At 37.6% G+C, this 138741-nt stretch overlaps 20 protein-coding genes, 1 long non-coding RNA gene and 1 other non-coding gene across 32 annotated transcripts; 13 read left to right on the top strand and 9 right to left on the bottom strand.

Annotated features, from left to right (window-relative positions):
* Positions 1-1558: 1558 nt before the first annotated feature.
* LOC110842405 lies at positions 1559-5063 on the bottom strand. The gene is made up of 4 exons (XR_002547347.2): positions 4940-5063; positions 4120-4263; positions 3957-4030; positions 1559-2328 (listed from the first exon to the last, which is right to left on the bottom strand). It is a non-coding gene; the product is annotated as an uncharacterized LOC110842405 (long non-coding RNA).
* Positions 5064-6480: 1417 nt separating this feature from the next.
* LOC110850325 (exoskeleton protein RP43) lies at positions 6481-7817 on the bottom strand. 2 transcript variants are annotated; one of them, XM_022097762.2, is made up of 5 exons: positions 7708-7817; positions 7526-7579; positions 7234-7443; positions 6760-7113; positions 6481-6695 (listed from the first exon to the last, which is right to left on the bottom strand). In XM_022097762.2, the coding sequence occupies exons 1-4, from the start codon at positions 7760-7762 to the stop codon at positions 7091-7093; spliced, it is 342 nt and encodes a 113-aa protein (XP_021953454.1). In that variant the 5' UTR covers positions 7763-7817; the 3' UTR covers positions 6481-6695; positions 6760-7090. The 2 variants fall into 2 exon arrangements, with proteins under 2 accessions (XP_021953454.1, XP_035708008.1); XM_035852115.1 differs by lacking the exons at positions 7234-7443; positions 7526-7579; positions 7708-7817 and having other exon boundaries at positions 6760-7227.
* An 11487-nt stretch (positions 7818-19304) lies between these two features.
* Positions 19305-21459, top strand: LOC110842048. The gene is made up of 3 exons (XM_022087754.1): positions 19305-20195; positions 20268-21380; positions 21427-21459. Exons 1-3 carry the CDS (start codon positions 19305-19307, stop codon positions 21457-21459), a joined length of 2037 nt encoding a protein of 678 aa, XP_021943446.1.
* Positions 21460-22508: 1049 nt separating this feature from the next.
* LOC110850305 (ubiquitin carboxyl-terminal hydrolase 4) lies at positions 22509-28631 on the top strand. The gene is made up of 7 exons (XM_022097743.2): positions 22509-22669; positions 22771-22949; positions 23745-23978; positions 24412-24658; positions 24746-24870; positions 27454-27613; positions 27989-28631. The coding sequence occupies exons 1-7, from the start codon at positions 22633-22635 to the stop codon at positions 28135-28137; spliced, it is 1131 nt and encodes a 376-aa protein (XP_021953435.1). The 5' UTR covers positions 22509-22632; the 3' UTR covers positions 28138-28631.
* A 615-nt stretch (positions 28632-29246) lies between these two features.
* LOC110850315 (embryonic protein UVS.2) lies at positions 29247-30551 on the bottom strand. Its single transcript, XM_022097752.2, has 5 exons — positions 30471-30551; positions 30342-30395; positions 30063-30273; positions 29525-29878; positions 29247-29462 (listed from the first exon to the last, which is right to left on the bottom strand). Exons 1-5 carry the CDS (start codon positions 30523-30525, stop codon positions 29348-29350), a joined length of 789 nt encoding a protein of 262 aa, XP_021953444.1. The 5' UTR covers positions 30526-30551; the 3' UTR covers positions 29247-29347.
* A 2688-nt stretch (positions 30552-33239) lies between these two features.
* Positions 33240-34659, bottom strand: LOC110842045. 2 transcript variants are annotated; one of them, XR_004834969.1, is made up of 5 exons: positions 34571-34659; positions 34389-34470; positions 34260-34314; positions 33744-34097; positions 33240-33679 (listed from the first exon to the last, which is right to left on the bottom strand). It is a non-coding gene; the product is annotated as an uncharacterized LOC110842045 (transcript). The 2 variants fall into 2 exon arrangements; XR_004834968.1 differs by having other exon boundaries at positions 34260-34470.
* A 2864-nt stretch (positions 34660-37523) lies between these two features.
* LOC118435703 (bone morphogenetic protein 1-like) lies at positions 37524-38994 on the bottom strand. Its single transcript, XM_035852090.1, has 3 exons — positions 38462-38994; positions 37858-38214; positions 37524-37746 (listed from the first exon to the last, which is right to left on the bottom strand). Exons 1-3 carry the CDS (start codon positions 38593-38595, stop codon positions 37632-37634), a joined length of 606 nt encoding a protein of 201 aa, XP_035707983.1. The 5' UTR covers positions 38596-38994; the 3' UTR covers positions 37524-37631.
* Positions 38995-42159: 3165 nt separating this feature from the next.
* Positions 42160-43818, bottom strand: LOC110850294 (cubilin). Its single transcript, XM_022097733.2, has 5 exons — positions 43755-43818; positions 43617-43670; positions 43350-43560; positions 42468-42821; positions 42160-42398 (listed from the first exon to the last, which is right to left on the bottom strand). The coding sequence occupies exons 1-5, from the start codon at positions 43807-43809 to the stop codon at positions 42284-42286; spliced, it is 789 nt and encodes a 262-aa protein (XP_021953425.1). The 5' UTR covers positions 43810-43818; the 3' UTR covers positions 42160-42283.
* A 2043-nt stretch (positions 43819-45861) lies between these two features.
* On the top strand, positions 45862-47228 carry LOC110850280 (cubilin). The gene is made up of 5 exons (XM_022097727.2): positions 45862-45991; positions 46074-46127; positions 46186-46396; positions 46581-46937; positions 47001-47228. The coding sequence occupies exons 1-5, from the start codon at positions 45937-45939 to the stop codon at positions 47113-47115; spliced, it is 792 nt and encodes a 263-aa protein (XP_021953419.1). The 5' UTR covers positions 45862-45936; the 3' UTR covers positions 47116-47228.
* A 1774-nt stretch (positions 47229-49002) lies between these two features.
* Positions 49003-51848, top strand: LOC118435685. The gene is made up of 5 exons (XM_035852074.1): positions 49003-49160; positions 49253-49306; positions 50547-50757; positions 50963-51316; positions 51378-51848. The coding sequence occupies exons 1-5, from the start codon at positions 49106-49108 to the stop codon at positions 51490-51492; spliced, it is 789 nt and encodes a 262-aa protein (XP_035707967.1). The 5' UTR covers positions 49003-49105; the 3' UTR covers positions 51493-51848.
* Positions 51849-60316: 8468 nt separating this feature from the next.
* LOC110850267 (ubiquitin carboxyl-terminal hydrolase 15) lies at positions 60317-65384 on the top strand. Of its 2 annotated transcripts, XM_035852066.1 has the most exons (8): positions 60318-60959; positions 61215-61378; positions 62012-62017; positions 62120-62242; positions 62426-62669; positions 64043-64176; positions 64272-64434; positions 65129-65384. In XM_035852066.1, exons 1-8 carry the CDS (start codon positions 60932-60934, stop codon positions 65275-65277), a joined length of 1011 nt encoding a protein of 336 aa, XP_035707959.1. In that variant the 5' UTR covers positions 60318-60931; the 3' UTR covers positions 65278-65384. The 2 variants fall into 2 exon arrangements, with proteins under 2 accessions (XP_021953416.1, XP_035707959.1); XM_022097724.2 differs by having other exon boundaries at positions 60317-60959; positions 62012-62242.
* A 1258-nt stretch (positions 65385-66642) lies between these two features.
* LOC110841728 lies at positions 66643-70921 on the top strand. 2 transcript variants are annotated; one of them, XM_022087423.2, is made up of 12 exons: positions 66643-67183; positions 67262-67390; positions 67477-67762; positions 67839-68519; positions 68626-68874; positions 68957-69118; positions 69214-69375; positions 69436-69639; positions 69708-69812; positions 69907-70110; positions 70183-70425; positions 70780-70921. In XM_022087423.2, the coding sequence occupies exons 3-11, from the start codon at positions 67605-67607 to the stop codon at positions 70361-70363; spliced, it is 2106 nt and encodes a 701-aa protein (XP_021943115.2). In that variant the 5' UTR covers positions 66643-67183; positions 67262-67390; positions 67477-67604; the 3' UTR covers positions 70364-70425; positions 70780-70921. The 2 variants fall into 2 exon arrangements, with proteins under 2 accessions (XP_021943115.2, XP_021943114.2); XM_022087422.2 differs by having other exon boundaries at positions 67259-67390.
* On the top strand, positions 70880-71973 carry LOC110850375 (zinc finger protein 90). The gene is made up of 4 exons (XM_035845805.1): positions 70880-70962; positions 71039-71237; positions 71340-71438; positions 71509-71973. The coding sequence occupies exons 1-4, from the start codon at positions 70880-70882 to the stop codon at positions 71971-71973; spliced, it is 846 nt and encodes a 281-aa protein (XP_035701698.1).
* A 73-nt stretch (positions 71974-72046) lies between these two features.
* On the bottom strand, positions 72047-74295 carry LOC110850358. 4 transcript variants are annotated; one of them, XM_035850081.1, is made up of 3 exons: positions 74183-74295; positions 73998-74091; positions 72047-73840 (listed from the first exon to the last, which is right to left on the bottom strand). In XM_035850081.1, the coding sequence occupies exons 2-3, from the start codon at positions 74055-74057 to the stop codon at positions 72437-72439; spliced, it is 1464 nt and encodes a 487-aa protein (XP_035705974.1). In that variant the 5' UTR covers positions 74058-74091; positions 74183-74295; the 3' UTR covers positions 72047-72436. The 4 variants fall into 4 exon arrangements, with proteins under 4 accessions (XP_035705974.1, XP_021953487.1, XP_021953495.1 ...); XM_022097795.2 differs by having other exon boundaries at positions 74179-74291; XM_022097803.2 differs by having other exon boundaries at positions 73998-74088; positions 74179-74291.
* A 1762-nt stretch (positions 74296-76057) lies between these two features.
* Positions 76058-78068, top strand: LOC110850347 (zinc finger protein 652). The gene is made up of 5 exons (XM_022097784.2): positions 76058-76240; positions 76377-76454; positions 76531-76658; positions 76737-76959; positions 77064-78068. Exons 2-5 carry the CDS (start codon positions 76378-76380, stop codon positions 77884-77886), a joined length of 1251 nt encoding a protein of 416 aa, XP_021953476.1. The 5' UTR covers positions 76058-76240; position 76377; the 3' UTR covers positions 77887-78068.
* Positions 78069-84057: 5989 nt separating this feature from the next.
* Positions 84058-86227, top strand: LOC110842035 (gastrula zinc finger protein XlCGF64.1-like). The gene is made up of 3 exons (XM_022087738.2): positions 84058-84231; positions 84616-85012; positions 85718-86227. Exons 2-3 carry the CDS (start codon positions 84692-84694, stop codon positions 86174-86176), a joined length of 780 nt encoding a protein of 259 aa, XP_021943430.1. The 5' UTR covers positions 84058-84231; positions 84616-84691; the 3' UTR covers positions 86177-86227.
* Positions 86228-86455: 228 nt separating this feature from the next.
* Positions 86456-93502, top strand: LOC110850336 (zinc finger protein 184-like). 2 transcript variants are annotated; one of them, XM_035850053.1, is made up of 10 exons: positions 86456-86967; positions 87060-87366; positions 87468-87851; positions 88913-89116; positions 89847-89957; positions 90023-90223; positions 90294-90536; positions 90758-90940; positions 91302-91698; positions 92435-93502. In XM_035850053.1, the coding sequence occupies exons 1-10, from the start codon at positions 86589-86591 to the stop codon at positions 92897-92899; spliced, it is 2874 nt and encodes a 957-aa protein (XP_035705946.1). In that variant the 5' UTR covers positions 86456-86588; the 3' UTR covers positions 92900-93502. The 2 variants fall into 2 exon arrangements, with proteins under 2 accessions (XP_035705946.1, XP_021953465.2); XM_022097773.2 differs by lacking the exon at positions 88913-89116.
* Positions 93503-94597: 1095 nt separating this feature from the next.
* On the top strand, positions 94598-101748 carry LOC110841607 (alpha-mannosidase 2C1). 2 transcript variants are annotated; one of them, XM_022087291.2, is made up of 26 exons: positions 94598-94855; positions 94938-95045; positions 95423-95451; positions 95536-95643; positions 95748-95874; positions 95958-96097; positions 96179-96246; positions 96319-96407; positions 96471-96583; positions 96915-97025; positions 97097-97113; positions 97203-97338; positions 97408-97455; positions 97516-97616; positions 97739-97821; positions 97886-97958; positions 98027-98144; positions 98214-98323; positions 98709-99139; positions 99660-99844; positions 99918-100132; positions 100597-100764; positions 100831-101009; positions 101081-101180; positions 101243-101380; positions 101454-101748. In XM_022087291.2, the coding sequence occupies exons 1-26, from the start codon at positions 94711-94713 to the stop codon at positions 101602-101604; spliced, it is 3291 nt and encodes a 1096-aa protein (XP_021942983.1). In that variant the 5' UTR covers positions 94598-94710; the 3' UTR covers positions 101605-101748. The 2 variants fall into 2 exon arrangements, with proteins under 2 accessions (XP_021942983.1, XP_021942984.1); XM_022087292.2 differs by having other exon boundaries at positions 94599-94855; positions 100831-101006.
* A 387-nt stretch (positions 101749-102135) lies between these two features.
* On the bottom strand, positions 102136-106716 carry LOC110858871. 2 transcript variants are annotated; one of them, XM_022107759.2, is made up of 5 exons: positions 106475-106716; positions 105222-105282; positions 103531-104827; positions 103172-103347; positions 102136-102664 (listed from the first exon to the last, which is right to left on the bottom strand). In XM_022107759.2, exons 2-5 carry the CDS (start codon positions 105264-105266, stop codon positions 102593-102595), a joined length of 1590 nt encoding a protein of 529 aa, XP_021963451.1. In that variant the 5' UTR covers positions 105267-105282; positions 106475-106716; the 3' UTR covers positions 102136-102592. The 2 variants fall into 2 exon arrangements, with proteins under 2 accessions (XP_021963451.1, XP_021963455.1); XM_022107763.2 differs by lacking the exon at positions 106475-106716 and adding an exon at positions 105911-106045.
* Positions 106717-114234: 7518 nt separating this feature from the next.
* LOC110841589 lies at positions 114235-115480 on the top strand. The gene is made up of 4 exons (XM_022087276.2): positions 114235-114480; positions 114909-115019; positions 115167-115235; positions 115324-115480. Exons 1-4 carry the CDS (start codon positions 114304-114306, stop codon positions 115354-115356), a joined length of 390 nt encoding a protein of 129 aa, XP_021942968.1. The 5' UTR covers positions 114235-114303; the 3' UTR covers positions 115357-115480.
* A 4506-nt stretch (positions 115481-119986) lies between these two features.
* LOC110841669 lies at positions 119987-120791 on the top strand. Its single transcript, XM_022087358.2, has 4 exons — positions 119987-120243; positions 120316-120426; positions 120517-120585; positions 120658-120791. Exons 1-4 carry the CDS (start codon positions 120070-120072, stop codon positions 120688-120690), a joined length of 387 nt encoding a protein of 128 aa, XP_021943050.1. The 5' UTR covers positions 119987-120069; the 3' UTR covers positions 120691-120791.
* Positions 120792-125321: 4530 nt separating this feature from the next.
* LOC110842024 lies at positions 125322-128937 on the bottom strand. Its single transcript, XM_022087726.2, has 6 exons — positions 128744-128937; positions 128336-128621; positions 126663-127015; positions 126324-126580; positions 125953-126251; positions 125322-125893 (listed from the first exon to the last, which is right to left on the bottom strand). The coding sequence occupies exons 1-6, from the start codon at positions 128867-128869 to the stop codon at positions 125748-125750; spliced, it is 1467 nt and encodes a 488-aa protein (XP_021943418.1). The 5' UTR covers positions 128870-128937; the 3' UTR covers positions 125322-125747.
* Between the last annotated feature and the right edge of the window lie 9804 nt (positions 128938-138741).

The raw sequence follows: 138741 nt of genomic DNA, 5'->3' as shown, positions 1-138741 counted from the left end.
ACCACAGCCCCTCGAAATTAAGGTCACAATTTAAAAAAATGTAAATTACAATTAATACCTGCAGCGGAATTCCAAAGCAAAAAAAATTGAATTCCATCTCGGAAATATTCCTCCACCCCCTGCGCACCACACAAGTGCTCCACCTCTAGTGGGTGTGGCCCTCGGCGTCTTTTCGATTTTAACGAAAACATAGGTTGTGGTATATCATTTTTCTCAGCTCGATGAGGACATTACCACTGAATACTTAAAATTTACGAACCACGCCCCCAGTCCGTGCGGTTCTCAGTCTCTTTAAAATTCAATCGAACCATGTAATATTTCATTCTTTGCAGCTTGAGGAAGAGGTCTCGACAGAATACCTCAAATTTAGAAACCACATCCGCAGTGGGTGTGGTTCCAAAATTTGTATCCAACATTTGCACTCGAAATATTACATTTAATCTGGTAAGAAATTTATCCAATCTCAAGTTGAGCATGTACATACATACATACGTATTTTGTATTTGTAATGGAATTTATTGTATTGTGAAAATGGTTTAATACAACTACCTTTTGTGTGTTACTCTAATTTTCCCTGGCTGCCAGCCTACAAAACTGCGGAGGATTTTTTGGGTGTGGTGGGGATAGGGACGTCTTGCCTACCACATCTCTTTAACCTTTGACCTTGAGAGGACGCTCAAAGGGTCACCCGCTGAGAACTATTGGGTCTCTGGGGACGCCCGGTTGCACCCATGGAACCTGGCATTCATAATTGCGGTAGGATGCTGGCGGGCCAAGATCTTGCCAAAAATTTTACCTGAGCAAAAAAAGAAGGCGCCCCAAGCCGCTTGCGCCTTCTGCGCTCGCTAGCTAATTTGTTGCTCAACCTAATAATTGAGTAAAATATTATTCCCAGGCCCAATTTTTGGCCCAAATCAAAAAACAATTTCACGCAAAATATGAGTGGGGGCAAGAAATTATTGTGATTTTAATGACACACGTTAGCTTATGTGTGGGAATATTCCCAAAATGATCGAAAAACTAGAGGCGTTAGCAAAACTTTTAGTGACGAAATTCAAGTGTCATTTCCCAGGATGGCGCGGGTGTTGTGTTCTTTTCATAAGATTCTTTCGTCTCCAAGACCGGATTCGACTTCCAATATGAGTAACGCATTTAGAAAAAAAGGTGAAAACATTATTCCCTAAATTCTTCGTAAGTATTCGAGGGACTATATTTATTTTTGGTAAATAATTGGAGATTTTATACATCATTCCGTCAATTATCTACATATGTATGCCAATGTCATTTCCCGTTCATTGTTCCGTCCGTTTTATGCAATTTATGCATCTTGCCAAATTCGCAATTATCTAACCATAACCCGTTTTACATGGACGTGAGAGTTTGTTTAATACATGAATGATTATTGCACATGTATAAATGTTGAACTAAAGGCCAAATAACTGGGATTGCATAGATGTACATAAATATGTATGCCCCATATTGAGGTCAAACTTAAGGTTATCCGATTAAAGTTGACGCTTCATAAGATGACGGATTTCTGTATTTCTGATGCAATTTTATTAATTTTCGTACCGTTACTTTCTCATGTTCACAATAATAAATATTAAGCATAACATCATAGTTATCATACCAATATGTTTAATTAGTTTCAATGAAACTGAGTAAATTACATATATATGTATCCAGATAATTTGTATTATTTTTATTCTTTACTAACCAGTGGTCCTTTTTCTTCGGGATCAAAACGGTATATTCGTATCCCAATTTCCACCACGGTTCAAGTTACTGCAGAACTCGGGCCTTCTACCTTGTTGTAAGCACTACAAAAAATATTGGTTTCATTATCCAATTTATACGCAACTTTCTTACATATTTATATGCATGTAAGTACAATGCAACAAAATTCTACCAAGTCTCGCAGTTTGTATTCTTTTGTTGAACGTAATACAGGTAGTTAATTTAGTGGTATTAAGTTTGAGTTAGATTTCGGCCTGCTTGAGTGCTTTTTAGTAATTAAATAATTATTAAAATAGTAATCAAATGGGTTCGTGATTTTGAGTTGTATAAATCTAGCTATATGTAGAATACATACATACATGAGAATAATGTCCATAAATCCAAAAATATGGGTTATTTGTTACCTGCTTGTGCAAATTAAAACTAAACCGGTCAAAATCGGAGAAAACTAGATTACACGTGCCCATTGTATGTAAGTAAGTCACAATTATTGATGCCCTTGCCTGTTCATAGGATGTCAGTCGCTGCGTTTTGCGGTAGTTCCAGCCGCCAAACGTTTGCCAACCTGGCGTACCTTGGTATGGTGGTGAGCTGTAGAGATGTTTGTAAAAGTTATGTGCATATGTATGTATGTAACCATATTCGATGGTAAATATAGAAAATTTATTGTAAATATTCGAATAAATAAGTAAGTCGCTTGTACCATCCCCCATAAGTTATGAATGGCATCGCTTGACGGGATTTCCTTCCCCTGGTTTTTACAGACTTACTAGGGATACCTTTTCTATGATAGTTGAAAAATGAGTTCTAATTTAACTTTTTGCATGCACCATCCTATGTTTTGATTGCAAAGTGCAAACATTTTTCTGCAAAACCAATTTGCCAATTTTTTAATAGCCTTCAAAGTTGGCGAAAGTGAGGGTGGACTAGACGGAGTGGGAGCGTGTGGAGCTGGGGGCGTACGTGCCCCCATCTTTATCATTTCCTCGAGATTATAATTATTGCGTTCGATACTTTCAATCTCCCATTCCTGCGATGACGATTCTTCGGAAGTTGTGTCGGTTTGAGCAGCACTGTCACCGTAAATGTCAATTTCATCGTCACTGGTAATTTCTAATGCATCGAGCGTTTCAAATGTACTGGTTGAAAAATTTAATTTAAAAAGTAAATTTTCGATTAAAATCAGTCCTTCACTTGCTAAGTCGTTTAGATTTAAACCACTGTCAATTATAGGTACTCCAGCCGTGTCATATTTTAGTTTTACTAATTCTAGTAATAATTCGCACACTTTAATGATTTTCGCCATATTTAGAGTGGTAATTGCTAATATGATTACTTAATTGAACAATTTTCAGAGAAGTTTTAACAAAAGAGAAAGAGCTGATGACTAAAATAACAACAGGATTTAAGTATTTACTTGGTGCGTAAACTGGGCAAACTGATCTTACCACTTCGCACAATGCCATCAACATGCATCATTTTTTTTCATTCACTTAACTAAGTTTTCTTACAATTAATTAAATTTCAAGTAAACATAAGTTACTAAATTTATCAAACATAAGTTACTGATGGATTTCCTTGCGTCATACAGATGATAGTGACCGTCACAGGTGGTTAGTGTATAGTGGGGGGCACGACCGCCCCCATCTCCACACGCTCCCACTCCGCCTAGTCCACCCCCACTTTCGCCAACTTTGAAGGCTATTAAAAAATTGGCAAATTGGTTTTGCAGAAAAATATTTGCACTTTGCAATCAAAACATATCATGGTGCATGCAAAAAGTTAAATTAGAACTCATTTTTCAACTATCATAGAAAGGGTATCCCTAGTTAGACCTGAAATCCTTGCCCTTAAAATCAAATATTTATTTTTATTCACACTCTAAATAGCTTGGAGACAAATCACGACGGCGGAGGTATTTAATTATTATTTTGCCATATTTTTGGGTAATGGTTTTGTCACCAACGGAAAACAAGTCGAAACTTTTGTACCAAACGGGAAACAAGCATCATGTGTAAGGTACAAGAGTTTTTGTTAACTTATTTTCCGTTCGTGACAAAATGTCTCTGCATTCATTACCCAAAAAAGAGCAGTATTTGGAGTATACTACCGCTCCGGATGATGGTTTGTCCCCAAATAATTTAGAGTGCACGGTAACGCAAGTCAAGGATATGCTGAAATTATTATGAAAAAATATATAACATTTTTTAAATACTTACCACGCGGTCTGATTGTGCCATAAGATTTGCAACTTTCTCGGGGACAAAGGTGATACTCGGTTTGTCATTTTTGTCTAAAAATAAAAATGTGTTCGCTTAGAACTTTGGTTTCACCAAATTGTCCGGGTGCCGGACATTAAAATAACTTGAATTGTTAATTTACCATTTTCTGGAACCAATAAATGAGCAGGATTGTGGTTTATGAGTGCATGACTGAAGATAAGCATTCCAGTTTTATCGACTTTCTGTCCTTTGTCAATAGGAGAGCCAAACGCCCCAGACAAAATAATGCGATGAAACACGAAACCTGTAAACATTAAGAAATATAACCGTCAAATATACACGAATGATTTATGTATGACCCAGTTCAGGTTCCCCTAATTCATACATGATTTATAACTATTGTTGATAAATGTTGACACATTATTTCCACCTCGCTTTAATTGAAAGCTTAATCTAAGCTGATATAAATACAGCTCAAGGGGTATGTACAGGTTAACAAAACATTTCAAACAAATCAAATGTTCCTAAGTCTCACCTTCTGGTGGAGAGTGGTTTGATTCGACCTTCAATTAGAAAGTTTTAATCGAGAAGCTTAAAAAATCTATTTTGCGTGAAGTATTCAGGTTTACTTAAGTTTGCATGTTTTCGCTTACAAAACAAAAATTTCGCATGGGTTTTTCAAAATAAAAAACGAAAATAAATCCGGCTGTTTAAGGAATGAGATTTTCCTCTAAATCAGAACTTTAAAGCGGGTGTTATGTAAATACATGAATTGGTGTAACAATAAGTGAACTGTGTTTTTTGTGCTAAATTTTACCCTCTACACTCAAAACCGTTCCTTAGCTTTGCTATTTTTCATATTACAGATATTCACGTGGCTAAGGATAGCCTTAATACGTATGATTATTCTTCACCTGCATATTTTAAGCAGTATAAAGCAGAAAACAGAATTATTAATCCAAAAATTCATAAAATTGTACCTTATGTAAATTTCGCATTTTCGCTGTGCTTAAATTACTCAAAACTTCACGAGTTTATGCACAAATGGTTTGAACTTTGCGAGAGATGATGTCAACTTCGTAGTCGGATGACAACTGACCTTCGCCAGGGTTACAAGTGATATATATCATTGAGTGAGATTTAGTGAGATTTAATGATTTATATCATTTATCTCAGTTGGGGCTGAGTGAGAAATATGAGAAATAATGAGATAAACTTGTAGTTCATAACCCCGTCCGCTAGGTGGCGCTAGTGCATGGCTCATAAATCTCACTATTTCTCATATTTCTCATGTCTCACTATTTCTCACTATATCTCAGTGAGATGAGATTTATGAAGGTGAGATGAGATTTCTGCAACCCTGACCCTCGCCTTACAGTTAAGTTTGCATCCATCACGACGCGATATTTTCATATGCGGCCGAAATTACCCAACCGTACGGCCAAGATTTAAAGGAAAACCCCGGAATGACCTCAAAATCTTTTTCAGGGGTACATATCAAGTAACCTGACACCAGTCCGATGGAATTTTTTGGGTTTGGATGCTTGGAACAAAGCTTTTTCAATGGAAGAGATAAAAAATGTCTGTTGTTTGGAAACCCCTTTCACCGATTCCTCCACTTTGAGGTCACTTTTTGCGCTCGTTTTTGAAGATAGAAATTTGAAACTTGGTACATGTGTGACCGTGATCTTGGGGATTGCGTGTTCGAAATTTGGCGCCAAAACGGATAAAGGGTTCGCCGTTTACCCATAAATTTGTCTTTCCACAAAATCTGTAAACACCCTCTGTATATTATTAACTCCTTAAGATTCGTTACTAAGGTACTCAAAAATTTTAAATTTGACCTCTCTGATTTAAATACTAGACTGGAATCTGTAGTTGGATCAAAGTCGCATGGTTGGGTACTCATTCAGTAGTTATGTGTATTAATGGACCATGCATAAAGAATGTAGTCGGTGTATCTATACGGTCCGTTTATATGCGACTCATGCCGTAATTTGAATATGCAAAAGATAAGTTGAACTTACCCGTCGTAAAGTCATTTGCACCGATCGCGTCCTCTCTGCACTGCCCACATCGACCTTTATGGTTTTGTTTATAAAACTTGTTGCATCCTACCTCGAATTTTATGACAATATGATGTCCGAATGAACCCGCTTGTGTCACGTAATCATCACCTTTACTCTGCAAAAAGTACCCGAATTGGACTATTTATGTGAACTATATAAATGTTTATTGCTTGCAGGTAAAGAAGTACCTGAACACTTTGTTACTTCCATTTCTTAAATTTATTGGACTGGGTACCTCAACAGTCTATTAGTTACCGTAGTAATGCCATCACTACGATACCACTTTACTAATCAAAGAACCAATATGACAAAAAAACATTAAAGTAAACACAAAGGAGCTCATCATGTGTATATATTTAATACAATATTTGTACGGTGCTCAAATGCATGTAAGTAAACGTATGTAGGACCTACTATGTACGTAGGTACTGAAATACAAGTTTGATACTGAATAATTAATACAAATCTACAATTTATTAACCGGCACTAAATATAATTCTTATATGCAAATCTGTTCAATCAACAATATGTTCATCATTTTTATTTAATACGTTATTCATACTCAAAGTCGAACCCAGTTCTGGTGACGCTAAAATCTGATGAAAAGAAGACGACGCCCGCGCCATCCTGGAGTGTTACACTTGTTGGAATTGTATACGCACAAAATCTGCAAATTAAAAAAAAACAATAAATTTCCATACGCAGCGCAGCTAAAAAATTGATTCACTCACATCGCTACTTGGAGATAATCGTCCTCAAACCAATTGTAAATCCTAACGGAGTCAAATTGGCAACTTGAACCAGATTCAACATCCACCCTCGTGATGCGCACGGTCGGTTGCCCCGGGACACTTGGGGCAATGGGAAACAAGGCGATCTCATCATTCCTGTAATTTCCACCGTTGCTGGGATAGGTCAAGTTTCCCTTCGCCGTAGAAAAGATCGCGTGACTGGTAATATCTGGGCTCACAGGAGAACCGCTCGCATAATATTCCATTTTAAATCCAAGCGAGGGCTCGTGTCCAACGATCAAGGTGATCATCACGCTTCTTGTGTTTAGTGTCACGTTTTGACCAGGTGTAGATCTAAAAATTATAATTCAATCCTCTAATGAAACATAGGATGGTCCTGTCATGGATTCCTTCTAATCTGTGCTAGCTAAGATCCATGACATGCACACATACATGTACATACTCAAATCTTACAATTTTCTTGAGTTACTAAGGCCAGTCCATAATACTGGGTGATGTAAAGACCGTCGGTTTCTTTAAGACCGGAAGAAACCAGGGTGAACCTCTGCACGTTGTAAGGCGCCTGCACAATCCAAACGCACCTCATATCGGCACGGATGGACCCGCCAAGTTGAAACTCAATCGAGGCAGATGATACGTCCATATTTCCGCCACATGTCGTCACTAAAAATAAGTTAAAATATAAAATAAACTCTTAGATAATACCTTACTGACGAATGACCAATGACGAATTTTATAGCCTTACCACTAAGTCCGGGTTCAGGATCCTCTGGTCTTTCCTGGTTGGGCTGTGGAGCGGCTATTTAGAAATACGGGCATACAAAACTAAATGTCTGGGGTAAGGTGAGAAGTATAATTTTATGGGATATTTATTTGTATAAATACAAATAAATACCCTACAGACTACAAGTATGGAAATTTACATACCTGTGACCACAGCGAAGAGGCAGGTGACGAGAATAATTCGTGAAGTTGGATTCATGTTGAAGGCAAATTTGAGTGTGATTGAAGAGGATAGAATAGATCTCAAATTTATACTTTGCATGACAATCGATTCAATAATTGGTTTTGCTTGTATTTAGGGATCACACTTGTCCAGACCAGTGTTCATTGTGTCATCATTAACTTTTATCGATGTTAGGGTATATGTATTACTCTGCTGGGATACATTATCGCTGTGGAATTGACACGTTAGCTACATTCAGCTTGATGTGAAGCACGACCTTGCAAGTGATTAGTTATACATCTGTACCATTCCAATCCTGAGCATGATGACGTAAAGGTTAGAGTGCATGTGATGTACCTTTTTCAGATCAATAACTCTCAAGATTTCCAAATGAATGGGAGGGGACACATACGTAAAATATGAATAGAGGGTCACCATATTTACATAGTTTGGCGCACGTATTAGCGAGGGACATATCCCAAGTAGAAGAATCAAATTGTGACAATGTGAAATATCACATGCTGGATCACAGTGAATGACGGCCGCTTTTTGCAAGTTGATACAATGTTAAAAACATGACGTTGCTCAAATGTGATTTTGTCGTGCATATCACGTTTATTTCACGCTTATATTGCCAAATATAACACGCCTTGCACATGTCAATAATGTGAAATACATGGTGCTGGTTTTCATTTAATTAATTTAATTTTTCATTTAATTTATACACACATTTATTAATTTGATCAGTTAAATGTGAAACAAATTAATAGCATATACATACACTAATTGTCCATTACTACACATACATAATTATAATAGGAGAATCAAATTATAAAAAATTATGGTACTGATTTTTCTGTCTAAATGGTCAATTCGTTCAAATAACAATAGATTTAAATACTTTTAAGACAACTAAATGGTAAACATAAGTACTCGTTGGAATAAAATATTGGTTTAAATCTTAACCTCATTGCTATATTTTAAATCTGCATAGATTTGGAAATGGGTATTTATCATGCCTACGTACATATGTATACTACGCTGATAATAATCTGGTAGAGTCACATATACATTTTCTGCAGTGGTATACATAGATTTGGTAACAATATTTCAGTACTACATTTTGATTTGATTTGATTTATTTCAATGAGGCACCCCACTGCATGGGACTTTACACCTCAAGGATAAAAAAGAAAGTCATACATTACACAATTTTCATTTTGCTTGTACATACGTATATCAACTGATGATTACGTCATAGAAAAACAATCTTGATACTCAAATGAATCGTATTTGTATAGTTTGTATTTGTATAGTATAGTTTGGTCAGAAACAGTGCGGAACATACCTTTTGAAAATTAATAATAAAACACCCACGTACATATACCAAATGATGATTACGTCATAGAAAATCTTGATACTCATCCGAATCGAATAACTCGAATAATTCTATAACTCTTTTTGTATTCTGGACATTTAAAAAGTACTTCTTCACCTCTTTTTTAAACATAATTAGACTCATCTTTCCATGCTCATTTTTTAAATTTAATGGTAGATTAGACCATGACATTGGTACATAGAAGTTTGGGCACTATCGAAACATTTCTAAACTGTAATGCCCGATATTACATGAGTATGTACATACATGTGTACAAGCGGTCACATATGACCATACTTTGCTTAGTAAAGATTTGATAGTAATACCAGTTTTCTAATAATGTACCAAGCTTCAAGTGTATTCACCCGAAACTAAGAATGTTTGATTTTTATAAAGTTTTATAAAGTTTGGCTTATCCACCTAAAAACTAATCTGCTGACAACTTACTCATTTGGCAAATGTTCATGCACTGCATCCTTTGCCCCATCATCACCCTGATTGGAGTGGTATAAATAATTAAGCGAAATAAATCTGTGAGCGTCTATTAAATGTGCCAATCCAACCTAGATAAGTTATTCCATCAAAACAATAAACCTGTAACTCGTGACAATAAATGACAAGCTCATGACAATAAATACGTGATGATGACATAGTGCATGAACCTTGGTAAGCAAATCCAATTACATTATCGAATGTCATCCTCACTATAAATTTGAGAACAATTCTTTTCTCTCCAATCACATGATATCTCCAGCATGAATCCAACTGCCAACCTCGTTCTGGTTGCCTTCCTTTTCGCTATGGGCACATGAAAATACCCGTATTAATTAATAAAAACAAATTATATTTTGCATTCTCATCTTACGCTACCTATTTATTTTTGAATTTACATATTTCTAGCCGGTCTACAGCCTAAATGAAAAACACAGATGAAAAATGGACCAAATATAATTAATTTGAAGTATCAAGTTGAGTTACATAGATGAGCACCAGAAAATGGAGTCAATTCAAAACTTTTCTGATATATTTCACTCCTTTTGAATCACAATGTTTCGCTTGATATTAATTCTACTCTCCAGGCAGCTGATACATCATTAAGTTACTACCATGCAGCGTGCTTATTGGTTCCAAACTGATCCCTTTTTCATGAACTCTCTTGACCTTTTGTAGCGATCTTGACCTCCACACCATATCACATGACCATGCCAAAAACAAAAGCTCCGTCAAATTGCTTGCCCGAAGAGGATACGTGCATGGCTACCGTAATTGATTGATTGATTTATTTATTTAATCCACCACTCTCTTAGGCCTCCGGCCCATAGAGCACAACAAGAGAAATTTACATCAATTAATGTGACGGGTTACATATCAAAACTTCAATTTCCAAACAACAAATATTACGGCTACCGTAATTATGCATCAATTTTATTAAATTTGTATTCCTTGTAGTCTTCAAAAATATTCTGCGAATATAAATTAATAAATTTGCGCCGCGCCGCCGAAAAATCTTCCAAAATTGGCGCCACCGCCGCCAACAAATTCGTCGGCGTTGACCTCTGCGTTGGTGCGTAAAATTTTGCGTAATAGCGACATTTCCAATAATATATGGGTTGAACTTTTGTAATAAAGTCGAGATTTTTATATGTCATTTTATGTATCTGATTTATCTGAGACATTTTAATCCGGTTTGTTGAACTGTGTTTGATGTTTTGTAAATGGAATCTTTGGGTAAATTTGGTCGGGTCAAATTGATATTGGGAAATTTGTTGCGGGTTGATTTACTTTGGAACAAATCTGATCTAGGCAATTTGGTCTCGTTAGTTTGAAATAACTAGGAACATTTTTCATTCACAAAACGCTCGGTGACAGCGCAGTTGACAAAATTGGTACTATCACCACATGCAAACAGCCCACCAGAAGTGCATATGTATGTAGGTGGCACCAAGTAGAAGCATGCATACTAGCAACTCCGATCATCAGAGAGCGCTAAGTCACATTTCAAAGATTGTTGGTTATATGTAGGAACGGGTACTTCCAGCTTTGCAAAACAGTCAATACTTTAAGAAAATTTCGGTTCCGATGGACCAAAACTGGTAATGAAGTTGCGTAGTCCTCAACAAAAGTATGAATGTCGGAGTTGAAGAAAAAAGTTAAATATGAAATGATACGGGGTTAAGGTCTACTTTGTCTAAAGTTAGTAATTTAGAATACCGTAAAAACTCAAATAGTAGCCCTGCTCAAATAGTAGCCCTGCCCAAATAGTAGCCTTATTCGAATTATAGACGTTCGTCAATTTCCAATGTACATACATACAAGCAGACATCTCCTAGCCAGCTCATTTACGTACTTAAATCACTATTCAATTTAATCTCCGTTATACAAAATCGAATTGAACACGAAATTCGGCTTATCGGAGAAATTATTAAAATTAAGAGCAGGCATAACCTATAGAATTGTCATCTAGTACGAACCTAAGGGAGAATTTGGTGCTGTTATTAAAATTTAATTTGAGTTTGATTCAGGAAACAAAATTACAATAGTTGTTTGCTAATAATAGTCGTGCATCTTTTCATAACTTTATAAATAGTGACCGTACCCAAATAGTAGCCTTGCTCAAATAGTAGCCGGGTCCCAGCCACCGATTTTTTAAATAGTAGCCCCCGGCTACTATTTTAGTTTTTACGGTATCTTACACAAGTTCGAAATTTTAAAAATCATTTTTTGACCATTTACACGCTAAAATTCCAAGTGATCCAATTGCTATAAGATTTGCGCTAACCTGGGAATGATAAATGCATCAAATTCATGCCGCATGAAATTTACTTCATCAAATCAGATTGACCAAATTAGCCTGATGCCCCTAACATAAATAAAATTATTTTTGCCTTTAAGATGTCTTTTGCAGCCACTCAAATAAATGAATGAAATGCACACTCTACCCAACAAACCGTAAGGTTAAGAATTTGACACAGGGTGATGCATAAGAATCTTGATTTTATTAAACACAAAAAAGTAATTATTGCTATGCCACTCCCAAACAAACAAGGCTTACAACAATGTGTTCATCATTTTAATATCTACTCATATTGGAAATCAAACCCAGTCTTGGCGACGCTATAATCTGATTTGAACAAGACCAAACCCACGCCATCCTGGAACGTTACACTGGTTGGAATTGTGCTCCCACAAAATCTGAAAATGAGAAACTACGTACAAATTTCTACCCTTACACTACAGCAGATAAAACCATGACCCGCCCACCTTGAAACTTGACGATAATTGCCATCAAACCAATTGTAAATCCGAATGGAGTCGTACCAGCAGGTAGAATCATCAGAACCAAGAATTGTGCAGTGGTGTGTGTTACCAGTTGAACTTGGCGCTTGATTACACACGTGTCTCACATTGTCCAAGCTAATGTCACCTAGCGGCAGGTGGGGCACTATGTTACATTTTTCGTTTCTAGAGGGCGTTTTTCGCTAAAGTGTCAAAACGTGTCCAAAACGTTGACGAACACGATAACAACGAAACACACCCTTTAGATCTGCCGAGACTTGATCAAATGAACGGGCACACCCCCTAAACTTGACATTTGACCTGTGACCTGGGCACACCCACCAGACTTCACATTTGACCTGTGACCTTGGCACACCCACTAGATTTGACATTTGACCTGTGACCTTGGCACACCCACTAGATTTGACATTTGACCTGTGACCTTGGCACACACCCCTGGACTTGACATTTGACCTGCGACCTGCGTACAACCCATAAAGTTGACACTTTACAGAGTTGACACTTGACCTGTGACCTGGGCACACCCGCTACACTTGACCTGTGACCTCGGCACACCCGCTACACTTGACCTGTGACCTGGGCACACCCACTAGATTTGACATTTCACCTGTGACCTGGGCACACCCACTAGATTTGACATTTCACCTGTGACCTGGGCACATCCACTATACTTGACCTGTGACCTCTGTGCCCCACGGTAAAGTTGACACTTGACCTGTGCCTTACTAATTTTAATTACCTACCAGTGCCACCTATCGGATGATGGCTGTTTTTCAGGGCTAGAGGGCGGGATTTTGGTTTAAGTGCCTAAACGTACTTAAAACGTTAGAACAATGCCATACTTCAGAGTTGTGACCTAACGTTTTTCGTGGTAACCCCCTTTAGAGTCGTGACCTAACGTTTTTCGAGGTCATCCCCTTTAGAGTCGTGACCTAACATTTTTCGTGGACACCCCCTTTAGAATCGTAACTGAACGTTTTTCGTGGTCACCCCCTTTAGAGTCGTGACCTAACGTTTTTCGTGGTCACCCCTTTTAGAGTCGTGACCTAACGTTTTTCGTGGTCACCCCCTTTAGAGTCGTGACCTAACGTTTTTCGAGGTCATCCCACTTTAGAGTCGAGACTGAACGTTTTTCGTGGCCACCCCCTTTAGAGTCGTGACCTAATGTTTTTCGTGGTCAACCCATAGAGTCGTGACCGGACGTTTTTCGTGGTTACCCCGTTTAGAGTCGTAACTAAACGAATTTCGTGGTCACACCCATAGAGTCGTCACTGAACGTTTTTCGTGGCCACCCCCTTTAGAGTCGTGACTGAACGTTTTTCGTGGCCACCCCCTTTAGAGTCGTGACTGAACGTTTTTCGTGGCTACCCCCTTTAGAGTCGTGACTGAACGTTTTTCGTGGCCACCCCCTTTAGAGTCGTGACTGAACGTTTTTCGTGGCCACCCCCTTTAGAGTCGTGACTGAACGTTTTTCGTGGTCACATTCAATTACAGTCGTGACAACGTTTTTCGTGGACACACCCAATTAGAGTCGTGACGGCACGTTTTTCCGTGGTCACACCCTTTAGAGTCGTGACAACGTTTTTCGTGGTCACGCCCATGGGGTCGTGAGTGAACGTTTTTCGTAATAAAATAATAAAATCGTTTTGCTTAGAGCCCGCACTGCGGGCTTAAGAGACTAGTATTCAAGATCTACCCTCGTAAACCGGAGGGTCGGTTGTCCCGGGACACTTGGGGCGATGAGAAACAAAGCAGTCTCATTATGCCCATAATTTCCGCCGGTGCTGGGATACGTTAAATTTCCCTTCGCCGATGTCAAGAATGTGACATTGGTAAGATCTGGACTCACCGAGGAACCGCTCGCATAATATTCCATCTTGAATCCAAGTGTTGGTGAGTGTCCAGCGATCAACGTGATCATCGAACTTTTTGACTGCAGAGTTATATTTTGACCAAGTGAAGATCTATAAATAATTCATTTGTCTAACGTAAATTGGTTTTTTGTTTTGATCCTACTGGATCTGGGTTACTTTTAATCTAAAAAATCCTTAGGTGACTGAGGTATACATATAGTGAGACCGGACGGCAAAAATTTAAATATCGTTGTGACCAGTCATGGAGACAGAAAAAATATCAAAATCTTACAATTTTTGGGTCGGTTCAGTCCCAGTCAGCGCGATAACGTAAAGACCATCGCTTTCTTTCAGATCGGAAGCAACAAGGTTGAACCTCTGGTTGGAGTAAGGCGCCTGCACAATCCAGACGCACCTCATATCGGCACGGATTGACCCGCCAAGTTGAAACTCGATCGAGGCCGAAGATGCGTCCACATTCCCACCACATGTCGTCACTACGAATAAGTGCATAAAGATAAAAGACATAAATATGTAAGCTTATATAAAATGCATATATTAATTACTGTGCGGTATTAAATTTAAGTCTTACCGGTAAGGACGGGTTCAGGGTCCTCGGCTCCTCCCTGGTTAGGCTGTGGAGCAGCTAGAAATTCGTCCATATAAAATTAAATATCTGGGGTAAGGTGAGAAGTATAATTTTGTAGGGTATGTATTTACCTGTAACCACAGCGAAGAAGAAGGCGACCAAAAAAATTGGGGCAGTTGGATTCATGTTGAACGCAAATTATGATTTGATTGGAAAGTAGAGAATTTGTCTCAAATTTATACTTTGCATGACAATGCAAAGTATATTATGGAAAATGGATCAGCATAATTTTGTAAAACAAAAAATCAAACGTCCTAAGGTTCGGTTGAAGAGAATAAACCGTAGTAACGTTAGAAGTAGCTCACCTTGTACTAATGGTTTGCTACTAACTGGCCCCAAAAGTGCAGAATAATCCGACAAAATAAATCCATACTTTTTATACAGATATGCACCAATGGTGCAGAATAAACGAGGAAAATATGGACTGGTCATTGATTGAAAGTGTCAAGTTATTTTGACCTGCCAAAAATGAATGCATGAATCAAATGTAATGAAACTTTTGTGCAATACTAACGATGACCAGACGAAGGTTTTTCAATCCGTGTTTGGTCCAAATACACCTTCACTACCGGTAAAGAGAAGGCTTTGTCGAGCACCTCTCATGAGCGCTTTGCCACTCGTTTCGTCAATTTCTATGATGGTTTTCTCCATAACCCGCCGAAATGTTTCAAAATTGTTAGTTCTCCTTTCTTTCGGAGTATATTGTTTCTAAATTAATGCTCAAAATCTGTCAATGGATCGACATTGAGGTACGTTTGGTGTGATGTCTTTTTTCGTGACGAAATCAGTTTTTTCCCCTCGATGGTACCCTGTCACTGTTTTGGCATTCTAGCACGTACCCATGTTAGACCAAAATAAAACGCGTTTGTATCTGATAGAGGGAGTCAATATTTTGATGATACATTCTTTCAAATAAAGTCCAAAGTTCAGATTCTTCGTGGAAACGAATGGATTTGAGACACTCCCATTTTTGTCGTTCATCAGCCATTTTATGTATTTCATTAGAAATTTTCATTGGTTTTGAATTTATACTTCGAACGAACGTCATTTTTACTTCTACATGAGTAGAACTTTACATGATTGACGCTTCGAGGTCAACGGGGGCAGTAGTTTTCATGATCCACGACGAGAAACTTCTCGAAGTCGATTTTAACATTTTCTCAGCAAGTTCTCCACAAATTGTTTTAGCCCCAGATTTTTTATCTTCATTGTATTTTAGCGCGGTTATAATGTTGCAAGTTTTGAAGCCCAACTTGTTGGCTATGATCTTGCGAAGATAGGTTTCTGAAATGTTTAGTTGTCTGGGTGCAACCCTCACGGATCTGTTGGGGTTTTCTGTATAAGTTTTTTCAAGTTTCTCGTTAGTGTTTTGGTCTGCTGGCGGACAGGTCGGCAAGGCCAAATTTAATATTTTGCATTTTCACGATCCTTAGATACGTATAGTGTATGATTAGTTTTGTCCGGTGCATCCCTTGAAAAATGGGGTGGTCACGAGCCTTTTTCCAATCCAAGAAAATCAGATTTTCGCAAGAGTGGCAAACTCATTTTTGCACTTTCCCTAAAGTTTGTGCTGTCATTTTTTAACGAAAATGGATAACCAAATTCTGTTTTCGGTTTTCAAAAGCTTATCAAATTTCCAAATTTTGATGTTTTTTACATATCCAAAAGTAGTTTTTAAGTGCTTGAAAAAGTAGGAGGAACCTTGACACTTTCAATCAGTGACCAGTCCTTACAAAATGCAAGATAATGTTGCACACCTGATGTAGATTAAGCGGCAATGGTCGCTTAATGCGGACCAGTAATTTTTTGAAAATGTATGTCAAAATTGTATGATCATTTCTCCCGGATATTCTGAACTACTGGTGCGTTTTGCATCCCTTCCCCCAATTATTTCGCATCATTTTGGGTTACCGATTGTTAGATATCAACGGTGCTATTAATTCATTAAAAAATCGATTCGGTTTGTGCAATACCATAAACTGGTCAAGGGGATGTTTAATTAGCATCAATTGATGCAAAAAACTCGTTAACAGACGGACGGACAAGAGGAATTCAATAGCTCTCATGCTACGCAGGGTGAGCTAATAATACAAGTATTTTCCATGCTACAGCATATAATCAGGGATGGATATACCATCTCAGAAAGTTTGACAAAAGCACCTAGTTTCAATATTAAAATAAATCTAAGCTTAAAATTTCAAGCAATACTTGTTACATATATTGATATGAAAATATGTGGTATAAAAGCAGGTATGTAATTATGTAACTTTCATGTTGCAAACGATAATGATAAAACGTGTATTTAGGAACGTAAAACTTTCCCCTCACTAACAACTAAGCAATTTTGTGGACGTTCTGATGTTGGTCTCTCGTATGAAATTCAAGACGGGAAAATTTTTCATCTTTTTACTATCTTACCTTATAAAAAACTGATTCATCCAAACCGGGGCTGGTCGAGTACTTTGTATACAATAAAGTGTAAATGTGCAAATATACATATACATTATTGAATCATGCATACATGCGCACGTGTAACAAAATTAAATGATGCAAATGGTACAACAAATTTCAGGAGGGACTTTTTATTATTCTTCACATCTTTTAAAGGCACAGGTTTTACACGTGTGCATAGGTTTGCATGTACATGCGTTAGCTTAGTTAATAATTCAGTGCGTTTTTGCATGCAAATCTCACACGGTCAACAATGTGGCAAGACGCCAGCTTGTCAGCTATCTTTCTTCACTCTAATCAGACGTTTTTCAAGTACTTAAATATGTTGAAAAAGGAATTGGATGAACTGAAGTTCGGAAATTTTAATTTGATACAAAATGAGTTATTATTTACATATTAGTAAAACCAACAGTGAGTCGGGTGTATTGCTTAGAGTTGGATTAATCCAGACCAAATCCGATTCTAGTAGGTTTACCCATTCGGTCATTCAAAATCGGAAGAGTATGAAAAATCGGTTTTCCACTTTTTCGATTTCGCCATACTTTCATAAAACCGGTTTTCGATTTTCCCGTATTTGACTAAAATTTAAAACAGGTTTTTATCTTATACACATATGTATGTATGGAAAAGTTGTGATCAAAAAAAAAGAGAGTAGAACAAACTTCCTATTGAAATTACTCGTACCAATTGCATTATTTAATTCTTCTGCACATGCATATTTATAACTGAATAAATTTGTATAAGGATACGCCATTACTTTTCCAGCGATCTCGTGGACATAAACGTTAAGCGAAGACAAGTTTTATCGTCTGGAATTTCATGCGACCAGCAATTATCTCGGGTGACGATTTGTCTCCAAGTTATTTAGAGTGTAGCATAGAACGCGGAGAGCTTAGATCACGCAGATCAGCTAAATTAAAGTTTAATTTGCCTTTCAAATCCCCCCTTTACATAAATCGGGGATTACAGAAAAAAATAAACCAAGTTGTCCAAACTACGTTAAAGACCAAAAAGCACCGTCCAAAAACAACGGAGCACTTATACATACATACACAAGTAAACTGTTAAAAATGTGGTGAAGTCACATATACTTATGTACACTCCGTGATGGTATTGATTTGGTGATAACTTCTCTCCGGGTTAGTAATAGTTTGATTCTGAGTGGTGAGTTTTCATCACCAAGACGGTGAATATTTTTCAAAGACGGTGAATATTTTTCACCATAAGGTAATCTCCGTTATCACTTCGTAGGTTATGTCATATATGCACTCCGATTGGTGATGATTAAATACCATTTTGCTAAGAGTGTATGTTTGTATGTATGTACATGCAATATATATAGTGCAATTATGTACGTATGTACGTATTTTTGTACATATCTACGCACAGTAAAATAAAATGATGAAATTGGTACGATAAATATCTACAACTGCTATTATTAAGTGTAAGTTCGGTTACATATGTATGCAAATTGAAAAAAATTGCACAACTAACAATGGGGGCGCAAACCATGTTCAGCCCAGATTATTTTTTGACCATGTTAGTTTGGAAGAGCAAGTCTCTAGAAACAACATTTGGTTCACCACTTGCGCAGATGCGCAAAATTCAGCACGTTATGGGCGCCACAAGTTCGCAAAAACGCATGATTTTTGATCCAAGGTCCAGCGCGAGCTCACTCTCGACCACTTTTTGCGAACTTGAGGCGCCCATAACTTTCTGAATTTTGCGCATCTGCGCAAGTGGTGAACCAAATGTTGTGAGTGAAATCAATCTTGTTTTCTTGATTTCAAATATTGTCCCTGAAGATGATACTAGTGAGTATCGAAAGCTAGGAATAAATATATCTGAATTAAAACAACCATGTCGTCCGATAACTCTAATTCTAATTTTGAATATCATGGTTGGAAGGATCTCAAAATCTTTATAACCAGACGGTTCGGCACGTCTATAATGAACTGCATAAAACTTTTGGAGAAAGAAGAACAACGAACGGTTAAACTCAACAATGATATTGTATTCCTTAAACGATGCCGGACACACAATCTGACCCCAAAAGGAATGAAGATCAAAAACCATTGGTGCCATATTCCTGGATCCAACGATTTACTCAAAAAAGCAGAACAAACTTTGGTTAAACTGCAAATCCATTTCAAATTTGCTGAATTGGAGAAATTGAAGAAATCGATCTCAATTAAACAACAACAACTCATAACTCTTCCTCCAACTGTCAACGAGAAAGTGTCAAAATACATGCGTGATGATAAAATGGCTTTCAATCTACAGACCAAAACCCTACAAGCAAAGAAATTTGACCATCTCCTGAGAGGAACTATCACAACAAAAGCCACCAGACATCAACCCTTTCCCAGCAAAATAGCTACACACCACGACATAGAGAAAAGTATAGTAAATCTATCCCATCGCGAACTAACAGAGGACGAAACGAAAGCACTTCAACTAGGTCTAAATTACGCCCTCCCATATTTCAAACACAAGGACCTTATTATAGAAGCAGGCATAAATATAGAACTATGTTTGAATGACTTCGAAATAACGGAAGTACACAAGAATAAAATTCGATCAGGAATTTCCAGAATATTACACTCAGAGATCAACAAGCCAGACGAAGTGTCCAGAAACTACGAGTGGCTGAAACCAATTTGTAAAAATCTCAAACAAGATAAATCTATTACAATCGTCCCTGCAGACAAAGGAAATATGACAGTGATCATGTCCACAACCAAATACGACGAGAAAGTTCAAGAGCTACTTAATGATCCGAATTACACCATCATCCCCACCGACCCTACGAAATTAGTGGAACAAGAAATTCACACCTTGGCGAATAATTTATTCAAACTAAAAAGAATTGACAAAAATCAATACCAACACATTTCTCCTTCAAACTCAAAGATCCCAAAATTCTATGGACTCCCCAAAATCCATAAAGACGGTGTACCTTTTCGTCCGATTGTGGATTTCCGAAATTCACCTTCTTATAATCTAGCTCATTTCCTCAACAAGATTCTAAAATGTGTCACGTCCAAATTCCCCACTTCTCTGAAAAATTCATATGAATTTGCAGACAAAATCAAGAATTTCATTGTCCCCCCCAACAATGAATTGATCTCATTTGATGTCACTTCACTATTCACACGCGTCCCAATACAACAAACCCTGAATTATATTAAGAAACGACTGGACTCCTGTAACGATTGGAAAGCTGTCACAAAACTGACCTCGGAAGAAGTGATGAAACTAATCAGAATCACAGTCAACTCCAACTATTTTACCCGAAAAGGAAAGATTTACAGACAAAAAGATGGAACACCAATGGGAAGCCTAATTTCACCGGTCTTTGCAGAATTTTGTCTACAAGAATTACAAGAACAATTAATATTGAACAATCCAGACATTCCTTTTTACCAAAGGTTTGTGGATGACTCCAACGGCTGTATCAAGGCAGGCAAGAAGGATAGTATCCTCCAATCTCTTAACAGTTTTCACCCCAGTATCCAATTTACATGTGAAACAGAAGAAAGTCGCAAGCTGCCATTTTTGGATGTCTTAATATCCCGAGATGAAGATGGAACCATTCACAGACAAGTTTATCGCAAACCGACGCACACTGGGAGATACCTCAACTATAACTCATACCACCATCCATCCCAAAAGTTGGCTGTAATAGATGCCCTCAGTTATAGAGCTTTCAAAATATGCGATGACGAATATCTAGAAAATGAACTCAATTTAATAACAAGCTCTTTGATGACAAACGGATATCCGAAAAACTTAATCAAATTAAGGATAGAAAAAATGAGGACAAAATTTTCAACCCAACCTACTAACCATGAAAATCAAGACGAGGCAAAATCACCAAGAATAATCTTACCGTATATGGGACCACTCACCCACCGATTAACGAATTACTTACGCAATAACCTAAATTGCGAGTTCGGATATTTGACTGGGAAGAAGATGAAACAAATAATCTGTTCCTACAAGGAGAATCCACCATCCGATAAAGTAGGAATTTATAAAATTAAATGCTCTTGTCCCTCCATTTATATAGGTGAGACAAGCCGCCCGCTTAATCAACGAGTAAAAGAACATCTAAATGACATCAAAAAGAAAAACGTAAAATCAGCGGTGGCACTGCACATCATGGAGAATCCCAACCACAATATAAACCAAGACTCAGCAAGTCTAATTCTACCCGAGCGGCGAAATTTTCACAGAAAATTTCTTGAAAGTCTGTACATCCGTAAAACCTCCGACGCCATGAATCAAGACCACGGCATGAACCTGAATCCTATCTGGTCTTCACTAATGTTACCACTGATCAAGCGCCCCTGACAACGATACCGTTTTTGAATAACAACAATAATTTATGATTAGCATTGTGAGTGAAATCAATCTTGTTTTCTTGATTTCAAATATTGTCCCTGAAGATGATACTAGTGAGTATCGAAAGCTAGGAATAAATATATCTGAATTAAAACAACCATGTCGTCCGATAACTCTAATTCTAACCAAATGTTGTTTCTAGAGACTTGCTCTTCCAAACTAACATAGTCAAAAAATAATCTGGGCTGAACATGGTTTGCGCCTCCATTGTAAGTAAAGAAATGCATCATAAACAATGCAAGACCTTTGCCAAATGTAGGTCCACTCAATAATTTTGCGAACTGTACCATTTATGTACATACATAGGAATGCACATATGTAGATTGCAGATATATGTAAACGTAGATCACCGAACTAATTTAAATGTCCAAACTGTCGTTTTATAACCTGGAGTATAAATTTAATTCGCAGAGAATACATTATTTCATTTTACTTTATTTTGTTGCCTTTTTGCACGTATTTACATATATTCTTATCTACATATCCATGGATATGTGTATGTATCTGTGCACAGATACATATACACATATACATAAATTATAGTGACCTCATCTAAAAATTTTACGTTCGCGAATATATGTACGAACAACAGGTTTGCGCATTGCTACAGTCACATAATATGTAACTACGGATTTCTGGAGTCACCGGCTTACTCAGAGTTATTTTCGTATGATATGCATAAAGCCATACAGATCCTTTTTACATAAACTAGCGCTGATTATTCTTTATTGCATGGACAAGGCATGGACATTAATCAACACACAAATTACGCAGTACATACTTTGGTCCGTATCCTTTCCACATTATACGTAGTAAACCAACAGGTGCGTGTAAGAAAATATTAATTTTAAACAACATAAAGCTAAAGAATATGGACAGAAGAACCAAATTTCCAATACCAAAGCCACGTAAGTATTTAAGCAGTAATTAAATAGGTCATCCATTTAGCATTATTAGATACACAAAACTAAACTGTAAATTTGTAAACTTTGCTTGAAATATTTCCCAGCTGAGCTCCAGTGTAAGTTCGTCCCTGCCACTGTTGGACTGCCCAACGAGGAAAATACGGGTTGGTTGAATATCATTGTGCAATGTTTATGCAACGCTGAACCATTCGTTAAATACTTTTTGGCAAATGGACATCAAACTGATTTGAGGAAGAAGTATGGAATTAATATGGAAAAGGAGGTACATTTTACTTATTTATTATTCAGCTCTGTATAGTTACATACATACATACATGCACATTGTCATGTCGTTTCAGAGTAATTTTTTGCACATGTATGTACATTGTTAATTTGCTTAAAATTACTTATGGTTTGTTACATTGACCGGATCTAAGCTTTGTTGCGAAAAAAACTCGTACATACATTAATACATTAATTTTATACAATCTGTAATTTGTAATTAGTTCGTCGGGTAAGCCATTTGATAGAGGTTTAAGGAGTCGGCTCCGCGTGGGTATATATTTTGGTCTCGTCCCGTATGAGTTCAATGATGGCGTTCAAATGTATTTCCAGGGACAACAAATTTTGTACCAAAATATCGTCATTTGTCACAAAATGACAATTTTTTATAGATTAATTATATTTTGTATTTCAAAAAGTTTCAAAAACACAAAATATGCAATTCGGCCGCTTTGGTAATAATTCATCATTGAAGGGAAACCTATATACAGGGCTTGAATTCTGCTCAGCCCCCAATGCCAACGCTATGGTCTGGTAATAAAAATATTACCGACACTGGAGCCAATAATTTCTTCTCTAGGAAACCAACTTGTTACCATGGTGTTATCACTGCGTAGTAGAATTTCATAGTACTTTCCTTCGCCAGTAACAATCATACAAAAAAATCATTGAGAGTATACGGTGTCATACATAGGTTATACATAAGTACTACAAATACATATGTCTGTCATCTGTGTATTTTAATTAAAAGTATTTAAGCAAAGTACGCAAATTTACGAGTCTTTGGCAATTACAGGGGAGGGTAGTTAACGGATTGGCCCAACTTTTTCAAAATATGTGGAATCCATCTACACCCGGAACTCTCCGTGATATGAAAAACAAATTTAAGAAAATAATAGGTCAGGTTTACCCACAATGGAAGGGTGATGATCTGCAAGATGCTTTCGAATTTCTTGTCATCCTGCTGGACACACTCAGCGAGGAGTTGGATCTTCGCGCGACCAAGCCGACGCAGTATCGACATGCTCTGGTGTGGAAAGCAGTCTGGTTACATTACAAAATATTCATTCCCCTAGTTCATATGACTTTGGTGAAAAAGTTTGGAATTTCCTAAAACAGTCAATATTGGCGTGTATTGATTTATGCAAATTGCAAATAGCGAGATTCTACTTATATGTGGTCATACCTGTAACCTGTTCAATTTTTTTTCCTTCATTCAAAATTCCTTCACATCAAAATTCAATTTTCAATTATTCATTCATTCTTTATTCATTCAATGAATAATTCATTCATTCGCCCTATGTATTTACATATGTAACATATGTAGGTCAAAAAATTAATGGGGTATGTAGATATGTGGTGCTGTATCGTTCTTATGTTTGTCAGTATATGAATTTCTAAAAATCTCCCTCAAAATCCCTCTAAAAGCTTAATCCGAACTATTTGATTTTTACTTTACATAGTTTTCTAAGGATAAAAGTGAGCAACAACTCGAAGCGGAAATGATTGCGGGTTACTTGAACAGATTTAAAACCATTGTTCAAGATAATTTTATTGGATTTATTCGGACAAGTGTGACCTGTTCGAGATGCAACAAAGATACCTTGACCTTTGACCCCTCTATGACCCTTTGGTTACCCTTCCCAATGCCGAATGAAAATTCTGGTGACGCAGTTACTCTAGCAGATTGTTTCGACTGCTACACAGCTCGTAGGTCAATTAGTTTGTGAAAAGCTTACAATTTTAATTAATATATACATGTCTAAGTCCATGATTCTTTGTCAATTATAATTTCAGCGGAAAAAATAAGCGGTTCATACTTCTGTGTCCATTGTCAGAAGGAATTTGGTGTAGTTAAGCAGACTAAACTATGGTTAACTCCACAAATTTGGGTCATTTGTTTGAACCGGTTTGGGACTAGGGTTAGTTAACTCGCAATTACGCCTGCCCCCATTAAAGTATAAACCTTATACCAAAGGGCGCTTTCGCTGGTGGTGACGAATTTGTCGTTGGGGGCCGTCCATAAATTACGTAACGCAAAAATCGTCATTTTTTAGACCCCCCTCCCCCCTCGTAACGGCATCGTAACGCTTCTCGACTACCCCCCTCCCCCTTCGTAAAGTAACATAAATTTGATTTCACCGCAGGTGATTTACTTAGCACTCGCAATGCATTGTGCGGAATTTTGGGGCGGCACCGATGAAAGGAAAGGGGGTATCGCTCATTCTGTTACCACAAAATAGAGCCAAAAATCCAGTTTATTTTTACTAATACAATCAGATCATTTCGGTTACTCCATTTTGAGATATTTAAGGTCAAAGTTTGACCGCAAACTTTTGCAAATGAATTGATCTGGTTGTACATATCTATGTAAAAATAAACTAGATTTTTTCGTATATTTCTTGGTAACAGAGCGAACGATGGACTCGTTACCCCCCCCCCCCTTTCCTTGACCGGTTCCGCCCTAAAATTCCCCACTGTAATGCAACCTTTTCTCAATTTACACCTGGAAAACTAATGAAAAATGTATATTTACATGCGTACACTGAAATCTTTTGGATGACATGAATTCAATATGCTCGGCGTATCATATTTGGCGAATTTTAGTCCAGTTTATAAAATGTGTTACGTAACAAATTTTTTATACCCCCCACCCCCTTCATAACAATTCGTAACGCACTTCCCATGACCCCCCCCCCTCCCCCCTCTTGCGTTACGTAATTTATGGACGGCCCCTTGAATAACCCCGGAACGGTTTGTCGTAGCGGGTCAACATTTTGAACCGACGAGCATGTTATTCTCAGACAGAGGTGTGCAAAAATTCAACTCCCTACTTACAAAAATGCCTCCCCCACAGCCCCCAGAAGTTGAGACACTCATTCCAACTCTTTCCAAACTCCGTCTAAAAAATTCGGTCTCCCCAGAAAAGAGTTTCTTTTCCAGTATCCGAACCCAAACAAGTCCATTTGACTTATATCAGGGGATTATACAGGTATTTCACTATTCGAAATGATTTTTATCCCCAATCTAGCTTCAAGGTCCTTTGCATAATCTTGGGTCAACTTTTCCGCCTGGGAAAACGCTGAGTCATTACGAAAAATCACCTTATTTATTTTTTTACCGTACAATTTAGGAAAGTGTTATTCTAAAAGTGGTTTCAATACACGGTCCACATCATACTTTGCAGATATCTTCACTTTTTGAGGCACTTTGATAAGTGGCAGGATACCAGGACCCGACATTGCACCCACCAGCATAAGCTGTTATAAAAAGTTCTCCTTACGCGGAAGCACCAACTTGCGTGAATTTTTTTCGGCATTTGTCGTGTAGTAAGCTCTTGGAACCCAATTAGTAACTTGTAGAGAAATTAGTGTTTCGTCAAATGTCACCAATAACTCACTCTGATTCCTTGACCGAAAATTCAAATAATTTTATTTGTAAACACAGGCGCGATTTTTTTCCTGTTTTTTGGCCAGCTGATGCACACGAGTTTTCCGACCAAGTCGTTTTTTTCAAAATCGTAATTTCTCGTTCCACTGAACGCTTAGAGACCCCAACCTTACGGGAAATTTCCTTTTGGGTCGGTGGATTATCTTTTGAGGTCAATAGGTCAATTTTCCTCAACACGGTCGGAATTGACACTTTTTTTGCATTCTTCTAGGGGGTGGTGGTTGCCCTCTACTCAGAATTTCTCGCTTTTCCCCTATATTTTTCAATACCTTATTGATTCCAGATTTCGAAACCGTTTTCTCTTCAATTTTAAGATGTTTTGTTATTCGGCTGTACGAGTATTTAAGTTTGGAAACAGTTTTTATGCGTGTCTCAACTTCTGGAGGCTGTCACAGAATATAGATTCTACCAGAAGAATCGATCTTATGTATTCGAGTGAGGCTTATGGAAGAACGGGGAGAGCCAACCAAATAACTCGGTGTACATTTGGCCCACCTGGGGGATGGCACCTCCGCATCATCATCATCACCACACCTCCTGGCATCAAAAAATGATGATGAAAGCACATAGGTGGCGGTGGCACCCCGATTTCTGCACCAGAACACACCCTCGTAGAGCATCAAATTTGTGGAGACGCAGCTCAGAATGGTGTGTTCTGGTGCAGAAATGGGGGTGCCACCACCACCTATGTGCTTTCATCATCATTTTTTGATGCCAGGAGATGTGGTGATGATGATGATGCGGAGGTGCCATCCCCCAGGTGGGCCAAATGTACACCGAGTTATTTGGTTGGCTCTCCCCGTTCTTCCATAAGCCTCACTCGAATACATAAGATCGATTCTTCTGGTAGAATCTATATTCTGTGGGAGGCTGTGGGGGAGGCATTTTTGTAAGTAGGGAGTTGAATTTTTGCACACCTCTATCTGAGAATAACATGCTCGTCGGTTCAAAATTTGACCCGCTACGACAAACCGTTCCGGGGTTATTCAACGACAAATTCGTCACCACCAGCGAAAGCGCCCTTTGGTAGGTATATGTGCACATTTACGTTTTAGGGGGTTCCAACGCTAGGAAAAAGAGTCGACTATCCCATCGAGGGGTTAGATCTTTCGCCATGGGTAAAATCGCCACGCAACGAGGGCAATATTTACGACTTGTTTGGCGTTGTCACTTATTCTTCGTTTGACGGCTCTTTAAACCGTGGCTATTACGCAGGTCTGAAATTTTGTACATAATGAGTTAGAGACAAGTGGTCACCCGCAGAGTGACTAAAGGGCTTCTACATATTTTTGGTAATTATTAAGGAGACGTATTGTCACCAACGAAAAATAAGTCAGAAACTCATGTATTCATACATCACGTGGTTATTAAAAAATTCAATACTGTCGTATAATCAAATCTTATATTGAGATAATGAAAATGTCGAATTTTTAATCTGGTCACGTCCTTTTGGTTCAATAAATTTTGACTTATTTTCCTTTGGTAACGTAACGCCTCCTTAATCGTTAATCACAAGTAGAGCACGACGGTCCATCCGTGGGTGACGCTTGTTATTTTGAGTGCATATAAATATGTATGTACATTTTTCAGCGTACTGTAAAAATCCCGTGGATCATGCTTGGCGGAAGTTTAGCGACGAAAGGGTTGAGATAGTGAATTTGGATGTAGCCTATTCAAAGGAGAAGATTCAGGAGGAGGCGTACGTTTTATTCTACACCAGACGCGGACATGCTAATTGAACATGGTGGCTAATTTGTTGATAGGGGTAGCATTTGAAAAACAATTCTGTCTGTACCAGACAAATACGTAAATAAATAAAATTGTATTTAAAAATCACCGGTAGCTTAGGAGGACATATCCGTTATAAAAACATTGTGGGATTTCCTATTTGCTGAACCACCCTCTGTACAGAAGTTTAGCAATTCATATTCCATGTCATAAAAATGATGGAGGAATAGTAACGAGGTGAATTTACGTAATTATTGATCTATAATTATAGACCTAGTTGTTTAACCTAGTTGTTTAACCTCTTTGTATACAAAAATTATTTTTATCTGTGGTTAATGAATTCAAGATTTTTCTATATTCAATGACATAATCGTGTTTATCTATCTATCTGAGTCGTTTGAAGCCCGATGTAATGATTTTCTGAATATAAAATGTGACTCATTTATATATTTATGCAAATGCTATCTGTAATAAAACCGACAACCCTGAGGGCATTCATACATATGTACAGCGTGCTGTATATTCCGCACCCTCGTGGAAACTCGTGTTGAATTATTACAGACAGGAATGCATATGCACATACTCTCCACTCGCATGCAGTTAAACTTTTACAGAAATTGAGAATTCTGAGAAACTACGCCACTGCCAGTCTCAAAGTCCGCCGTGGATACAAGTTGGGAGAATTTGAGACCATGCCTGTTCACTTTCATTCATATGAGTGATCATGTGAATGTGATAGTCAATGACTATTTGAATTCCCTTTCATATGAATCTAAATGAATGAAAGATTCCCTCATTTCAGACGAGTGAACGTGAATTTGTCACTCATTTCATTTTTCACCTTATGCTTAATACATGGGGCGCATTAACAAAGGAGGTGAAGAGTTGAAGTGAAACAATTTTGAAAGATAATGACCGAATGGGAGTGAAAATTTTAATGCAGAAATCGGGATGAGTGACTTTTGAGTGAAAATAATTGTTTTAACAGGTATGTTTCAGATTGGCAACCTTGCAGTTCGACTGTACAGGCACTCGTATTAATGCGCATTAGTAATGTCTTGATACTCAAAAATTTAAAACAACATCGCATCAAAAAATTCTAAATTCAGATGGAATGATTTATAAAAATCTTTATTAATCCCATATAAATATAATTTTTAATTTGTTCCTCTTATACAAAAAGTTAAATCAACAATATTTTCATGATTTTTATTGAATACGTTACTCATATTGGAAGTCGAATCCAGCCCTGGTAAAGCTAGAATCTGATGAAAAGAAGACTACGCCCGCGCCATCTTGGAACGTTACACTGACTGGAATTGTAGTCCCACAAAATCTGAAAATTACAAAAATAATAAATTTCCATACTCATAGCAGGTAAAACATTGATCAACTCACATCGCGACTTGGAGATAATTGCCATCAAACCAATTATAAATCTTTACGTAGTCAAATTGGCAGGAAGAACCAGTCTCAATATCCACCCTAGTAAAGCGAAGGGTCGGCTGTCCCGGGACACTTGGGGCGATAGGAAACAGGACGTTTTCCAAATTCCCATAATCTCCGCCGTTACTGGGATAGGTCACATTTCCCTTCGCCGTAGTCAAGATTGCGTGGCTAGTAATATCTGGACTCACTGAGGTACCGCTCGAATAATATTCCATCTTGAACCCAAACGTTGGCGCGTGTCCAACGATCAAGGTGATCATCACGCTTCTTGAGTGTAGAGTTACGTTCTGACCAAGCGTAGATCTAAATTAAATAATTCGATTTCTTTAATACAATATAATGCTTCGTTACTCAATACATGGATCTGTCAAGGACACCGGTTGCACTAATTGTAAGACTGCTGGGGTAAGGTGACACCAGGCGGAAAGAATTTAAATAGTCTTATTGCCTCAGATCCATGATATGTATGTACATATTAAAACCTTACAATTTTTCGGAGTTTCCAAGCCCACGAAAGGAGACTGGGGTAATGTAAATGCCGTCCGTTTGTTTAAGACCGGAAGAAATCAGGTTGAATCTTTGCTCGGCGTAAGGCGCCCGCACAATCCAGACGCATCTCATATCGGCACGGATTGATCCGCCAAGTTGAAACTCGATCGAGGCAGATGAGGCGTTTACATGACCGCCACATGTCGTCACTAAATTTAAAATGCAAGATGTGTAATGCCAGAATGTGATGCATAACTATGACGAGTTTTTTTATTACCACTAACGACAGGCTCAGGGTCCTCGGATCTTCCCTGGTTAGGCTGTGGAGCGGCTAGAATTAAGTACACAGAAAACTAATTAACTGGGGCAATGTGAGAATGGACGATATGATTTGTAGGGTATTTACCAGTAACCACAGCGAAGAGGAAGGCGAGGAGAACAATTGTGCCAGTTGAATTCATATTGAAGAATAATTATCGTGTGGTTGGAAAGGAGAGAATTTGTCTCAAATTTATACTCTGCACGACAATTGATTTTCGTGCTTAATTGATTTAGCTTGTCGTCCTGTCCAGCCCAGGGTTCATTGCGTCATTACTAATTTTTATCAATGTCACGAGGTACGAGAGTACATATGTATGCTGTGATGCAATATGTTATCGAAGTTGGGTTGATACACTGGCTAAAAGATTTAATTAACTTACAATTGTTAGTTTAGCATGAATCACGAGTTTTGGCAGATTAGTTAGTTATCCAGTTTATTCAAGTGGCAAAAACCCAGAGTACAATTAAGAGTTCACGAGTTTTGACAGATTACCAGTTATGCAATGCGAATACTGATGATGGTTACGTAATGGTTGGAGTGGAGCTTGCTCAAATTAATTAATAAATTGTCAACATCTTGGGGAATGGATAAGCACAATTTTATTAAATGAAAAATCAAAGAATCCAATGTTCTACGAACCTATGTAGGGACCCATGGCAGGATGTTTGGTATGCAGACATGTAACTAACCAATTTTCAAGTTTTAAACCACAAGGGACACCTCTGGTTAAATTTCGGCCAATATTTTAGTATTTTGGTCCAAATACATAACTATATTTATTTGAAAAACAGACATCATATAACTTTCATATTGCAAATTTCGGGATGTATGGAACAATAATTAAATGTTTTCCAGACACTTCACCCTCACCAAAAATTTTACTGCATAGTCAGATATTTGTGCGCGGAATGAAATTCTAATTTAGACGAGCAAACTTTCCGCCTTTTTGCTAAATACATTACCATGAACAAAGTATAGGGTAGTTTAACTGTAACGCTATAAGGGAAAATATTTCAATTGGAAAAGTGTTTATATCTCTATTAATTACAAGATTTGGGATCAGAGCTCGGCGGATATCGGCTGAAAACCTACAAATATCTGAATACATCTCGATATCCGGTCCAAAATCTCGCCCTCCAACCTCCAATATACCAAATACATTTGCTACATGCCTAAACACCGCCCATCGCCCTTCAATATCCAAGTATCCATATCCATGCCAAAATCTCGCCCTCCTATATCCAACCTCCAATATCCATGAAAAATTCTCTCCCTCCAAACCTCTAATATCCATGATATCCGTCGAGCTCTGGGATTGAGAGTTTTATTAAAGGGTGAAGCGAAGCGAAATCCCTTTATGGAAATGTCTGGTCTGTCTGTCCGTATCAGAGATAACTTTAGAACGGATTCTAATTTCGATATACGGTTTCCGCTAACATGCTTCAAATTTTTTAAGTGTAGATGATTTCCAAGATGGGCGTCGTAGGTCATTAGGTCCCGGCGCCAGGGGATGAAGTCAACGGTGGACGGAGTCGAATTTTTTGTCTTGTTCGTTTTAGACCTGGTTTGGGGCGGGAATTTCAAATGTAGACATAGTTTTGACGCGCCATAACCGCGTGACCGTGTCGCTTCACCCCTTCTGCAACATTTCGTTTGCAACGGCTTATTCAGTTTAATTAAAGCAAGAGGATCGTTACCCATTAAAAAAAAATCTCAAAGTTATGCTTGGTATGGTTGGACACCAATCGCTTTGGAGAGGAACTAACAAGAACTCATTTGAGGCATGTAGATGGCAGCACTAGTTGTGAGATGAAATTGTTGGTCACCAAAAGTTTGATTTCAACTAACGATTTCTCTCGTTCCTTCATAACCAAAAAACTCTCAGCGCAACACTCTCCGCCATCTACATGTCTCAAATGCGTTATTTTTAGTTCCTCTCCGTGGTGATTACCAGAATGAATGAAATGTTGGTAACTATTGTAAAAACGCGTCAAGTTTGCAGCTCTGACGTCACTGTGCTCCTATCCTACGGTGTTGGCTCACATGGTAAGGATACGAGCACAGTGACGTCAGAGCTGCAAACTTGACGCGTTTTTACAATAGATTCCATATTCTAGATATACTAGTATACTCTAATTCTGTGAATTAAAGTCAGCCTATTCACCAGCGTTCCGATGGAAAAGAGCGAAATTGGCTAGGAAAAAAACGTCACAGAATATAGATTCTACCAGAAGAATCGATCTTATGTATTCGAGTGAGGCTTATGGAAGAACGGGGAGAGCCAACCAAATAACTCGGTGTACATTTGGCCCACCTGGGGGATGGCACCTCCGCATCATCATCATCGCCACATCTCCTGGCATCAAAAAATGATGATGAAAGCACATAGGTGGCGGTGGCACCCCCATTTGTGCACCAGAACACACCATTCTGAGCTGCGTCTCCACAAATTTGATGCTCTACGAGGGTGTGTTCTGGTGCAGAAATGGGGGTGCCACCGCCACCTATGTGCTTTCATCATCATTTTTTGATGCCAGGAGGTGTGGTGATGATGATGATGCGGAGGTGCCATCCCCCAGGTGGGCCAAATGTACACCGAGTTATTTGGTTGGCTCTCCCCGTTCTTCCATAAGCCTCACTCGAATACATAAGATCGATTCTTCTGGTAGAATCTATATTCTGTGAAAAAACGTGAGACAAATGGTCTTTTAACCACCCACTCCAAATGCATAGGTGGGACATGGGGAAAATGAGAACTAATGGGAAAAACTCAGTTTTAGGGCCCAGTTTTACAGATCCGAAACAACTTCTTCAAGACTTTTTCAGAATTTAACTTGGTTTTTTATTCTCCACATATTCTCCACTGCACTCTGCGATAACACGTTTATAATATGGTTTAGTTTGAATACAGGTTTTGTAATTATAATACGTAATCAAACTAGACAATATCTAGGAAAACGATTAAAACTGTAAATACAAACGTGCTCGTATATATTACACATTAAAATGCTTGTAAAAATTATGTCCAATTCCGAGAATATTTACTATTATTTAAAGTTATTAAGGTAATACATATTAGTCTATTACGAATCCTGACTTAATGTATTAATCGCAAGTTAATAATTTTTTATTATGTCGTTCTTAAACAAATAGTTTATGCAACAATGTATTTATCATTTTACTCATATTGGAAGTCGAACCCAGTCTTTAAGATGCTACCATCTGATGTAAACAAGACGAAAAGCACGCCATCCTGGAACGTTACACTGGTTGGAATTGTATTCCCACAAAATCTGAAAATTAATAAAAATACATAAATTTCTATTCTCAAAGCAGTAAAAACCTTGACCCGCCAACCCTGAAGCTTGTCGATAATCGCCGTCAAACCATGTGTAAATCCGAATGGAGTCGTACGAACAGGTAGAATCAGATTCAAGATCCACCCTCGTAAATCGGAGGGTCGGCTGTCCGGGGACACTTGGGGCGATGGGAAACAAAGCAGTCTCATAGAAATCATAATTTCCGCCGTTTCTTGGGTAAGTCAAATTTCCCTTTGCCGTAGTCAAGATTTCGGCACCGGTAATATCTGGACTAACGGAGGCACCGCTCGCATAATATTCCATCTTGAATCCAAGCGTCGGTGCGTGTCCAACGATCAAGGTGATCATGGCACTTTTTGACTGTAGAGTTATATTCTGCCCAAGCGAATCTCTAAAACAATAATTTTATTCTCCAATGAAGAGCAATATGTATTACTCGATACTCATGGATCCGGGTTACTTTTAATCCGAAAAATCTTTAGATACTGCAGTAAAGTGATACCGGGCGGCAAAAATTTAAATGTTGTTGTAAACCCGTATATTGAAATCTTACAATTTTTCAGTGTAGTCAAGCCAAGCCTTTGATACCGCAGTAATGTAAAGACCATCTGTTTCTTTAAGACCGGATGCTATCAGGTTGAACCTTTGCGTAAAATAAGGTGTCTGCACAATCTAGACGCACCTCATATCCGCACGGATTGAACCGCCAAGTTGAAACTCGATCGAGGCCGAGGATGCGTTCACAAAGCCGCCACATGTCGTCACTAACAATAAGTGTGTACCAAATTAAAGTTATATATTTATAAGTTGATGTAAAATATGTAATACCGCACAGTGTTAAATAAGACGAATTTTTAGCCTTACCGCTAAGGACGGGTTCAGGGTCCTCGGCTCTTCCCTGGTTAGCACGCTGCGGCGACCTTATGGGCCAGATTTTAGAAATTCCCCGAATCTTTTTCTGCAAATATTTTTACATATTCCCTCATCTTGAGGGTTGGAACGGCCGTCACTGAAATTTTGCTAAGCCACACCCCCTGGGGGGCGAAGTGGCCCCCCGGTTGACCTTCGACATTAAAATGGGGCTGAGATTGTAGGTCAATGTATGTGTAGTTTACATTCCAAATTTGGAAGCATTTGGTCTACCACAACGCCGGGCGCAGTATGGCGACACTTGCAAAACCCCCCATTTCAGCCCTTTTCAACCGTTTATAACTTTGCTTGGGGGATCGATGGAGCTTAGCTGTTTGCCGGATCACATGACACACATTCTCGAGAATCATCTCCCTACTAAAACCGTAGACCCGCTTTCGCCCATTTCGAAATTATAAGCTTTTACATTTCGACATAATTCAACAATTTCGACATTACGACATTGTCGCATAAGTATGTCGACAAGACTAACACTATGCAAGATCATAATCTTATGCATATGGAGACGGTCGCAGATAGTTTTGCTCTTGTCGACATACTTATGCGACAATGTCGTAATGTCGAAATTGTTGAATTATGTCGAAATGTAAAAGCTTATAATTTCGAAATGGGCGAAAGCGGGTCTACGGTTTTAGTAGGGAGATGATTCTCGAGAATGTGTGTCATGTGATCCGGCAAACAGCTAAGCTCCATCGATCCCCCAAGCAAAGTTATAAACGGTTGAAAAGGGCTGAAATGGGGGGTTTTGCAAGTGTCGCCATACTGCGCCCGGCGTTGTGGTAGACCAAATGCTTCCAAATTTGGAATGTAAACTACACATACATTGACCTACAATCTCAGCCCCATTTTAATGTCGAAGGTCAACCGGGGGGCCACTTCGCCCCCCAGGGGGTGTGGCTTAGCAAAATTTCAGTGACGGCCGTTCCAACCCTCAAGATGAGGGAATATGTAAAAATATTTGCAGAAAAAGATTCGGGGAATTTCTAAAATCTGGCCCATAAGGTCGCCGCAGCGTGGTTAGGCTGCGGGGCAGCTAGAAATTAGTTCATGCAAAAGTAAACAACTGGGGTAACGTGAGAAGTATAGCTTTGTTAGTTCCCTACACTAAGGTACTTATTTGTACTTACCTGTGACCACAGCGAATAGAAAAGCGACGAGAATAATGGGGGCAGTTGGATTCATGTTGAAGGCAAATTATGGTTTGATTGGGAATACGACAATTGGTCTTAAATATATATTCTGCATGACGCTCGATTCAATAATTGATTTTTCTTGTAATGTCGGACAAGTTTTGTCCAAATCAGTGTTCATTCTGTCATCGTTAATTTTGATCGATGTCATGCTGTATTTCTTTGATGGGCTACCTTATCGCGGTGGAATTGGCACGTTGAGTCAGATAGCTTGATGTGAAGCACAATTTTGCAAGTGACTAATTTACATATTTATTACCACTCCAGTCCTGATCATGATAACGTAAAGGTTAGTGTGCATGTACCTTTCTCAAGTTAATTGATTGTCAGCAATTTGTTATGGAAAATGGATAAGCATATTTTTATTAAACGAAAAATCAAACGTTCTAAGGTCTGGGTGGATAGAGCAAGATATGTGATTTTTATGCTACATATATGTTGCATGGAAATCTGGGATGGTACAGATATGTATCTCAGAAAGTTGGACATGAAAACATGGCAATCACCCAGTTTCAATTTTTAATCTGCAAAAGAAGTCTGAGCTCAAAATTTCAAGCAATACTTTAGTTTCTGGTGCATAGATAGATAAGAAAATCTGTGGTATAAAAGTAGGGACGATACATAATTAAATAAGTCCTACATACGTAAAAACTTTCCCCGCACTAAATAAATTCTTTGGATGTTCTGATGTTTATGTCTTACATGAAATTGTAAATGGGCAAACCTTCCATCTTTTTAGTACCTTACCTTACAAAAAACTCTGATTCATCCAAGCCTGTGCTGGTCAAGTGGCATACAATGGAGTGTAATTATGCACGTGTACTTATTAGTATGTACATACATTCATACGTATGTACGCAGACCAAAATTAACTGATGCAATTGGTACGACTAATTTCAGGAGGAACTTTTTAATATTGTGCTCATTATCAAGACTGGAATTTCCAATTCTGATAATGATGACGTATGCAAAGGTTATAATGAATTTATCACGCTCAAGTAAATTAATTGCTGGCAGATTATTTTGGAGAGTGGATAAACATAATTTTATACAACGAATAATTTTTACTTTTCCAGCCCAGGGAATATGTATATAAATAGGCGTGAAGATAAACATTCATCTTCTTCTTGTCATATAAAAACATATGCGTTTCATGGTGAAAGTGTGTCTGCGGTCACAGGTTTTCCGTGTACGTTTGTGCATATCTAGGTATGCTTTAACCCAAATAATATCTCACATATATTTGGTAACTTGGTACATATTTACATGTACCAAATCTCACACGGTCAACAACGTGGCAATATGCCAGGTAATTTTCCTCCTTCACAAAACACTCCAATTGTGAGATGTGAACAAATATTGGCTAACTAAAACCTTTGCAAATTAGAATGTGATAAAAAATAAGTAATTATTTATTAGGAAAATCATAAGTGAGTCGGATGTTGCTTGGAGTTCGGTTAGTCCGGACCACACCAGATCCGACTTGGATTAGGTATGAATCAGGGTATCCAAAACCGGAAGAGCTTGACAAAGCGGTTTCCGATTTGTCCGACTTGGATCGAGGAGACAATGTGAAAAAATAGAGTCAACACACAATTTAAATACGGAACAAAATAAACATATCAAATTGAACAAGTGTACAATGCTGGTGAATACGTATGTCCGTACTCAAATAAATACGACCTTGATATGGAATGATGCATAAACATCTTGAATTTATTAACCACAAAGAAATATAATTTTGATATCTTCCTCTAACTAAAAAAGTTCAGCAAACAACGTGGTCATAATTTTTATTAAATGCGTTACTCATACTGGAAGTCGAATCCAGTCCTGGTCCAGCTAAGGTCTGATTTGAACAAGACGACGCCCACGCCATCCTGGAGCGTTACACTGGTTGGAATTGTATTCCCACAAAATCTGCAAATTAAAAGAATAATACAGTTCCATATGCAAACAGTCAAACCATCCGAAAATTACAAAAATAATAATTTTCCATACTCAAAGCAGGTAAAAAAATGATCCACTCACATCGCGACTTGGAGATAATTGCCATCAAACCAATTGTAAATCTTGATCGAGTCGTAAGCGCAGGTAGGCTCAGATTCAAGATCCACCCTCGTGAAGCGGAGGGTAGGTTGTCCGGGGACACTTGCGGCGATGGGAAACAAGGCAATCTCGTAATTCCCATAGTTTCCACCGTTACTGGGATAGGTCACATTTCCCTTCGCCGTAGTCAAGATTGTGTAACTGGTGACATATGGAGCCACGGATGAACCTCCGCTCGAGTAAAATTCCATTTTGAATCCAAGCGTTGGCGCGTGTCCAACGATCAAGGTGATCATAGCGCTTCTTGAGGTTACAGTTACGTTTTGACCAATTGTAGATCTAAAATAAGTAAACGATGAAAAATATTTAGTTACTCAATAGTAATATTATGGCACTGTCAAGGACTCCTTTTCGTCTAAGGTCACTATAGGGTAAGGTGGCAGGAATTTAAATATCTTAGGTAACCCAGAAATCCTCTTGGTCTAACCATAAGGTAACTAGGATAAGGTGTCGCCGGGTGTCAAGAATTTAAATATTTTTGGTAACCGAGATCCATGACACGTGCACATGCGTATTAAAACCTTACAATTTTTCGGAGCTACTCAGCCCAACAATCGATACCGCAGTAATGTAAAGACCATCCGTTTCCTTCAGACCGGAAGCAATCAGGTTGAACCTCTTCGTAAAATAAGGTGTCTGCACAATCCAAACGCACCTCATATCGGCACGGATTGACCCGCCAAGTTGAAACTCGATCGAGGCCGAGTATGCGTTCACAATCCCGCCACATGTCGTCACAAAAATATATGAGTACAAAATGAAAGTTATAAATATAAGTTCCTATAAAATATGTAATTCCGGAAAGGTACATATACTCTCCATCCAGGTAGGTTGGACCTTTTACAGATATTGAGAATTCGGTGATACTACACCACTGTCAGTTCCTGAAGAATCTTACTTATGCTGAATGTAATGTGAGATTGACTGACAGTGGCGTAGTTTCTCAGAATTTTCAATTTTTGTAAAATTTCAAGCCTGCGTCTAAAGAATATTTATATATATTTTATAGTCTTACCGCTAATCACGGGTTCAGGGTCATCTGGTCTTCCCTGGTTAGGCTGTGGAGCGGCTAAAAATATGAAAATATAAAATTAAATATCTTGGGTAAGATGAGACGTATAATTCTGTAGGATATTTATTTGTATACATTAGTATTTACCTGTTACCGCAGCGAAGAAGAAGGCGACGAGAATAATTAGGCTAGTTGGATTCATGTTGAGGAATAATGATCGTGTGATTGGAAAGACGAGAATTGGTCTCAATTTTATACTGTGCATGACATTTGATATTGCAATTGATTTATTTACCTAGCTTGTCGTCCTGTTGCAGACCAAGGTTCATTCCGTCATAATTAATTTCCATCGGTATCACGAGTTATGGGGTTTACTAATTTGATGGAACATCTAATTGGTGGGATTACCCCAAATTTGTGCACATTCATAATGTGTGCCATCCGGATCCTGATAATAATTAGGGAAAGGTTGGAGTGTGTGGACCTTGCTCAAATTAATTAGCGTCAACAGATTAGTTTGGGAAGTGGGTAAATACACACATCTGTATACAACGAAAAACAAGGGTCAAAGGTTCCGTGTTTTTAATACCATACTGTAGAAAAAACTGTATACATGTGTATGTTTGTTAAAAAAGGATAAAACCTTTATGCGCAGTCTATCATCAAACCGCTCACGCCATCGCTGGTTAAGTCACACGCCATGGAGTACACAATATGTACGCATATGCACGAGAATTTATTTATTAGTCCGTACATAAATATGTGCCTACATTCGTTCAGCAAAATTAATAATGCCATTGGTACGGGTAATTTGACCAGAAAATTGAATTATTTTCGTTCTTCATCCTGTTTTTTTAGGTAAAAACTGCATTCTTAAAATACATACACTCTAAATTAAAATAGAAAAAATTGCCCAAAATGTGTCCGACATTAGGTAAATTTTACAAAACGGTTGAATAAACTTTCCCTAATTGTGTCATCCCATTTTTTAACAAACCTTGAGTAAATTTTAACTATTTTTGCATAGAAAGTATAAATTATTTATAGCGTCAGATCATTAGTGTTTATGTAATTTAATAATTTTGATGACAAATTACGGACCAAAAATAAACACCTGCCTGATCTTACCAGATTTCGGTCTACAATTACATATGTATATATACACTCTTAGAAACCTGGTATTAAATCATTACTTATTAATAAACTACAGTTGACAGTATAGGCTATGCATGGTGGAATTATCTGTGTACTTCACTTCATTTGCATAAATCTTATTATGCCATTTTAGGCAATACGGGCTTTCCGTGTAGAATAAACGCTCTAAGGAATGTCTCTAGCGAATGCGTCAAAAGATGCAAATAAGGTGACTTGCACAAATAATTGACTATATATTTAGGTATGTATTAGTATGAATGTTGCTACAATTTAGTTAAGTAAATTGATTTAATCCCAAAATCATTTAAACGAATTACTTAGTTGTATCAAAATTATATAAAAAAATATGTATTTATTAAATTCACAAATTCTGTACCATTGGGGCAAAATTATATCGACATTATTATTATGGGACAAGGTCCTTGTAACTTGCAACGGTTTTCCTAACCTTATTCATATCCCATCTGTTTTACATAAGTAATCTTAAGTGGAAAATCGGAGTCTTCACTAAGCGAGAAAGTAGTGGATCAGAATGAAATAACCGTTACCTTGCCAGTTTCAGAATCACATATATATACACTCTTAGAAATCCAGTATTAAATTAATACCAAGCCGTATTCATGTATAACCCCACCAAAATGGAATTGATAAATAATGCGTTGTTGTAATACCTTGGTATTAAAGTTTTTCCATACATGTGCAGCAAATTTTCACGGATCCTTTTAATTGTAATAACAGGCAGTAGTAACTATCTAGCTTTAATACCTAAAAACTAATACCGGCTCGACTATACCATATTTTCAACAGTGTATCTAAAACCTCTGAAAGGATTAACTGTCTACACTCTTAAAAATAATATTACCCTATTGAAAAGTAAATGAAATCTGTCCGTGTAAAGTTACCGTTACTCTGCATTTACAGAGTCTGTAGTATAATTTACTTAATATAGAGTTCAGAGTGCGTTTACATTTATGACAATTTGAATTTGTGAGATTGATATACATATATTTGCCATATTTGTCAGCACGTCAGGAATTTATGGCCTTCAAAATGCTAATATTCCATTTCATTGCGGGTTTACATAAAGGACGATACATATGGGACAAGAATTGACTTATTGTACCAAAAATAACTCGATGGGGAACAGCGAGACGAAATGATTAAACCATCATTAAATTAGCTCATCATTAAACCTACGTACAGAAAATCTTTAACTTGATTTGCTCTGGTCTACTAGAAAGCGTTTACAAACACCTACATACGTGCATACATGCATAAATGTTAGATATATTCAGTCCCACAAATTGTCACGTCGGGGTACAACGACTCAAATAAATACAAATCTGAAAGTTGAATGAAACATTGTATCAAACAATTGAGCGCACGTTGACGTATTTTTAATTACGATATGATGCCGTGTACCTAGAGCTTCTATACTCCGCACGAATTTGCATAAACGCATAGCCGATTAAATCCGCCTTGGCGATTTTTAAGATCACCGACAGGTCAAAGGTCAGAATTTTGTTTAGCACTTCAAAATGAGACCCCGCAAAAAAAGTCCATGGTTAATTTTTTTGACTTTTTAGTATTTTTTTATTGGAAACTGCAAGGTCTTACGAAGAAAATGATATATCGTACGACGGTGTACAATTTTCTTGACGCCCAGAGGAATTTTTCGCCAAAAAACTTTTCGAGGCCTAAAATCGCGACCACATTTAATTTCGCCGCGGTCGTGATTTCAGGCCTCAAAAACTTTTTTGGCGAAAAATTCCTGTGGGCCTGAGAAAAATCGTACACCGTATCGTCGTACGATAGCTCATTTTCTTCGTAAGACATTGCAGTTTCCAATAAAAAATACTAAAAAGTCCAAAAAACATTAACCATGGATTTTTTGTTTTTGGGGTCTCATTTTGAAGTGCTAAAAAAATTCTGACCTTTGACCTGTCGGTGACCTTAAAATTCGACGAAGCGGAATTAATCGGCTATGACTTTATACAAATTCTTGCAGAGTATTGAAGCTCTAAGTACACGGCATCATATCGTAATTAAAAAAAATGTAAATAGAAATCTTGAATTTATTAACCACATCGAAATATAATTTTTGATACATACATACATACGTATGTCGCTCGGACTAAAAAAGTCCAGCCAACAATGAGTTTATCAATTTTATTCAATGCATTACTCATATTGAAAGTCGAATCCAGTCCCGGTGACGCTAGAATCTGACGAAAACAAAACGAGACCTACGCCATCCTGGAATGTTACACTGGTTGGAATTGTAGTCCCACAAAATCTGCAAATTAAACAAAACAAAAACAATAAATTTATATACTCAAACCTGGTAAAATATTGCTCCACCCACATCGCCACTTGGAGATAATCGCCATCAAACCAATTGTAAATCCTAACGGAGTCAAATAAGCAGGCGCCACTAGATTCGACATCTACCCTTGTAAAGCTCAGGGTGGGCTGTCCTGGGACACTTGGGGCGATGGCAAACAAGGCGTTCTCGTAATTTCCATAATTTCCACCGTTACTGGGATGGGTCAAATTTCCCTTCGTTGTGGTTAAGATTGCGTGACTGGTAACATCTGGACTGATGGAGGAACCGCTAGAATAAAATTCCATCTTGAATCCAAGCGTTGGCGCGTGTCCAGCGATCAAGGTGATAATCGCGCTTCTTGAGGTTAGGGTCACGTTTTGACCAATTGAAGATCTAAATGTAATTAACTATCTGATGAAAAAATACTACTTACAATGCGATGACCTCAGCGGTCTCGTTACTATTTGACGAAACCAAGATAATTAATTATGTAACCTTAGATAAATAGATAATTAAACACGTGTTTCAAGATTTTTCATAATGCTCAGTTTGAACGAAATCATGATGGAATCCGTACGCGAGAATTTGTATTTTTCTCCCTCGTGAGAAAACTGTCACGGTAAAAATGGAAACTCTCACTTACATATATGTTCCACTATCCACTATACATAACTTTGTTTAAACTGACCATTATGAAAAATCCTGAAACACGTGTTTAATTATTTATCTAAGGTTACATAATTATCGTGGTTTGGTCAAAATCGGGCCGAGACTGCTGACGTAATCGCAAGGTTAGTTAAACAGTGTCATGGATCTATCGTGGCTTTCTATTTGCACCCATGGGTTAAGTGACATTCGGCAGCAAATTCAACATCCCCAACCCCCTAGATCCATCACACTTGGGCGCATATAAAATCTTACAATTTGTCAGTGTATCCAAGCCAAGCCTTTGATACCGCAGTAATGTAAAGACCGTCTGTTTCCTTCAGACCGGAAGCAATCAGGTTGAACCTCTGCGTAAAATAAGGTGTCTGCACAATCCAAACACACCTCATGTCGGCACGGATTGACCCGCCAAGTTGAAACTGGATCGTGGCAGATGATGCGTCCACATGGCCACCACATGTCGTCACTAACAATAAGTTAAAATATAAAATATATCGTAAAAAAGAGTAATTCATGTCTTACAAGTAACGACGGGTTCAGTGTCCTCTGCCGTTCCCTGGTTGGGCTGTGGGGCGGCTAGAAATAAATGCATACAAAATTAAATAATTAGGGTAACGTGAGAATCGAGAATATAATTTAGTAGGGTATTCATTTATATACCTGTGGCCACAGCGAAAAGCAAAGCGATGACAAAAACTGTAGCAGTTGGATTCATTTTGGGGACAAATTATGGTCTGATTAGAAAGAACAGAAGTGGTCTCAAATTTATACGGGAATGACAATCGATGTCGTAATTGATGTTCCTTGTTCATTGCGTCATCATTAAATTGTCAAATGTCACGGGAGTGTTGATTAAAATTTGATGGGACACCTTATCGTAGTGAGATTGCAAAGTTGGATAAGCATAATTTGATAAAACGAAAAACCAAAAGATCTAAGGTTCGGTTATACATAATGTTTTAGTTATCATGGCAGAATGTCTGGTATCTGGACATGACAGCAAGCATCCATTTTCAAGTTTTAGTCAACTAGAGAAATCTCAGGTAAAAATTTCAACCAATATTTGGTCTTAGCTAGATAAATAGATAAGTAGTACTTATTAAGTACATACATAGATTTGTTTTAAGAACAAGCATATCTTTAATATCCGAGGCACAGTAAATAGTAAAAAAAACATTTTTATTGATCATGGTGTAAGGTTTATTCGCAGAGTATATGTGAGTTGTTCAGAAACAAATGAAAATTATACAGGAAAATGTATCACAACAAGTATCGCAAAGACTGACTACCCAGGAGTCGTATGTACAAAATGGTCCCTAAAGTTAAGAAATCACATAAAATTCGCAGAAAAAGTCCGTATAGGAATGGGTGAACAACGAACGCACGACAGTAAATAATTAAGTATTTTGTAGAAACTTTCTCCTTATCAAATACAATTTGTTATTGGATCGGAATCTTGTGTCGTAGAAAATTCTGGATGAGCAAACGTTCCCTCTTTTCACCACCCCACCTTAGAAAAAAGCTGTATCAAGTAGGTGCAATACATAACATTGGATTTATGCAAGTACTTATAGAGAGGTGATTCTGTTAAAAAATAATAACCCTCTCATGCCGAGCTTATCCACGTCACCGATGGTCAAGCAGCAGACAACAGAGTATGTATGTACATTCCCATGTATTTTAAAATATCTATTTGCAGCGAAATAAAATGATGCAATTGGTACGAGTAATTTCACCACGAACTTTAATTATTTTAATTCCTATTTTTTTGTCAAACTACACTCTTAAAAATAATGTTACCGTTTGGAAACCAATGCACTCTCAATTCTAAATTACTTATAGGTACTCAACCTCGACTAAACTTTACTCTTATCAAGTTCGCTCGCTCAAGATTTGTAATAGTTCACTTAATGTAGAATTACTGCATTTACTTTTCAAAAGTGTAACATAATTTTTAAGAGTGTAAATCTGCGTTTGCGTTTACTTACTTTTGCACTGTATCTACCAAATCTAGTACATTCAACAATATGCCAAGGCGCTATCAATTTTTCTTTGAAATCCTACAATCGGGTGACGTGAAAAAAGATGGTGGATCAATTACGTAAAGGCATCGAACATTTGAATTTCATAAAAACTAAGTAATTATTATGCAGCAAAAACCAAAAGTAAGTCGGGTCTTGCTTAGACTATGTATTTATAAATCGGACCACGCCCGACCCGGCTGGCTTTGGGTGGCTTTGGAATGCACATATGAAAAACTAATCAGAATGATAAAAATAGGAAAAGCTGTATCGAGATTTGTCGCACCAATTGCATCATTTAATTATGCAGGACATTTACATGGTGTGCTACTTGACTAGCCGTGACCTGGGCTGAGTATAAACTCTGAAGGAAAAGTGCATCATTTTTAACAGGGCCATTGCATTACCAATATATCCAACCTTATGTATTGCACCCACTTGATATTGTTTTTCTAAAGTTTGTATGTAACAAGCAGCGATTAATTAACTTGAGCAAGGACCACTTGAACCTTTACGTCATCATTGTCTTGTCAGGGTTGGAATGGTATAATTACGCACATCCAAAAGTTGTGCACCGTATCAACCTCGAATTTACTACATAACGCTGTTACCTAACATATCAATCCCACGCCGATAAGACATTGCATCAAAGCTTAACACACCCATAAGTCGTGACATCGATAACTATTAATGATGATGCAATGAACCATGTTTGGACACGACCCGACAAGCGAGATCAATTACGACATCGATTGTCCGGACACAGTATAAATTTGAGACCAATTCTCTTCTTTTCAAGCACACCCTAATTCGTCTTCAACATGAATACAACTGCCATCATTGCTCTAGTCGCCTTCCTCTTCGCTGTGGCTACAGGTATGCACAAAATACCCTAAAAATTATATTTCCGAATCTCACTTTACCCCGGTTATTTAATTCTATATAAACGTATTTATAGCCGCCCCACAGCCTTACCAGGGAAGACCAGAGGACCCTGAACCCGTCGTCAGTGGTAAGGCTACACAATTTGTCATAATATGTGTCACCTTATGGTACTCGAATTTATTTAGTGACGACATGTGGCGGCCATGTGGACGCGTCATCCGCCTCGATCCAGTTTCAACTTGGCGGGTCAATCCGTGCCGATATGAGGTGCGTCTGGATTGTGCGGGCACCTTACACCGTCCAAAGATTCAGTCTGATTTCTTCCGGTCTTAAGGAGACAGACGGTCTTTACATTACCGCAATATCGAGTTCTGGGCTGCGAAACTCAGAAAAATTGTAAGATTTTAATATGGATGGGTACATGTCCCGAATTATTAAAGATATTTAATTCTTTGACCCCCAATGTTAGTTTACCCCAGTTACCTAGACAGTTTTTGTAGTAACATAAACCCAAATACATGACACTACAATCAAGCTACCAAATATTATTCTTCATTAAAAAGTTCTACTATATTTTTAGGTCTACGCTTGGTCAGAACGTAACCGTACCGTCAAAAAGCGTGATGATCACCTTGATCGTTGGACACGCGCCAACGGTTGGATTCAAAATGGAATTTTACTCGAGCGGTGGCTCCTCCGTGGCTCCAGACGTTACCAGCTACACAATTTTGACTACGGCGAAAGGAAATATGACCTATCCCAGGAACGGTGGTAATTATGGAAGTAACGAGATTGCCCTGTTTCCCATTGCCCCAAGTGTCCCCGGACAGCCGACCCTACGCTTCACGAGGGTAGATCTTGAAACTGGTACTTCCTGCCAATTTGACTCCATTAGGATTTATAATTGGTTTGATGGCGATTATCGTCAAGTAGCAATGTGAGTGGATCAATGTTTGACCTGTTCGGAGTACCAAAATTTATTTATTGTTTCAATTTGCAGATTTTGTGCGTATACAATTCCAGTCAGTGTTACGTTCCAGGATGGCGCGGGCGTTGTCTTGTTTTCGTCAGACTCTAGCGTGACCAGGACTGGATTCGACTTTCAATATGAGTAACCAGCTAACTAAATGTGGTTAACGTATTATTGTCTAAACTATGTATGTATTTGTATGCATGTCAAAAATTATGTTTATCTGTAGTTAATAAATTAAAGATTTTTCTATGTATATCCAATGGCAAAATCATATTTATTTATATAACAATGGAGTACAGTCCCATGTCGATCCCCTTCCAAATAATCTCTCAATACATTATCCATTGATAGATATTTTTATTTTACCACAAATTGAAGTTTTCCATGCACTCTTAGAGGACTGGTATTAAATCATTACCGACCGGAGTACATACATATGCATATGACTCTACTGGCACTGGTATTAAGTGGAATTATCATTCAGTAATGTTGTGGTAATGAAAAATTTACCACTCAGGAAAAATTTACTACCAATCCAGTTGGAAATTATTACCAAATCAATACCATTACGGAGTATCTATGTATGTGACTCACAGATTTTTAACAGTATAGAACATGTAATGCAAGATCAGTTTTTGCGAAATATTTGGCGAGAATTGCACCAAAGCGTGTCATTTTGCAATGATTTTAACACACATACTTGACCAGCAGTGACGTGCATATATAGATTAAGAGTTGACAATATTTTATGTTATTCTAATCCTCATAAATCACATAGTGGCGAAACTGACGAACTCGGTGGGGTATAAAGTTCACAAGTTTCGGTGGGAATTTTGAATTTTTTGCAAAAAACTGCAAATATCATCTGGCATTGTTTATGTTTTTAGTGGTTTCCAGTGGGACGAGTATGTGTGGTGGTGGCTTCCCACCACGCATACTCAAATTACGCATATGACAAATTGAGACGAATCAGGAAAAAATGCAATTTTTTGGGCTTCTCAATCTTATACCAAGATTAAATGTGCACTCAAAAATGTGAAATTTGTTGAATTATAACTATTGATAGTTGGGCAACAAGGGAGCAGGCCCTTTAAGGAATTGATATGCTACTTTTATTTATATTAAATGACGAACTCGAGAGGAAACAAAATTTTGATGGAAATTGATATTCGGCATTTAATATAAATAAAAGTAGCATATCAATTCCTTAAAGGGCCTGCTCCCTTGTTGCCCAACTATCAATAGTTATAATTCAACAAATTTCACATTTTTGAGTGCACATTTAATCTCGGTATAAGATTGAGAAGCTCAAAAATCTGTGCAAAAAATTATGCATGTTGTAAACATACGGATAAATATTGAGCGAGAGACTGTATTGGCTGATAGAGCGGCCAGAGCAAACTATCACGCCTCGTTAACTATGCATCCATAGAACCCGCTATGAACGTTACAAAATTCTTTAACAGAAGGACTCCATGATAAACACAACGTTGGGTATGTAAATATGTCTGTACTACATCGACTTGACAAAATTTTTTCTAAGGTAAGGTATGAAGTAAAAAAAATACCAAACGTTTCCCATCTAAAATTTCGTGCACGCAAATTACCAGACAATGCAATAAATTTTTTTAGCGAAAGAAAACTTTCCATGAAACTCTTAATTATTGTGCGTCAAACATTTGTAAAATGCCTTCTCTCTTTAAAACTTTAAAATAGCCGTTTATTGTCATTCCGACCTACATACCAAACTTGCTGGCAAAGTTCACATAAAAATAACCTGCATTATTCATCGCACTTTAGATTGTATGATTTTTCGTTTTACAAAATCTACCGATCCACCTTCCAAACCCGTCTGATGACAATGAATTTATTTGTCCAATCCAACGTCATCCTTATCACGATTGGAGTTGCCTAATTACTCACATGCAACAAAAGGTAAGCTTACAACCATACTAAATTAATTAAATTTGTTACACTCGTACCTTGTGCTATCGATAACACTTCATGCTGACGCAATGAAGACTGTCTGGACAGGAGGATAAGCAAAATCACATTTGATATCGTTTGTCACGCAGAGTATAAATTTGACACCAAGTATCTTCTTTCCAAGCATACCATAATTCGGCTTCAACATGAATTCAACGCTCGCCATTGTTCTGGTCACCTTCCTCTTTGCTGCGGTCACAGGTACGGAAATAAATTTCATGAAAGATTGTATTTCCGATTCTAACTTTACCCAAGTTATTTAGTTTTATATGTGTGTATGTACATATGTCCAGCCGCCCCGCAGCCTTACCAGGGAAGACCAGAGGACCCTGAACCATCCATTACTGGTAAGATAAAAAAATCCGCACATGTATCACATCATCTTGTGGTACGTAATATTTAAAATAGGGCTCTCGCCATGGGAAGCTGATCACTTGGTAGTTTCGAACAAGAGCGGTCGAAAAATAGGTTTTAAAATCTGAAATTGTTGTGGATACGCCAAATATATCTAGCCACATGCCACAAAAGTTTCATAAGTTTTCATTGGAAAACAAATTTCGTACACCACTTCAAAGCGAAGAACTCGCGAAATGAGTTTTTCGTAAGTGCCAAAATTTGAGATACAGAGACTCGAAGAAGACTTGGCTACATTTCATCAGAGAAGGGTGTGGCCGTACAAAAATTAACACATACATACAAAAGTATGGAGAATCCGAAAATGTCAACTTCAAATAACCACCATTTGAAAAAACCGTCATATTGACCCCTCAAAAGTTAAAAACGATTCAATCATTTTTTGAAAATTATCCATCCACGTCGGTGCCTGATGCGGCCATGAAGTCAAAGATTAATACAAACAACTTGTATAATATTAATGCCTATAAAATGGGGGTCAAGGCGTATGCAACGAAATCTCCAGGAAAACATACGGGAGCTGAAGAAAAAATCGTAATCGCACGATCTCCGAAGCTTTACAACAAAATCTCACCAAAAAAGTTAGTCACCGACGACGAGTCCTACGTCCTTAAAAATGTGACAGAAACTCCGGGAATGGAATTTTTTCATGGCAAATATATGTCTCAAATGAAAACCAAAGACAAATTAAAATTTTGTTAAAAATTTCTCACGAATTTTCCGATCTGGCTGGCATCAAAATGCATGGTGATGAAATGGGAGTTTGATTTTGAAAAATGAAAACCCTCCAAGTTTCCGTTATCTTCGCCCTATCGAAACATTTTGGACTCTACGCACGAAGTAATACTCCCAGCTTTGGGAAACAGTCCTTGATTCAAGAACATTTTGGTTCTGGTAGCAGAAAATTAACAATGAAGTTGCGAAGTCTTCCGAAAAATCAGTAATGACGGACATTATGAAAAATGTTAAATATGAGATGGATAATATACTTAAGTCTTATTTGTTCGCGGATCTGGGTAGTCAGATGTATTTATAATATTCTACACAAATTTGAGATTTCTGGAATCGTTTTTTGACTATTTGTGTCCCAAAGTGCTAGTGATCAACTTCCCATGGCGAGATCCCTACGTAGTTATAAAATATATTTTATACATATTTTAAACTTATTGTTAGTGACGACATGCGGTGGTTATTTGGACGCATCATCTGCCTCGATCGAGTTTCAACTTGGCGGGTCAATCCGTGCCGATATGAGATGCGTCTGGATTGTGCAGGCACCTTACTCCATGCAAAGGTTCAACCTGGTGTCGTCCGGTTTGAAGGAAACGGATGAACTTTACATTACCACGGTATCCGCTGCTGGGCTTGGAAACTCAGAAAAATTGTAAGACGCTAATTTATGTGCAAATATATCATGGATCTGGGTTACTAAGGATGTTCAAACTCTTGCCATCTTACTTTAAGTGTTACGACACAGTAATTTCTACACCTCGTTGATTTGTAGGGTAAATGGAATCCAAATCCATGATAAAAACCATCGTCGAATAACTAAATACTGTTTTTCATCAAGAAATGTTGTTACTATTTAGAGATACGCTTGGTCAGAACATAACTTTACAGGGAAGAACCGCTATGATCACTTTGGTCGTTGGACACTCCCCAACGCTAGGATTTAGGATGGAATATTATGCGAGCGGTTCCACCGAAGTTCAGATTATAAAAAGTCACACAATCTTGACTACAGCGAAAGGAAATTTGAGCTATCCCTTTGACGGCGGAAATTATTTGAATAACGAGAGGGCCTTGTTTCCTATTGCCCCAAGTGTCCCGGGACACCCGACCCTCCGTTTCACGAGGGTAGATCTTGAACTTGGTTCTTCCTGCCAATTTGACTCGATAAGGATTTACAATTGGTTTGATTGGCGTTATCTCCAAGTGGCGATGTATGGGAATTAATATTTTATCTGCTTGGGATATGGATATTTATTTTTCGTACATTTGCAGATTTTGTGAGAATACAATTCCAACCAGTGTAACGTTCCAAGATGGCGCGGGTGTCGTCTTCTTTTCATCAGATTCTAGCGTCGCTAAAACTGGGTTCGACTTTCAGTATGAGTAACGTACCAAATACAAATTATAAGCACGTTGTACACGAGGGACAGATACAAAATAGTATATCTTCTTAGTTCATAAATTAAAAATAAGGAGTAAGGATGGGGATGAGACTCACTGTAAACTGTAGAATCCGGATTTAAGGGACAATGGTCAATGTTTCGAACCTTCGTTCTTCTTCAGGACCGGGGGAGAATTTGTGGTGACTGCTCACGGGAAGAACTAATGTGAGTGTGAAGGAATGGGAATAGGAAGGATGGAAAGGAAGACTGCCAGACCACGTGGGCGTTGCAGTCTTCCTTTCCATCAGTGTAGAAAACCAAGCTGGCTCAAACTTTTCCTTGCTAAATACCTTCAATGTATTAGACTTTCGCGCCGATTAAAATTCTAGATTCCCATAGGGACTTAATTTATTTTTTACGGTATTGGGCTAGAATTCAAAATTTAAGCATTTTTGACCTTCCTGTGCATGACAAAACAAGTTTTTTCGACATCTGACCTGTTTTTCGCCATTCTAAGGCCAAAAATGCTTATATGATGAATTTCAACCCAATGGCCCAACTCCAAGTGGGGCGGCCTTAGCATGGCGAAAAACAGGTCAGATGTCGAAAAAACTTGTTTTGTCATGCATAGGAAGGTCAAAAATGCTTAAATTTTGAATTCTAACCGTAAAAAATACCGTAAAAAATAAATTAAGTCCCTATGGGTATCTAGAATTTTAACCGGCGCGAAAGTCTAATACATTGAAGGTATTTAGCAAGGAAAAGTTTGAGCCAGCTTGGTTTTCTACACTGCTTTTCATCCTTCCTATTCCCATTTGGGTGTGGTCCTTGGAGGTTTTCAAAAAATTCTTCTTCGACTGTTCTTTGTCGATTCGGTCCCCATGAACCTTTTTATAGTCCGTTAGGCTAAATTAAAGTACACCTTTGACTTTTTCAACACATGTCAAACTCACTATTTTTGTTGGATTTTTTTTTGTGAAAAACTATCGCCGCCCACTTCTCTTCAATCTCCTATATATTTATTCAGATGTTCAAAAATTACAAAATCCCTAGTGAATCATAATGTAAATCGCATGGCAAATCTAATGCACTTATCAGATTTAAATTCTGCGGCGTAGTTTTTTAGCAATCAGCTGTTGACACTTGAGTGTTCCCGACTATGTATACTACTGTTGGCTGTTATTACGTAATTGATCTGGAAATTTTGAACGTTTTGTTGGTCGAAAAAAAATAGTGTTTCATAGTATATCGACTGTATCACCGTGCAACCGCAAATTAATTTAGTTCATTGCAGAGGCGTTCCTGGGATTGGGACGGCCTGGAACACATATTGAGTCCGGCCTTTTCAAAAATGGTGTAAAATATCTGGTCATTACGACATTGAATGTATCTTGCTTCAAAGTGTGTCGCAAAATTAAGTGTCATCTAGCCCTCTATATCCACCTTTCAAACCACGGAGTAAATTTTAAATGAAAAAAATGTTCGGCTCATTTTAATTTCATTAGGTTAGAATTTTTTGTGATAATTCCACTTTCTGGGTCCTTTAGGATCAGTACTGGAACCTTAAAAAACGGTACCGAGGGAGATCCATAGTTTAACGTTTACAAGAGTACGCATGACTGACTACAATAAGATGAATTAATTCTGGGACCATAGCATATAAGTAAGAAGATGTTATTTTCGTAGTGCGGGAGGAAGAAATTGATTCAAATATGTAAATGTCGAAACAAGATGCAGAGTCTGACATTGCATTAGATTTAGATTAGTATGCCCAAATTTTCAGAAAGAAAGTGTTCAAATCTAACACTCAGTTGCATAACAGAATCCTTCAAAATCACAAAAGGTTTTACACACGTCGAGGAGAGAGAATGGCGAAAACCGGTGTCCTTCGAGAAACGACAATTATCTTCGTCTTGCACAATGACCACAAGCTTTCAGGGCGACTAGTACTCCTCCAGAAAAAATTAAAATGTTTTCCATAATACGACAATTGTTTTCGCTCGAATCAAAGAATTAAAGATTAGTACTTAGGATCGAATTTTCTTTCATTTCTATTAAATTACTCCTTCACATGACTTCTGAATTCCACCATGTACAATGTGAACCAAACAGGAGTATTTCTTCAAAGCAATTGTAAAGCGTTGCCCCTTCCCAGTTTTAGCTAGTTTTTCATATCAATAATTCGTCCTGGGCACTCAATAGGTTTAAGCTCTAAGTAAATTCCGTCTAATTAACCAGAAATCATGTGCTAAATAGGGCGTCCAAAATCGGAAGTTTTTAAAACACCGTCGGATTTTTCAAATTGTGGTAAAACCGGTTTTCTATTAATCGAAGTTTGAAAAATCGTAGGAAACCGGTGTTCGATTCTTTGCGCAAACCGGTTTAAAACCGATTTTAAAAATCGGTTTTATTGCAAATTCTAAAAAGTTGGCAAATATAATAATCAAAGAATGCAAAATTAAAATTAAATGTAAACTGAATAAGGGATTTTACAGCACAACTAATTCCTATCTCAACAATTCGAAGCAGAAAACATTGCCTCTTAAAAAAGTATATTTTATTAAACTCCAAAAACCGGGGTTGGGGTTTTGGTGTTGGAGTTTTTAAAAACCGGGGTTTCGGAAAATTGTGAAACCGGTTTTTCGAAAATTGTAAAACCAGTTTTCCGTTAAACTAAAAGCCGATTTTTAATATCTTCTATGAAATTCTATAACCCAATTCTGGATGCCCTTCTTACAAGCCCCTCGAGACTTATTTGTTAATCCTCTATCTCATTTCTTGAAATCAAATGTTACATGAAGTTATTTATTTACCCGTGTAAGTCGAATGAAATAATAAACCCACTGGGGTATTCCACAGTTTTTTAACCAAAAATCTCAAAAGTAAATTAATTAATTAATTAATTAATCACACAAATTTGGCCTATATTTAAATATTTTGCTTCCCCTATGGGATGATGGATTAGGAATGGATATTTTGTTGACCTTATGTTAGTAGCTTCATTTCCCTAATTGGTTGTATTCAGCGATTTGCAACCGTTTTGAAAATATTACCCCATATCGCTTAAAAAATCGGGGTGTCGAGATCTTCTGTTTTCTGGCCCCAAAAGTGGTTGAAGGTCATTTTTTTCAACTCTACGTTATTGATTTATTATTACGCTATAATAATCTTCAAAATTAAAAAATAAAAGCCCGTGGCCATCCAGCTCCCCAAATCACGCGTAGTCCTTCGTGGAGGTACGTCTGAAATTGTACTATACTATATTTTGTATGATACATCTCAAAGTTCTCATTAGCTAAAGGTCCATCCCTGTAAGAGGAGATTCGGGTTTAAAATTGTTAAATTGTTGACTAGGAACTACAAAAGGCGTTAGGACATGGTTTTGACGAATTCGCGGTTGAATATCTCTGGTGGGGAGTTGAATTTTGAACTGATTTTTGGTCAGTTGCAAGATAATACTCTCAAAAAGATATATTTAAAATTTTGGGCCGATAGCTTTATAAATGCCCCCTCCAGTGCCCCCAGAGTTTGAAGGAGCCAAAAAAACACTTTCCAAACTGAATTACTCATATAGCATGATAACCTAAGAGGTCAGAGGTGAATGATTGTTAATATTACAACCCTAGATAATCATTGCATGTAATAATAAAAGAATCCACAATGAATTACATAACGTTGGGCCTCCATCGTCGCTGATACGTTTTCATGAAAAGTGATCAATCGGACCGTGCACAGGAAAATTGACCTGCTGACCTTTAAAGCGGACCCACTAGGTCAAATGAAGATTGAGGGCAAAGCTCTAAGTGTCTCAAGTAATATTAAATTAAACAGTGAAGATTTTGTGTAAACAGTTTTGGAGAAGGACCCTAGCTAATCAGCTGACGGGGAATAGTAAAAAACTCGTGAACTAATTTAGGAAAATAATGGTCAAATTTTGTTGAAAACAAATTTTAATAACTTTTTTGTGTTCCCTGATGCAGAACTATTTTACCTACAAGGTACAAGTGACAAAATAATAAAATTACTGCGTTTTGATTAGTTAAAAAAATTTAAAGTTCCGCTTCAATTTCGAGGAGAACTTTTGTAAAAATTTTATAGGGTTTGATGGAAACTCATTTCCTGGGGTGTAACCACTTATCAAAATTTTATCAAAAGTACTTACAATGCAACATACAATTTCTACCTTGGATAAAAACCACGTTAGGGATTTTTAGCATCAAAGTCCTAAAATGTGGGGGCCTTTAAAGTCGAGGAGTTGCGTTCAAGAGAGCATTCCATTAAGACAAGTATGAAGCTAGACTACAAAAGGGACTTAAAAGATAAGCATGATACAAAAGTGGTTTTATATAGTGAAAAGCATGCTAAGTCCCTTGATAATAGTCGCAAAGACGATTTTTGCACCAGGACCTCAGAAAAAAATATTTTGTTCAACGCCATTTTATAAGAACACTGGTTTGGAAAACTAAAAAAGGACACCTCTCCAAATTTGACCTTTCCTCATTTCGCAGAGTACATAAAATCGGAAGCCAGATATGCTTACCTATAGTTTGAGACATGGGCTTTCACATAAAAAATGTTAGAAATCTCTACAACTAAAAACCATCCCGCAATTAAGGTATGAATTCGTCAAAACCATGTCCTAACGCCTTTTGTAGTAGGAACATCCGGCCTCGCAAATAAACCACGTCTGACATACACTTTTCCACACTTAATATGCAATTATCTTTCTGTGTGTGATAGGCAATTATATCTAGTGTATAGGGCGCGCCGGTACGGCCGTTCGGGCCGTACGGCCTGGAGCCAGCGCTCCACCTAGAAGCATCGTCGGTACGGGTCTGGTTCATTGGTTGAGTAAACTTAATTAAATTATTATTTTGAAAAATAGAAGCACATAACGGGACAAGTTTAAACATCTGCTACGAGCAGAAAATTTTTCGTAAAATCTTGAATCTGGTATCAAATACCTTTATGAATTCCTTCGTCTATTCAATAAGTTTTCGAAAAATTTAAATTCTAGTTAAGTCTGATGATATTCGTAGTGTCTGTAAATTCTAGTGTAAATTTCATTAATGAAAACTCAGTTCTTATTATCTGTATTCACTATTGAAGATCACTAACTCCAACTGAAGGATTATGTTTACATAGGTAAAACAATTTCCCCCAATGTCTGTTATTTTCCCTGAATAGCTAGTATATACATATGTATGTAATACGTATTTGGATTACCAGTAAACGGTTGTTGAAATACACTTGATATAAATCTGTTCATATAAATTCCTTTGGAAAAAAGATATACTTATATAATTCAACAATAAAATCACCAGTTTTTCGTTGTTACTTTTGATTCATGTATTTGCCCGAGGGAAATGTAAAATATAAACTTTCTTCAACTTCCTAGATCCTTTGATCCAGGCGATCCAACATCTTAGTACTAGTTGTAGATTGTGCAGAGTTATACAGTGTTTCTGTAAAGTCGTACAGAATTCCTGTAGAGTCAATCAATTAATTGCATGCATTCTTACTGTTGCCTCTTCCTAATCTAACCTTTAATTTCTTACTCAGTTGAACTTTTGGCTTCATATGATGGCGGTTACATGTGATTTGTAGCTTTGATTTCAATCTTTACTTTTGATTCTGGAAGCCCAAATTATTTCAAATGCACGAAATTTTTTCAACAATATATACCCGATTCCCTTTGTTAAAAGACGCTCCTCAACTACTGGAATTAATTCAAGTTGATAAACTGCACCTATTACTTTCTCTCCTGTATTTTCTTCAGTAGGGTAGTATGTTGGTGGTTGACTTTTTATCACTTTTGTAATTCTTAATGAACCAGCTAGCACCATATTAAAGTAATGCGTGTCCCTTCTTGGTTCTATTGCTAAATTTTGCCAAATGTTCATTTATCTTTGACACCCTTTCCACTGGGCAAATCAAGTTGTTCTTCACCCGTTCCAAATAATTATTACTTATACCATGCAGCGGAAAGCATTTTTGCTTGAATCTAAATCTATCAGAAACATCCTTCCTTAATTTGTTTTCAATAACTTGCCTTTAAAAATCAATGTCGCCCGATGGAAGTTCTGTATGCTTTCACATGGTTATGCTACATCGCAAATCTCGAGGGGACTGAGAGGTTCGTGTGCCTGAGGATCGACAAGGGGTATGGCGGATCGTTGGGTGCTCCCACTTGTCAAAATCCCACCAAACATAAATCAAAATATCTGTATGTGAGGGATGTGCCCAAGCCACCTTCAGAAATTCAAGAATGTCGAGAAATGATTTATAATTAATGTATATATGTTGGAAATTGATTAATGAAATTGTATGTATGTATGAATTGATAATTGTATGAAAATGTAAAATATGTATCACTTTTCCCCGTAACTTTAAGTGATCCGCTTCGGGAAATTGCATCAGCTTTTTGCCAGAATATTCCAGAAGCAAGCAAGTATGTAAGAGAGACTCGAGGAGAGAAGTAGTGTGAAAGGCAGTAAAAAAGTAGTTTTTAATTTGTCATTTTAATTTCTGAAAATTGCTAAAAATAAATAGATTTTTCCTGTGTGAAATTGATGACTAGTTTCTACATTTTCCTTTCCACGTTTTTAAACTCACTCGGAAGTCATAAAAATTGTAAAATACGGTACGCGACGTGACCGCGACATAATTGAGGAAACTTGATTAGGTCCGCGACCGTAATAAAGAAAATTAATGACAATACATATCTAGGATAAAAATGAACTGTTTTCGATTCTTTTAAATATTTCTGCCTATGATTTTCTTGAAAGTGGGAGGGAATCACTAGAAGTATCCCCAATCATATTTCAGTAATTAAAACATGGACTATTGAAGGATTGGAAAATCAAATTTGTCGGCGAAGCGGCTGCGTATGTTCTAATTCATGCTCAGTGGGGAGCAAATTAAATTGTACGCTAGAAAACTGTTCTATCTCGCGCAATGACGAAGATAAGGGCTTGAAAATTTGCAAGGTAGTACCGCAGAAAGATTGTCGTTGGATGCCGTTCCTGTTTTTGAAAAATCTCGGAAGCGTCAAAGGTCACAATTTTTTACTCAAAAGCTCATTTCTCAACTCTTACAGTGATGTTTTTCCTTGGAGGCTTTATTTTCAATCGGTAGCTCAACTTAATGTGAACATTTTGATATCTTGTTCAGTTCTATACGATTTTTTGAAGAACGTTATGAATTTTTGAAAAAAAAACAAATTTTGAAAAGTTTAGCATTGCGCTTATGGATAAATTTGGTAAAATCTGCAAAATTTAATTTTTTCATTTTCACTTATGATATTACATAACTTCTTAAAATGCTTTGTTGAGGTACTCAAAAGTTTTGAAATTTGATCTCTCTGATTTATTGGACCGGAATCTGTAAATGGACCAAAGTGACACGTTTAATTGGGTACCCATTGGGTGGTCATGTGGTAATGGACCATATATAATGAATGCAGTACTTTGTGTGCATATACTTCTGACCGCAACCTTGTAAGTTGGGCTATATATGTACAATCTTAGCAATCCAGTATTAAAATTGACTCGACCAAAGTGGTATTGACAACTGTGCAGTAACAGCTCGATATTAAAGTTTACCACTTAATTAGAAAATTTTTCAGACTGGTATAATTTTAATATCAAGCGTAGCAAATTTAATACCGAAAAATGAACACCTTCGTGACTATGCCAGATTCTAATTTTAAGTGTATACATCTTCGAGTTTCATTAATGCAACTCATGCCGTAATTTGCATGGAAAAGATAAGATGATATTAGATACATGGGGCAGCCATATGGACATATAACTTATAACTTAAAATTATGACGTATAACTTATTTTATAAGTTATAAGTCATAGAAACGCCATAAGGCGAGGTATATTTATAATTATAAGTTAAGTTATACGTCATAATTTTAAGTTATAAGTAATGCGTCCATGGCTGCCCCATGTATCTATTATCCCTCGTGCAGTCTTTTAAATCGATCGCGTCCTTTCCGCACTGCACACACCGACCTTGTTTGTTTAAACTTGTCGCATTCTGATTGAAATTTTTCGTACAATATAAACTCCAAATGATTCCGTTTTATCGCGTCATCACCATCTTAATTTTGCAAAAAGTACCCGAACATTTAGGGGTATTTATAAATTAAAGGTAATTGTTTGTTATGTACCCTGTACCTATGTTCTTTCAAACAGACGTGTACCTGAATGCATACTTTGTTACTTCCTAAGTCAGTCACCAGTTTTGAAATTTATGAGATTGGACATGTCAATAATTTATAAATTTACTTATAGTTACCGTGGTGATTGAACATACCACTAATCAGAAAATGTTTTGCTTATAAATAATACACATTTAGCATAGTGCAATTGTACAATCAATGAGCATATTATTTAACAATTGAAAAAGTACAACTGCAAATTTTCATACATTATGTATCAAAAACACTGTTAGAAATCTGGCATACTCAACCATGTATTGATTTCTCGGTATTACACATAAAATTACGCCGGCCCATAAAAATCTGCTACCGATATGTAAGACTTTAATAACGAGCTGTAATTACACGGCATTACTTATCAACACCACTTCGTAGAATCATATACATATGTATGAATACCGTTTGGTATTGGCTTAATATTGGATTTCTAATAAGTGCATACATACATACGTATGTGTATACCTACTATCATAAGCTGCATCCATAGTCCGTGATTTGTTCATGATTTGGTGATGCTTCCACGGGTTCATGATTTCAGCATGTTAATCACCATAACAATTAAAATATCGACCAATCAGAAAATCGAAATAAAATAATTTTTGGAAAGTTATGGAGTATGGATGCGAGAAACCATGAAATCATGACGAAATCATGAACAAATCACAGACTATGGATACAGCTATATACTATACACACGTTCATACAGGAAATGTAGATACGACCATATCTATATGTAAGTTATGGCGACATCATGTAAACACTCCACCTTTGTGAATATATGAAAAACAGACTCGCACATTGCGATATCTATGCAGATATGTATTCAGTGGCTGCGGAAGTGTGCAGACAAAAGGGCAATGTCCCCACGGTTATTCGATGTCCCCATCATCAGCCCATGTCATATAAACCCCTCCCTCCACTATCCTACAATACTAATGTCCCCACATGTCCCCACAGCTTTCCAGGACACTGCTCGTATTAATAATCACAACGGATGTTTGCATTCACCTGCCCGCACAGACTCATTTTTGTGTACATAAACTTATCTTCCTTGCACAAAATAGTGATTGTTACTCCTGAATGGATGTGCAAACTTTCAACGAATATATATACTCTTGTTCCCATCATTAGCATATTAGAAATTTTATATTTACAATATTCAACCAGTCTTTAAAAATTATTATTTTTACATTACTTATTTAAAGCTAAATAACATGGGGAAAACACGACTACCAAGACCAGGTAAGTATTTAGTATCTAAATTACAATTGGCCCTTTAGTATTATTAGATTTAAAATAATACATGTTATATATTTTCTACCGATATGGTAAAACTTTAATACCAAACTATTACTGAAACGGAACTATTTATGTATGTACCACTTTGGCAGACTCTTATACATATGTAAAGTCGTATATGAATACCGATCGGTATTATTTTAATACTGGATTTGTAAGAGTGTATATAATTAAACTTTTGCTCAAAATTTGTTCCAGATAATTTCGTCCCTGCCACTGTTGGACTGCCCAACGAGGAAAATACAGTTTGGCTAAACGTTATTGCGCAATGTTTATGCAACGCTGATCCATTCGTCAAATACTTTTTGGCAAATGAACATCTAACTGATTTGAGGAAGAAGTACTGGATTCCGCTGGGAAAGGTGGTGCATTTTACTTACTTATTCACCTCCGTATTTACAAATGACATTTCTTACACTCTTAAATATAGTTAGAAAACCGGTATTAAATTAATACTGACAAGAGTACATATTTACATATGTACCTCTTTATGTGCCTCTCCCGGAACGGTAATAACGGGCATTACCATTCAGTAATTTTGTAGTAGTATGCACTAATCATAAACAAACTATCACCAATCCGGAAGAAAATTATTACCAAATCAATACCAGTATGGAGTATGTATAATGTACATATGTGACTTACCTGCTTTTTAGCAGTGTAGAAGAATTAGTAACCATTTACCACTTATGACTTACTCATTCCCATCACATTTTTAATACTATGCCGATGGAAATTATGCGTCATTCGCTTGCTTAATATAATTTGGCAATGTGCGACGCCCATTGGTTGGAAATTAGCAGGCTGTGCAAGATTGGGATTTGTATTGATTATTCAACTCTAATATCAAATCTGGTATAACATAATGATAAAGTTCTTTAAATAGTGAACTTAAAAGGCAACTATGTAATGGAAATTTATGAATTTTTTCCATTGAAAAATTATCCATTGTAGCGAGACATTTGACCACCCTGTATTTCTTTGTACAATTACAGGGCAAGGTAGCTAAAAGATTGGCCCAACTTTTTCTAAATATGTGGAATCCATCTAAACACGAGATTCTCCGTGATATGAAAAATAAATTTAAAGAAATTATCGGCCAGGTTGGCCCCCAGTGGGAGGGTGATAACCTGCATGACGCTTTCGAATTTTGCTGCTGGCTGCTAGACCACCTTAACGAGGAGTTGAATCTTCGCGCGAGCAAGGAAATGTATCGAGTTCTTCAGGTCTGACAAGTATTCCGCTTTACAAAAAATTTGTTCAACTGTTTCAGACAAATTTCTCAAAAAATGCAATTTCCAAATTTTTGTTATTTTTTAGTCATGATTTTAGTTTCTAAAAATCCCGAATTTCTAACGATTCTCGAAAGCAAAATGCTAAATATATAATTACTTTATTTTTTACTCTAGTTCTCAAAAGATAAAAGTGCACAAGTCGAAGCGGAAACGATTGCGTATCACTTGAGCAGAAATAAGTCCATTATTCAAGATTGTTTTATTGGATTTCTTGGTTCAAGTTTAACCTGCTCGGGATGCAATAAAGAGGTCATGACATTTGACCCTTGTCTCGGCTTGGGGTTACCCATCCCAATACCGGATGACAACCCGGACGGTTCAGTCAGTCTGGCAGATTGTTTCAACAGCTACACAGCTCGTAGGTCACTTACTTATTTAATTTGTGAAGAGCTTGGAACTTAAGTTAATACACTCTAAATAATCTACTATTATACCAAAGTATTGCGGAATATACGTATAAATACTTATGTATGTAGCGACTTTATCGCCATGGTAATATTTATGTTTGTTATCGACTGACTAGTGAATTCACTACCACGCTAGTAATAGGTCCAATCGCGGGATTTGAAAATATTACCAGTTTAGTAACAAATTTCTATCAGTCAATAATACAATTGTGTCAGTTTATTAAGTAGCTTCAGCTACTTTATGTGAAGACTTTGTCTGTCTGTCTGTCTGTCTGTCTGTCTGTCTGTCTGTCTGTCAGCAGGATATCAGGAGAACGGATCGAGATAATCGAAATCGGTTTTCGCCATCATACATAGGACCCCAGGGGGAGGATCCTATCAACTTTTGGGGGCAACCGGACCACACCCCCTTTGGCGACAGGGGGTGTGGTCGGGGCAAAATGAGATTTTTAGTGCAATTTAATCTATAGGTGAAATAGAGTAAAATTATGTGTTCCGGAGTTGTGCCACACCCCCTCGGCGCCAGGGGTGTGGTTGGGGCAAAATGAGATTTTTAGTGCAATTTAATCTATGGGTAAAATTAAGTGAAATTGAGTGAAATTAAATGAAATTAAGTGAAATTAAGTGAAATTGAGTGTTTCCCCGATTTTGCCGCACCCCTTCGGCGACAGGGGGTGTGGTCGGGGCAAAATGAGATTTTTAGTGCAATTTAATCTATAGGTGAAATAGAGTAGCATTATGTGTTCCGGAGTTGTGCCACACCCCCTAGGCGCAAGGGGTGTGGTTGGGGCAAAATGAGATTTTTATAAAAAATTAATCTATAGATGAAATAGAGTGAAATTAAGTGTTCCCGAGTTGTTCCACACCCCCTCGTCGCCAGGGGGTGTGGTCGGGGCAAAATGAGATTTTTACAAAAAGTTAATCTATAGGTGAAATAGAGTGAAATTAAGTGTTCCCGAGTTGTGGTGGGACCGTTTGGGGTGAAGTACGTCTGAAGCTACTTCCGTATGCGCGTTTGCGACGGTTTATTCGAGTTTTTTCTTAATAAAAGGAAAAAAAACAATTTTTGGTCTAAAAATAGAGAATACATTTTGCAAATTCTCCAAGTCGGACTTTTTAATTTTAAAAATCGATTAAACTGGCACACCCTGTAGTACCCTCGAATTAATCTCATAATCTCCAATAAGGCAACCCCTAGATGCAAAACCCTTGCAATAATACATATACACTCCGACTTGTAATACTCCTTGTGACGGGATTTTTTAGAGTGTATGTATGTACATATCTATGTAATGACATGATTATTTATAAATTGCAATTTAAGCGGAACAATTAAATCTCGAGGATTCATGGCATTGTGTCCGCTGTCAGAAGAAAATCAGTGGGACGGTGAAGCAGGTTAAAATATGGACAACTCCACAAATTTTGGTCATTGTTTTAAAGCGATTTAGTAAACGGGTTAGTTATGTATGTCAATTATTGTTGCCTAAAATAAAACTTTTAGGTACAAATATCTATATATGTATGTATGTACATATTTCCATTGTACATAGGTGGCCCATTCTCCACTAGGAAAACAAGTCGATTTTCCAATAGAAGGATTAGATCTTTCGCCTTGGGTAAAATCGCCACGCAACGAGGGCAATATTTACGACTTGTTTGGCGTTGTCACTTATTTCCAGGATGACAGCACTAGCGACAGCGGTTACAACGAAGGTAAGTATGTAAAAATACATACATAACGGTCTCCGGTTGATTTATATAATTTATTTTGCACAACACTAAAAAGTAATTGGTCTAATTTCAAATTAAATATACAAAACAACATTTTAGCACAATTTGTATTTGCATAATCTTAGTTCTCACTCGTTTCGCATCTTCGATATCGATACTAAAGTTGTACCGTATCGGTAGCAAATTTTTTTATGATAATTTTAATACCGAGCGGTTTAATATCGAGAAATAAATACCTGCTTGATTATTACCAGATTTCGAACGGTGTAACATTATGCGATATCCGATTATGTAAAAAGTCCCTTTATGTGAAAATATGTTTAATCAAAAAAGATTATAAATACAATATGACTATTATTCAAAACACCTTTATGCAAAACTTGCTAGAATCAGAGGTCAGCGCCGACCAATTTGGCACCAATTTTGGGGATTTTTCGGCACGGCGCGGCGCGTCGCCTCAATGCTGAAAGAATAGGGAATTAGATTTATCGGCGTATGGCGGCGCGGCGGCGTAAGATCGGCGGCGTTGACCTCTGGCTAGAATTGTAAATAGGGTGGAAATTATTATGGGCAATGCAAAATATAACTGTCAAAATGTATTTAGATAAAAAAAATATGGACATAAAAATCCGTACAATGCACATTTTGTACATGAATACTTATCTAAATCTTTCAGCTTACTGCAAAAATCCTGTGGATCATGCATGGCGGAAGTTTAGCGACGAAATGGTTGAGTTCGTGGAGTCTGATGCATTCTCTTCAAACGACGATATTCGTAAGGAGGCGTACATTTTATTTTACGGGAGGCGTGGAAGTGCTGATTAAAGAGGATTCTAAAGTTTTTTGTAGAGATAACATTTTGAATAACGCAATGGTTTGTGTAATATGCAAATTTATTATCTAACACAAATAAAACCCGAATTTAAAAATCACATTGAAACACCGGTTATAGAAACGCTGAAAAATTTGGCGAACTTTTCTATCAAACATTTAATACTGTTGGAGGAATAAACTGTAAAAATACAAAATACCAATATATATAGGGAAGTGCGCCTAGCGGATGAGACTGGCATAAAAATGTGAATATCTCTAAATATAGCAGACTGGGTTTACTAAAAATTTACGATGATAAAGTAGTGACCCTACCCTACAATCACCCTAAACCATAGTTGGCTAGGTTTCGTGTGTGGCTTCCACAACTACTTTCTTCCTGAAAACTCCCAAAAAAATTTTCTCACCCACCTAGAGCTAGTTTGCTACCACATTCTGTTGAATCCTGTCCATCCATTCGGTGTTTCTGATTCAGTAGGATATTAGCTTTCAAAATCTGTCCCCACTTTTTCAATGTGACCACATCGGGGAAAGTTTGGGGCAATTTCCTCTCGGAAAAAAAATCAAAATTTTTTAACTTTTTGGCAATTTTTAGGAATTTTGACTTATTGACAGCGAGTTACGTTCAGCCAAAAAATAATTTTCTGCAGAAGATGATGACCGATGACCATGGATTCCAAAATTCATTTGATCCAGTTTTTCGCGTACGTATTTTGGTCACTGGGGTCATTTATAGTGAAGAATTCAGGGTCATTTCTTTTCTGACAAATCCCTCATTTTTTGGGAAACCTGCTTGTCACTTTTAATTTGAAGCCATATCAGACTTCCTGACCCTTGACTGAATAGAAAACCGGCCATTTGAAAATTCGGCTAAATTATATTCAGGTCATCCACATGAGTTTAGTTTCGTGCATATTTTTTGAAAAATTTTATGTAAAGTGTCCGCTTTAAATTAGACCTAAGAAATTTGCGGCATTATTTAAAGTAATACATCATGATTTTTTAAGTCAACATAAGTTTGTCTAAAACTTCAACAAAAAATTTTATTTTTAAATTCGCGTGCGGAGCCACACGGCATTTTTCGACCAGTCTCATCCGCTAGGCGCACTTCCCTATATCTAATACTAATTGCAAGCACTGGATATGCATATTATGTAATTTAATTATTACGAGTAACAAAATTATCTTCACACTTTGCTTTGGGACGCAGCGTAACACCACAGAATAGAATAAGACATATTAATTAATTAATTATGCTGGACCACTATGACCCCTACCAAGCTGGTAGATACATAATGTATGTAACTATGAAAATGCGTATCATTTCACCTGCAACATAAACAAAGAGAAAGGAAATCTTCACCGCGATTCACTTTTGCATGCTGCACAATTTCCTTCTTTTTCTCCTCTTGTGTGTTTACGATAATCAAGAAAATAATTAACAGCTTGTTTTTTAAGTTAAAGGAAAAACATGACTAGCAATTTTATGCTTTTCGAAACCACCTAACTATTAGTTTCAAAATGACGTCCAACAAATTACATCGGGGGACGGGAAACTTATTGCAGGATTTAATTTCTTCCGCCGTCCTAGTTAAACTATGTGATGAACAGACAATTTCTACGAATTTAGTTAAATCCGAATTAAAAATTAAATCACAATTTTTACACTGCTCCATTTGTGGCGTGAAGCACCAGCGCCGTCCATTATCTCAAATAAAAGTTGAAATTTTACGACAAATTATTTTAAAAGAAAGTTTCCACAAGTTTTCCACGACTTCAATTTGTCCCCTCTGTTCGGCAACGTTGGATAAACTTATCGACCTGAGAAAGAGAATTGACAAGATTTCAACCTGCATTCGAAGTGTGTTTAAATTACGCCACAACTTATCAGACCTTGAAGGTAATTAAATTAAACCATGGTATTTGACGGAATTAATACAATATCTAATCAAGAATATAATAATTTCTTAATCAGCAGATACTGAAATACAAGATACCATCTCAGAAATAATTACGCTCAATGACCACCATAATGATTTGCCTGGGGTGCAAAGTGAAGACGACGATGTGGTCAAACTTGGTAGCCAAGAGGGATCGGACCACGAAGGTAATTAAATAAATTAAATCATCACTCTTCACTGGATTATTAAGGGAACTATAAAATAATTAGGAACACAATTTCTCAATCAACAGATGCTGACATACAAAATTCAACGTCTGAAATTATTGATAACGTTCCGCTCAATCCAAATGATGATTCGCCCGAAGTATAAGGTGAAGACGTCGAACTTTTGTCAAAATTTGATAACGACGATGACATTATGGTTCCGGATTTTGATAATCACGAATCAGTTATTTCAAACTCGATCACTTTGGAAAACCTGACCTGTCCCGAGTGTAACGTAACATTTGACAAATCGTGGCAGCTTAATCGACACCAGAGAAATCCATGGTTGGGCATATCAGAACGACAAAATAAGTAACCCTAATTTCGGTTAATATAAATATGCATTCACAATTAACAAATTAGAATTCTACATTTGATTATTTTATAGGAAATCCAACTCCAAAGGCATGCAAGTTGTTAACCTGAAGAATTTTGATGACTCCCCCAACGTTTCGACAAGCGTTGATGACAAAACTGCCAATAATGAAGATGTCAAAAAATGCAAGAGTGATACAAGCGACTACGATTGTGTGCCTGTAGACGACCTTATCTTCCCAGTTGTAGAGGAATCGATAAAGACGAGTGAAGACGATAAGACCGCTGATCTTGAGGTCACTGTTGACGGTGCCAGTGTTCAAGTAAATAATTCTGATGTAAATTTCATCGTGGAAACAATGCCAGAATTACCATTAGCCCTGCCACAAATTGATGATTATGTTGAGATCGAAGAATTTGTGCAATGCAAGACTGAAGAAGAGTTGGTGACGATGCATGATCCTGCTCGAGATGTCGTCGTCCCATGTGTTCTGGAACCTTCAGGGGGGTTGCAAATAGCAAAAGTCAAAAACGAGGATGGCGAAGAAGTCAAACTTTTTACAAACATTAACGGCGTTTATGAAATTGTCCCGGATTTCGACAGTCATGCCTCCAGCCTACCTATTGCATCGCCCACCTTGGAAAATCTGACCTGTCCCGAGTGCAAGGTGGCGTTTGACAAATTGTGGAAGCTTAATCGACACCAGAGGAATCCATGGTTGGACAGATCAGAACGACAGAATCAAAAGCGGAGGTAACCGGCTACTATATGCATGCGTTGTTATTAACGAAAGTAGATACATAAACGCTACAATTAAATTTTCCATACATTTCAAACATGATTTTTTATTATTTTATAGTCGATGCGACGACGGCAACGACAAAGAAGCTGACCTACAGAATGATGCTAAGAGGCCACGACTCTCAAGAATCCGGGCGGAGGAACTAATCAAAAATATCACGAAACGTGGTAATCCAAATAACGATGATGATAATGGCGACTTTGAGAATCAAGGCGACTCCGACTTTCATGCTTCCTCGGACAGTGATGAAGTCGAGCTTTCATCAGATGACGAATCGGTTTATGGACAAGATGATAATAACCCAAGGTCTTCATAAATTCTTTGCATAATGGTAATCAATCATTCAGTCTTGAATATTTAGTCGTGTTCTGGTTTGTCATTAATTTAGTCGTTCAGAATTGAGTTTTGATGACACCGAGAGATGCAAGGAATCGGGAAGATACAAATGTCTCAAATGCAATACGTCTTACGGGTCAATGAAGGATCTTCGTCGTCACCTTACCACTACTCTCGCACATACCGGGCGGAACCAAACTGGTCATCGTGCCCGGTACATACATAATTGCAAATGTTCAAAATTTTTAACATCATAATTATCAACAATTTAGCCTTGAATTTGTATTTGTATTTTGTGCTCTAATTTAGTCGCCCAGAATTGAAATTTGATGGTGCTAAAATATCCAAGAAATCCGGAAGATACAAATGTCTTAAATGTAATACAACTTACGGCCGAATGTACCTTCTTCAGCGTCATCTTAGAACTACTTTCGCTCACACTGGGCAAATTAAAGCTCTTCCTCCTCCTAGGTAATTACCCGGGTTAAAAATTTTATCAATTTCATCCACTCAACCCTAATTTTCTTGTAGAACTGTGATCCCAACCCAGGATGAAATATCTTCTCTAAAATGCGTCGTTTGCGCCACAAAATTTGACGACGTGGAAACTTTAACCCAACATAAAAATCAGTATAAGAAAAAATGTGAAATTTGTGATATCTCGTTTCCACACAACTTTTCCCTAGTTCAACATCTCAAATCACAAAAACATGTGACCGCTTTAAGCTGCAGAAAGTAAATAGATCAAAATTATTTAATTTATGTGACACAATTGCATATGTAAATTTCCATATTTTCCACAGATTGAATGAAGACGGTGTGGTTACATTTCTTTGTGATAAATGTGATCAGGCCGAGTTTCCTGATGCGCGTGGGCTATTTCACCACGTCGACAAAATTCATAATTCGTAAGCCGAATTTACTAACGATGAATGCCTTAATTTATGTATATCATAAGTGTAAAAGGAATTAATTAATCTTGAACTTTTGGATAATACTTAGTGCATTGGGTCCAACCGAGCAAGAGATTTCCACTTTACGATGTACAATTTGCTGTGAGAATTTTGACGACCTTACAACCCTCATAAAACACAAATCTCTGCATGGCAAAAGATGTGAAGTGTGCAGCGTAACCTTTCCTAATCACCGAAACCTTAATGGACACCAACTGTCTAGGACCCATCAATTAGCAGTTCTAGCCAGACGGTGGGAAAATAATTAGATTTTCACGCTAATTTATCAAGCAAATTTAACATGCTTCGTTCGATTTAAATTTAGTGTGATTCCGACGGGAAAGTTAGTTTCGTCTGTGACCGATGTCCTGAATTGCCACCATTTCCTAATAATTCGGAATTTGTCGACCACAGGAAAAAATATCATCCTGGACGAGGTGTTTTTGGCGAAGGAACCACCGCGGTCAAATCGTGTCTCCCTTGTGACCGAGTTTTTTACACGGTGAAGTCTTATAACCTTCATCTCCACTCTATGCGACACGATCGGAGCAAAGGAAACGTTATCTCTGTGGGTTTAATTACTTACGTAGAATTTCATACGCACAATGCGATCATGTAAAGTGTAAAAGTGTAACACTCCGATTTGGTTGAAATTTTATTTTTTTAAACTAATTTTTTAAAATTATAAAGTCAAAGTGAACAACCAACGTTTGGAAGTTTGTGAGATTAATGGTTGAAATTGGTCAAAATATTTGAGATGAAAGATTACAAAAATTTTCCCTTTCAAAAGTTTTGTTCTTCTCCATACATACACGATTTTACAATTTCAACCAAATCGACGTGTTACACTTCACAGTGTGAAGTTCACACCATTGCATTTTCACTTGAATTTTTAATTTTTCAACATGATTATGTAACCTAGGGACTTCGCGTGCACCCTGTGCGACAAGAAATACGCTGCAAACTTCCAGCTCCGCGCACATCTTGCCTCTGTGCATATCAATAAAGCCTTCGTTTGTGAAATGTGTGGGACTCGTTGTCGTGATTTGGATGAGCTGACGGCCCATCAAAAGAAGCATGCTGAGCCGCCGAAGTTAACCAACCGGTAATAATTAATGCTAAATACATATGTACGCATTTTCGTAGCAATAAATTGTCAAAACTTGATGTACTTCTTGCAGTTATATTCCTCCAGAGGCTAAAGTTTACTCATGCAAGTTCTGCGACAAACGGTTCGCTCGCCAAGATTCACGGTGTAAGCACGTTAGCTCCGTCCATAAAGGGAAACGCTACAAATGTGACCTTTGTCAAAACACGTGTACTACTCACGGGGGGTTAAGCGGTCACAGAAAATACGTTCATAACATGAAAAATGGTGAAGTACAGTCTACCAAATTACCCAGAAAATCTCAAAAGTGCACCATTTGCTTAAAAAGTGTAGGCAAGAGCAGTATACAACACATTGAACTCGTCCACTTTCAGGATAAAAGTAAATGTCCGTACGATTGTGATTCTGCCCTGGAATTTGAGACTGAAGCCGAGTGGATTCAACATTTGGAAGGATGCACTTCGGAAAAAATTGTGAGTGGATTTATTTTGAAATTTGAGCCAAATCGGGACTAATCGGAACGAATTATTTACATTTTTATAGACGGAAGCTTCTCAATGTCCCTGCCTCTTTTGTGACGCCGTGTTTCGAAACCAATTCCTCCAATTGTCCCACCATCATCAAACCCATGAAACGTTTCCTTGCGAAATATGTTCAAAGCAATTTTCAAAGAAAACAATATTGGCCGCTCACAAATTTTCGCATGAAGAATCCAAACCACATCTTTGTTCAAAGTGTGGAAAACGATTTCGAGAACCACGCAATCTCAGACTTCACTCAACCACGATTTGCGGGGATGACGACGAAGCGAGGAAAAAATTGCAAGCAAAACGACGAGCAAGCGACAAATCGTCCGGAGATAAGAAGAAGAATTTTAATTGTGACGAATGCTCAATGGGCTTCATCACGTCGAGGAGGTTTGAGTTACATAAGGTGAAAGTTCATGGAGGCGAGGACGCCGGTGGCGAGAGAAGGTCTGGGACGGAAGATAGTGATACTGACGCTTAATCAGAGTTTTACATACATAATTTATAACGTAAATATGTTATAGTTTTTACCGAATTATTGAACAAAGGGTTTCACTTTTTCAAAGTAATATAGTTTATTTTGTGCGTCTACTTTCATCAAAATATAATTTTATGATAATAGCCAGCCTTCTAAAATACGAACAAATAAGTGACAAATTTGGAAATAAAATAAATAACGTACAAATATTTTGCTTCCTTTGAAAATCCTTTCTTATTTGTAACAAAACAATGTTAAACTATATATGCATATATTCTAATATTGAAGCATTTTGACCTTATACTTATTTAACACAAAAATTATTCTACTGTGTTTTCGAGAAAGCCATGAACAAAACAGGAACAACAATAACCTAGCAATTAAAATTAATCAGATATCATCAAATATTAAAATCTTCTTCCTTAATCTGCATCGAATTCCTCCTTCACTTTCACCACGCCCAACTTCACTCCATATGTGTCAAATTTGGGAAAAAGCTTGTGATCATTCTAAATAGACCAAAAATTGAAGCCAAGCATTTTCCCACAAATCCTTGGCCCCTTCCTTTACTTTTACTACCCGGCTTATCCTTCTTCTCCAATTGTATCAAATTTGGAAACACATCGATGACTCGTTCCAAAACGTCTGCGGTAGTATCCTTCCACTCAAAACCACCGAAGCTCTTTCTGCTGTCGAAAATGTGGAAAATGTCGAAAAACTTAAACTTCTCCCCACACTCCTCTTGGAACGGAATGACCAAATTTTTCAAAGTTAAACACTTCGTGTTAGTCGAATGGAGGAACGAATTGTACAAAAACCCCATGCTCGCCTCAAAAAAGTCTTGATCAGTCAATTTATCATTTCGAGAAGAGGCGCCCTTCAAAACCCGTAATGTTTCCAGAACGGGGAACTGCTCGGCATAAGGTAACTTCGTTTCGGCACTACCCCTTACAAATTGCAGGTTTATAGCGGGTGTTACCTGCGAATTTGTATTATCCCCAAGCCGTGTCGCGAAGTCATTGTGGACAAGTTCAAAAACCCGTAATCTCGGTAAGATTGGGAACAGTATGATGAATTGTATGCAATTTTGTACCACGAAGGGTTCAATATTTGGTACCCGGCTTAGTCTCAGATTTTCCAGCGTTCCGGATGAAATTTTGAGCATGGCGGTTACACTTTGTGCGAAGCGGTTGGGGTTGGAGTCAAGCCCGATTTCTAGCCGGGTCAGGTTTACCGTGTTTTCTTGGATTGGATCAATTAACGGGATATTGATCAAAGTCAAGATGGTCAGAGTGGGGGCGAACTTTAGGAAGGATCTCACCACAGATGGACAAATTCTTTGACACCAGAGGGCCACAAGGTTTGGAAATAAAGGGGCCAATTGGGTACTCAGTATTTGCTGAGTTCCCTCGAAGTCGGAGGGGTTGTAGTTGCAGATTGCCAGGTTCTTAACCTTCGAAAAGATCGTCCTGCTTGGAGGGGAATCGGTGTAATCCAGACGGTTGAAAACAAACGCGACCGAGGTCAGATTGGGGAATGAGTTTGACAAGGTTTCGAAAAATTGCGGCCATTCGACATCTGGCGGGGGTAGCCGAGTCACCAATCGGTTCACTTTGTGGCCATGGGCAGAAATAAAGTTTCCACAAGGGCCTCCCCGAGACAAATTTCGGAATTCGACGACCCCAACGTTTCTCGCGGAGTTTCCCCGGACGGAAGAAATTTCTTGGTGGTGGGTGATATTTTGTGGGTCGATGAGAAACTGGGATAGGACGAGGAGAGGTATTCGGGCTTCTTGTTCCCACGTCGAGTTGATCAAAGTGCACGAGATGAGGTCCGATTTTGGGAGGAAGGGGACAATATTCGCCACAATCTGTTAAATATATACATATGTATTAATATTAATGTGAAAATCAGCCACTTATTACAAGTTTAAAAACGACTCTGGGAAGAAACGAGACATATTTTTTGATAAAATAGATACGTATGTAAATATGCTACGTAAGATACATGTATACTTATTTGCATACCTCCGGAAGTCTGACGGCCAGGTGAGGAGTCTGTGTGTCATGATTGCGGTCCAAATCCATTCTTATAAAGAATTCTTTTCAGGCTTCTTGTCTACTGGGAGAAATTAATAAAAATATACTCTTATTTTAGTACAATATATAATTTCTCCAGCTCTATTTATCTTGCGAGTTATTTACCAACCTACGTAATATTTATTTAATCCTGAGGAAACGAGCAAGAGTGAACCTTATTAATGTAAAAAGTACTATGAAAATGTACGATCTCACTCCATCAAAGTGAATGAGGTGAGGAAATGAAATTCTAAATATTCCACGTAATTCTTGATGCAGGTCTAAAATAGCTTACCTGGAAAAATTAGACCTTTTCTTATACATAAATATGAATTCATGGAAATGCGCATTCGTTGTTTAATGTCCAGACTGAGAAAAGGGCCCTCCATTGTGCACGGGAAGCACATGCATATCATCCATGAGTATGCATTTGGGAACAAATCCAAAAGTTGAGCATTGCAGACAGTCCTGTCTCCAAAACCTCTGTCTGACAGAATGCAACATATTTACATATTATCTATCCTATCTACTTCCTACTGCCACGACCCTCGCCACGGAACAGATCGCCTTGTGCAAAGTTTTTCTAAAAAAGATCGACCTCACGAATCATGTGGAGAATAATAATTCACAATCAGAATTTTGCGCCCGTTGTGTCACCAAGTAGGGGTTCCAGTCCCGGGATTTTTCGGGATTTTATTCCCGGGAATTCCCGGGAAACGGGATCCCGAAATCCCGGGATTTGAAGAATTGAAATCCCGGGATTTCGGGATTTTTCAATTGGTCATTCAGGATTGAAAATTCCTTATATTTTGCTTTTAGTGGCGGTTTTATATAATTTTCGATTATATTATTGATAAGAACAAGTTTCGATGAGCATAACCTGTCAAAATTCATTCTCAACTCCAAGATTAAAGCTTTACATATCATAGGAAGCCACATTTCTTAAATATCTATATATGTCTTAAATATATCTAAATCTTATAGTTCGCAAGTAAAATTTGCAATACAAAATGAAACCTACAAAATTTCTAATTTCGATGTCAGATTTAAATTTGAAGGAAGAAATAAGCCTTATCCTCGGTATAATTATAAAATCTGAAATCAGTTCGCTCAAAAAAGCTAACATGTTAGAAATATATAATTTCGAATTTTAGTCAATCAATTTAAGGCTGAATGAACGAGGTAGTTCATATATTTGAACTTGAAATTTTTGAATTGTCCAATTGTAGCTTTTTTTATAATAGTACCCTAATAATAAACTTTAATTTATGCATTTCATGTCAGGTTAAAATCCTAGCAAATCGTTGATTAATTATTTAAGTTTTCTGGAATGAAATTTTCAAAATTTTTCTTATCACCTCTCCAAGGCAAAGGGCGAAAAATTAGACTCACAACAATCAGATTGCACCGAAATGTTACATTTACAAGCAGACACACCACTATCTAATCGCTAGCTTGTACTGCTATCGTATTTATTTTGCGTAGGCCAGAAAGTTCCATGTTATAATAATACTTATGGATGCACAGATCTCGAAAAAACATAAGTATATGTACATGTGCATAAGTATTATAAATGTGCTTATATTCTGTACTTTTAAAAGTACGTACCTTTTTGTATACCCAAATTTAACTAATTTCAAGTTATGAGGTAAATTTTGAATTTCGGGAAAAAATCCCGGGATTTCTCGGGATTTTGTACGGCTAAAACCGGGATTCCCGATTCCCGGGATTTAAAAAATCGTCCGGGATTGGCATCCCTATCACCAAGTGTGGGTCTTGCACCAGGATATCATTATTTATCAGGAGGAGAATCATTAATGTTTTGTTCGAGTTGGGGAGACGACGACAATTTTTACGAAGCTTGGCTCCTTGTTTTTCTTTGCAAACTACTCTAGCGATGCGAAGAAATAGAATACGGTCATAATTTTACATGCACTAATAATAGCTGAAAATTTCCATGAAAATGTACACTGCAGACGACAACAAAGATTTTATTTCAGATTCCCCATTTACTTTTCTTTTCTGGGACGAGCAAATCCAGCTGATTGAATCTCACAACACATCATAAACAAAACAGATTTTTTAATATTGTCAATTGTCAATGCTTATAATTAACGATGATAATTGCTGATTGTGCCTGATTTATAAAATCTGGAAAACATCCTATCATAATCTTCTCGACTGTCAAACAGGTAGTCAAGATGTTTGATCTTCCGGAACTAATTTAAAATTTGGTGTTGTTGCTGAATAATTACAAATTATTAATCGTACGCCTTTTTATATTTCATACTTCACTATTTCAAAAATATAATTCTATCCCATATTTAGAATGGCTTTCCTGTCGGGCGAGAAGGCCTTGATTGATCCGGCAGAAATAAAAACGGAGAAAGAGGAGGAATTTGAAAAGTAATTTCGAAAAAGTTTCCTCGTTTTTCATTTTTATACAATTTAATATTTCATTTCCCGTGTCAATAATTTTTAGCGGTTATACAACAATGAACGTGGACTTGCCTGGATTACTTAAAGAGCTGGAATTCCTCGAGGATACCTTTCGCAAGGCGGAAATTAAGCTGGGGACAATTATTAACAAGTGGCAAAACTATTTTGAAGGTTATTACATAAATTAAAAATACAAATTTGGAAATTAAAAATATTTTATAGTAAATACATTTCTTTCCCTTCTCCCAGATGATATTTCATGTAACGTCAATTTGATGCAAGATTGGCTACGATCAATTAAGTCATGTTTGGACGAAATTACGCAAAAATATCGTGTCGACTTTGCAGCAGCTCCATCGGAATACTTTCAGAATCTTGAGCTTCCCTTAAAATTTGAAATAAAAACAGGCGATGATGACAGCGACGGAGGAACAGACAAAAGCCGAGAAGATGTTCGACGCGAGCGTAAAACGTAAAAACACGCATTAAATCAAGTCATAAATTAATCACCGACTTAAATTCGTATCACTAAATTCACATTACTTACTTGTTTACATGATGCATAAATAATTCCAGGCGGAGAAAGTCTCGTAATCAAGAACTGACATTTGCACCTCATCATGAAACAGATTCCGGAGACGACCAGCCTTCCCTAGGACATATTTCCGACCCCGAAGATACAGATTGGACCCCTCCTCCTCAAGATGATTCTCCTCAGCCAACTAAAAAGCCAAATCGTTCCAAAAAACAGAAAACAAATATTCCCAAAAATCCAGAAACAGATGAAACCTCTTCTCCCTTAGAAAAACAGAAAAGATACAGAAGGTCAAAATTTGGTCCTCCACCCCCACCTACATCCGAGTGTCCCATTTGTCGCAAAGTTTTCTCCCGTTTGGGAATGAAAAGTCACATTAAACGGCGTCACGAACCTCAAGGATTAAAATTTCCCTGCTCCCAGTGTCCATCCCGCTTCCATTCGAAAAGTAGTCTGAAAACGCACAGTGTGACTCATTCGGACAGCAAATCGTTCATCTGTCAAATTTGCGGCTGGGCGTTTCATCAGCACACGAATTTGATCTCCCACATGAAGACACACTCGGAAGAGAGGCCCCTAAAATGCGACCAGTGTGAGGCGACCTTCAAGTTCAGTCAGTCCTTGAAATTGCACACGGAGGCGATGCATTCCTCCGTAAAGCAGCAGTGCTTCTCCTGTGGGAAAATGTTCAGTACGGTGATGAAGTTGAAACGGCATGAGCGGCAGGTCCACCAATCCGTGAGGAACCATCCTTGTCCCAGGTGTGATAAATCGTTTAAGAGGATTGCACACTTGAGGTATCACGTGAAAACGCATGATAATCCGAATACGAAAAATAGAGGGTTAAATAAAACTAAGGAGTAATTTGTAATTAATACTTGGTTTTTATACAATTTTTGGTATTGGTTGTAATTTCTTAACGCGGAAAATATATATTTTAGATATGTATACTCGTAGAATCTATCATTGTTATTTTTGCAAAGTTTATTTATACAAATGATTCCCATAATAGGATTCGGTCCAGAAGTAAAGAAACATTTGAAAAAGTATATTTATTTGTATGAAAGAAAAATTGTCACTGAGTTTGAACGCGGTAGTTTTGTAGTCCATGCGATTGACTACCCAAATCCGAAAACCGGAAGTCGATATCTCGATTAGTTCAAAAATGAGAACAAAAAATTCAGAGCAACTCGCAAAAAAAATTTGCCGGTTTTCGTTTACTCTTTGAGGGGGTGTGGTAAGGCCAAACGGAGGCATGGAGGGAAACCCACTTTCACTTTTCCTACCCTCCCCCAGTACTACAACATATGCGAAGGGCATCAAAATCGGAGATCAGAAATTAAAATCTGTAATTCCTATTGAGTTACATACATCTTATGATGATTTGGTAAATATACTAAAACCAGTTATAAATTACACTCATTTGCTGTTACCAATTTACTTGAGTGAGTAGAAGTTGTCTGCATCTCCTCAATTATAGAAATATTGAGGTTTAAATGCATCTTTTGTTTTTATGCTCTCCTGAAAAATTTTGTTTTGGGAGAAGGCCCCTTTGGCACAAAATGGATTTGGCTCCTTTGGCAGCTTCAACGACGATTTGTCACATGGCATTTGGCTGCAACTAGCGCTTATAGCGACCGTGTCTTTTCGGAAGCCACAGAAGCCTACTTCAGCCTCAAATGCTTTTCACGACCCGAAAATGTGGATAAATTATTGTTTCTCAAGCATAATTTGCCTGCTCTAAAATATCAGTAATAATTTGACTTGTATAACACAAGTTGTTTTTGTGTATATTTTTGTAAGACTGAAGAAATTTTAATTTGTGCTTTGAAGATAGAAACCCGAATCTGATTGAAAGCAAAAATTTTATTTGTAGGCAATTTTTTTAAATGAAAACGTTATTTCAGTCAAAATTTCAAAAAGTCAAACTAAAAACTCAACCTTTTTCAAGCTACAAGCTTCAAGCTACACCTAGATTGTCCAGCGAGTATATTAAAAAGTCATGCCAAAAATTGGGAATCGCGTTATACTTTCCGTTGAGTGTCCACTTTGAAGAAAGATATTGGTGGCAAAGTTCAATTTTTAGGTAAATGTTCAGCATCATTTTCCCCCACTGGACAAAAACTATGGTGGACGTTAAACTCTGCCCCCCCCCCCCATCTTTAAACGGACTATTCAGCGGAAAGATAAGTGATAATTCCTAATTTTTGGCTTGATTTTTTTTTATTTAATTCGCTAAGAAATTCCGGTGTAGCTTAAAAAAGGTTCCATTGTAAGCCAAAAAGTTTGGTTTTAGAAGCATCTAATGACATCTAGACATCAAATTATGGCATTCGTAACTTGCACAGTATTATCTCAAACTAATGAACAACTCAAATGGCAAATAATTTATTAAATCAAATTTATTCTGAAGGTTGGTTAGTTTTTAACGTCATTCTCATAACGGGTAGCGGGTAACTGGTACCCGCACGGGTACGGGTAGTCGTGCTGCGGGTAGTGGGTCGGGTAACGGGTGGCATTTTCGCTACCCGCGGCAACCCTATAAATATCTAAACATGTTTCCGCAGATTAAGTGATGACGGTGTGGCTACATTCCGTTGCGATGAATGTGACCAGGTCGAGTTTCCTGATGCCCGTGGACTATTTCAGCACGTCGATAAAATTCATAATTCGTAAGCCGAATTTACGCATGAAGGCTCCCCTAATTTATGTATCTCAAAAGTGCAAAAGGAATTAATGAATATTAACCGCTTGGATAATATCAAGGTCTTTGGGTCCAATCGAGGAAGAAATTGCCAGTTTACGATGTACAATTTGCTGCGAGAATTTTGACGACCTTCCAACCCTCATAAAACACAAAGCTCTGCATGGCAAAAGATGTGAAGTGTGCAATTTAGACTTTAATTATCCTCGTGAACTTAAGTGCCACCTCAATGCTTGGCCACATCAATCAGCAATTCGTGCAAGACGGTAGGAAAATCTGGTTTCACATAAAACTTAAATTAGTTGTCTTAAAAATAATATTACCCTTTTGAAAAGTAACTGTATTCCGAATTTTATATTAAGTAAGCTAAACTAAATCCAGAGTAAACTTTTCTCTTAATCAAATTGACCTTACTCTGGATTTAGTTTAGTTTACTTAATATAAAATTCGGAATGCATTTACTTTTCAAAAGGGTAAGTTTTAAGAGTGTCCGCGATACAAATAGGATTCGGTCCAAAAGTAAAGAAACATTTGAAAAAGTATTTTTATTTGTATGAAAGAAAAATTGTCACTGAGTTGGAACGCGGTAGTTTTGTAGTCTATGCGATTGACTACCCGAATCTGAAAACCGGAAGTCGATATCTCGATTAGTTCAAAAATGAGAACAAAAAATTCAGAGCAGCTCGCAAAAAAATTTGCCACTACTACGAAAAAGTGTGCGAGCGCATCCGGATAATGGTTAATAGCCACTTCGAAAGAGAAAAAATTCATAATGGGGCAATTTGCAGAGTTTTAGATATGTATGAGGGGAGGAGGAATGCTGAATTCAAAAAATAAAAAAATTGTCCAGCTCCTGTAGCTACCCCCAAAGTAATACGTGAAGTTCAGCAGGGATGCCAAAATAACCTTGGGATATCAGATGGTAATTTGGGCTACAAATTGAAAATAGAAAAATTAAGTTTACATGACATTAAACCTACGAAGTTGGGGGTCAAATCCTATAAGGCGACACCTGCACCAAAGTACAACCAAAAAAGAGCAAAGCCCAACTCTCGGCAGATTGCTGAAAAACGAGTCAAGCAAAACATGCCCGTGATTCTGGTCATGGATGATGAGACCAAGTGCTCGATTGATCCAGATGAATTCCCTGCGAGGAAGTACTACTCATGTACTAATAAGAAAACGTTTAAAGATTCCTTCAAATACACGCCGAAGTTAAAATTCCCCACAAAGCACATAATCGGGCAAGCATTGGACTCATTGGGGGACGTCTCAAAGCCGTTCGTGACCACAGCCACCATGACCTCGGAGAGATATTTGAACGATTGTGTAAAGAAGATCTTGATACCCTTTATCAATAATCGTAATGTACTTTTCTGACCGGACACAGGAACATTTCATTATTCATAAGTTGTTCTTGACTACCTGTGGTCGAAAAAAATCGATTTTGTTGCAAAAAGGGAATATGCTCCCTACGTCCCTCGGGCAAGATCAATTGAACGATTTTTGGCTGGATGGGGGTCTATGGATAATAAGCAAGGATGGGGGTCTATGGACCATATGAAGCAAAAAATTGAACGATAAGGACCTTCTTCTTAACCCTTCAAAGTGTCATTGGAATTAATTAAGTTTTCCGGATTTTACAGGCATTTTTCAAATGTTTCTTTACTTTTGGACCTAACCCTATGTATTTCATTTACGTTGGACTAAATATTTAGAGTGGATCCCGATGGCATCGTTACCTTCGTGTGTGAGCGATGTCCTGAAGAACAATACTTTCCTGATGTTTCGAAACTTACCAGGCATAAGAAAAACTATCATCATCATGGCGGACCAAGAATTTTTTCCGACGGAAAATCGTGTCTGCCTTGCGATAAAGTTTTTAAGTCGACGAAGTCCTATCACCGTCATCTTCTCTCGACCCTGCACACCTCCACCGTCGGAGACGTAACATTGGCACAGTACGTTTAATTAGGGATGGTAAATTATGCATGGTAATTTTCAATTACCATGCATTACTTGCTACCAAATAACTAATCTAGTAAAACAAAAACCAAACACGAAAGGGTTACAAATAGGACCTTACGTAAGAAAAATCCACGAGGAAAATTTTACTTGGTTATTAAGCTATTTTTACCTTCAGCTGAGAATCAATTATGTAATATGGTCAGCATGCAACCCCGACCATCACGTGCTCGTATCCTTCCCGCACTGTTGGTATGGTAGGGATACGAACGCGGGAATCAAATTTTGCCTGAGGTTGCATGCTGAGAACTATATCTAGGTTCCAAACAAAGCTTGTCCGACATACTATACATATACCACATGAAAAATATGTAGTATAATACTTTATAAATTTTGTCTAAACTAACAAGAAATTTCTTAACATTCCCAGAATATTGATGCCTACCCAGGATGAAATAACTTCCCTCAAATGCACCATTTGCGCAAGACAATTTGACAACGAGGCCGCTCTAACCAAGCACAAATCGAGGCATGATAAAAAGTGCGAAATTTGTGATCTCGAATGTTCAGATGCGACAGCGCTTGGTCGGCATCTCGAATTTCAAAGACATGACATTGCTCTAAGATGTAGAAGGTAAACGCATCAATATTATTTATCTCGTATGAAGAATATACATAAGTATCCCACCTTTCCGCAGGCTAAATGATGACGGCGTCGTTACATTTTCCTGTGATAAATGTGATCACGACGAGTTCTCCGATTCAGTTGGAATATTTAACCACGTGAAGAAATTTCATAAATCGTAATCTGAATTTATAATTTAAAAAATTACCTATCAAGAATTAGGTCTTATTCGAGTTTTTATTCATTTTTATTTCTCTGGCTTATGATTCATTTAGTGAGAATTGAATTTCGATGACACGGAGATATGCACGAAATCGAAAAGATACAAATGTCTCAAATGCAATAAGCATTTCAGCTCAAAACCAATTCTGGGACATCACCTTACAACTTTCGCACATATAGGGCGAAATCCTCCTAGTAATCTTGCCATGTAATCTTAAATGTTCAAACTTTGTTCAAGCTACTTGTCACCCAATTGAACAAATTTCCTAATATTATTTCCAGAATTTTAACTCCAACGCAGAACGAAATAGCAACTTTGAAATGCACCATTTGCGCCGTGACATTTGACGACGTGGAAACTCTGACGAAGCACAAATTCACGCATGATAAAAAGTGTGAAATTTGTGATCGCACGTTTTTTAGAAAGAAGGGGCTTGGTCGACATTTGGAAACTCAACAACATTTTGTCGCTTTAAGATGTCGAAAGTAAATTATTGTGTATATTTAATTTATATTACGCAGTTATGTATGTATATATGTAAATGTTCCTCTTTTTCATAGAGTAAATGAAGACGGCGTGGCTACATTTTCCTGCGATCAATGTGATCAAGTAGAATTTCCAAATTTTTCTGAACTATTACAACACAGGGAAAAAATGCACGTGTACATTTTGTAAGCTAGGTTTGTTCGTCTACCTCAAATTTAAGGGACGGCATTTAAACATTCTTAACATTTAGATCGTCTCATGGCACTACTGAGGAAGAAATCGCCACTTTACAATGCACACTTTGCTCTAAAAAATTCGACGACCTTCCATCCCTCGAAAAACACAAGGCTCGGCATAAAAAATGTATGGTGTGCGAGCGAGACTTACTTGGATCCAATAAGGTTGCAGAGCATCGACAGAGTAAATATCATCAACTGGCAGTTCTAGCCAGACGGTAGAAAAATCAAGTTTTAACCTAATTTATGTAACGATTCAAGTATATTTAACATGTTTCTTTCAATTTAAATATAGTGTGGATTCCGATGGGAAAATTAGCTTCGTCTGTGACTGATGTCCTGACGTGGAACCATTTCCTAATTATCCGAATCTTGTCGCCCACAGAAAAAAAATATCATCCTGGAAGAAACACTTTTGTCGAAGGAATCACAGCGGTCAAATCGTGTCTCCCTTGTGACCAAGTTTTTTACGGGGTGTCGGCTTATAAATTGCATCTCGCCTCGACACGTCATGCAGAAGCGATCGGAGCAACGGAAGGATTGTCACTGTAGGTTTAACTGCGTCGAATATCGTACTGAATTCAATCTAAAATTTTTGTATTAAGGGCATGTCCATAAATTATGTCACTTAGAAAGGTAAAAGTTTTGCGTGACAGGCCGATTTGCGCCACATGTGAAAAGGGACGTAACGAGTGACAAGGAGGGTCTGAAAATCGGCATTTTTGCGTGGCATAATTTACGGACGTTCCCTAAATTCAGTCTAACCTAAACACGTCACTATTTAATTCAGGGACTTCGCGTGCACCCTATGCGACAAGAAATTCGCTGCAAAATTCCAGCTCCGCGGACATCTTGCCTCTGTGCATATCAAAGCCTTCGTCTGTGAAACATGCGGGCTACGGTGTTGTGATTTGACACGGTTGACGTCCCATCAGAAAACGCATGTTGAGCCTCCGAAGTTACCCCACCGGTAATTACATAACCCATGTGGTTATTAATGTCAACTTCGTAAACCGTGTAGATAAATGTCGCTTCGCAACTTTGCCATGTTTGCGAAGAGTTTCGAGAACTAATCAGCTTCTTCTTTTTTCACGAAATGTGCGAACCAAAAGGCTATCTACATCTATTTATGTACGTATTAAAATGTTTTTAATAAACTCGCCGTCAAATGAATTTTCAATTCTCTCATTTTCAGTTAAAATAGAGTTCTAGGTCGTTCACGATACCGATTTCGCAAACATGCCATGATTTGTTGCGAAGCGACGTTTTTGAGAAACATGAATACCCACAATTAATTTTGTACATACATGCACACTTTCTTCCCAAAAAATATCTAAACTTCACGTATTTGCAGATATATTCCTCCAGAGGACAAACGTTACCCTTGTAAATTCTGTGACAAACGGTTCACCCGTATATACAGAAGGAATATGCACGTCAAGATTGACCATTTAGGAAACCTCTACAAATGCGACTTGTGTGTGGACACGTTCAAGTATTCAGCTTCCTTGAAGTGTCACAAGAAACGCGTGCATAACTTGGGAGATTATGAACCACGACCCGAGAAACGCAAACCCTCCAAGTGCGACCTTTGCTCAAAAAGTATAAGCTGGAAGATTGGTATAGTTCGACATAATGAACTCGTCCACTTTCAGGGCAAAAGTAAATGTCCGTACGATTGTGCTGATCTGGAATTTGAGACTGAACACGAGTGGATTCAACATTTGGAAGGATGCACGTCGGGAAAAATTGTGAGTTGAAGGTTAACGCAGGAGTCTATAACTTATGTATCACCAAAATCAGCGGCAACTTTTTATTCAATCATTTCACAACTCTGAGAATTTACTTAAAAGTTTTGGTCGACAAATTTGTTGATCAGGTTGTTGCCAATTTTTAACAAATCCAGATTTTGATAGTTTTTGAAGGAAATCTCAAGTTTAAGAGGCTTTCAGAAAAATTAATCAGAAATCCAAACTAATCCACCTTAAAAAACACTCCTCACCATTCTACTTAATCAAACATACTGGCTACAAATTCGTCGTCCAGAATGTTAAAATAAATCCCGAGAGCAGAGGAATGATTCAAAATCATTCCTCTCTCTCTGTATTGCCTTCGACGATTTTGGTCATGAGTCCTAAATATCTTAAGAATTAATTTTTCTAGGCAAATAAGACTAAGGATTCATTAATCTCTCATTTAAATAGTATGAATACCTAATCTTTAATCCGAGAATTATGAATGATTTATATTTTGATCAGTGGACACAAATGCAATGTCCCCACAGTTATTCGATTTCTTCATAATCTTTCCATATTATACAAACCCCTCCCTCCCCTTTCCTACAATGTTAATGTCCCCAGTTGATGCTTTCGTGGCCACTGACTTTCATAAATATTTAGTTTCCACAAAAATTCGAGTCCAAAAGTCCGTTTAATTAAAATCTTACATTTTCGCAGACGGACGCTTCTCAAAGTCCCTGTCACCTTTGTGAGGCCGTATTTCGAAACCAATTCCTCCGATTGTCCCACCATCACCAAACCCATGAAACATTTCCTTGTGAAATATGTTCAAAGTCATTTTCAACTCAAAAAATATTGGAGATTCACAAATCTTCGCATGAAGAATCCAAGCCACATCTTTGTTCAAAGTGTGGGAAACGATTTCGACAAGCCTGGAATCTCAGACTTCATTTAATCACCATTTGCGGGGATGATGACCAAGCGAGGAAAAAATTGTTGGAAAAACGAAGAGCACAATTCAAGTCGTACCGAGATAAGAAGAAGAATTTTAATTGTGACGAATGCTCTATGGGCTTCATCACGTCGAAAAGGTTGGAATTACACAAGGAGAAAGTTCATGGCGAGGACAATGGCGACACAAAATCCGAGACTGAAGTTAGTGACACTGATGCTTAGGATTAATCAGAGTTTTACATATGAATGCATACTTTGGATGCAAGGTTAACTGCTTGCCTCGGATTTTATGTAAATATTTATTTGATATGTATAAAAATTGCACGATTGATTAATATTTCTTACAATACATTTATCAACCTCAATTCTGTAGTTGGTTGATAGTGACGCTTATTTGCATGTGTACTGTAAAATTGTATGAAAATCCATATCACAACACCTGCTACATAAACAAAGAGAAAGAAAATCAACCCCGCGATTCACTTTTGCATGCTGCACAATTTCTCTTGTCATCTGCTTGCGATAAACAATCCACAATCCATACTAATTATTTCTGAATTTTTAGAAAAAGCATCGTTAACAATTTTAAACTTTTCGAAATTCGATACCATCTAAAACACATTGAAGGTTCATAATGGCGTCCAACAAATCCCGTCGGGGGACGGGAAACTTATTGCAAGATTTACTTTCTTCCGTCGTCCGTTTAAAAAAATGTGATGAACAAATATTTTCTACGAATTCAGTTAAATCAGAAGTAAAAATTGAATTAGAATTTATGCACTGCTTCATTTGTGGCGTGAAGCACCAGCGTCGTCCATTATCCGAAGTAAAAGTTGTAATTTTGCGAGGAATTATTCTAAAAGAAAGTATCCACAAGTTTTCCACGACTTCAATTTGTCCCCTCTGTTCGACAACGTTGGATAAACTTATCCATCTAAGAAAGAAGGTTGAAGAGATTTCTTCCTGCATTCAAAGTGTGATTAAACTACGCCACAAATTATCGGACCGAGAAGGTAATTACACCAATTAATATTTATATCAATCAATTATTTCACGGAATACATAAAATAACTAAGAAAATAATTTCTTAATCATTAATCAACAGATACTGACCTAGAGAATGCCGCCTCAAAAATGATTTATGAGGTTGCGCTCAATGATGACGATAATAATAATTCGTCCGGAATACAAAGTGACGACGACGATGTCAAACTTTTCTCAACGCTTGATAGCGAAGATGGCGTTATGGTCCCGGATTTCGATGATCACGAGTCAATTATTTCAAAATCGCACGTGGTAGAAAATCTGACCCGTCCCGAGTGTAATGTGACATTTGACAAATTGCGGAAGCTTAATCGACACCAGAGAAATCCATGGTTGGATAGTTCACGACGACAAAATAAAAAACGCAGGTAACCGACTGCTATCTATGTACATGCGTTGCTGTTAATGAAACTAGACGCTAAAATTTAATTTTTCATTCATGCATTATTGCATTTTGATTATTTGATAGTCCTTGGATCTCTGACGATGGTAAAGAAGCTGCCCTGCAGAATGATACTAAGCGGCCAAGACTTTCAAGAATCCGGGCGGAGAAATTAATAAAAAATGTGACGAACCGTGACATTCTAAACGACGACGAGAATGATGACTTTGAAAATCGAGAGGTTTCCGACGTTGATGCATCGTCGGACAGCAGTCTCGGTAATGAAGTCAAGTCCTCATCAGATAATGAATCGATTTATGGAGAACACGTTGAGGTTGAGGTATCTAAGAAATCCGGAAAATACAAATGTCTCAAGTGTAATTCAACATACACATCAAAACGAGAACTGCGTCGTCACCTTACCACTACTGTCGCACATACCGGTCGAAAACCTCGTCCTCGTTGTGTCGGGTAAGGGAACGTTCATAATATAAGGAACGCAGCAGAGGGGGAGGAAGGTTCGTTAGAATTTAAGGCTCTGTACCAACTTTAAACACCCAAATATATTTTTGACCTTAGTTACCCAATTAATTTTAAAATTATATGAAACCTCCTCCCCCCTCCCCCTGGAAAAATGGGGGAAGCTGGAAAAATAAATAAGTCAAACGTGAATGAAAAATAAATAAGAACTAGACCCAAACTTGCTTTTTACGTTCGGATTACCTTATGATTACCAATATTTTGATGAATTCAAAGTTTCAAAATTCGAAAATTCGAGTTTTTTTTAATACATAAATCTTATATACTACCTGACAACTAGCCGGATGCAACTTTTCAAAAGACGTTCCTGTCGGTATTAGCGTATTTTGCACGAAATTTTGAATTAGAAGTTGTGGTCAACACTATAGCCGAGGTGGATTAATCAGTGAGAGACTCCAAAACACTTCCAAAATTTTACTATTTTTGAAAGAAGAGAGCGTAATTGGGTCAGTGCAAAGTTTTCTGCAAGAAAAACTGCCGACCACCATTTTTCTGGATCTATGACCCATTATACCATCTGCGCCACACTATTCTCCACCGCTATGAACAGGAATTATGAAAGTAGAACTACCCCACAAATTGTGAACGTCTTTTGAATTTTTTAAAATCATTAATGGTGGTTTTATTTTTTTCGCAAAGTTGGTGGTACTGTGTGGCATCATATTTTCATTAAAAAATATGTTGATAAATTTACCACCAACGACTTTTTTCCAAACCATGCTATCACGCTTCAATCCCAAGAAATTTGGGTAGTAAGGGTACTTGAATACCTTGGTGAATTACTGGTACAGAGCCTTAACTTGCGCCACATGTTCCAGTGGAGGTGTAACCCGATTCGAGGGGGATAAAATCATTACCAATTTTGCGTTACGTATTTTATGAGCGCTTCATAATCGCATAGATTCAAATTCCATAAATACTTTTCAGTGGAAACTTTCGGGTGAAATCTTTTCACCCAAATCAACAAATTTCAAAATATTACATATTTTCAGGACTTTAGTTCCAACCCAGAGTGAAATTGAAACTTTGAAATGCACCGTCTGCGCCGTGACATTTGACGACGTGGAAACTCTAACCAAGCACAAACTCACGCATGATAAAACGTGTGAAATTTGTGATCGCACCTTTCACGGAATGAAGAAGCTACGTCTACATCTGGTAACTCGACAACATTGGGTCGCCTTAAGATGCCGAAAGTAAATAAACCGTCGCAAACGCGCATACGGAAGTAGCTTCAGATTCACTCCATCCCTACGACAGCGGGGGAACACTTAATTTCAGTGTATTTCATCCATGTTTTTTAATTTCACTGAAAATCTCATTTTGCCCCAACAACACCCCCTGGCGCACAGGGGGTGTGGTACAACTCGGGAACACTTAATTTCACTCTATTTCAGCTATAGATTCAATTTTTGTAAAAATCTCATTTAGCCCCGACCACACCCCCTGACGCCCAGGGGGTGTGGCACATCAGGGATACACAAAATTTCACTCCAGTTCATCCATAGAATCAATTGCACTAAAAATCTCATTTTGCCCCGACCACACCCCCTGGCGCCCGGGGGGTGTGGCACAACGGGGGAACTCAAAATTTCACTCCATTTCATCCATAGATTCAATTGCACTAAAAATCTCATTTTGCCCCGACCACACCCCCTGGCGACTGTGGGTGTGGTCCGGTTGCACCCAAAAGTTGATAGGATCCTCCCCCTGGGGTATTATGTATGATGGCGAAAACCGATTTCGATTATCTTTATCCGTTCTCCCGTTATCCTGCTGACAGACAGACGGACAGACAGACAGACAGACAGACAGACAAAGTCTTCACATAAAGTAGCTGAAGCTACTTAATAAATACTTACATACATAGATCAAAATCCTTTAATTTACATTACCCCGTTAATTAAATATCCCTGTTTTCTGTAGATTAAATGAAGACGGCGTGGCTACATTTTCCTGCGATCAATGTGATCAAGTCGGATTTCCAGATTTTTCTGAGCTATTACAACACAGGGAGAAAATGCACGTGTACATTATGTAAGCTAACTTTGCTCATGTGCCTAAAATTTAAGGGACGACATTTAAGCATTGTTAACATTTAGATCGTATGACACTACTGAGGATGAAATTGCCACTTTACAATGCACACTTTGCTCCAAAAGATTCGACGACCTTCCAACCCTCGCTAAACACAAGGCTCAGCATAGAAAATGTATGGTGTGCGAGCGAGACCTACGTCGAACCACTAAGGTTACAGCCCATCTGCAGACCAAATACCATCAATTTGCAGTTCTAGCCAGACGGTATTAGGTTTCACGCTAACCAAACGTTTAAATGTACAAATACAACTTATTTTCTTCGATTCAAATTTAGTGTGGATTCCGAAGGGAAAATTAGCTTTGTCTGTGACCGATGTCCTGAAGGGCAACCGTTTCCTAATTTTGCTAAACTTGTCGACCACAGAAAAAAATATCATCCTGGACTTAGCGACGGAACCACCGCAGTCAAATCGTGTGTCCCTTGTGACCAAGTTTTTTACACGGTGAAAGGCTATAACGATCATCTCGCCTCGACACGTCATGCAGAAGCGATCGGAGCAACGGAAGGAATGTCATTGTAGGTTTTATTTTGGAGAATTTCGTACTGAATTCAGTGGCCGCGGAAAGGTGGAGACAGAAGGACAATGTTCCCACGGTTATTTATTAGACGTCCTTATCATCTTCCACTGTTATATAAACCCTTGTCGCGTGTCCTATAATTTTTAATGTCCCAACTTCCGTGACCACTGACTCAATTGAATCTTTAATCTTAACTCGTCACGATTAATTCAATTTCAGGGACTTCGCGTGCAACTTATGCGATAAGAAATACGCTGCAAAATTCCAGCTCCGAGGACATGTTGCCTTCGCGCACAAGGAAGCCTGCGTTTGCGAATTGTGTGGGATGCGGTTTGGTAATTTGGCTCGGTTGACATCCCACCACCAGAAAATGCACGTTGGGCCGCCCAAGTTAACCAATCGGTAGTTACCTATAATCGATAGTTATCCAGAAGAAATGTGGGTAGTCACGTCAACTTCTTCAGCTTCGTAAGAGTTGTGATAAGACAACAAGATTCCTGTATTTTTTAACCAACTTTGTATGTGACACAATGTACGTCGTAGAATAGTTTTCGTAAACTCGTCGCTAAGTGAATTTTCATTTCTACTGATTTTCAGTTTATGCATTTTCATTTTCATTTAAAGTAGGTTGATCACCTCAACGATTTCGCAAACAGTTGCGAAGAAGTTGTGAAGTGAAGCTTTTCGAGTGGCGTGAATACCCACAATGCTAAATATCTACGTATTTTTCTCACAAAAATATCAAAACTTGACATTCTTACAGATACATTCCTCCAGAGGACAAACCGTTTGCGTGCAAATTCTGCGACAAACGGTTCACCCGCTCAAGCACAAGGCAGAAACACGTCAACATTGCCCATTTAGGAAATTTCTACAAGTGCGACTTGTGTGTGGACACGTTCAGGAATTCAGATTCCTTGAAGTATCACAAGAAACGCGTGCATAATTTGGGAGATTATGAACCACGACCCGAGAAACGCAAACCCTCCAAGTGCGACCTTTGCTCAAAAAGTATAAGCAAAAAGATTGGTATAGTACGACATATCGAACTCGTCCACTTTCAGGACAAAAGTAAATGTCCGTACGATTGTGCCGATCTGGAATTTGAGACTGAAGCTGAGTGGATTCAACATTTGCAAGGGTGCACGTCGGACAAAATTGTGGGTTGAAAATTAGCGTAGGACTCGATGACTCATCGTCGAAATCAACACATTTTTAATCATTTCTCAGCTCTGGGAATTTAGTAGAAGTTCTGATGGGCAAATTTGTTGCCAATTTGTAATGCTTAAATATACCAGATTTTTTTTCGTACAATCCAGATTTTGATAGTTTTTGAAGAAGTAGATCTTAAGTTCAAGAAGTCTTCAGAAAAATTGGAACTCGTATACACTGACATACCTTAAATTAAAAAACTCACCTCCATTCTGTTAATCAACTTACTGGCTACAAATTTCTCGTCAAGAATTTTATAATAAATTCCTAGAGTCGAGAAATGATTCAAAATCAAAATGATTTTGAAAATTTTGGTTATGAGTTATCGAATCTTATGCAAATACGTTAAAGATTAATATTTTAAATCTCGGCATTAATGAATCATTAATATCGCATCTAATCTCAATTCTGTATAATTAATCTGGGAATTATGCATTTTGATCAGTGGCCGCGGAAGTATGGGGACAGACGGACAATGTCCCCACGGTTATTCGATGCCCCATCATCTGTCCGTGTTATATAAACCTCTCTCCCCTATCCTACAATGTAATGTCCCCAGATGTCCCCAGATTATGCTTTCGTGGCCACTGATTTTTGATAAATCCTTAGTTTGTACGAAAATCCTAGTCCAAAATTCGCGTTGATGTCTGTTTTTGGCTAATTAATCCCTTGTAATTTTCATAGACGGAAGCTTCTCAAAGTCCCTGCCTCTTTTGTGACGCCGTATTTCGAAACCAATTCCTCCGATTGTCCCACCATCTCCAAGCCCATGAAATATTTCCTTGTGAAATATGTTCAAAGTCATTTTCAAATAAAACAACATTGAAGGCTCACAAATTTTCCCATGAAGAATCCAAACCACATCTTTGTCCAAAATGTGGGCAACGATTTCGACAACCCTTGAATCTCAGACTTCACTTAACTACGATTTGTGGGGATGATGACGAAGCGAGGAAAAAACTGTTGGAAAAACGAAGAGCACAAGGCAAATCTTACCGAGAAAAGAAGAAGAATTTTAATTGTGACGAATGCTCGATGAGCTTCATCACGTCGAAAAGGTTGGAATTGCACAAGGAGAAAGTTCATGGAGACGATAAAGATGGTGACAACAGAAAATCCGCGACTGAAGATAGTGACAGTGACGCTTAATCAGAGTTTGGATGTATCTGCACATGTCCCTATTTATACAATATGAATTGATAGAACGATCAATATAGACCTACCAGCCATTCTTGATTCAGTTTACGTGGATTATCTGTAATTCCTATCGAGAGAATGAATTTGTAAAATACATAGAAGCATGCCCAGTTGTTGCATAAATTTGAGAATAAACATCATATGGCTTTCTGGAATGGTTTTGCAAACTCTGAAAAATTTATCAATCATAATTTTAGAAATCTAATTTAGTATTAAGTAAAACTAATGTATTTATGTACAAGTCTGTGTCCTTGGTTCCCAGAAAGAATGCTAAAAAGATGAGTATACATATATGCAAATTTTCATACATATGTACATAGCTACATACTTGCAAAATTTGGCACATTTCACAAATCTGTAATTATTCGAAAACTAATACAGGATGTATGTACCTTGTGAAACACCTGATAAAATTTGCTCGTATGTATGTATGTATGTAAATATGTTCTATTAATAAAGTCTAGTCTGAATTTGACTCAACTTGTTCCCCACACATGCAAAACACGCGTGTTTATTAATGACTCCATTACAAACTAATAAATATCTATTTAGTAAGATAACGATGGAATGCGAGTTGATTGTTTTAAATACCCAACAAAACAAAACCCCCATTAACTACTCAAATCGTAACCAATTATAACTAGGATTAGTCAACATTCTCGTTTAAACGCCCACTTTAATTTTTGTGTAAAAACAACTGGTGACTGTGGTTCACTGCCCTACCCTCGTCTGGACGGACATTGATAATCAATCAAAAATCCGACTAGAAATGCGACGCCTTGTCAGGCAAGGTTTTCCACTCACAGATATGTGGAATTATGTATAATTACAGAATCAATTAGGCAACTTTTTTGCAAGAAGAACTTCAGAATAGTACATATCCACCACTCACTATTACATAAATATCTTCTTCTGCATATCTATTATGTATGTGCTTATGTATATTTATCCAGTTCAAAAAATGATCATCATGTAAACGGAATCCTGCATAAACTTGGTTATTTTATTTCTCAGAAATTTAAAGTCACTAATTATTTTTAACATTTTTAACTTTAATCACATTAGGAACACCACACAAAAAATATCATGTTTATTGATTCGCAAATTACAACTTATGCATAAATCGAAATTCTTCAAAAAAAAAATAAACGACAAGGGACCGTGCATGTGAACATTAAAATGTTATAGCATTCTCATCTCAATGATACGATACCATGTCGATTCATCATGGAAATTGGGGTCAAAATTTTCTTTAAAAAAAATATCCCATACTTTTTGTACGTTCCCTCATCCCAATATTACCAGAATCCAGCTAGTAAACTGAACTTATTGCTTAAAACAATGTAAATAATTACCAAAAATCCTGCTTATCTTGCCACCACCTCCATTGACTTTCAATTGATCCCCAAAATCATTCACATTGTATTGTCCTCTCCCCAGTTAACGACCTTATTATCTCTTTCCGTCCTGTGTGTCACGTTACGTTCAATTCTAAATACACCTCATTTTTTAAACCCACTCTTTTGCACTCATCTACTCCGTCTTTGTTTACTCGAGTAGATAATTAATCCAGAAAACAATTGATGCTCATATTTAGTCAGACGGGGCGTAATTATTTAACGAAAAAAATTATAAAGCATCGCGTCCTCCTAAAACTTCAACGCAGTCGTCACTAACCAATTGAAGGCTAAAGACGTCACATTTTTTCCAATTTCATTGCATTTCGCGTCTGACTGGATATTTCCGGTCGAAATTATACGAAAATGTCGCTTAACGAAGTTCGTGCCCCGATTCATAAAAATCGGCAGACAACGATGGGGAAAATTTCGGGGTTTTACCGTGACGGGTTGTTCCGTGATATCGGGTGGCAAAACAACAAAGTTTGGGGAGAGGTTTTGGAAACGGAGTGTAATTAATTACTTAAAATCAGATTTAATTATTTTTAAGGGGAAATTGTTGAAATAATATTTACATAATTCTCACAATTTAGTGCTTCAACACTTCCCAATTCCTGGACCGCACGGATCTTGGCAAAATTACACCAAGGAAGATATCTTGAATGCGACTTATACCGATGTCCAACCAGGGCAACGATTTGGTTAGAGATACCTCTTAAGTAAATTTAGAAATTTTAGATTAGTACAAAATTTGTGTACTTCTTTTTAAAAAAAGTTGGATGGAATTGAATTTCATATGCAAATCTATACATATGTATTTTTAAAAACTTGCCTATTTTCTTCAGAATTAGATAAATATTTAAGGTCGGCAGAAGAGATATGCAGAAGTTTTTCGTTTTTTTCGGTAATTTTTTCGGGTGAAAATCCAGCAGTTGGGTTTTCACCCGGAGTATTACTGTTGATTTGATAAAAAGATTAAATTTTGAACGGTGATAGATATTTATGCAAGTGCAAAATATATTTTCTACATACAAATAATAGTAAATGTACTTACTATTTCTCCTCCTAATTTACTTAGGTCCTACCTGGACGACACATTGGTTTCATGTAAATTAACACGAGTTACCTACATAAATATGTACATTTTCGTACATTAATTTGCATGTTTCACTAATTAATAACTAATTTCAGGTGAGATTTCCTCAACCTCCGGCGTCCTGGTTGGGAAAGGAAGTCCACTTTAGGTTCTCTTCCGGAACGGAAGCCACCGTGTGCGATACGGACCTTAACGTTCTTCAGGTTAGAAATTTATACAGAACTTTACTTAAATTTTCCCAGCTACAAATTTGCATATACATATGTAAATAATTAATATGAGCGTAATTTTATAATTTTATTTTTAGGGAATTTCTCCCGGTTATCGGGAAGAATATAAAGTATCCGACAGCTGGACGGCGACGGATCGGAGGGAATTCTATGTCGAAATGGCTTGCAATGACATGTTCGGGGCCGGGGCGGGGGATATGATTGGTTCGTTACATATTTTAAGGATCTTCCTATTATCTTTGTTTGATCTTTAATTTGCAATTATAAATCCACTTTATCCATAACAGCACCGGAGGATCGTAACCGATTTTACGGCTTTGGCCGGGTCGATCTTGTCATCTTTAACCGAGAGAATTTCAACTTGCGCGTGGATATTGATATGCTGTACCAAATGGCGGATAGACTGGGGGACTCGCACATCGGCTATGTACGTAACCCACCACAAATAAATATCTCATATTTCCACAAAGCAATATTTCACATTTCCCCCTACACATACATATTTCAGCAAGCTATGTTCGTCGCTAACGAGATCGTCACCACGCTGCAAGACAGCGACAGTGTGGCAAACGTTACGTGAGTGGACAATATATAATTAAAGTGGGGCATATTGAGATTTAATATATTTAATTGTACACCCCAAAACAGGAAATGCAGAGCACTTGCGACAGCATTTTTTAACCAGAAAACTGGAGAAAAGTCGCACACCTTGCATGCTATGGGACATTGTCATATCGGTGAGTCAAGCAATTTCGCATAATTTTGTCCACGTGTAAACAAGTAACGTAATTTCATATCAGATTCCGCCTGGTTGTGGCCATATGACGAAACTATTCGAAAGTGTGCACGATCTTTCTCCGCTCAGATGCGATTGATGGAAGAATATCCGCAGTATAAATTTGTCGTGTCGTCGGTAAGTAGGGAGAATCTGGATGAAAAAAGTTGTCGGTTTTATGTCTACACAAGAGACGTTGTTATGCAAAACTCTGGATGTTTCGCTATGCATAAACTTTTTTACTGACTGAAAGATGTTTTTCATAAACAGTAAATTTTCGTGTAACTTTTTTTTTCTTTCTGGGGATGTTCATAAATTATGCATGGAACTCGAGTGAGGGGAGGGGGGAGGGTCTTATTAGCTCCAATTAGAGGCTACATAGGGGGAGGGGTGTCTAAAAAATCGCCGTCTTTGCATAATTTTTGCATAATTTATGAACTGTCTCTTACACAAACTTTAAATTTTTCAGGCCCAACAATACGAATGGGTAGAAAAATTTTATCCTGACGTGTTTCAAGAAATTCACGACAAGGTTTTGGGCGGTCAGTTCGTACCCGTGGGAGGTACTTGGATCGAAATGGTATGCGATTTTGAAATAAATATTTAATTTAAATGACACTTTTAAAAATTTCCACTTTTTTAACATTTTAGGATGGAAATATTCCCAAGTTAGTTATTTTTAAATTAATTGTTTTCCACATTTACCTATTTATACTTCCATTTTTATAACACGATTAAAAAATTGTTTTAAATTCAGCGGGGAAGCTTTCATGCGTCAATATTATTACGGACAGAAATATTTTCAAGACAAATTTGGCCCGCAGTACATTTCCAAAGAGTTCTGGCTTCCGGACACGTTCGGATATTCGGCCCAAATTCCGCAAATGTTGAAGGTTTGTGAATGTTACCCGGGTATAATTTATGAGACAATGTTAATTAATATTTTACTATTATTATTACAGCATGTCAAGATTGATCGCTTCCTGACGCAAAAGATGTCATGGTCCTTGGTAAAAATACAATTTCGAATTTCTTAAAAAATCGAATAACATATATCAAGTGAACTCTAGGTAAATAAATTTCCAAGCCACAACTTTTGGTGGGAGGGGATTGACGGGTCCCAAGTTTTGGTACACTTTCCCCCCGGCGACAGTTACAATATGAACTGCAAGTAAATACACACCCGAGAAAAATATTTTTTATCACGCAATTAAACTTTAATTAAACTTTAATAATTAAACTTTTTAAACTATTAAAATTAATAAAATTTTTTAAAAAATTTCAATTTTTCAGCGTCAGTGATTTTCTCAACTCGCAAAACAACTCTTTGGATAAGGGGCGTTCAAACACGGGCGTTTTCCTCTACGGCAATGGAGGTAAAAGAAATGAACCAATTTTGATATAATTCCCGGATAAAAGACACCTTGTATTTTTCTGCAGACGGAGGAGGTGGCCCCACCCGTGAATTTATCGAACGAATCATTCGAGTCCAAAATGTGGATGGGATGCCAAAGTACATATTCAAATTCTATCAATTTTACCCGGTTTTTCATGAATTTTCATAATTTTTCTTTTCAACAGAGTCCTTTTCAGCGACAGCAACACCTTCTTCGATGCCCTGGCCACTGAACAAGATAAATTTTACAAATGGGTCGGCGAGTTGTATTTGGAGCTTCACAATGGCACTTATACAAGCCAGGTAAAAAAATTATCAGGATATTTATAGAATGTTAACTTGTAAATAATTTGGAAATTTAAAATTTTCCAGGCTCGGATAAAATGGTATAACCGAAAGTGCGAGTTTTTCTTTAGAGAAGTCGAACTGCTCATGGCGCAAGCGTACAGCTCCGGACAAGCGTCAGAGGCAGTAATTCGGGCGTAAGTGCATTCTCCGATGGAGATGAGTCGGATCAAATATTTTGAAAATCCGATCCACCAGAACCCGGGTCGGGTCGGGTTTACCCGGTTGACTAGACTCACTTCTATTCTCCACCATGCATTCATATCTTCAACAGTAATTGCGTAATACCCGGTTTGAACTTTGCGTAACTTTACTATACCCAAAATATCCTGGGTAATTTGCAAAAAAATCTGCGGATTTCCAAAGCATTCCGATACATTACAAAAAATTCGAAAACCATGCAAATTTAAAATGTGTACAAAACATTTCGCATCGTCGATTTCAAAAAACAGATAAACTTATTTTGAATTGTACTGCCGACAAAATAAATAAATCTCTAATCCAGTTAATTTCCTCTTTTAGCGACATGCTACTTGTCGACGTCGCCTGGAAGGACTTCCTCCTCAACCAGTTCCACGACGTTTTGCCGGGATCCTGCATCGAATACGTGGCCATTGACGCGTGGGAGTACTACGAACGTGTCATGACCACCTTGACCGATATCCGGACCAGATACAACGGCCTCCTCATTGGCACCGGGACGAACAGAGCGATCTACAACTGTCTCCCGTGGGACGTGAAAGGCGTCGTTTTCATGAAGCCAACCGCACCCGAGCAACCTCCGACGGGGCCTAACGTTCAAACCGTACAGTTGGAAACGACCCCCTTCGAACGGGAGGAGGAGGGACGATACCGCGTTCCGAGCACCTTTTCCGCTGCAATTGTTAACCTGCGGGGTTCTGGGTATTCTCAGTTTATAGCGGAGGCGCCCGCCGTGGAGGTTACGTTCGTCCGTAAGTATTTTGTGCAAAAATTCGCATGTTTACATAGTTTTTGCGATAGTTAAGTGCATAACCCTCACATGGCCCCAAAAATTATGTGCATACAAACTAAACACCACGGAGTCATTTACAAGATACATACGTACAGTTATATACTATATTATACAGTTAGACTATATTATTCAGTTACAATTTACAAAAGTTTAAAAAATGTAACTTGTACCTTGTTGTAAATTATGTATTTTAAAATTTTCGTTATTTTCTGGCAACAAATTCTGAAAAAGTTTTGAAGTTGTATTAAACTTAAACCTTGATTATAATCCAGAAAGTTTCATGGCCTTAACAAAGTACATACATACGTAGTAATACGTACAAACAAATTCAGAACTTCGTACATATCTTTCGGCAGTATCTTCAAAGATGTTTTTATAAATCTGCGACAAACCAATTTCCCCAAAAAATTGCAAATCAAAATGTGCAGTATGTACAAAACTAACTGTGCATGATCAAATTAACCTTTGTATTTCCCCAGCCGACGGCGGTACAAATTGGTTCGGAACATTTTCCAATGGTCAACTAACTCTGGAAGTGGAGGTCGACCCAGTCACCCGAGTTCCTACGGAGCGTCTCTTTTTCGACGGGGTTAACAAAATCCCCGCCTTCAATGATCACCTCCAGAAAGGAATCAGCCCAGGAATGCTGTACTACTATGATGACGTATGTGCATATTTAATATTTGTGCAAATTTTTAATGAGGAATTTGCAAAATAACGGTTGTAAAATTTTGCAGGTACCCCTTTACTGGGACGCTTGGGACGTGATGGACTATCACTTGGAGACGAGACGGATCCCGCCAAATTTGCTGACAACGCAAGAAGTCGTCAACTTTGGAACCGGCCCCATCGTCGGTGGGTACAAGTGGGGCGTAGAATTTGGCGCAGGCGAGGAAAAGAGTACCTTCACGCGCTACACGATCATGCGAGCGGATAGTCCCCTCTTGGAGTAGTAAGTTACATGAAAAATTTGCATAGAAATGAACGAACGCCTCCATCGCTATGGTAACGAGTGCTTATCAAAAGATAGCAATAACCGCGCACGAAATTTTTCATATTTTCTGAAATCCGTTGTAAGACATTGATGGTATTCATTATGAGTTCGCAGTGCAAAATAATTTTATAAATACCTTGTGAACTAATCCTAAATGCTAGGTTCGGAGATGCGCAATTTCGCAAATGAATTTTCAAGCCACTATTTCCTGTAAACTTCCTAACTTCGATTTTTTAGCCAATGTTGCAATAATGCAAACTCGTATTGAATACCCCTATTTATTATACATAGTTTGCTCCAAAGCTTAAATTTCTTACAAATTTTATCTCTATTGGGGTAAAAATTGTTACCTCAATCAACCCGCAAAAATTTGCCAGGTTCATAATTTCAAAAAAATCATAAACGCCACATTTTTTCCACAGCTACACCATCGTTGACTGGAAAGAAAACAGGAAATTGTTAAAGGTCGAATTTCCCGTCGACGTTTTGTCCCGCGATGCAACCTTTGAAATCCAATACGGTCACGCCAAGCGGCCCACCCACATGAATACGTCTTGGGACATGGCCAAATTTGAAGTTTGCGGGCACAAGTAAACAAATTAAATTCCCCTCCTATTTTTTGCCTAATTAATTACACATTTGCATTATTTATGTAGATGGATGGACATTTCCCAAGCGGACAAGGGCATATCAGTCATCACCGACTCGAAGTACGGCTGGCACGTGCGCGACAACCACGTGCAGCTTTCACTGCTGAAATCGCCCAAGAATCCCGACGGGATGGCAGACATGCACAAGCATTACATCTACTACGCCGTCATGCCGCATAAAGGTGGCAAGTACAAAAATTGGCGAATGCAAATTTTCCGTGCAAATTGTCTATGTATGCAAATTTTATTTGAACAGGTTCATTCCAAGAGGCTGACCTTATCCGGAAAGCGTACGAGCTGAATGTTCTCGGCTCAAATAATGTCCCATTGCTTCCAACTACAATGCCGAATGCGCAGTGAGTACACACTTGCACAAATTTTGCACATGATTTTTGCACAATTTTTTTTTCCTTCTCAGACTTCCCGCCAACTTTGTGACCACGACTAATCCCGCCGTTGTGGTGGAAGCGGTCAAGGTTTCGAAACCAACGGATACCACGGTGGACACGATCTGCGTCCGGTTGTATGAAGCTTTTGGAGGAAGCGCGACCACTGAGTATGCAAAAAATATATTTTGCGAAATATATGTAATCGTGTTGGCAAATAAATATTGCAAATTTTCAATACAGGATTGTCATAACCGGGACCAACGTGACCCGAGTTATGGAATCGAACGGATTGGAAGAAGAGGTCGGTCCTGTCGTTCCGGTCGTTGGGGGCAGATTTTCCGCCACTTTCAAACCCTTCCAAATCCAAACCTTTTTGGTCACCTTTGCATAAAATGGACAGTGATGATTTCCAACAATTGCATGGATTAAACCCACTTTAACAATTGTAACAATTTTAATTAATCATTAATAAATATTAATATGATAAAATGCAATAAATTAAACAAAGTTTGCAGTAAATGTGCGCATATGTACATATTCAATATGCGCTGCTCCTTTTGTTGCAAAAATGCGAAAATCATACCTAGCAATTAGCATCAAACAGATTCAATACATCAGCACACAAAAACAAGTAACAAACCAAATTCACAACTTGAATTGCAAGTATAGATGTAAATAATTTCGGAAAATTTTTTGAAAGTCATGAGAATTTTGTGCAATCAAAATTTTGCCCGTATTTTTAGTTTGTAAACTATGATATGATGTACATACCTACTTACTAAATGAGTTGCCAAATTTGTGAAACATGTATTTATCTGAGACATTGACCGAATGTTTTTACAATTATGTACCTAATTCAGAAAGTTGGAACGCTGGATTTCATGCAAAATACATTTTTATGTATGTACCATAAAGCCTTCACTTATCGTTTTCAAACTTTTATTAGGTTTGTAACATACTTGCGAATTTCTACATAAAACTAATTGTATTGTTGGACATATAAAAATTCTGTGTTGGTATGCATACATGCTATTCATATGCATATACATATATATTTATCTAACAAATAAGTTAAATCAATAAAAAACTTATATGTAGATCTAAAACTACACAATTTGCTAACTTTAAACTGCTAATGTTCATATCTATAAAAACGACAACGACGACGTAGGACTAACAAAGTACAAAAATCCTGGAATATCTATTCAAAATTAGTGATGTGCATCGTTTGCTAGAAAATTTGACATTTTTGACCTGCCAATAAATTAAATACGATCGAAGCAGGTTGAAGAAAAAAACTTGACGCGTTTTACGTACCGTACGACTCGTACGGTAATATGACGAAAAGAGCGATCCCAATCAGTAGATATTTCCGGTATTTAGTAAAATTGTACAGGTAAGTTTTCATCACGGATGAAATTTATGATACGATGCGCCGTTGGTCCGCGGAACTAGGAAAGCAAAATTACACTCTGAATAACTTGGGGACAAATCGTCACCCATGGAGGTTCTAAATATATAAAGTGCTCTATTTTCCAATAATGACTTAAAGGACGTTTTGTCACCAACGGGAAATAAGTCAAAAACTCGGATAACATTGTTATTTAAAAAATCAATAAATATGTATGTATTTTCATGAAAAAAAAACTTGTATTTAGATAAAAAAAATTTTCAACTTGTTAAATAACGACGTCATGCAAGTTTCATGCGCTATTTTTTTACGTATTTACCCTTGGTGACAAAACGTCTCCTTAATCATTACCAAAAAATTGAGCACTATAGTACCTCCACGGGTGTCAATTTGTCTCCAAATTATTTAGAGTGTACATACATGATTAGTCGGTATACAATTACTTTTTACATGTATGTACATACATATTGAATGTCCATATTGATGTACATATATACGTATTCAAAAGTTAGTATGCATGCACGTAATTACGGAAGAAAATACTTACTATCACGCCGGAAATTACTACGAGTTCCAGCCCCTTCGTGGCGAAAAGGACGCTCTCAAACTCTTTGATGAAATTCTTAATACCATATTTTTCTATTTTTCCAGACTCGTACAAATCATCCGAAATATCGCTGGTGGGAGACTCTCTGAGAAGCATGAGTTGCTTAAGTCCTTTTCCTATGCGACAATAAATATGCACATATTTTAAGCAATTGTACAAAAATAAGTATGGAAATAATAGCCAAAGAAGAGTAGCTTATCTAAATACAGCGAAAAATATTTCTGTGTCACCAACTTTATAAATATTTTCAACCCATTTTGTGACCTATGCACGCACGACAAACCCATTAATGTACCCACCTTTAAATAGCTCCTTATTGTCCGAAAGCGCCTTCACAAAGTCCGAAAGGCTCAAGTCCATCGTCATATTAAGCGTAATCTTCTTCAACCCCCCAATCTGCAGTAGCAACTCGAGCTGACTGCTAAACACGGCTGGATTCATTTCCTCTGGCGCATTCACCTTATGCAAAAAGTATAACTCCACCTCCGTCACGGTGGGATAAACATTTCTCAATTTCGCCAACGGACCCAAACTCTCGGTCAAGTCTTGAACCACGATTTTCCTCACGGCCCTCGACAACACCTCTTTCGAGCTGAACAACACCTCCAAAAACTTATCCAGCAATTCCTTCCCCGCCGCGGCGCTACAGCCGAACAAAATGTGCTCCAAATTCTTAAACTTTTTCGCCGCCCCGATCAATCCCCCCATTTCGTCGGGACATTTAAAAATGTCGACGCATCGGTTATGCAGCACCTTCAATTTCGGCATGTTTTCCGGCAGGGAAAAGGTATCCGGGGCCGTATCCGGGGAATACTTGCCTTCATCCGTGTTCAACCCGATTTTCAAGTAGATCAAGGAATTCGCAATTTGCGAAATCAGTCTCGTCAACGAATCCCCATTGAAGGCCTGGCTCGACCCGCCCGGCCCCGTTTTGCCTCGGCCGTAGTGAAAAAGCCGGGAAATGTTGGGAGTCTTGGCTAAATCAGGGTACAGATTTCCCACGATGAATAGCGTCTTCAAATTTGGCGCGGCGTTAACAATCTGTTGCATAAAGGTATGGGGCGGGTCGTCCAGGATGAAGCGGATATATTCAAGTTTAAACTTCTTGGGGAGGGGGGAATCAAACGTGGCGACGGTGGGGTCAATCCCGCCCCGCCGACGGGGACACGTGACACTTAAGCGCTTCAGCTTTGGGCAGGATTTAGCCAGGATTTTGTACAGGGTGGGAAGAATGGTGAGTCTCGAGTGGACCTTGATTTCTTGAATGGTTTCCGAGTACTTTTGACACATGGTGGAAATTAGCTTTGCTGCGGAGATGTCGGACGCCTCCCGCGAGTGGTTGCTGTCGGCGTCTAAGTGGGTGGTCTGACACCCTTTCGAGATTTTGATCCATCGGGCCAACTTGGGGGTGGAGATGGTGGGGTAGATTTGGTCGAGGAATTTGGACGGGTCGCAGCAGGCTTGTTTTATGCAGGGGTTCAGTTTGAGGCAGAGTTTTGGCCGGGGGAGGGAGAGGATTACTTCGTTCCATAGCTTAGAGATGAGACGGAGGTCCTTTCCGGAGAGGGATTTGTACTGGAAGATTTCTTGTAGAATCTAAAAAAAATGGGGGGGATAATTTTTGGTGATAGTCTAATATTGGGGGTAGTCATTACGAGTTGTTCGTATCATTAGCAACGTTAGGGAAAAAAAGCACGAACATTTTGTCTGGAAAATTCGAAATAGCGCATTTCCAACTTGGAAATTCCAAGGCGAGTACACATGTATTTTGTTCGCATGTTTTTCAAAATTATGCTTCAATGCGAACACTCTACCTCGTAATGAATACCCCCATTATTTGGTAATTATTCGATACATATTCCTAGATTTGTAAGGTCGTGTTCATGTGTTGGGCATTATTTAAAAAATTTCTAATTGCAATTTACTGAAAAATTTAATGATTACATACATATTTTATTTTGCAAAATGCATGCAAAATGTAACAACTTACAACTGGATTGGATAAGGCTTGAGCAACCGGCGATAAATGGTCCATGGTTTCCAAGCGTTGTCTATTTAAGGAAACAATGAAATAAAATAATACACTTTAAATTCAAGGTTGAACTTTGGCAATCACATTGATCAATATTTAAGTAATATGGATTGTGCAAATTGCATTTTCTAATAATAACATAAACATATTTACGATGAACAGTGAACACACCCGTAAAAAATGGTGGTGCTTGTGCTTACTTATATCTTGAATTGACTGTATATCGATATGCATTTATTTGCGTAAAATTTAAATGATGCAATAAATACACACTCTGATGTATAAATACATCAGAGTCAATTTTTTCTAGAATACAAATTTGTATTCTAGAAAAAATTGAGCAAAATTTATGTTCATGTATACTTATGTACATACATATATACATATATGTACATATGCACAATGTACGTATGTACATGAGTATGTAAGTTAGTGCGTGTACTTACATATTATGTATGCACTATGTACATATGTACATACTTGCGAACATATACATATACACATTGAGCGTACTAACGTAAACCTTCGCATGTCTCGCATATCTCGCAAATTGAGCATAGCAACATAACTTGCGAAGTTTTGCGAGATATGCGAGATTTCGCAAAAATTTTGCTGGAAAACCATGGGATTTTTCTTCGCAAATTTACCTAGCAATTGGGCATGTTCTTATTTCGCAAGATTATTTCGCAAACTTATCCTCACCATCCCCAGTAGGAGAAATTAGAGAAATCCATGGAACTATGGAAACAATACTAAAATTTGTGTTTTTCAGTAGATTTGCGAGATTAGAGAGATTTACGAAGTCATATTTTGCGAATCCCCTCACGACAGAAATATTTTGATCTTCGCTAAATGAGTTGCGATGCGAAATAAGAAGTTGTCGTGAGTACGCCCATTATTTATCGTACTTATAAACCTGACACAAGCGAATATTGTATTACATAAGGAATGTTTTTATCTTTTTAAATTGTGTATAAAGTCCAGTCGTTATGTATGAATGAAAATCTTGCGATCAGTGCAAAATCAGGTAGCAATGCTATGAATTATAAACAATTTTTTACAACGCACCGGCCAAAAAAAGGATCAAATTCTTATTAAATATCCTACTTTTAATTTAGCCTCATCTGTATATGTACATTTGCAAGCTTTCTTTTCACCTGTTTTGCAAATAACTACACCATTTTTATTAGTTATTTAATTATGCACGTTACCTGCAAATAATTCTCCCTGGTGTGGTTATTAAGATGAGGAATGTTTTAATTTAAATGATACCCTTCCCATTACGAGGTAAATATTTATAAAGTATCCAATTATTTCATTGCTGAATGATTTTTCCCCTACATTTTTTGTTAAAAAATTAATTATTGAACATAAATTCTACTCTTTGTCGTTGAAACTTTACTAAAACTCGAACATGGCAAGGTGAGCACATGTTGGTTTATGTGTATAGTTCGACGTGGATAAAAAAAGTTTGAGTTAAACTTTGCACAAGGCAGAATTTAGTTCTGACTTGTGTGTTAAATGGGTACAATTTCTTGTATGCATTCATGGGGAAAGTATATGCAAGATGTGTAATGTAACATGTTTTCAAGATTCGTCATATGTAAATAAATATGCACATGCAACATCATATGTATAACGCTGTGGTTAACCTAACCTAGCCCACAATGTTATGTGTTTGTACATTGCGTACATAATACAGAGCGTCGCTTTTTTATCTGATAAGGATTTTGACCTTGAATAACCCCGGAACGGTTTGTCGTAGCGGGTCAAAATTTTGAACAGAGGAGCATGTTATCCTCAGATGAGTGTGTGCAAAATTTCAACTCTCTACCTTGAAAAATGCCTCCCCCACAGCCCCCAGAAGTTGAGACAGTCATAAAAACTTTTTCCAGACTTAAGTACTCGTACAGCCGAAAGACAAAACATCCTAAAAGTGAAAGGAAAACGGTTTCGAATTCTAGAATCAATAAGGTATAGAAAAATATAGGTAAAAAGCGAGAAAATTTGAGTTAAGGGCAACCACCACCCCCTCTAAGAAGGCAAAAAAAGTGTCAATTCCGACCGTGTTTAGGAAAATTGACCTCTTGACCTCAAAAGACAATTCACCGACCCAAAAGGAAATTTCCCGTAAGGTTGGGGTGTCTAAGCGTTCAGTGAAAAGAGAAATTAAGATTTTGAAGAAACGACTTCGTCGTGTAGCTCGTGTGCATCAGCTGACCGAAAAACAGGAAAAAAATCGTGCCCGTCTTTGCAAAAAAATTTATTCAAATTTTCTGTTAGGGAATAGGAGTTTGTTATTGGTGACATTTGACGAAGCACTCTTTTCCCCACAAATTACTAATTGGGTTTGAAGAGCTTACTACACGACAAATGCCGAAAATAATTCACGAAAGTCAGTGCTTCTCCGTAAGCAGAACTTTTGTAACAAGTTTATGGTGGTGGGTGCAATGTCGGATCGTGGTGTCCTCCCACTTATCAAAGTCCCCCAAAAAGTGAAGGAACCTGTAAAGTATGATGTGGACCGTGTATTAAAACCACTTTTAGAATTACATTTTCCTAAATTGTAAGGTAAAAAAATAAATGAGGTGATTTTTCAAGATGACGCAGCGTCTTTCCTGATGGCAGAGTTGACCCTAGATTATGCAAAGGACCTTGAAGCTAGATTGGGGATAAAAATCACTTTGAATAGTGAAATACCTGTACAATCCCCCGATGTAAGTCAAATGGACTTCTTCGGCTTCGGATACTTAAAAAGAAAATTTTTCTGCCGAGGCCGAATATTTTAGACAGAATTTGGAAAGAGTAAAAATGAGTGTTTCAACTTCTGGGGGCTGTGGGAGAGGCATTTTTGAAAGTAGAGAGTTGAAATTTTGCACACACTCATCTGAGGATAACATGCTCCTCTGTTCAAAATTTTGACCCGCTACGACAAACCGTTCCGGGGTTATTCAAGGTCAAAATCCTTATCAGATAAAAAAGCAACGCTCTGTATGTATGCATGTACATAGATATTACTGTCGTGAACGAAATTTTATTTCTACGTATGTACATAAAAATGTTCCGTGTATGTACTTACATGCATGCACACACTCTTAAACATAATGCTACCCTTTGAAAATAAGTGTATTCAAAATTGTGTACGAAGTTTGCTACGCTAAGTTCAGTATAATAAGCAAATACTCTTTTTCAATTAGCGTTACTCTGGATTTTGTACAGTTTACTTAATTTAGATTGCATTTAATTTCAAATAGTTTTAAAAATGGGTAGCAGTCTATTTAAAGGTACATGTATGTATGTGTGTACACATAGCAGAATTATTGTTGTGGGTCATCTCGTTTGCATAAAGATATGAATAATATATATGCTTATTTTCGGCGATACGGGTCTTCCATGTTAAGTAATTTCTTCTATTTTATTGGCTAGTGCATCAGTATTTAATTGTATTATGTAAATATGTATGCACATATATGGAAATGAGGTGACCAGCAAAAATAGCATAGCAGGCATATATTATTGAATGTAATTATATCGCTTATTTGTAATGAAATGCATACATACGTACAAATATTATAATATTGCTTAGAATTGAATTTATTTACAATCAAATGTTTGGTTTACAAATTTCCAACTCAGGCAAATTTAAAAAAGCGTACATATGTTTATGTATTCTCGTTTTTTAAGTGGACAAATAAATATTATATATAGTATGTAAATTTATGTTTGTACTAGTAATAAAATTTAAGCAAAATATTTTTCTAGCATACATTTATACATACAAACAATGTAAATATATAAGTATGTACATACTTATGTACATCTAAGTAGGTTTTGGTTTTGTTAGATATATGTAAGGAGACAAAAATTAAAAGTAAAAAAATGGATATATAGATAATTTGAACCCAGATATTTATGTATTTACGGATTAGCACCCCCCACTGTCGCACCCACCGCAATCGCACCCACCGCAGTCGCACCCACCACAGTCGCACCCGCCAAAGTCGCAACCGCCAAAGTCGCACCCACCGCAGTCGCACCCACCACATTCGCACCCGCCAAAGTCGCACCCGCCAAAGTCGCACCCACCACAGTCGCACCCGCCAAAGTCGCAACACCCCACACTATCTTCACCATTATTGTCGCAGCCACTTAAACAATTGTAATCATAATTCCCCTTACAATCACACCCAATACAGGATGAACTCTTCTCTTTTTCTTTAGATTTTTCCCATTTCTCGCTTGATGAGCAGCAGAATTCTATTAAACAAGCCCACCAGCCCGACTTGCTAATTGGAGGGGATGAATTGTCTCCCAAATTGTTAATCGGTTGACTGGACAAGCTTCCTTTTTGCAGGTGCGGTTGGTCAATTATTACCATATTTCCTGGGCGCAAGGCATGGTTTTGGTGATGCTTCAATTTATAATTCAAATATATATCTAAATCTACATTTGAAAAAAAGTGTGAAGCGCAGATATTTAAATTCATATAAATATGTAAATGTATACTTACCTGTTAATTGGGCCATAACTAATTGCACGATTAGTGCGAGAAACTGACAAACTTTTGGTAACAAAAAGTAAAAACTTTGACTCCTTTTTTGTCTTCAAGCTTCATGTGTCTGAATACTTATGGATGGATGAGAGTTTGGTGGAATTTCCCCCTGTTTTTGGCACGACTGCCGTAAACATTGACCAGAGTTGATGACGATACATAAATATCTGTTCATGGCATGATCATTTTTGCTCACATTTCGCAGGAAAAAGGTGACGTGACTCATCCTCGCAGTGTGAGTTTTTGGCACCCATCACATCTCACTAGATAATATGTAGAAACTGATAAGTAGTACTTATTAAGTACATGGAATACAAATGGTTTTTATCCCATACTTGTATGTTTCGGATGTGCGTATGATGTGTCGACTGTCGACTGTCACGCGTTATGCGGCGAACTCGAAGAAAATCACTTTGCATTTTCAGTGTTCACAAGGAGTGAGAAAATCGGCCAAGCTAAGCAGTGATACAATGTATGTACACACAAATGTACACTTTTAAAAAAGTATGGTACTAAATCATTACTGACTGGAGTAAGTATATGACTCCACCGGTACCGTAAAGAGAATTACCGTTCAGTAATGTGAAGGTGATGAAAGACCACTCAGAAACAAACCATTACCAACCCGGTAGGAAGTTATCACTAAATTAATACCAGAACGGAGTATATATATGACTTTACCACAATTTTAACAATAAGGATGGATTTGAATGACGGGATATATATGTATGTACTGATATGTATGTACATATGCATGTATTGTTTGTATTTTGAGGGATTATGGTGCACAATCAAAATTTGACAAAAATTATGAATCAATAACACTAACTTTTGGTTTTATAGTGTAAACATGTTTCTTTATTTAATGTTCTGCACAAACTGTATGCACATATATAAAGAACAATTAAATTTATTTGGATCAAAATCTACAGGGAAAATCATTACGTATACTTCTCATCAATCTCGTTCGGTTTAATGAATCCATCCTGATTCTCATCCAAATTTTCAAACTCCTCCAGAACATCAATGTCCATTATGTCTCGCATGGTACGAAACTCATGAATGTTAATACCACCGTCCTTGTCCGTGTCGAATTGTGCCATGACAGCGTTCACTGACTCCCTCATCACAGCATCATAATCTGCGGCCGTTTGTCCTCTGGGCCCTGGGTCGTCGCAAAATGGAAATTAGCGAGATTCATTTATGTACCAAATAAATGTGACTTCGTTATTAAAAAATTAAATACTTTCATGTAAAAAAATCTTATATTTACATAACTAATAATTTACTTTTGATTTTTATAATTTAATTTCCAATTTAATCTCTACACTCTTAGAAATGGGATTACGGTTATAACCAAAAAGTAAACGTAAATATGTGACTCTACCACCGTGGTTATAAATTTGTCACCAACTGGTTATAAATTTATTAGCTCTGGTGACAATTTAATACCAAGTCAACGAAACTTTATAATTAGCCGGTGACAATTGTAACCACTCGATGACAAATTTATAACCACTTTTTGGTTATAATTGTAGCCCCATTTCTAACAGTGTAATTTTTCTATTTTTTCTAATTTTGTCCATTATTTTAAATAGCGGCGTAGCATCTGTTTAATAAATGAATGCTGGATAAATTTAAGACGATTTATGTAGAAATATGTCCACTTACTGGGATAATCTCGACATCCACCCTCACAATCACAGCCCCAAATATTGCACGGTCCGTAGCCGCAGTAGGGCGTGGGAAGAGTGCAGTCAGCGCAGATGGAGTCGGTCGAATACTGTGGGGGGCTGTCTGGCGGGCTGCCACGGCACACCCAACCATATTGTTTCTGACGGTGGCAGCAGTCCGAGGTGACCAGAATGGGGAGGCAAAGGAGGTAGAAAATGTGAGAGAAAATTGGTGGAAACTTATTTTTAGTTGGCATGGTAACTGCTTCGAAATATTTAAGGCTGAAGTGAGGCGAATTGTTTTTTATGGAATTTGTAATTTGAGGTGTTCATATATAAGTTTGTGATGCATTTAAATGTTCATTACAGAATGGGAAAGTTTGTTATGCAATTCATTTATCCTTCCGACAAGGCTACTGGATTTCATAAATGGAAACAAAGGAGTTTCTCTACTTAGGTCGTAATCAATACGGCATTGTTTTATTTGGTTGGAGACAACGGATGTACCACAATTATCGTATATTTATGTATACATGAGTTTGTTAACTTTGAAGAAATCCGGATTAAAATATTTGAACCTTATTAGCTCACCCTGCATAGCACGGGAGCTATTGAATTCCTCTTGTCCGTCCGTCTGTCCGTCTGTCCGTCTGTCTGTTGACGAGTTTTTTGCATCAATTGATGCGAATTAATAAGTCCCTGCTCCATTATTACCGGTCTGAGGAGCACCATATGTAGCAAACAATCCGTACGCAAATGGTGCAAGTTAATTCAGCAAATAGATCGAGATAGGACTATAATTTTGGAATAAGTAGCACCGTTAGTACCGAGCAATTGGTTATTAAAAATGATGCGTATCAATTGTGCCATCTATTTCCCCCCAAAAATTAATGATGCGTAACAATTGGGCCATCTATTTCCCCCCAAAATCATGTCAGATTTCAGTTCTATTTATTCCATTATTCTCCACCATTGAGGCTAAAATATACAAATTTTATAGTAAATAATTGGAGAAGGGATGCCCTACGCACCAATGGTGCAGAATGTCGGGAGGAAAAAGCTTTTATTAGCTCACCCTGCGTAGCACGGGAGCTATTGAATTCCTCTTGTCCGTCCGTCTGTCTGTTAACGACCTTTTTGCATCAATTGATGCTAATTAAAATGTCCCAGGTCCATTTTTTCATAAATTAATAGCACCGTTGGTATCTGACAATCGGAAACACCAAATGATGCGAAAGAATTGGGGGCTTTGATGCATAACGCACCAATAATGCATACTAGTCAGCGGATTTTATTAGACAATTTTGACATAAATTTTTGAAAATTATCGTTGATCGTTGGTAGGTAATTCTGCACCAGTGATGCACAAGTTTTGGGGTCTTCTCGATGCATAATGATTATTCATCTATTTTGTGTAATTTTTCTGCACCATTGGTGCAACATTGCATAAAAATTATTGATCCACTTTGTTTAATTTTTCTGCACCATTGGTGCAACATTGCATAAAAATTATTGATCCACTTTGTTGGATTTTTCTGCACCATTGGTGCATAATTGCAAAAAATTATGTATCTATTTTGTTGCATTTTTCTCCACCTTTGGGGCAAGTTATAACCAAATCATTATTACAGGGTGAGCTACTTCTAACGTTACTACGGTTTATTTATAATTATGACGCTTTCTTTGCAGAAATTTTGAATTAATTAGAATTTTAGTTAGAATTTTGGATAAGGACAGACTCACAGACAAAGCATTTCCATGAAGGTCCTTTAATAATGTAGCAGTTAATGTAGCAACGTACAAACTTCGCAATTTTAGTAATAACGGTTCTATAATTTTTTAAAATAAAGACGTCCTTCAACTCTCTTAGCACGTATGTATGTAACGGAGCATAAATATATGTATAAGGGTGTTTAGATTATAACTTATACATGAAATTTTTTTTTTCCGAAAACATTGCACAATTTTATGATAATTTTGAACTTTACGGGCTTTAGAGTTTTTACTTTACGATATTAGAAAGGATTGCGTCACCTTCACACCGCTCTTTCCATTCATTCGCAATAAACCACAAAAATCAAATCCTACTTGATCCGGATTCAGCAGATTTAATTTTTACTAACCGGACCTCTTAGCTAAATATGTATGTACATACACTTTTCGAACCCAAAATTCTGCCCTACACAAATTCCAACCACAAGTTCATGGTGTAAAACATGGTACATGCGGTTTAAATTAAACCGTTTAATAAATAAAGATTATATGCTAATTTGATGAAAAATCATTCCCTGACCACGTGCAACGCATACAAATCTATGTGTGTATGTTTATAGGAATAAATCTAATATATGTATTGATTTTTCGGTATCAAAATTGCTACTGCTTGGTATTAAAATTATATTCGTCCATAAAAATTTGCTACTGATATGGTAAAACTTTAATAGCGAGCTATTACTACAATGTATTGCCTACATATATATCTGTACCACTTTGGTAGAGTAAATACTGGATTTCTAACAGTGTATATTGCTTTATCCAGTGCAGATTAATTGTTGCAAGTCAACATTTGCATAACATTAAGGCTTTGTATTTTTCAGTTAACCAAATATTGTACATTTGTACAGTATAACCTTGATTAGCAATTTTTACATGCACACAATTTCGTCCAGGTGTTTCAATAATCCCGAATTGCATAACAATGTCACAATTGACGTCCATACCAACTCGTATAAAACCGAGAAACATTTCTACTTTAAAGTCACTCTGTTCTAAATAATAATTTTCACCTCAGTTCAAACTCGAACCCTGCATTAAAATGAAATTAGCCACCGCAGTTTCCATCTTGGCACTTGTCGCCATGTCATCCGCCCTCGGAGAGATTGGGTCCGATTTGATCTCCACGTTGAGAATTGTCAATAAACTCTGCTACTTCCCCGGAGACCATTCCGACCCGATCGCCAAACGGTTTGCCGACTGTTACAACCTCATCCCGGTAAAGACATTTGAAATTAGCAGTTATTTGCTACCAAGTTTTGTAACGAAGTGTAGCCGAAATGGTTAAAATTCGCCATAACGAATTATGCCAGAAAGTGGCAGAGTTATGCACATCTTGCGACCGCCGTTTAACAGATATTGAGGCAATCCACCCAGTCCGTGGTGACATTGCAAAATCCGCAAATTCTGTAAACCTACAAACTTTTACAAAATTTTTACAAACATTTCTAGGGCGAATTTCAAATTTTTGTCAACTTGCTTAGATCAAGGGCGTCTCCTTTTTTTGTACAAGTTTGTAAAATTATTTTACGAAGCCTACGGATTTTACGAATTACTAAGTCCTTCGTGAATTGTCTCGATGTGTACACTGGATAAAAAACTAACCATACAAACCTAACGGTCTCAATTATTCGTTTGGTTTAACAGGCTGACGAGAAAGAAATCTTCACGGTATGCCAGTGGTCTACTTTTGGGGTAGATTTGGACACCGAGGAGCATATCGATGTGGCCTGCAAGAATCCACTGTTGCTCCCAGAGGTAAACAAATAATCATACCTAAAGCATATGGTTGATTTTTAAGTTGATTTGGTTACCATTTGAATTGATCATATCATTTGTGTGTGTCCATTTTCCTTAAAAAGACTTAGGTTCGAACTATATTTTTGTATGTATTTAATTCAACAGTACGCCAAATGCTTGAAGACCTCGTTCAACGATGACGCCAAGATGGACGCTTCCGTTCTGACGATTAACGTAAGTTTTGCAAAATTTGTTTAGCATTTTAAAAATGTATGTTCTAATTAAGTACGTCTTGCTTAAAGTTATCTTTCTTTGTTCTTAGAAATGCCAAGGTGCAATTTTTGGAATGAAATGAGACAATTTCGACCGGATCAATTAAGAAATATTATTTTGACAAACAAATTACGAACACCTTGTAATTTTAGAAGTATCTAAATGTAATCAGGAATAAACACAAGTGCAAAAAACTATAATGCAAAACTGCATAGTTAACCACCAATTTATATTTGTGAGATGCATAGAACCGTACAATTTCCTTACATATGTATAAGTATAAGACATACACAAATGTGCTCTTTTCACCATCATCTCCATCAACCTAGACAGCTTTAAAATAGAAATACATTTGCAATACGGAAACCTTCATGTTTTGGTCGAATTGTCAGAAAATAATTTTTCAAAATGCAAACCAATCTTTGCATATTGACATGCATTTGAGATTACATATCCTAACATACTATCCTCGCACTCAGCCCTTGCACCTCATTTGCATATTTTAACGCATTCGCGAGAGCCATAGAGTTTATTCAACATGGAAAGCTCGTATCGCCGAAAATGGGCTATTGAGATTTATGCAAATGAGGTGCAAAGCCTAAGTACGGGGATAGTACATACAGGCCTGTCGCGCCTCTCAACCCTAATGCAACGAAGCAACCCCCAAATTTTGGTCGTTCACGTACTACATGACTCAAACCCCACGTGGGAGCAATCATAAGGGTTCGTATTTTTGAAGTTGCTTCCAAAATTTATATAAAATACGAACTTGTAAGAAAATGTTGATGTAAGGTCTCAGGTCATGACCTTGAAGGTCACAGGTCACATGGACGACAAATGTGTCCTCTTTACCCCCCTCAAAAATGGTGTCATTCGAAAGATAATATCAAGGGCTTCAACTTTAGTCCTTATCACTTATGCTCTCCGGCCACACCCAAGGCCTGTGGAAGTGGTTAAAGTTTGCATCAATATTTATTTGTACGAAATTGATGCAAACTTTAATCACTCCCACAGGCCTTGGGTGTGGCCGGAGAGCATAAGTGATAAGGACTAAAGTTGAAGCCCTTGTGATTATCTTTCGAATGACACCATTTTTGAGGGTGGTAAAGAGGACAGGTATATAGGTATGCATGTATGCAGAGCAGAGTTGGGACTTTTGATCAGCTCCTCACCCTCCCCTCCCCTCACCCATTCCTCAAATTTTAAGTCCTCATCCTCCCCTCCCCTCACCCATTCCTCAAACTTTAAGTCCTCATCCTCCCCTCCCCTCACCCATTCCTCAAATTTGTAGTCCTCCTCCTCTCCTCCCCTCACTAACTCCTCAAATTTGTAGTCCTCCTCCTCTCCTCCCCTCACTAACTCCTCAAATTTTTAGTCCTCACCCTCCCCTCCCTTTACCAGTTCCTCAAATTTCTACTCCTCATAGGGTCGTGAAATGACAAAACCGTCGATTTTTGAAATCCCCGCTCAAAACTACGTCTAAAACGGTCGAGACGAAAAATTCAACAATTTTCGACTTGGGCGACATCTACACGGTCATGGTATCGTCACACGTCGAAATGATGGCGATTTTTGAAATCCCCGTCTAAAAATAAGTCTAAAACGGTCAAAATAAAAAATTCGACATCTTAGACCGTTTATGTCATCACCGTAGCGCCGTGACTTTATGATCTACGACGCCCATCTTCGAACTCATCCGTACTTCAAAATTAGAAACACGTCGCGAACACCGCATGGCGAAATTTGAATCTGTTCTAAAGTTATCGTGGATAAAGACAGACAGATAGACGGACAGTCACAGAGCGGACAGTAGTATATGTATATATCTGTGTCTTACTCCCTCCTTTTACTCGGAGTAAGAGGAGTAAAGAGGACGAGGAGTAATTTACTCCTCGTCCTCTTATCCCCTCATCGACTCCTCAAATTTCTACTCCTCGTCCTCCCCTCACTAACTCCTCAAATTTTTAGTCCTCGTCCTCCCCTCTCCTCATTAATTCCTCAAATTTTTAGTCCTCCTCCTCCCCTCCCCTCACTAACTCCTCAAATTTTTAGTCCTCGTCCTCCCCTCTCCTCATTAATTCCTCAAATTTTTAGTCCTCCTCCTCCCCTCCCCTCACTAACTCCTCAAATTTTTAATCCTCGTCCTCCCCTCTCCTCACTAATTCCTCAACTTTTTAGTCCTCCCCTCCTCTCCCCTCATTTTGGAGCAAAAACACTAGCTACTCCCCCTCTTTACTCCTCCCCCTCACTCAAAAATGAGGACGAGGGGCAAAAATCTCATCACTGATGCAGAGTAAGCATTTGCATAGTTTTCAATCATTCATGGCTATGTAAACACAAAATGTACATAAAAAATAATGCATTATCGAAAAATCATTAACAAACTTTTTTTAAATTTTGCATATGACTAAGGAATACATATTTTTCCTAAAGTTTTGTAAATACCGTAAAAACTCAAATAGTAGCCGGGGGCTACTACTTACAAAATTGGTGTCTGGGACCCGGCTACTATTTGAGCAAGGCTACTATTTGGGCAGGGTCACTATTTATTAAATGACGGAAAGATGTACGGCTACTATTTGCACACAGCTATTGAATTTTGTTTCCATAATCAGGCTCAAATTAAATGTTAATAAGAGCACCAATTTCTCCCCTAGAATCGGAGCTATGACAATTCTACTGTTTAAACCTGCTCTTAATCCATTTCTTCGATGAGCCAAATTTCGTGTTTATTTCGATTTTTTGTATGTAATTGCGATTAAACTGAACTATAATTGAATTACTTAAATGATCTGGCTACTAGCCAGATCATTTAATGTATGACATTTAATGTATGTATGTATGTATGTATGTATGTATGTATGTATGTATGTATGTATGTATCTTTATTGCATAAATAGCCAGTAGCTCTTGCAAGTCACAATCACATTTAGTTACATATTTTAGTCAAATTTTTGATTTTAATAATTGTGATAGTAGTGATAGTAGTCAGGGGAGTAGAGGGAAAACCAGACTATGGTGGCCAGTCTGGAAAACCTCTACCTGAACTGGAAAAGTTGCCCAGTTCACCATTCGGCCCTGACTACCTGTAAACCCAGGTTCGACCAGTGAATGACAGAGATTATAAGCGATTTGCATATCGGAAAATGGTGACATCCAAATGAGTAGGCGCCGTGCTGGCAGGGACACGACGGGTATTAGGCTGGAGTGGAGCATTCATGGACCACAAACTAACCAAGGACCCATTTCAGGGTTCGGCCTAAGTGACCCCATAAAGGGGCCATGATACACCCCACAAACTAACCCCTCCCATCGCAGCACATGACAAAGTCATGGGAACCCCGTAGACCTAGCCCAGCCGCCCCCACCAGCACTGCGCACACTCACTCTTCCGTCGACCACCCCCACATGTTCACCACCCCAATTTATCAAACAAAGGTCTTACCTGGGGGAGCTCCTCTAAGGCGTAGATCCTCCCGTGCACAGAGTCCGGTGAGATCCATCTTCGCCTGATGGCTCAGCTTGTCGTTGCTGGGACGGGTGTGGCAGGGGGTGTCACCAGGCACGTAGGTGGGGGGTGTGAGTGGACGAGGCTCACATGGCGTAGAGGCCTTAGGACACACTTTACTAGCCCTGGCACACCAGCGACCCAGATGGAAGAGAATCCAGATGCAGAGCGAGAGGGAGACACGTTGTGCACGGTTGGAAGTCAAAGAGGAACTCGTATGACATTTAATGTATGACAGCTGTTTTCAGCTTTTAGAATATAGTTTTAAGCTAAAACACAGTTAAAACCCATTAAAACCCTAATAAAACCCATTAAAACCCAAATAAAACCCATTAAAACCCAAATAAAACCCATTTAACATGGTAAAACCCGTTGGGTTTTATTCATTAACAACCCATTAAAACCCATTAAAACCCAAAAAACCCAACCCAATAAAACCCTGGGTCGGAATACCCTGCTGGCTAGGAGATGTGTGGTTAAGTTGATCCACAGCTATAATTCGATAAAAGCTACTATTCGGGCAGGGCTACTATTTGGGCAAGGTCACTATTTATATAATTATGAAAAAATGCAGGGCTACTATTTGAGCACGGCTACTATTTGAGCAACGGCTACTATTTGAGTTTTTACGTAGATACATGAGCATCCGGAAATATAAAAGTGCTAGATTTCCTCATGAAGTGTATATATAAATTCACTTATATGCACTTATATATTTGCATCCTACATGATTTGCTGGCTGTTGTATTTCTTATGCAAGTTTCAAATCTAGACTGGGTCAAAAGCTATAGGCCTAAAAGAAAGTTGATAAAATATCTAACTCAAAACTGGAAATTTTCTACCCTCCATCCTCCTTTTAACGGGTTTCACCCCATTTTTAACATGTGACGCAAGTTGACATCAAGACACCACCCCCGTTGCGTTATGTATTTCATGAACGTTCCCTAAAAAGTCAAGAGGGAACGTTTAATTCACCTTCAAACATAATTAATTTTTTAAGGAATCTGTATCCATGCAATTGTGTATTAGCTTAAAAGGCGTGTTTTAGGCGTGATCTAGATATGTACATAATCGGCAAATATTGAAGTAACAATTATAAATTTGCACATCTGTTTGCTATTCAAACGAATAGTTCAATTGACCAAATCCTCCTTTGATGAGAAACTATGTACGTCATAAAACTGTATAAAACCGACGGTATCTCTACAACTCGATCATCACATCACAGCCGTTACATTTTCTAACTATCCCAAACTCCTCAAAATTCCCAAGTTTCCAGTTTTCAAAATGAAGGCATTTTCCGTCATCCTTTTGACCTTCGGTCTTATCGCGGCTTCTTCGGCAGCAATCGGTTCGGATTTAGTCTCCACGCTGAGAATCGTCAAGAGCCTTTGCTACTGCCCGGGAGATCATTCTGATCCCATTGCTGCCCGATTTTTCGGCTGTTACGACCAACTTGCGGTAAATTTAGTTAAAATTCCGAGGGAATATGTTTGATACCAAAATAGTTTTTGGAAATTTTGAAAATTTTAGGCCGCCGATAAGCAAAAGTTTGTTTCCTGCCAACAATCCATCTTTGGAACTCCGTTAGACACGAAGGTTCATGTTGATGTCGCCTGTAGAAATCCTCTCCGACTTCCGAGCGTAATTTTCCATACTAAAATTTCTGAATATTTATGAAAATATTGAGTAAATATATAATGTATTCCTTACCAATTATGCGAAATCAAACAGTACGCATCCTGTCTGAAAACCGCTTTCGGAAACGATGCCCAAATGGATGCAGCCATTTTGACAATTAACGTAAGCCAAGATTTATTAAGGGTTAAATATTTCAGATTTAGATTTTTTTAATTTATTTTATTATTTATCTAGAAATGCCAAGCGGCTATTTTCAACTTGCGTTAGTAACTTACGAAAATGTGACAACAATGTTAATGAAAAATAAAACTAACTGAAAACCTACATAAATTGTGTTTAAGATCAATAAATTTTAAAAAAATCAGCAATAACCTATTATATTTAAACATGTGCATTACATCCATGGTGCAAATTTAGTATTTATAAGTTAAAGCCGAAAAAATTAATCACATGTGAGAAAACACACAAAAAAATTATTACTACTATTGGGAAATATTCTTTGTGAACATTTATTTGAGGCAATTTACAATCATTGATAACTTTAATAAAATCTGTAAGTTTTCGAAAATAATTTTATATACAAACTTTACCGAATTAAAACGAAGTCCTTGATCAGAGTTAGTTTTCCAAAATGTATACCCTAATTTGCAATAGAAACATTATGAAATTTGATAGAAGTTTGTAAGTTTGAGGAATTGACGGATTTTAAAATGTTCCCAAGGCCTCCGTGCATTTCCTCATTATTTATCCTGCATCACGGACGGAGTACATATTTTGCAATTCATTTTCATACATACTAAGTATATAATAACTGATGAAACTTAAGAGTAGAAAATAAGCCGACTTTGTTGTTCAGCTTTGTAGATACATACATATATATGTGTGTACAATGCCATAGTTTTATTTATTAATGTGGCAGTTAATATGTCTATGTATATTACAGATTATTTACATAAGCGCAAAATTCAAATATCGCAGGAAACTGTCAATCAACTTCATACATTTTTGTGCAATTATCTGTATCTGCCAACTATACCTGAAAACTCACCTGACTCGTCTCCAATTCAGGTAGGCTAATCAACAAATTAATCGTATTATCCAATATGCTCTGCAGAAAGTAGGTTTTCATCGATTTATCCATCACAAAAATTATGAAGCCCCGAAATCCCGCGACAATCCTGAGGGGGCGTAACGGTCGGAATTTCTTCCTAAAATATTTCTTGTCGAATGCCCCATTTCCTCCCGAACTTACCTGCGCCGTCCACTTGGTCAAGGCTTTCACCGAATTTTCATGCATGCTTGAGCAGACGGGTATCAATTGTTGTGAGATGCCCAAAATGGCAAATGCGAAGAATGGAAACATGACGTAAAATCCCAGTGGAAATACTTGATGCAATTTCAGCGTTGCAAAGAGAGCCGCAGCAGCGAGCCAGATTCCACACTCGATAAGCTCAAAGGCAAGAGTCGCCTCAAATCCGTGGAATGAGACTTCAATGATTTTCAATTGGGCGTAGTCCGAGTAAATTTGTTGAATTTGCTTGATAGGATGATCACCGATGCGACTAGAGAATAATTGAAATAAGGGGATGTACATAAATTATGTCATAAATTATGGGAGGGTGTGTGAGAGAGAGACGATTTGTGCCATAGGTGGAAAAAGGGGTGTAACACGGGACAAGGGGGTCTGAAAAATCCGCATTTATGCGTGACATTATTTGTGGACATTTCATATTAATTGGTCCAATTTTAAGTGCTTCCGGTATAAAAGAAACACAAGAAGGAAATCACTCCGAGAAAGTGCATAATTTCTTGCAAGAAATGCAACAAATCAGCGCCATCTAACGGAAAATCCCTAAATCAGCAAGTACAATACAAAGGGTGAACCATGTATATGTATTTTATGCATTTCCTTTTGTTTTCTAATCCGAAATTAATCTCAACACCGAGGGAAACTTATGTACGGCTTAATCTCAATCCACAATCCCCAACTTGTTTAAATGAATCCCTAATCCTAATCATTAATCGCACTTTCATTAATCCCAAGGCCATGCAAATTAAATGTATAAATAACTTGGATTTACCCAGTTTCTCCAATATCTCTACGCGACAATCCCCTAACGATCCTGACAATCAATTGGGTCGGAGCTATCACCAGCATTCCCATTACGGCCAAGATTCTCGCGCTTTCCGCAAAACCGTCGTAAATCATAATGGCGGAGATGGACCTGAGCACAATTTGAGTCCAGAGGTTGTTAAACACCTTGGCGGGTATGACGTCTTGCAACACGTATTGGTACACGTCCAAGTTCTCCATCATTCCGAATACCGTTGCCAAGAAGGGGACCACCGGAAGGGGGCCCAGCATGGCGAAGACAGCCACGCCAAAGGTGTCAAGTTCGCCATTGTTTAACCTCCAGATCGGATAAGCTGACGGAACATCTACGCCTGAAAAGACACAAAATATTACGTAACCAGCTTCTTTGGTAGTCAGCATTCAAATCATATTTTTAACCGCGGTATGAAAATCATTGTGGCGAGAGAAGTGTGGGGCAGACGTGTTATTCATAAGTTATTACCATGGAGTCGGATGACACATTGACGGTTTACTGTATTTCAAGAATAGATTTTTGGGCGAAACACTAATTTACTAATTTATTTAAAGGACATGGTTTGCAATTTCAAAAATTATTTTTTTACATTTTTAAATGTACTACTTTCCTGACTTAAAAGTGAGAACAGTTTGATTTTCCTTGAACCTTGTGAAATTGTGGCCATTTTAGAAATTTGAATAGGGGTAAGGTGAGATGAAAAATCAATAGCCCATCATCCAGTCATCCACTAGCACCTTAACCTATTTACCTACCGTCTTCCGGGAACATCTCTTCGTATCGGCGCACCAACCAGTTTATCCGTTGAACGGCTTCTTCTCCACTTTTCAGAACGTATATCGTCGCCCCGATCACTATCGTTCCCGCCGTATTCATCATTACGTACCCAAAGATCTGCTTGACTTTAATCCGCGGATTGGGTTTGACAATTTGACGCAAAATCACGTACCAGGCGCATCCAATGCTGAGGAAGTAAAACAAGAAAAAGATTGCGCTTAACCATGGCGCATAACGGGGAATGTTTTCCCGCGTGATTTTTGTGTACTTGAATCGTCTCTTTTTCCCGTCGAATTCAATCGGAGTTCTGGATAGGTACGAATTCATGGTAAACGTTAAAGATAATGCTTGATAAGCTAGGCGAGTTGGCATTTTGAAGAGTTCGCCGCCGTCCTCGGCGGAGCCTGCAGAAGCGACTAAAAATATTGGTCTAAAGAAATTTGTCTATTCTTAAATGACATTTCGACCTCTTATACAAGTTAATTTTTGTGGGATTTGCTTAATTTTTGCGAATTGTGTTGTAGTAATACCCATGTACATACATACATAATTTTGGCATTGATGGGTATCTGTATGGTCCCTTATTTAAATTAATGTCGGTAAATATGTATGTAATATGTATGTATGCCCGAGACATTTATGCAGTGCTCGACACATTAATGCCTTACGCATTGTAAATACAACTCTAATTGGGGTAGACCTTGTAAGGAAAACGTCTTGAATTATTTAACTTTGCTCGAATTGCTTTATTTTGAATATATTTGAATAGGACTTAAAAAGTACGCTTTAATATCTCATTTATGTATGATTTATTATTCAGATAGTAAGAGTTTGAAGGAATCAAATACATATGTATGTATGTATGTTTATACTTTATGCATGTATGTACGTATGCAAAATTCGGCTAATCATAAATATGTAGATAGAGGCAGTTAGACCAGTGGTGGTAGCAAATTTCATCATAGATAATTGGCAGGATACACAAGCACACTCTAGCTAGCAAACTGGTATTAAAATCTAACCATTGGTTAGATTTTAATCTCTCGGTAAATGTCATTGGTTAGTAACCAATGACATTTACCGAGAGGTAAATGGAGTTGTTACACAGTAGTAATAAAGTTTATTAACAGGGTTATTACTAGTTGGTAAAGATACAACTAGGCACTATTGGAGCCATACCTTGAGTTTTTACTGCGATGCCATGAATTTACTACTCTTCTGGTATTATCAATCCGTAATAATTATTTACCGTTCCGGTAGAGTCATATGCTTACACAGCCTAGTAATGATCTGGTAACATCTGTGGTTATGTTTGTTTTTGTTTTCTTATGTGTTTTTTTTTAATCCTCTTGTTTCTTCTTTTCCTTTTAACTGTATATATTTGCATATCCCTAGTTTTTATTGCATAACTAGATAAATTAGTAATTTATTTTTAAATTTGGTTAAAAAATTGGGCGTACAAATATTCACAAATGCCTATTTACATACCTCGCAATGTTAAGCAATGATTAAATTAGGTAATTTTCAAATTGTATTATTTCCTAGTTACGCATCCGAATTTCAAAAATTAGGTTTGTCCTTCGTCTAGACTAAGTTGTTTATAAAGATGATGCGAGTTATGCATTTAACGGATGCCACCGAATTTTCATATTATGTACATTTTGGCTAAAGGTGTTATACGTATGAACATTCCTAACTTGCATATTTATAGATTTTCATATCCATGGATTACTAGTGTTTAATTAGAGAGCATGTAAATATTGTATTGATCTACAGAATCCTGGAAAGCACGATACCATTAATAACTAAACTACGCAGGTTTATGTATGTATGTACAATTCCAGAAACTCATTCTGTTGACCTGCACTCTAACTAGCTTGGAGAAAAGTCGTAATTCATGGACGATTTATTATTGTGCTCTTTATTGTAGGGTGATCATTTTGTCAGCCATAGAAAATATGTATGCATGTACATAGATCAAAACTTCTGTTTGAAGCAGAAGTCACTGCGTTATTAGAGAATTTAAAATTTTTATTATTTGAATATAAAATTTTTTACATTAAATTAGTAGATTATTGAATTATCTAAGACGTTACATATCCTTCGTGCATGAATTTACGTATTGATATACACATTCGCCTTTATTAAAGTAATCCAAGAAGTCCCGTAGCCTTAAAGCAGTCAAACTGACCTGAACATTTCGCTCAGATATGAATGCAATTAATTTTATTCTGGGTATGTACATACTTATATCACTATTTATTATTAATCGATTATGTAAAAATTTTCCAACCACTACCTTTCAACCAATATTAATAGTCTAAAAACAATCGGAAAGGCTTCCTGATAAATTTAGATTATTTTCCAAAATTCAAATTACCTATCAGAAAATTTTCCGAGGAAATTGCGACACTTAATATTAGCGTAATGAGCTTGACTTCATTCCACAAATTGTAAGTCATCCAGCTCCTGCATAAAGCCACACGCTATTTCTTCCGCTTGACCAGGGCGTGGAAGCAGATTCTTATTTCCAAAGACACCGATCCTCAAATCGTCCCCGTATGTAAGCAGCCCAACTCCAAGCACTAAAGACGGCATGCATCTTTATTCCAAGTTGAATAAATGCATAAAAAAACACAATTACCTGGGAAAGCGACACAAAATCCGTAAATCAGGGACATTTCTTTGACCACATAGCCACAAAAATTTGTCTGTTCCCGCGGACCGGGAACATTCCCAACATAAATGGTTCGATAAGATTCATTGCTGCTGATGGGTATTTGATTTAAAACAGGTCGCGGAAGGGTCCCGATGGCATTCGAGATTAGGGCTGTGGTTACGGAGTATGTTGATTCCTTCATGGTCCTGAGTCCCTCGTGGGTACGAATTAGCCGTTTTACAACATCCAGTTCCCCAATGGGGGCCAAGTACCTGCCATGCGTTCTGTAGCCAACAACATTAGCCGCTAATGATTAGAGCTATGTACCTAGTTTGGCCTGATATTTACTAGCTTACATGTTATTCCCCATGGGGCGATCCCTCTTCCAAGGTGGGAGCAAAGGAGTCTCCACCGTAATAAATGAAGTCCCTTTCGGACACAATGAGGTACGAACCGCCCCTAAAATTGCTGAATGCATAACTGCACTTGCAGTCACGCCATGTTGTGCCCCCAACTGTCGAATCCTGCTGAACGCGATGGGTTCACTTATATGAAAAGTGTAACGGGATGCTGCTTCGGAGGGTAAAAAGTTGTCACTCAAAGGAATCCAATTCTGAAGAGTAAAGTCAAAGTAAAATTAGTTGCTGTGAATAAGTTAGCTTTTCAGAAGGAAAATTCACTTGTCGCAGTGTCACCTTTCCCTCTTTGGCCAGACACCCACTTCGAGACGATTCACGGCACGTCTCCATAAAGTCGTATGGCATTCTCAAATACCGAATTGGCGATATACTTCCGGGCTTCTTGGATAAAATGGTTATGTCCTTAGTGCATTGTTCAGCTTGAGGTTGTACCATCTTCTTGAGGAGATGAAAGCTGCCAACGCCATCTATTAGAGTGTGTTGGAATCGGAGCAGTGCAACCGTTGTGGGTGGTTCGTCCGAATTGTTTTTCTTACGAACGAGTAAAAGTTCCCAAAGGGGCCCGTTTACTTTGAAAGGTTGGTGTGTTAACTTTGCTTTGAAATTGACTAGATCTTCATGCGTCATTGCTGAAAGTGTGACACACACGAAAAAAATATAATCAATGTCTGCTGTATAAAAAATAAGAAATTTCTCTTATGACTTCAAGAAATAAAGGCCACGTAGCGGACAGTTTCTATACATAATTAAATTCAGTACACAGGGTAGGGTAACCCGCTAGATTGCCAGATCCAAAGGATTTTGGGATCACAATTGACAACAAGCTATCTTGAAAACCACATTGTACGAACAGAGCTACCAGGGGTATGTTTAAAGGGTGGCAATCTCAAACTATTAGGAGTACTCCCTCCGCGAGTCCTTCGTCAGTCTGGTTCAAGTGCCTGGGGAGTGGAACTTAGTACCTGGGAAACGTCACCCAAAAGTTCCGATTCCCTGGACTTTTTAGTTATGCAAGTTACAGGGAATCTGAACCCACTTGTCGCAGGATTTAGCGGGTGTCGATTCCCCGGTACCCTATTAGACAAAAGTTACGATTCCCCGGAACCCAAGATTTTTCTTCCATTTTTCATAAATTGGATAAAAATCTGAAGAAAATTTGAATTATCTCAAATTAACCTCCCACAAATGAAGAACATTTGATAAAAAAATTAGAATTTTTTATAGTTGCAAAGGTCCCTAAAATCACAAATATCTGACAAATTTGAGGAGCGGCAAGCTCAAAAAGGTACGGGGAATCGTCACCCAACAATTATTTTTAGGAAAAAATACAATTATTTTTAAGGAAAAATAATTGTAACATAATTTTACAGTTATTTTACATTTTACAGTTATTGTTACAATTATCACGTTATTATTATGTTACAATTATTTTTCCTTAAAAATAATTGTATTTTTTCCTAAAAATAGTTGTTGGGTGACGATTCCCCGTACCTTTTTGAGCTTGCCGCTCCTCAAATTTGTCAGATATTTGTGATTTTAGGGACCTTTGCAACTATAAAAAATTCTAATTTTTTTATCAAATGTTCTTCATTTGTGGGAGGTTAATTTGAGATAATTCAAATTTTCTTCAGATTTTTATCCAATTTATGAAAAATGGAAGAAAAATCTTGGGTTCCGGGGAATCGTAACTTTTGTCTAATAGGGTACCGGGGAATCGACACCTGCGACAATCCTGCGACAAGTGGGTTCAGATTCCCTGTAACTTGCATAACTAAAAAGTCCAGGGAATCGGAACTTTTGGGTGACGTTCCCCAGGTACTAAGTTCCACTCCCCAGGCACTTGAACCAGACTGTTCGTGTCTATCTGGTCTTGAACCGATGAACGCATGGATTCAAAAAGCTAAATCCACCAGTCGTGAATTAATATATTTCTCAGACCTCTGATTCACCTTCTTTAATGGTCCTCACGGGATTCTCAACTGTGGCGGCCTTAGCCCAAAATGAAAATCCCCAAAAATACGTGATCGTCCACTCCATTTCCGGATACAGCAAGGCGCCATTTTCGTCACGAGCTGTGAGTATCTGGGTCCTTAAGGTCTCCTGGATGTGGTCAGGATCTACTTCCCCCTCCAATTCCAGATGTCCTACCACCGTACTTACGGGACACGTGTGGATTCGATTATAAGAAAATATTGCGTCTCCAGGTGTCACCATCTTGATCAGATCTGGTCTTGCCTATGCAAACAATTACCCGGGTATTTATCATGAACCGGAGGGTCGGGTTTGGGTGGGGCTGGGTTTTCAAAAATCCTTACCCAGCTCACCACTAATATGAATCTATGCAATTTCTGCCTTACCAGTAATGCCATAAGTTTGACAAGGCACCGATAAACGTAGAAAGGGAGCCATGCCAAAATTAAGGGGGGCACAAACAACCACAATGGAAGGTAGAGGGTAACAAGGAAGGCTGAAAGTTTCGTCATGGTGGTGATACTGCTTGACCGTGAGTCGGACAATGATTAACATCTAATTTCAGGGAGACATATTTACTTTATACCGAACGAACCCAGACTAAGCTGCAAATCAAGGTTCCAAAACGATTAGATTACGAAACGCGTCAAATAGTATCTCCCACAGGGAGCAATGCATTGTAAATACAATGCATGTCTTAAACAAGTTCGTTCATCTATAAAAAGTGTGCATCTAAAATATATAAATTCTCAAAAGTACCAAAAACATGAGATTGGTAACCCTGTTTAAATAATTCGCGTCTTAAAAATTCAACCCTGCGATAATACGTAGATTTATTGATAAGAGATACTTATGCTTAAATTATGTACCTGACCCACCTCATTTGTTTCTTAGTTGTCATTAAATTGTATCAATTAATGAAACATTTATGTAAGACAAACCTGTTTACAAACGAGCAGGTGGTCTAACCTTGTTGTGATCTGCATCTATAAATTAGTCTTAGATTACAGGTCACCATGATAAGCAGTCAAAACTAGACACATCGACTCAGGATCAGTGGCCCCGAAAGCTATCGGGGGACATTATCTTTGTAGGATGGAGGATTAAAGGGTTTACTCACGGATTGAATACATAAATATGTACCTAGGTGTTGGCGGATGATGGGGACATTACATTACGGCGGGGTCGTTTTCGTCCCCACGCTTCCGGAGCTACTTCCTAAACTAAAATGTACGCAATACATGCATGTTTGTATGTGCATACGTATGTATGTATGAGATGCGAGCACTTCATTTAAGATGGCACATACTTACGTAAGAATATATTTGAAAAGTACCTGAGTAAACTCTATACAAATGTATACCTATTATGCATGTACATATAACTTATATAGCTCACGTTTTGTCCATGTTATCGACAAGTGTTGGATTTACGGATTTTTAATTTAATTTAATGTAATATGTATTTTTGTACATGAACAGTAAATATATATATACATATATATTACAATGTATAACAATATACATATATATGTACATATGTATATTTATAAACAACATTGTCGTCTTCCATTTAATCCAATGTAACAAAAGGATGAAACCCATCCTTGATCATTTTATTTGAAAATCTTAATAGGATCAGAGGTGTATGTATGCCGACCAATTTTGCGGCGGGGTTGGGCAAATGTTGCTGTTTCTGGCGGCATCTGAATGTCGGACGGATTTGCCGGAGATTTGCCCTATGATTCATACATATTTGTAAATAATTAAATATATAACTATCGAACTTGTATAATGCGATGGTGTGAAGTGTAACCCCCCGGTATGGTTAAAGTTTTAAAATTATGAGGTCCATGTCAATACAACGAAAGTTTCTTGAGGCAGTTTCTGCGATGGTGGGAATTTGCCCAAATTTTTGAGGTTAATGTTAAAAACATGGGAAATTTTCCAATTTGAATGGAATGAAAGTGGGGTTTGCTTCCTCCGCATGGTAAAAATAGCCCATTTTTCAACCTTGACTTAAAATATTTTGACCAATTCCCACCATCGCACAAACTGCCTCAAGAAACGTTGATTGTATTTAGTTGAACCACATAATTTTAAAATTTCAAGTAAATCGGCAGGGTACACTTCGTACCCTAGCATTGTTGGCCTAGTTGCAGAGCTTCAAACCGTTTACACACGCTCACAACGGAAATGCGAAAGCAGTTGAAAACCGTTAGGGTTGTCACCCATTAAAATTCGCATCCATTCTAAATAGTAAGAATAAACATTTATTAACCTTATGAACTACAAACATAATACAACTGATTTCAAAATTCTGAGTTAGTGCTTATTGCAAAGCAACTAACACTATTTTCATAACGAAAGAATAAAATTAGAAAAAGTCTCAAAAAATTTATAATTCAATAATTTTATTATAATTTATAATTTTAAAAATTGCTGACAAAGTTTAAACGTCTTATTATCCGTACTTATATATTAACCAGTATTAATACTAAATAATTAATCGTAAGTATGTATAATCTAAAATAAACTCGTTAATTTTCTCTATGCGACTTTAGGATTTAGAAGATTCACAATTGTTCCTAATTGATATCCATAAATTAGATAAATGAAGGACACACCAGTCAAGTCTATAAACGGTTTCGATTTTAAAAATCAAGCACTTAAATATTTATCTATTGAGCTTGGATCATAAAAATAAGTTTGGGCTTTGGACAACAACAAAATTATTTGGACAAGGTACCCTTTCAACAAAAATATGTTACATAAATTTGCATCAGGTACATCATAAAACGATTTTTTGGGTTCTAAATATGCGTGTCCTGTAGTAGATCTACATAATTAAATGTCAGACATCTGTCCTTATACGCGTTTAATTCGAGTCATTGCATTCACATTTTTGTTTGTCTCATCGTCAGTTCATCATTAGGCGATCTTGTCTGAACAAATATAAAAATAAATCATCCAAGCAATAATTAAGGCGGTACACAAAAAATCTATTTTTCTCCGTTTACATAAAATGTGCATATTTATGTATCTGTAAAGCGAGATTTAGTAACTTGAAACATAACGTGAAGATATGTAGTGCAGAATGAAGGGACTTAATTTCATGCAAACTCCATAACTCAATTTTCACATCATTATTTATTTTAAATCTTATGTATATATATGATTAAGTATAGTCATTTATGTTTACATAAATAAATAAATTTATTTATGTATATGTGAAAAACAGCAACAATCATCACTTTATGGGTTATTTTTTACTTAAAAATTTAAATTGGTTTCACTGTCGTTATGAGAATATGTATGACAAAGTGTCCACGTGAAATGCATCTGATAAAATTTGCATGAAATTTGATAAATAATTAATTATACATTACATATTTTCATATAAGCATGGCCTGTAAACTGTGCTTAAAAGTTGAAAAGTACATATGTATTTTTACACGTACATAAAGACGCACTTATTTATGTAAGACGTGCGAGGCTATTGTCTAGACAAGCTAATTTTTGCGACAAAGTCGTCGGCGTTAGGTAGTCACTTGATTAACTTGTAATGCCTAATAAACAAGTTTGTTTTTGGCATACGATGCGACTTCCATACTAATTCATATAGGTTTCGATGCGAGGGTCACTGTCGTGGTCCGATTAAAACAGAGTGTTGAATGAACAATTGTATCCTTCGATCCACAAAGTTGTACTCAAATTTATGTACATAATCTTCAAGTTTGGCCAGGAAAGGATCCTTCTCGTCATTAAGTTCCTGTCGCCCACCAGCATGCTTGAATTGGTTGTCTGCCGCAGCAAATTTCGAGGAAACCATGAATTGCCCTGAAAAACCGTGAGCTACCACAATAAGGCAGATACATGATCCTCTCGAAAACCCAGTATTTTCGGAACTTACGGCCCCCGTAAGACCCCGAATTTTGTTCATATGCGCAAGGGCGGAAGAAATTTTATAACATATTAAAGAGCTTGATATAATTGGTACTTTGCAAAATTCATACGTTACGTTAATAATGGTTAACAACAGTAAAAGTTAATTATGTTGGAAAATTTTAAAAAGTACAAAGACGCCATGATCTGAGTAAGTTTATAAAAATTTGTGAGCTAATAGAAATATTTGTAAAATTTTGTAAACCTTTGTTGGCTACAGAATTTAAGGTCTTTACAGCGCTACCAAGGCCTGCGTGAATTGCATTGTTATTCATCACGAAGTATTTTGCAAATCATTTTAATGCATTAGTAGTTCCGCATGTTTATACCCAGTACCCGCAAAAGAACTGTTATAAGAAAAAACTCATTGTAGCGAACTCCGTTTAATGAATTTCGATAAAATAAGTACATAACTGAAAAGCCAATGAAATTTCGTGTAGGAAACACTATTCTGTTTTTAAAATGTCAATCTTTTACGGCGACACGAGCCCAGAGTCTTCGTTTCTACCACTCGATCGGAGTACGCACGCGTTCCAGGGGAGATTGGCCTCATTTCTAGACCATTGATTTTTTTATGGATTCCAAACTTGTGTGGGGTTTAGCACACACATCTAGCTCCAGTTTGGAAAAGTTGTCATGGTTCAGAAGTTTAAGCTTCGGCGGCAGTGAATTTTTTCTTACCAATGTACCAGCAATACATAATAAAAGTAATATGCAAATTAGGTCTCACAACAATGAGCGACATGGCCCAGTAAATCAAATCGATTGCACAACCGCAACAAGTGTAAGAAATAGTAATATTTCATTTAGCAAGCCTGCGTTGAGATATAATAATCATTTTTTAGTTCCTCGCCGAATAAGGAAAATTCAGAAAACTTAACAATCGCCCACATCAACTTAAATTCAATAAATAGTAAGTTTAATGAACTCCAAGCATTCCTATCCCTTAACGACATCGATATATTGTGTATAAGTGAGTCAAGACTTAAACCACACCATAATTTACGACAAATTCCAGGTTACGTGATATTTAGAAAAGACGCCAGACCCGATTCACATGACCGTGGTATTGCCGTGCTAGCAAGAGACAATCTTAAAGTAAAAAAACCTAATAACTTTCATGATATCCCGTCCAACAATATTGAATATTTAACCCTAACCGTGCAATTACGTTATAATAAGGAAATCATCATATCGTGTGTATATCGCCATCCTAATTACAAGAAGGAAACCTTAACAGATGACTATGCATTTTTTGACGACTTCCTATCTGAATGCTGTAAATACCATAAAAATGTGTATATCCTCGGTGACTTTAACCTACGTAATACAAAATCGGCTTCCCCCCTATACAAAATAATTAGTAAACTGTCTTTACATCAAATCACTGATTTTGTATACAAAGCATGGGAGAATGATCATGTATGTATTATGGTGGCGCTGGATGTTGCGAAGGCCTACGATAAGGCCTGCAAAGAGGTTCTACTACACAAACTAAAATGGTATGGAGTTGATTCTAAACTTGTGAGGTCATTTCTAGAAAATAGGCAACAATTCGTATGTATCTCCTGCAATAATTGTACCAAAAAGTCTAGCACGCGTCCTACTAATCTAGGCTTTTCTCAAGGGTTATGTATTAGTTGTATTCTGTTCTTGATAATGATGAACGACCTGCCGTACCATTTAAAAAACAGTTTATGTGTTGTGTTTGCCGATGACAGTGGTGTGTTAATTTCTGGTGATATTGATCATATAGAACAAGTTGTAAATAATCTGAATAATGATCTGGATGGGAGTATGCGTTGGATGGAAGCAAACAGGCAAGAACTGAATGGAAATAAATGTGAATTTATTGTATTTGCCCCCCGTAAATTAAAATCTGCTGTATCAGATATTGTTATAAAAATTAATGACACACCTATCCGAAGGGTTACTTGTACAAAATTATTGGGGGTATTATTGGATGAAGATCTAAAGTTCAATAATCAATGTGATAAGGTGATAAAGGGTTGTAACAGCTCTCTTTGGTCAATTGGTCCCCTTAAAAATGTCGTGGAACGCAAGAACAAGGTACTATTAATACATGCATTGGTATTCTCTAGTCTGTTATACGCATCCCCTGTATGGCTGTTTGGTAAGAATAATTTAAAGTGTGTAAATAAAGTAATCAGAAAATGTGCAAGATATGTATTTAATAAAGGGAAGTATGACCCTATATCTGATGACTTATCAGTCGACTTGGAATGGTTAGAATCGGAAAATATCGTGCAGGCTGAGTTGTGTAAACATGTGTTTAAAATGCTAAATGGGAGCTGCCCCAAATATTTTGCCAATTATGTACCAATAAATACGGTTATATGTAGAAATACTCGTAATAATACTTACTACAAGCCTGATATGTCAATTAGTAATAATATTGCCAAAAAGTCCTTCAAATACAGGGCAGCACTGTCTTGGTCTAATCTACCATTAAATTTAAGAAATGGGCATGAAAAGATGAGTCTAACTAGGTTCAAAAAAGAGGTGAAGAAGTACTTTTTAAATGTCCAGAATACAAAAAGAGTTATGGAATTATTCGAATTATTCGACTCGTTTCAATATCAAGATTGTTTTTCTATGATGTAATCATCATTGTTTTATATGTATGTACAAGCAAAATGAAAATTGTATAATGTATGACTTTCTTTTATCCTTGAGGTGTAAAGTCCCATGCAATGGGGTGCCTCATTGAAATAAATAAATCAATCAATCAATCTTGATCCGAAATGGAGTCAGGAATTTGGGATTTCAACCACTCAATCACCATTTTTGCCACATAAGCAGGACCTGAGCCCTACTTGACTGTCATTTCGCTATTTTTCAACAGGTTGTGGTTCCAGGGTTTCACAATTCGCTCGAAAGCTTAGAAAAATAATTTTTCATACGGAACTTCAACCCCAGAAGAAGAAAATTCACTTTTTCAACCCAATCCAATTTATGTCCAATCAAAAAATCGTAAAACCAGGATGGTGGGAACGATCAACATTTTAGAAATTTTCTGAATAGTTTAGACTGGTGGGGTGTAGAAACGGTGTGTTTGCTATTTTATTTGGCCTCACCCATAAAGCTGGGATCCTCTGTTGAAAATATTCGTTTCCAAGTTCCAAGCGCGTACCGCATGATCAGCGCCAGGGTTCTGATGGGTCGATTTTTACTTGGCGAGTAGCTAGGAAGTGTTTCTCCTCATGTCTTGAAGACATAAGTCCAAGGTTTAGTTTAAGGGCTCGGGACTTACTTTTACTTCATCCGTTCATTTGTGAGGGAAATTTTCTTAGGGCTCGGCATGGATTCGGGTGAATCCTGGTTTTTCGCGCCTTGGTCAATGTTGGTGACCTTTTTGGCCATTCACGTCCACTTCTTTTTCGGTCGTCGACACTGCCAGTGTCAGGGGATCATTTTACGGTACGGTCGACCATCTTGCGTTCAGTTCCGATTTTTGTTTAACAATTGAAAAATGACGATTTTTGTTGTTTACAAAAATCTTGTTGAAAAATTGCAACACGTTGTTTCTCCTGGTCTGTCACTTTGGAACCTTTGGTCACCAAAAACTTCGAAGCATGGTTTCTGATAGACAAAAACATGGAGATTTCAATAAAAAATAGCACAACTTTCTAAAAAAAATTCTTTGCCTGCTAAATTTACCCGGGAAATCTTAACAGAACTTTAGCGGGTACTAGGTACATATATACTTAAATAGCATGCATACATGCATAATAACTAACTGATGAAAGTAAGCGGACATTTTTGGTAAACTTTGATGCCATATTTATTAATTAATGCGCCAGTTAGTTAGTACTTATATTACATATTATTTGCATGATTATTAACAACAAAAGCCAAAATATAGCATGACAAATACTACGGGTCGCACAACTTTATACACATTGGTGGAATTATGTATGTACGTACCAAACTATACCCTAAACTAAACCTTAAACTCCACCTGACTCGTCTCCAGTTCTGGTATGCTGATCAACAAATTAATCGTATTGTCCAATATGCTCTGCAGAAAGTATGTCTTCATCGATTTATCCACCACGAAGAATATGAAGCCCCGAAAACCCGCAACAATCCTGAGGGGACGTAAGGGTCGGAACTTCTTCCTAAGATATTTCTTGTCGAATACCCCATTCCCGCCAGAACCTAACTGTTCCGCCCACTTAACCAAGGCTTTCGCCGAATTTTCATGCATGCTTGAGCAGACGGGTATCAATTGTTGTGAGATTCCCAATGTGGCGAAAGCGAAGAATGGAAACATGATATAATATCCGAGCGGAAACACCTTGTACAATTTCAGCGTTGCAAAAATAGCCCCAGCGCAGAGCCAGATTCCACACTCGATTAGCTGAAATGCAAAGGTCGCCTCAAATCCGTGCAAGGAGACTTCAATGATTTTCAATTGGGCGTAGTCCGTATAAATGCGTTGAATTTGGTTGATGGGATTAGCACCCATGTGACTAACAAAATTTCAATGATTACATATGATATAATCTGTTTAGTTTTCATTATTTCCGGTAAAAGAAGGAATAAATAACTCCAAGAAAGTATTTCCAAGGTGCATAAGGAAGCCAATTTCTTGCATGGGTGCAAAAAATACAAGAAATTAGCGACATCTAACGGAAAATCTCCATATTAAGTGTAGGACAGTGGGTGAGCCACCAGGTGGCGCATATTTTTGCCTCCCGTTTTGATTTCTGAGCCGAAATTACTCCTAACCACAGAATGAAAATTTCAATCCACAATCAGGGTTCGCTACCCAGGGTTTTTATGGGTTGGGGATTTTGTGGGTTCTTGTGGGTCTTTGTAAGATTTTGGGGCAGATTGAAACATGATTCTTATAACTACAACTTACCTTAGACCAATGAATAATGAAAATTAGGATTCAGCATGAAAGTTTGAGTATTTTCATGTGCGCTTAAATTTCTAAATATCATTACATGAATATTCCTTTTATTTCTGATTTACTTGTTAAGTATGAACTTTTGCTTAAAATCCATGTCAATGACAATACTGAAAAGTTTATGCTGAATTCGAATATTGAATTCGTTTTACTCTATTATATAATTTTAGGAATTTTATTTCAACCAGCCCCATAATCTGCAAATACCCACAAAAATCCAAATACCCCAACTCCCGAGGTTGGGTTTTTCTGGAAAACTCCGAACCGTGTCCATAATCCCTAAACCTTTGATACTTCGTAATCCTAATCATTAATCTTACTTTCCTAAATCACAAGATTCTGCAAATTAAATGTATAAGTAGCTTTAAATTTACCCATTTTCTCCAATATTCCTATCCGACAAACCCTTAACGATCCTGACCATCAACTGTATCGGAGCTATCGTCATCATTCCCATTAAGGCAAAGATTCTCGCGCTTTCCGCAAAACCGTCGTAGATCATGACAGCGGAGAATAATGTGAGCATAATTTGAGTCCAAAGGTGATTAAACACCTTCGTGGGTACTATATCTTGCAACAAGTGCTGGTACACGCCCAAATTTAACGCTATTCCGAATACCGTCGCAATGAAGGGGACGAACGGGAGAGGGGCGAGCATGGCGTAGGCAGCCATGCCAAAGGTGTCAAGTTCGCCCTTGTTTAACCTCCAGATCGGGTAAGACGATGGTGCTTCTACATCTGCATATAAAATGGACCGAAAGAATGAAATTTAAATCGGTCTTAAATATCATGTTAGCCTTTTGAAAAGTAAATGCACAGCCTGATCTCTATTTAAAATTAGTAAATCATGGGGATCCATCGCTGAGTGTCAGTTTCAATAATTGGCACTGCCGTCTATGGTAGTATTCGCATCTTAAGGAGCATACTATTTATAATATAATATAGGCAGTGTTGGATTGGATTGGGTGTAGCAGTGTGGTACTACTGAGGTTGAGCGAGAACTTGCTTTTGCCTGCATAATTGGCCCTCTGTTTAACTTACTTCTGTTAATTAGTTTCTCTGTCCTACTACATATCTCATGAATAGATCTGTGGACTAAACGTCAGACATAGCGACTGTAATAAGGTGTAAAAATATGCTATAGCTCCAGTGGAGTGATCTTTTATTGTTGGGTCATTATCATTACTGACGGGGAAATCCACCGATGGATCTACTAGTAAAATGTGGGAGCTCGTAAAATAAACTCGTAAATAAGCTGGTAAAATGAATGACGCACATGAACTGATTACCAAAGTTCCCCGTGAGGCAGGTGCACACGTAAATTAAAGTAGGGGAGCATGCATAAAATACTGTCGTTACACAGAAAACCGTGATGTAATGGTATCGTGTTAAAATGGGGGCCCTATTGAGTAGGGCCTGTGTTTTAATGTAAAGTCGTGTTCGAATTAGTACGTGTGGTAACGATTCGTGTTGTTACGGGGTGCTACAACTGAACTTACCC

The sequence above is a fragment of the Folsomia candida genome, unplaced genomic scaffold (genome assembly GCF_002217175.1).
Source record: "Folsomia candida strain VU population unplaced genomic scaffold, ASM221717v1 Fcan01_Sc001, whole genome shotgun sequence".
In the NCBI taxonomy this organism is placed as follows: Eukaryota; Metazoa; Arthropoda; class Collembola; order Entomobryomorpha; family Isotomidae; genus Folsomia; species Folsomia candida.
Note: the sequence above shows the minus strand (reverse complement) of the source record. Positions and strands in the feature narration are given on the sequence as shown.

Bases quoted from the DNA above. Each gene is read 5' to 3' on its own strand.
- LOC118435703 (XM_035852090.1), bottom strand. From the start codon at position 38,595: ATGAGGTGCGTTTGGATTGTGCAGACACCTTATTTTACGAAGAGGTTC. The intron at 38,215-38,461 runs GTAAGGTTTTAA...TACTTATTTTAG, and splicing joins CTGAGTAGCTCCGAAAAATT to ATCTACAATTGGTCAAAACG. The intron at 37,747-37,857 runs GTGAGTGGATCA...TTTAATTTGCAG, and splicing joins AATTATCTCCAAGTCGCGAT to ATTTTGTGGGAATACAATTC.
- LOC110842048 (XM_022087754.1), top strand. From the start codon at position 19,305: ATGAACTGCATAAAACTTTTGGAGAAAGAAGAACAACGAACGGTTAAA. The intron at 20,196-20,267 runs GCGAATAATTTA...TCAAACTCAAAG, and splicing joins AACAAGAAATTCACACCTTG to ATCCCAAAATTCTATGGACT. The intron at 21,381-21,426 runs GTAGGAATTTAT...CCATTTATATAG, and splicing joins AGAATCCACCATCCGATAAA to GTGAGACAAGCCGCCCGCTT.
- LOC110841728 (XM_022087423.2), top strand. From the start codon at position 67,605: ATGGTTCCGGATTTTGATAATCACGAATCAGTTATTTCAAACTCGATC. The intron at 69,376-69,435 runs GTAATTACCCGG...ATTTTCTTGTAG, and splicing joins AAAGCTCTTCCTCCTCCTAG to AACTGTGATCCCAACCCAGG. The intron at 69,640-69,707 runs GTAAATAGATCA...TATTTTCCACAG, and splicing joins ACCGCTTTAAGCTGCAGAAA to ATTGAATGAAGACGGTGTGG.
- LOC110850358 (XM_035850081.1), bottom strand. From the start codon at position 74,057: ATGGATTTGGACCGCAATCATGACACACAGACTCCTCACCTGGCCGTC. The intron at 73,841-73,997 runs GTATGCAAATAA...TATATTTAACAG, and splicing joins TGGCCGTCAGACTTCCGGAG to ATTGTGGCGAATATTGTCCC.
- LOC110858871 (XM_022107759.2), bottom strand. From the start codon at position 105,266: ATGGACCATTTATCGCCGGTTGCTCAAGCCTTATCCAATCCAGTT. The intron at 103,348-103,530 runs GTGGGTACATTA...ATTGTCGCATAG, and splicing joins CAATAAGGAGCTATTTAAAG to GAAAAGGACTTAAGCAACTC. The intron at 102,665-103,171 runs GTAAGTATTTTC...TTGCTTTCCTAG, and splicing joins TAGTAATTTCCGGCGTGATA to TTCCGCGGACCAACGGCGCA.
- LOC110850267 (XM_022097724.2), top strand. From the start codon at position 60,932: ATGGGGAAAACACGACTACCAAGACCAG. The intron at 62,670-64,042 runs GTAGGTCACTTA...TTGCAATTTAAG, and splicing joins TTTCAACAGCTACACAGCTC to CGGAACAATTAAATCTCGAG. The intron at 64,177-64,271 runs GTTAGTTATGTA...CATTGTACATAG, and splicing joins TAAAGCGATTTAGTAAACGG to GTGGCCCATTCTCCACTAGG.
- LOC110850315 (XM_022097752.2), bottom strand. From the start codon at position 30,525: ATGAATTCAACTGGCACAATTGTTCTCCTCGCCTTCCTCTTCGCTGTG. The intron at 29,879-30,062 runs GTAAGGTTTTAA...TATTTAATTTAG, and splicing joins CTTGGAAACTCCGAAAAATT to ATCTACGCTTGGTCAGAACG. The intron at 29,463-29,524 runs GTGAGTTGATCA...TGTAATTTTCAG, and splicing joins AATTATCTCCAAGTCGCGAT to ATTTTGTGGGACTACAATTC.
- LOC110841669 (XM_022087358.2), top strand. From the start codon at position 120,070: ATGAAGGCATTTTCCGTCATCCTTTTGACCTTCGGTCTTATCGCGGCT. The intron at 120,427-120,516 runs GTAATTTTCCAT...GAAATCAAACAG, and splicing joins ATCCTCTCCGACTTCCGAGC to TACGCATCCTGTCTGAAAAC. The intron at 120,586-120,657 runs GTAAGCCAAGAT...TTATTTATCTAG, and splicing joins CAGCCATTTTGACAATTAAC to AAATGCCAAGCGGCTATTTT.
- LOC110850305 (XM_022097743.2), top strand. From the start codon at position 22,633: ATGGACAGAAGAACCAAATTTCCAATACCAAAGCCAC. The intron at 22,670-22,770 runs GTAAGTATTTAA...AATATTTCCCAG, and splicing joins ATTTCCAATACCAAAGCCAC to CTGAGCTCCAGTGTAAGTTC. The intron at 24,659-24,745 runs GTAGGTCAATTA...TTATAATTTCAG, and splicing joins TTTCGACTGCTACACAGCTC to CGGAAAAAATAAGCGGTTCA.
- LOC110842024 (XM_022087726.2), bottom strand. From the start codon at position 128,869: ATGACGAAACTTTCAGCCTTCCTTGTTACCCTCTACCTTCCATTGTGG. The intron at 126,252-126,323 runs GTAAGCTAGTAA...TGTTGGCTACAG, and splicing joins CGCCCCATGGGGAATAACAT to AACGCATGGCAGGTACTTGG. The intron at 125,894-125,952 runs GTAATTGTGTTT...TGCCGTCTTTAG, and splicing joins ATTTTGTGTCGCTTTCCCAG to TGCTTGGAGTTGGGCTGCTT.
- LOC118435685 (XM_035852074.1), top strand. From the start codon at position 49,106: ATGAATTCAACGCTCGCCATTGTTCTGGTCACCTTCCTCTTTGCTGCG. The intron at 49,307-50,546 runs GTAAGATAAAAA...ACTTATTGTTAG, and splicing joins CCCTGAACCATCCATTACTG to TGACGACATGCGGTGGTTAT. The intron at 51,317-51,377 runs GTATGGGAATTA...GTACATTTGCAG, and splicing joins CGTTATCTCCAAGTGGCGAT to ATTTTGTGAGAATACAATTC.
- LOC110841607 (XM_022087291.2), top strand. From the start codon at position 94,711: ATGTCGCTTAACGAAGTTCGTGCCCCGATTCATAAAAATCGGCAGACA. The intron at 94,856-94,937 runs GTAATTAATTAC...CTCACAATTTAG, and splicing joins AGAGGTTTTGGAAACGGAGT to TGCTTCAACACTTCCCAATT. The intron at 99,140-99,659 runs GTAAGTATTTTG...GTATTTCCCCAG, and splicing joins CGTGGAGGTTACGTTCGTCC to CCGACGGCGGTACAAATTGG.
- LOC110841589 (XM_022087276.2), top strand. From the start codon at position 114,304: ATGAAATTAGCCACCGCAGTTTCCATCTTGGCACTTGTCGCCATGTCA. The intron at 114,481-114,908 runs GTAAAGACATTT...TTGGTTTAACAG, and splicing joins ACTGTTACAACCTCATCCCG to GCTGACGAGAAAGAAATCTT. The intron at 115,020-115,166 runs GTAAACAAATAA...TTAATTCAACAG, and splicing joins ATCCACTGTTGCTCCCAGAG to TACGCCAAATGCTTGAAGAC.
- LOC110850294 (XM_022097733.2), bottom strand. From the start codon at position 43,809: ATGAATCCAACTGCTACAGTTTTTGTCATCGCTTTGCTTTTCGCTGTG. The intron at 43,671-43,754 runs GTATATAAATGA...ATTTATTTCTAG, and splicing joins GCTTTTCGCTGTGGCCACAG to CCGCCCCACAGCCCAACCAG. The intron at 42,822-43,349 runs GTAAGATTTTAT...AATTACATTTAG, and splicing joins CTTGGATACACTGACAAATT to ATCTTCAATTGGTCAAAACG.
- LOC110850336 (XM_035850053.1), top strand. From the start codon at position 86,589: ATGGCGTCCAACAAATCCCGTCGGGGGACGGGAAACTTATTGCAAGAT. The intron at 87,367-87,467 runs GTAACCGACTGC...ATTATTTGATAG, and splicing joins CGACAAAATAAAAAACGCAG to TCCTTGGATCTCTGACGATG. The intron at 91,699-92,434 runs GTGGGTTGAAAA...TAATTTTCATAG, and splicing joins GGTGCACGTCGGACAAAATT to ACGGAAGCTTCTCAAAGTCC.
- LOC110850280 (XM_022097727.2), top strand. From the start codon at position 45,937: ATGAATACAACTGCCATCATTGCTCTAGTCGCCTTCCTCTTCGCTGTG. The intron at 45,992-46,073 runs GTATGCACAAAA...ACGTATTTATAG, and splicing joins CCTCTTCGCTGTGGCTACAG to CCGCCCCACAGCCTTACCAG. The intron at 46,938-47,000 runs GTGAGTGGATCA...TTCAATTTGCAG, and splicing joins GATTATCGTCAAGTAGCAAT to ATTTTGTGCGTATACAATTC.
- LOC110842035 (XM_022087738.2), top strand. From the start codon at position 84,692: ATGCACGTCAAGATTGACCATTTAGGAAACCTCTACAAATGCGACTTG. The intron at 85,013-85,717 runs GTGAGTTGAAGG...ACATTTTCGCAG, and splicing joins GATGCACGTCGGGAAAAATT to ACGGACGCTTCTCAAAGTCC.
- LOC110850347 (XM_022097784.2), top strand. From the start codon at position 76,378: ATGGCTTTCCTGTCGGGCGAGAAGGCCTTGATTGATCCGGCAGAAATA. The intron at 76,455-76,530 runs GTAATTTCGAAA...AATAATTTTTAG, and splicing joins AAAGAGGAGGAATTTGAAAA to CGGTTATACAACAATGAACG. The intron at 76,659-76,736 runs GTTATTACATAA...CCCTTCTCCCAG, and splicing joins GTGGCAAAACTATTTTGAAG to ATGATATTTCATGTAACGTC.
- LOC110850325 (XM_035852115.1), bottom strand. From the start codon at position 7,070: ATGATCACCTTGATCGTTGGACACGAGCCCTCGCTTGGATTTAAAATG. The intron at 6,696-6,759 runs GTGAGTGAATCA...TTTAATTTGCAG, and splicing joins GATTATCTCCAAGTAGCGAT to ATTTTGTGCGTATACAATTC.
- LOC110850375 (XM_035845805.1), top strand. From the start codon at position 70,880: ATGTGTGGGACTCGTTGTCGTGATTTGGATGAGCTGACGGCCCATCAA. The intron at 70,963-71,038 runs GTAATAATTAAT...TACTTCTTGCAG, and splicing joins CCGCCGAAGTTAACCAACCG to TTATATTCCTCCAGAGGCTA. The intron at 71,238-71,339 runs GTACAGTCTACC...GTCCACTTTCAG, and splicing joins ATAACATGAAAAATGGTGAA to GATAAAAGTAAATGTCCGTA.